Source organism: Gastrolobium bilobum, unplaced genomic scaffold (genome assembly GCF_033153095.1).
Source record: "Gastrolobium bilobum isolate Gb01-03AN ecotype WA unplaced genomic scaffold, APGP_CSIRO_Gbil_v1 utg1102, whole genome shotgun sequence".
Taxonomy (NCBI): domain Eukaryota; kingdom Viridiplantae; phylum Streptophyta; class Magnoliopsida; order Fabales; family Fabaceae; genus Gastrolobium; species Gastrolobium bilobum.
The window spans coordinates 221,930-343,285 of NW_026897493.1; the positions used below are offsets into that span (position 1 = coordinate 221,930).

At 34.6% G+C, this 121,356-nt stretch overlaps 5 protein-coding genes across 8 annotated transcripts; 2 read left to right on the forward strand and 3 right to left on the reverse strand.

Annotated features, from left to right (window-relative positions):
• Window positions 1–3,470: 3,470 nt before the first annotated feature.
• LOC133307383 (replication factor C subunit 3) lies at window positions 3,471–8,561 on the forward strand. The gene is made up of 11 exons (XM_061507885.1): window positions 3,471–3,646; window positions 3,766–3,876; window positions 4,063–4,095; window positions 4,675–4,843; window positions 5,200–5,381; window positions 6,969–7,105; window positions 7,222–7,320; window positions 7,525–7,594; window positions 7,675–7,749; window positions 7,996–8,041; window positions 8,268–8,561. The coding sequence occupies exons 1-11, from the start codon at window positions 3,563–3,565 to the stop codon at window positions 8,324–8,326; spliced, it is 1,065 nt and encodes a 354-aa protein (XP_061363869.1). The 5' UTR covers window positions 3,471–3,562; the 3' UTR covers window positions 8,327–8,561.
• Window positions 8,562–10,139: 1,578 nt separating this feature from the next.
• Window positions 10,140–13,916, forward strand: LOC133307385 (uncharacterized). Of its 2 annotated transcripts, XM_061507886.1 has the most exons (5): window positions 10,140–10,480; window positions 11,706–11,758; window positions 12,074–12,120; window positions 12,535–12,662; window positions 12,756–13,916. In XM_061507886.1, the coding sequence occupies exons 1-5, from the start codon at window positions 10,183–10,185 to the stop codon at window positions 12,776–12,778; spliced, it is 549 nt and encodes a 182-aa protein (XP_061363870.1). In that variant the 5' UTR covers window positions 10,140–10,182; the 3' UTR covers window positions 12,779–13,916. The 2 variants fall into 2 exon arrangements, 1 of the variants encoding a protein (XP_061363870.1); XR_009751030.1 differs by lacking the exon at window positions 12,756–13,916 and having other exon boundaries at window positions 12,074–12,361.
• A 372-nt stretch (window positions 13,917–14,288) lies between these two features.
• Window positions 14,289–72,048, reverse strand: LOC133307379 (valine--tRNA ligase, chloroplastic/mitochondrial 2). 2 transcript variants are annotated; one of them, XM_061507881.1, is made up of 27 exons: window positions 71,835–72,048; window positions 71,579–71,663; window positions 70,832–70,958; window positions 66,826–66,909; window positions 63,007–63,101; window positions 57,693–57,784; window positions 57,206–57,259; window positions 52,378–52,430; window positions 52,226–52,287; window positions 45,300–45,375; window positions 44,325–44,408; window positions 40,355–40,503; window positions 40,150–40,267; window positions 39,921–40,037; window positions 37,317–37,537; window positions 24,048–24,137; window positions 22,521–22,632; window positions 20,672–20,782; window positions 20,424–20,561; window positions 18,585–18,635; window positions 18,396–18,508; window positions 18,079–18,232; window positions 16,734–16,838; window positions 16,493–16,594; window positions 15,919–15,991; window positions 15,605–15,771; window positions 14,289–14,973 (listed from the first exon to the last, which is right to left on the reverse strand). In XM_061507881.1, the coding sequence occupies exons 1-27, from the start codon at window positions 72,001–72,003 to the stop codon at window positions 14,845–14,847; spliced, it is 2,931 nt and encodes a 976-aa protein (XP_061363865.1). In that variant the 5' UTR covers window positions 72,004–72,048; the 3' UTR covers window positions 14,289–14,844. The 2 variants fall into 2 exon arrangements, 1 of the variants encoding a protein (XP_061363865.1); XR_009751029.1 differs by lacking the exons at window positions 14,289–14,973; window positions 15,605–15,771 and having other exon boundaries at window positions 15,917–15,991; window positions 16,493–16,589.
• An 8,665-nt stretch (window positions 72,049–80,713) lies between these two features.
• On the reverse strand, window positions 80,714–90,080 carry LOC133307378 (cationic amino acid transporter 2, vacuolar-like). 2 transcript variants are annotated; one of them, XM_061507880.1, is made up of 14 exons: window positions 89,618–90,080; window positions 89,083–89,284; window positions 88,421–88,505; window positions 88,125–88,265; window positions 87,616–87,734; window positions 87,434–87,530; window positions 87,141–87,313; window positions 86,247–86,313; window positions 84,856–85,014; window positions 83,693–83,914; window positions 83,364–83,458; window positions 82,406–82,518; window positions 81,843–81,918; window positions 80,714–81,131 (listed from the first exon to the last, which is right to left on the reverse strand). In XM_061507880.1, the coding sequence occupies exons 1-14, from the start codon at window positions 89,772–89,774 to the stop codon at window positions 80,969–80,971; spliced, it is 1,869 nt and encodes a 622-aa protein (XP_061363864.1). In that variant the 5' UTR covers window positions 89,775–90,080; the 3' UTR covers window positions 80,714–80,968. The 2 variants fall into 2 exon arrangements, with proteins under 2 accessions (XP_061363864.1, XP_061363863.1); XM_061507879.1 differs by having other exon boundaries at window positions 83,364–83,469; window positions 83,668–83,914.
• A 12,121-nt stretch (window positions 90,081–102,201) lies between these two features.
• LOC133307382 (F-box/kelch-repeat protein At3g23880-like) lies at window positions 102,202–103,361 on the reverse strand. The gene is made up of 3 exons (XM_061507884.1): window positions 103,047–103,361; window positions 102,833–102,978; window positions 102,202–102,742 (listed from the first exon to the last, which is right to left on the reverse strand). Exons 1-3 carry the CDS (start codon window positions 103,359–103,361, stop codon window positions 102,202–102,204), a joined length of 1,002 nt encoding a protein of 333 aa, XP_061363868.1.
• Window positions 103,362–121,356: the final 17,995 nt, after the last annotated feature.

The window sequence follows — 121,356 nt, forward strand, 5'->3', positions numbered from 1 at the left end:
CGGTAGTCCATATATATAGATCATCTTGTATCACGATTGAAAGCCCCTGTAAAGAATAAAATGAAAAATGCGTAACATAATGAAGAGACTCTAGCCCTATTTTAATAATTCTCAAATCACCATATCATTATTCAATCTAAAATAGTATAGCATGTTATCTCAGTGTCTGTGCATCATGGTAGTCAAAATCGCAATCTAGAACGTAAGATTATGCAATTTTGCGATCTCCTCCACCAAAATCGATTCAGAACAATTGCTAGATCAAAATTTTGCAAGATTGTTGAGGATCGTCAGAGAAGATCGCGAATTGTGGTTGGAGTTTGTGATCCTGATGATCCATTTGACTTGACTTGAATGAGAGACAAGATATATTTATCACCAAAAAAGTTTATCACTCTTCTAATCAATTTAATAACAGTTATTTTCGTCAATCTAATGATTGTAACTTATTAAAAACTAATAATTAATTAATAAGTGTGACACAATAAATGTTATTAATTCTCAATAAATTATAACCGTTTGATTGACGGAAATCAACATTGATTAAATTGGTTGTAAGGGTGGTAAACTTTTTTGGTAGTAAGTTGATTTAATTCAAAAAAAAAACTTGTAACTTACCATTTAGTCGTTGAATAGAAACCCTATAGGAAGCCCCCAAACAAACCCAATCTTACATGTGATTGTGCATTTGGGTGTGCAACTACAATTTTTGTATGGTGTGAGACTACTTTCTCTGATACGCCTTGGGTCGGGTGCGATCAGGTTCTCTTCTTCCCTTTTCCAGGGTGTCTTTTTTGTGCCGTGGGGATTGCAATTTTTCTTTGGTGTGGAACTACATCTTTGCTAGTAGGGGTGTGCAAAATAACCAAAAAACTGAACCGAATCATGAACCGAACCAAACTGTCCCCTAAAATAATCGGTTTTTAAAAACCAGTTCATGAACCGAATCGATTTTTAAAGAACCAGTTCATGAACCGAACCGGTTTTTAAAACCAGTTTAAGAACCGAACCGGTTTTTAGAACCAGTTTAAGAACCGACCCATTTTGAACCGAACCAAACCGTTTCCGAACTGAACCGAACCATTTTCAAACTGAACCAAATTGATTTTTATAACTTTATTTTTAAATTTTTTTTCTTTTTAAAAGAGGGTTGACCCGAACCGATTTTGAACCGAACCGTTTCTGAACCGGTTCCGAGTCGAACCGTTTCCCACCGAACCGAACCACTTCGGAACCGAACCACTTCAGAACCGAACCATTTAAACCAATTCGGTTCGATTTTTCAAAAAAACCGGTTCGGTTCGACCCATGCACATCCCTATTTGCTAGGTTCACTTCTTCCCTGTTGCTCTTATTAGTCACGTGTGTGTTTGAGTATCTCTCCTTTTTCTCTTTTTTTTATCTCTTAAAAAAGAAGAAAAAGAATTTGAATCACTGTGGTTTTTTTTTCCTGACTTTTTCAACACCATTCAACTGGAATTAGGGAGCATTGATTTCAAATAATATCCAATGTAAGCCACAAGGCTGGGCTCAAGTTCCATGGCTTTCATGCTTCCTGGTTACGATGCCTACTGATACCAGTAATGCAGCTCGAGAAACACACATTGTGACTCGAATTCGAGTATGGATAGACATGGACTGACAATTCAAACTCATTGACATCTACAGAGAAGAAAACTGTAGCGCTGATTAGCTCGCTAACTATATGTTATGATACCCCATTGACATCCCCTATAAGACTTCCCCCGAGTACCTATTAGGTTAAGTAACTTATTTCTAGCGGATTTCTCGTATGTGAATAGAATTCGCAACATTAGATTCTCTTGTTTCTTTGTTATGAACACAATAAATAAAAATGAGAATTTTGTTTTATTCAGAAAGCCTAACTCAAATGATTTTATTGAAGAAGTCTAACATCTCTTGCACAGTGTGTCTTTTGGGATAATTTTTTTTATCTTATATGATAATTTTTATTCTAAGATTTAAATAGATAATATGAGTCAACCATAAAAGTAACTATCCACTAATTAACATCAAAAGACCCCACTAATAACAAAACAAGAAAAATAACTATCCACTAATTAAACAACTCAATAATTCAGAAAATAATTAAATAACATAAATAAAATCATAACATTCTTGCCTATTTTATTCACAAAAATAAAGAGTTGGGAATGAATACCCCAAGCTTATGAGTAAAGTAAAGAGGGTGAACTTACCAATTCATAACGAGGGAAATATTATTATTTTTTTTTTTTTATGTTTTGGAAATAAATTATATTATGTTGCTGAAATAAAATTTATAAATGGACTCATAAATAATTGGAGAGAAAAAAAAATAGAGGAGAGATCCACTTTTATTATGTGTGCATAAAAATTTAATTTATCTCGTATTGAATGATAGAAATATAACTCTTCTTAACAATTATGCCTCTTTATTTGACCATGAATAACAAATAATGGTGCTAGGATTAAGGTGAGTAAGATTTGGCAGTGGAAGAAATTTCATTGGATAATGGAAGGCTGACCCATGGCTTGAATGGATATTAAGGTAATGGTTATTGGGTTAACCTAAGTATAGATGACAATTAGCTAGGCTTGTGTCATAATTCCAATGTTTGGAAAGCTTCTTTGTTTCTTCTCTTTTTATTTTTTAATTGAAAAAATTCTTTTTTTTATCACTAAAATCAAAACAATATATGATTTTGAAAATAAATTTATTCTTTCACTAATTACATTATTTTATTAATTATTAGATGGTTATTAGGAAAATATTTTACGGGCACAAATTTTTAATATAAAATTAGTTTATCTTCATATTGAATAATACTTTATCATTTAAGTATTAAATGATTATTAATAAAAAACTTTAGGGACAAAATCTTTTAAAAAGTAAATTTGTTTTAAACTTAAATAAATAAAAGTTGAGATAGGTTATATTTATAATTTTTTTCCCATGTACTAATTTTTTTTCCTTATAACTATTTTATTATTATTACATCAAAAACAAATTAATTGTTGTTACTTGATATTATTTTATAATTCTTGATTTAACTTGATCCAACCATAATAAAATTTGAAAATGACGTAAGAGTAAGAGGTTATAAAGAAAAATAATTATAAATATAATTTTGTCCTAAAAGTATATTTATTATATATTTTAAATTAAGAGATTAATGTTTCTTATATTGTAAAAGATAATACACACATAAAAATACATAAGATTCATGTTTTTACTTTCTCAATATAACCTCGTCATAAAAGTATATTTACTATATATGTTGTGTAGGAGATAAAATTATCTATTATAATAATACAAAATATTAAACCCTTAAATTAAATACAAAATATTAAACCCTTCTTTCTCGAGAGGAGGAAAAAGTAAACAAAATAAATAAATAAAAAAACAGAATGATATATATAAAGCCTCTTCTTTCCCGCCACTACGGTATGTGTATTATGTGTATGTGTGCCCTTTCTTTCACAAAGCAGTAACACTCTCCGAGTCTCAGGTTGAAGAAAGACGAAGAACTGAAGAAGCATAACGCATAAAGTCATAAAGATGTTGTGGGTCGACAAGTATCGTCCCAAAACCCTTGACAAGGTTATGGTCCACAACGACGTCGCTCAGAACCTCAAAAAATTGGTACTTTTTCTCACTCTCTCTCTCTCTCTCGTTGTGTATCTAATCAATCAATTTGTCAATTTGTTTTTCAATTTTTTCTTTCTTTTTTTATTAATGTGTTGTTAATTCCATTGTTTCAGGTTGCGGAACAGGATTGCCCCCATTTACTCTTCTATGGTCCATCTGGCTCTGGCAAAAAAACCCTAATTATGGCTCTTCTCCGCCAAATGTTTGGACCTGGTGCTGAAAAGGTTCTATTTTTATCCTTTAATTTTGTTTTTTGTTTTTCTTGATTCTGCTGATACCCATTGTTCTTTATTTTATTTTATTTTTGGTTCACTTTTGAGTGCCTTTTTTTCACTGGAAAAAAATAAAAAAACTGTGTATTTGAATAATGGGGTTTATTTTTTTCTAAACTGTCTATGTTGATGTTGCAGGTTAAGATGGAAAACAGGACATGGAAAGTGGATGTAAGTTTCGTTGTTTTTTTTAATGTGTTCTTGTTCTTTATTTTGTTGTGGCTTATCAGAAGTCCTCTTCTCTTATTATATTATAATGGTTTAGGAGTTTTTATGATTTTAATGGTACCCTTTGTAATTAATTAGTGGCCACTAATTGCTAAGAGGTAGGTAGTACCTGAGAAACCTTCTTGATCTCAACATATCACTGACATGTTTACAAAGTGTTATACATATGAAAAGACAGAAGAAATGTTTTTGTTGAGAAAGAAAATTCCATCAGAGGGGCTGGTTTTGACACAAATATTCATTTAACTATAGGACATGGCTTAGATAGTAATGAATGCCTTCAATTTAACATCCACAAACATTTGTTAGATTCTTTTCCTTTTGAAATATCTCGCGTTTGAATATGCCAGTATCACGTGTACTCCTTAAAGAAGCACAGCACTTGTTCAACTTTGTGTTTTTATCCTCTGTGCGGCTACTGAGGCATAAGCTTGAATTGTGTTCCGATGGATTTGTTATTTATAGTAAACTGAATCATTGGTGTTTTATTTTTATTTTAATGTACTTAAGAATTGGTTTCAGGCTGGGAGTAGATCTATTGATTTAGAGCTGACGACATTAGCAAGTGCCAACCACATTGAAATGAGTCCAAGTGATGCTGGTTTCCAAGACAGATACGTTGTCCAAGAAATAATCAAAGAAATGGCTAAGAATAGACCCATTGATACTAAGGGGAAGAAAGGATTTAAAGGTAACTGTCTGTCTTTGTTTCTAACCTTTACACGAGTGTCATTTTAAGCAAATAGAAAAAAGCGTCTTTGCATGGTTGAAAGTTATTTTGGAGTTTTTTGCCGATCTAAGTGCTATCCTTCAATTCTTATCTGTGCTGTGAAACATTTTCTCTTTGATTGTGTAGATTGCTTATGTAATGTGGTCCTCTTCTGTTTTTGTCTCCATTTATTTATGCCTATCTCAAATAAAAATAACCAACCTCTCCTCCTTGGCATGTACAATAAATGCGATGACTAGAAGCATTCGCCTTTACCTTTCTTTTCTTTTTTTTAGTGATTTTAGCAAGCTGATATTTGATTTTATTCCACATATCAGTTCTCGTGCTCAATGATGTTGACAAACTCTCTAGAGAAGCCCAACATTCTCTCCGCCGAACCATGGAAAAATACAGCTCTTATTGCAGATTAATTCTATGTTGCAATAGTTCTTCAAGAGTTACAGAAGCAATCCGCTCTCGTTGTCTAAATGTTCGAATAAACGCACCAAGTGAACAACAGGTTAGAAAATTTTAACATATACCACAATTGACCAAGAAAGAAAGAAAGAAATATGTTCCTTTTTTTTAAGTTTCTACAAGAAAAGCAATTTTTCAGCATTGAGACAATATTCTTTCTCCAACAGGGTTGTGAACAGTAAGTAGTTTCATTGTTTTCCATAGTATTATTTTGCTTGGTAGTCAGTTCCCGTAGATGAATGATGTTCTACTAGGTGACTTGCTGCTGTTGCAGGTTAGGTTCATAGTTTTTTTCTTGTTACACATTATTCCTTTTCAACATATAGATGATATGTTGATTATGAAAGTTGGAAAGGAAATTTGAGTTTTAGAGTATAGAATGATTTTGTAGATATGATGAGGGACAGCAATATTGACTTTGGCAACTATCTCTATAATTACTTTTTGAAGCTTTGGTGGCAAGTTCTATACTAAGAATTTTACATATGCATTATTGTCAAATAATGCAAATATTTTTATAATATTTGAATTAGGTAAACAGAATATTATCTTATCCTTATCCCTAATACTCTTCCTCAAATTGGATCAAGGAGGCAACAAATGCCGAACTTGCAAACTAGAAAGATAAAAAAAAAATTTGCCTAATGTTTTACTTAAAAAAAAAAAATCTGCCTGCAAAACATAGTTAAAAAGACAACTCAGGGATGCGAGAGGCGTTAGAGATATAAACATTGTTAGAAAATTAACTCAGCAAAATGGCTAGAAGGACCATCTGCTTGAGGAATTGTTTGAAATATTACTTGGCCAAATAAGAAGACTTTGCTGGAATAACATAAGTTATGTTGTTTGCTAGAATAGCATCCGCAGGGATGTCCTTCACTGGAATAACTATTAGCGGGAACGCCCTGGCAAACAAATATATGCAGCAAGAATTAAAACTCCTCCAAATTCATCAAGAACAACATTTGTAAGTTTATAAAGTAGGCAACAATGGAAACAAATGGGCTTTGTTGAAGAAAGTTAAAGGGCCACTGGAAAACAAATGGTACGGGATGTTGGGAAAAAGGTGATGTAGAGCTCCGAACTTTAGGGAACTCTACAGTGAAAAAGTGACAGAAAGGTCACGGAGGATGAAACCACTCTAATACCATATCATAAAATCTATGGAATTAAAGTTAATTTCTTTATTGGAGAGGTGTCTATGTATAGACGCACAAATACAGATTTATCTAATTCTGAATCTGTTTATCTAATTCTAATATTATCTTATCCTTATCCCCAATGGATTAAATGTATTTATCAATTTGTATTTGTGCGTCTATTTATTGACACCGCTCCAACAATGAAATTATTTTGATTCCATAGAATTTCTAATAATTTTCTTTGGTAATCATTATGATTAGGTTTATCTTGTCTCTAAAGATGTTCTTGTTTTTGCTCCCCTCTTGGTTTAAAGGGTATGCCAAAGGCATTCAAAGGTTTCTAAACTTTATGATATAGTATGCAACAGATCAGCATCCACCAAAGGATACCATGTCACTGGACATTATTATATATCTTGATCTTGTCTAGCTTACTCGTCTGAATTGAATATTCATCTATTTTGAATCTTTTGAAATCTATGTGGCAGATTGTAGAAGTTTTAGAATTCATTGGTAAGAAAGAAGGGCTGCAACTTCCTTCTGGATTTGCTGCTCGCATAGCAGAGAAATCAAATCGGAATTTAAGGAGGGCCATATTATCATTTGAGGCTTGCCGTGTCCAACAGTAAGCTCCATAAGCTTCCCATTCGTTAGTTGATGGATTACCTTATATCTTCATCTCCTTTTCAAAGCTTTGCTTTAAAGGCAACCACTGACAGTATTGTCATATGTCACTTGTAGGTATCCCTTCACCGACAAACAAGCAATTCCCCCAATGGACTGGGAGGAATATATTTCTGAAATTGCATCTGACATAATGAACGAACAGAGCCCAAAAAGGTTTACTTTTGATACAATTTACTGTTGTCTGATCTTTGATGGTAAATAAAATGCTTTGTTGAACCTTGAAATCGATCATGTTTATGGATTGCCTGCTCAATTGTGTTAGTCAATTAATCTCATGTTTTAGTTACTTGTTTAGTTATCTGAGTGGCTTATGTATTTTGCAATTCATCTTTCATCTCTCCGTATCATATGCCTTAGGTTGTTTCAAGTTCGAGGAAAGCTGTATGAGCTGCTAGTCAATTGCATTCCTCCAGAGATCATTTTGAAGGTAAATGTGTTCCTTTACAATGTCCCCTTCAAATGTTATTTTTTTCAATACTTGACTTTGATGTATATTTGTTGACTCAGAGGCTTCTTTATGAGCTATTAAGGAAACTGGATGCAGAACTAAAGCATGAAGTTTGCCATTGGGCTGCATATTATGTAAGTGCATTATCAATATTATATTTCATATCAGCAACTGGAATTCATATGGTAGTCTTAAGCATGAGTTCAGGTCTGGTGTGTTTCTTTTCCCTATTTTTTAGCTTGAGCAAGGATTCTTCTGTGGTTATGCAGTGCCTTTTGTGTTAGCTCGGAATTAGGATAGTTGGAAGGTTTTATCTAGCCCTTTTTCCTTATTTTTCAAAGTAAGGAGTCCCTGATTCTTCTTTCCCTTCATTGCACCAGGAACATAGGATGCGTCTTGGACAGAAGGCCATTTTTCACATCGAAGGTATTTTGATCTGAATGTGTGTGGTAGATAGATTGACAGTTATATCTTAATGAGCTTGAATGCTGATCATGGCAAATTCTTATACAGACCCTGTCTATATATATATATTTTGGACTCATTGGTCCATATCTGTTTAAAGCAATGGGTTTATACAAAGTAAATATAGATATATTGACAGTTATATATCTTGCTGACCATCTTTTTTTTTTACATGTTTAATTGGCAGCATTTGTGGCTAAGTTCATGAGCATATATAAATCTTTCCTCATTGCAACATTCGGCTGAAGTTCACATGATGGTTTGTTTTTGAGCTATTTCATGATACATGTTAAATGTATTATGTATTGGAAACAGCTTCATGCATAAGGGGAGTTTTTATATCTTGTCTACTGGAGGCTTTCCCATCGTGTATGCATACTGCAATTATCATGACAGAGTTTTGTTTTGGTTTGTAGAGGTGTTATGTTTTTATCAAATTGTGTGGACTTTGCATGGTGTTTGATTTCCCTACCCGTTCCTCTTCCCCGCTATCTCTAGATAGAAATGAATTGATAAAAAGAAGCTGATGCTCTTTTCTTTAAACATTTGGTATTTATCAATATAATTTTGGAAAGTTTATTTTGTATTGATTGACTTCATTTTTTAAATTTGACTAAAATCACGAATGAAATTTATGCACCAATGTAAATAATATTTTAAGCTGATATAAATTTTAGGTACCAAAACTACAATTTACTCCTGATATTAGACAATTTGTATTGTGTATATTAATCTGCCCAACCCTTGAGCTTTTGATGAATTTACCTGTTTTTACGATTGCAAGTAAGAGTCCAAGTTACCCCTTTTTTTGGTTGAAAAATTGTGCAGTTATATCTAAACATTTAAAACCTATTTAAGTTTTAACTAATACAAGCGACTTATCAATACACGATTTTAAAAAATGTCAACCGTAGAACATGTATACGTGAAGTTTTATTATAGTGAATGAATAATTTAAGATCTCCAATTGGTTATATAATATTATATCATATGGGTAACATATAAAGTTTACCTTTTAAAATACTTCACAGTCAAAAACCTTAATGTTATTACAAGTTGGTGCAAATTAGTGTTTCTTTTTTGTTAACAAATTTTTTTGTTGGACTAAAAATTTAATTCATGCGTACCATGGTCATAAACTTTTAAATTAATTCAAAATTGTTTTTGTAGGTATAATAACTCTTAACATTAACTATAAATACAATTTTAAAATAAATAAACATGTCATTAATTTAATTACATATTTTGTTTGAATTTTAAAATTTGATATGTAAGAACTATACAATAGTTATGTTTTGAAAGTTAAATTGGACAAAAATTGTTATACAAGTTTTGTTAATTAATTTGTCTAATACATTGATATCAATCTTCATTAGTTTAACTTTCTGTTCTTATCTCATTGACGAATTTGTGGCACAAAAATACATACTGAACCGGTTTTGTTATAGGTAAATTGCTAAGATACAAAGTAAAATTGCATTTTTTTTCATATATTGTTTTAATAGATTTCACTCATTCATTTTTGAATTTGTCTCTTTATCCTCTTCAAAAATTGCGACTCTCATAATATGAATACAATTTTCTTTAAAAGAAAACTATTTGTCCTTTTAAAGCACCGTGAATTTAGTTAAAATGACTGTTTTTTATTTAATATTTAAATTAAGATTTTTTTTTTACTTTTTTCCACTATAATATTTATGGTGTTACGGTTTCTCTCACTATAAAATACTATAATTTTGATTAAAATAAAATAATTTTATATTCTTTAAAATGACTAACGTTAATCTTCTTCTCTAAACATAACAAATCATGATATTTAGCTTGGGTAAAACTGCATTTTTTTCGTCAACTGGTTTATCCTTTAAACCACATTCGATTCGTGCACTTATTAAAGGTGCAAAATGCATTTTAACTATATGAAAGTTAAATACAATTGAATTGTTGACCCGTATCATGGCCCAAAACCCAGCATCAGTGATTGTGATCTACAAATGGACACGTGAAAAAGGCCAACCCAAATAAATGGTGGAATGAATGAGAAAAAGGCCCATTGAAGACACAAATTCCATAAAAAACCAATTCCAATGCTTCGTTGAATTTCGATGGCTGAAGAATCATCATCATCGCCATCGCCGCAAGCTCCTCCTCCTCCTCCTCCTCTGCAGTACGTGGAGGTGAATTGCAATAGCTCCGGCAAGACTCGGCGGTTCGCGACTGGAACCGATGCAGGATTCGCGGTGGCGGTCATAAATCGGAAAGGAGCAGTTCCGGTTGCTTCGCATATAGAAGCAATGAAGGATGGTGAAGAACCAATCGCTTTTGGTCCCAATTCGATTCTTTCCAATTTCGGTGAAGGTTGGAAGCTCCACACTGTCACCTTCTCAGATCTCGTTTCTTCAGGTATGTTAAACCAACACACCTTATTTTCAATCTCCTGTTAATTCTAAAAATTGTTAGATTTCGACGATACATGATATTAAGTAATAATTTTAATTTATGTAGTGTATATTATATTTAATATTCAATAATTTAATAAAAAATAAAACTAAACTTATAATATTCGTCAATTTTGCAAAGAAACATAAAATATCTCAAATATTAAACTCAATAAAATGGTAATCATAATCCAATAAATCTAATAGTTGAGACTAAAAACTCAACGCAACGCAACTCTCAAATTTTTTTTTTGAATTTCTATAACACGTATTGGAATGTTGGCGAGTGTCGAGAGATATCGGACACGACACGTCATTGTCATAGCTGTTATATATTGAAAGATTTAATTTTTCTTTTTGTTTGATATAAATGTTGCATACTTTTTTTGTTAAATGAATAATGAAAAATAGTATAATTAGTGAAGAATTCCGAAATTTGAGAGGTTGAGAGAATCTGAAGATTGTTTATTGATTCAGAAAGTGAATAATCTGATGCAACTTAGTCTGATACAGAGTACAGCTATTTATACAGATAACAGAACACAGTTAACAGAACTGAACTGAATAACTACTTCTGCTAACTAACTCGACAGAATCAGTTCGATTCTGCTAAGCTCCATGTCTGTGGGGAATTTCTTCAATACACGGGAATACCGAACTCGATGCTTTTATTAAATAGTATTTTTTTTTTCTATTTTAATCCCTGTTTTTTTTTATATTTTTCATTAAGTTCCAAAATTTTTCTCCTTTTATGTAGATGTAGGTACTCCCGCTTTTAGTATGGATGTAGGTACTCTCACTGTATCAAAGGTTTTCTCGCATTGCAGGATATGACCGACAGCATTTAGACCCAAATAAAAATGTTCAAACATTTTGCGAAAAAACCAATATTTATAAGCTATTCGTGATAAGAAAAAATGTTTGTCATTTGAAAGGATGATTATTTTAGTTAAAATTAGTTTTTTATTTGAAATTTAAATTAAATAAAAAGTCACTCACTTTCTTCCTCTCATGATTTTGATTCTGTATTTCTTTTTCTCAATTAAAAGGATAAGATTTTATATGTCCTTTAAAAAGATAAACACCAAACCCTTTATGATATCACTATATTATTTCTATGAATGTGTACAATATTAATAATTTTTTATTTATTTATCATCATTTAAAAGTTTCTGAATTATTGTTTGCAGAAGAAGAGAGAAAGGAACATGTTCGAAGGATGGTAATGCAGACACCAGGAATAGTAAGTTTACTTTCAAAAAAATTGAAAAGTTTAACTTTGTAACTTTTGTCCCATTTGCATAAACGCCATTTTCTTCAAGTACAGATATTATTTTTTCAAAAATTGTAAATTTATTTATAATTCTCCTTTTTATATTATTTCAACCCAGAAGCAATTTACTGAACTTATATTTAATTTAGTCGAATAAAACATTTACTATAATCACATTATTTGAAGATTGTAAACTTGACATCTAATTGTTTTTAAGTTGACAATTTTTTTTTTATCATTTCAAGGGCTGAGCTTATTTTCAATTTGTTGACTTTCTTTCTCCAGGTTTCGGGTGTCCCAGGTTCTGAAGGGTTCAAGCCAATTAGCCTTGTGTATATTGTTAAAATAATGTTTGCTTTTATTTTGCTTTTTGTACTTGGTGCAATTTTTACATTGTTTCTTGATAACCTTCCTGCATTGATATTGTTTGTTAAGTCAATAGTATAGTGCTTTTTTATTGCTTAAAAATTATATATGAATTAAATAAATGGCTCAACTTTATAGCCATTTTGTTAAGGACTCAAACTCAAACTACGAAGGCTCCATTACTTTGATCCTGGCAGAAACTGAACTGTGAGTGCAGTGCATGTCCCGCTTGTTACACTCTAGAAACAAATAGTACCATAAAAAACAACTTGATGTCTGTCTCTTCAACATTTCAACAATTTAATGTTTCATATTTAAGTTGCACTTAAAATGTCACAATCGCAAGATTGAGGTATTTGAAAGGGAATTTTGAACTGCAGAGATATTAATTTTCAAGGGGCCTGTTCAAGAGTGTGTCATGACGAAGATGCCAATTTGTGGGAACAGTCGTGGATTCAAAAACTTGGAGGCTGTTTCATCGGTGTGCAATGTGGGCATCATTCCAAAGGTAAAAGAACTGTTTTCCTGATGGCTCTATCTAATGGGGTAGAAGATTAACTCAAAACTCTCTGATGATGATGTGGCTGAAAATTTTCTCCAGATTTACATGCCCAGAAATTATGACCCAAAGAGGAATTCTCTGTTAAATCAGCATATATGGTATAGTCCCCCCCATCTCGCTTTTCTTAAAAGAAGTTAGAGAAAGCTTTTGATGGCCAATGTGAACCGAAGTCACAATTTTCTTGTGGAGATTAGAATGACTCATAAATGTCTCCCAAATTTTGGTGTTCTGGATATAGACACAACCGTGTCCTATTTCATGGATTGGAAAAAATGGAATAATATCCTGAGGTGTTGACACAAGTGGATATATTCTTAATAGATTTTAGGAAAAAATTACTCTTATGCAACATAAGAGTAGTTTTATATCAATCGAAAATCGTGACACTTTTTTTTCTTTTCTTTTTTTAAATGACGGGCCCACCACATGTGTGTCTACAACATGAGAGATCTTATCTCATACAACATGAGATTAGACGAAGTCTAGATTTTAATGCCAAAACCACCAGATTCATTCCTTAATCAGTTGCATGTGGGGAAAATTTAACTATTTCTGCAAACGCTGCTGTAGATTTGATATGATAGCATTACGAGAAGGATTCCGCCAGCCATTTTGAATAGGAAGGATTAAAAACAATTACAAGTCCCATCTCAAGGTGCATCAGTCTTATACAGGTAAGGATAAACCAGTAAGAGAGTCAAGAAAGGATATCAGTTAATATGGCTATCGATGGATGAGATAATTTCACGTAACACGGTTATGTTATTTGTGCTGAGATTTTTGGTTGTCCCAATTTCTCTTTTGCGACCAAGTAAGTTACAGATCTGGGAGCAGGAATCATCCAAGTTTCTCATCTTGGGTGATCTGCTATTGCTTCTCTTCTTTTTGCTATGTTTGGTTGATTCAGCATATGCTATCGTGCTGGGTTTTTCTTCTCTCCATTTGAATGTCTTAAGTTGCTGATCAAGGTTGATGCAGTTTTGAGTTTCGTATTAAATATGGAAGAAGAAGTTGCTTAGTGAAGAGAAAGTTTAGTAATCTATCTTTTACTATTAGTGGGATTGTTGTTTAAAGATTATGGATACTTGTAATGGATCCTATTTGTGTTACTGGGGGGTATCATACTGGATTCTGTGCTTTAGAGACTTAGTTGGAAGTGCTATTAGGAGGTGGTATCATACTCTGGAAATAATTTTGGGACTTTAGGGTCCAAGAGTGAAACGCACCGTTACGTTTAAAAATAAGGACCAAGTTTTGTTTTAAAGCTTAGAATGTATAACAACTCGTATCAATTACTCGTATTTCAACTAAAAGCAAACCTCAGCAACACAAAACTACCAACACAATAAGCACAAAACTTCATAGCAGTATCAATTACTCTGAATACATTTTGAAATTGGTGACAGGGTAGCAAGAAAATGTTATTTGAGTGCATAAAGATGCACTTAAATCACATTCCATTTTTTATTTTTTATTTATTTTTTAGCTTACTATTGTGCAGAAAAAGCAGAAACCTAGGAGATACTACAAATTGATAGCGTCTACTGCCGAACATATCGGTTTAGATTTCAATATCATCAACATTCAATATAAGTGTTTCGTTCACATTTAAGAACAAAACTGTTGTAGAAATATTCCAAGAAATCATTGTTTTTTAGAAAAAAAAAAAAGAAATCTACAAGAAAACACCAGCAATCGCCCTGGAGCTTTGTAATGACTTTCCCTGATTCATAATCAAATATTGAGGCTAAAGGGGCATTCTATGTAAACTGCTATAGAATAAAGTTACCAATACCTAACTCCACATTTGTAACAGCTTATCTGATGGTTACAGCACCCTCTATAGACTTCCTGTTCATCCCTCTAACAAGATCAAATCCCTGGTGGTTTTTACACAAAAATGAAAGAAGGCTACGGTAATGATCCACAGGAACCTAGATTTAAAAAAATATGTTCTCTTGTGATGATGCAAAGTAGAGAAGCTTTGATTTACACTGCTGATCCGCATAGGGCAATTACTGCAACAGTAAACAGATGCCAAGATGTTGATTAACCATAACAGGCTATGAAATTGGACATGAGAGGCATTTAGCTGAAACGAGTAATGAAGTAGCAATCCTGGTCAAGCCTATTTTGAAACTAAAACATTAGAGTTCAGGAATGCAAGGCGGTTCTTGGTTAAAGTGATCTTCTCTTCTGCTTCTGCTGCTTTTTCTTGCACCCCACGGACCACGTCTTCTGGGGCCTTCTCTACAAACTGCAGAACGTAATAAGTGGTCATTTGCACAGATTTCTTTTGTGCATACAATCCAGAAGAATTCTACATACTATTCTAGTGTAGTGCAAAATAAAGATAGACACCTCGCAATCCAGTCATCTTGCTAACTACCAAAAATACACCATTTAATGAATGATAATGCTGACAAGATCTCAAAACCAAAGAAAATTTAAAAAGACAATAGAATGAAAATCAGAGTGGAAAGGTTTTATAATTTTAACTATTTATAAGAAACATATGAAGTCTTAAGAGAAGAAACCAATTAGTATTGAGAACAGCAACAACCCTAAATCCAAGATATTTTGGGCCAGCTACTTAAATTTCAATTCATATTAATGGGCATCTACCAGATGAATTTATCTTTCACCAATTGACCCCATCTGCAGATATATCATCTATAATAATACTCCTTATTCCCAGGAATAGTTTGCAATGCAAACAACAAGTAGCTGCAACTAGGTATAATTAGCTGTGGGTCTGTCGGTGCATTGAATTCCTATGGCTTCACAAGCTGATTTTAATACTTAAACAGCATAAATGGACCATGGAACAAGGAATGGTTTGTGCACATTTATACAGTCTAGAAGGTAAGAAATATATTATTTCATACTTTAGGAGAATTGAGTTTAGCTATCAATCCATCATACTCCTTCTGCATCTTGGAAAGGCGCTTTGAAAGACGTTGAACTTCTGCAGAAATATCAACCATATCGGCCAGAGGGAGATATGCCTCTAGTCCTTCACCAGCCACAAGATGAACTGAATGATCTGCATCTCCTGCATATTACATGACATCAACCAAAGAATTGATTTAGGGATCGGTACTTAATTGGAACCAATAAACAATTGACATGGGAAAAATAAAAAATGCAAATGTAATTTCAGTCTTCAACAAGGGAGCACAAACTGTAGTAGAAATCATGCCTGGTGAAGTATCGGTAAAATGCAGATTTTGTAAATCTAGCCGAGAGAGAAGTGCTAAAACCTCTCTTTCTTCCTGATGAAGCAAAAGGTACAGCATAATGTTACTTAGAAAATCCCAAGAACAAAAGTATAAGTTTAAAATCTAAGAATTCCATCAACGGTCACAATTCATGTATCGTGTGCAACAACAGATAATGTTATATTCTACAAATACCAAGACGACGTTGTTTTGGGGTTGTCGGAGATAAATTCATTTGTTGCAACAAGAGAAATAATTAACCCTGTAGTATATTTTGTGTGTGTGTATATCGAAAGCACACATAGTACAATTTATTTAAAAAAACACTCCCCATCATACCCCAACTAGCGAGGGTGAGGTGAGGGTAATCATTGTATGCAACCTTACTCTTACATATTTGTAAAGAGATCGTTTATCATATTCTAAACTTAGTAGAATTTATAGATTAAAAAAAAAAAGACAATGACAAATAAAAATAAAACTGCAATTCAAAGTAAGGCATGATTAGTTTCATTTTACCAAACATTGAGAAATGAGGATTAAACCCAAACTTACAGCAATATATTCAATGACTTCATTGCTTGCAACCACAGATGCTGATATCCGCTTTGCAGGCTCAACAGAATATTCTGCACGAGCATTCCGGATAGCCCTAACCTAAGTCAGAAAAAAATTAAAAAAAGAAAGATAAAATAGCTGCCATCGTTCTGTAACAACAGTGTGATGACTTTAAATGAATCATGTTATGTAGCAGTGTTAAATAGGATAAGAGAAGAAAATAAAGATAGAATCGCACCAAAGCTTGCAAATTTTCAAACTTTTTTATAGAGCTTATGTTCCTTGGAAGTTGAGTCTCTGGCCAAGGTGACACAATAAGGGCTTGCTTCCGGTTAGGGAGTGCCTGTTGATAAAACAAAGAAATCAGAACTTCAAAAAAACTTGATTCATAGAGTCACTGAACTTGAAAGAGTATTGAGATAGAATATGTTTTCGTGCATTGTTCTGCTGCTACTGCTTTATGGAATATTTCGTTGGTCTTTTGGGGAATGTTGGGTGTGCCCTAAGACCTTGGACCAGCTTCTGTTGACCAGTTTTACTGGTTTTGGTAAAGAAGCCAATGTTTTGTGGAGATGAGCAAAAATTATTACATTTTGGTGCGTTTTGGCGGAGACTCACATTTTTTAGGATATCTATTCAGATAAGCAGTTGCTTTGGGACAAGATTAGGCATTTGGCTTCCATATGGTGTAAAGCACAATGCCTTTTTAAAGGGGTGTGCCTCACACATATGAAGGACTGGGTAGCTTTACTATATTGATGTCTCTGTTCCTTCTTGTATACTTTTTCTTCTCTTTTTTAACGAGGATTTCATATCCCCTTAGTAATTTTCTTCTGTCTTAACAAATTTCTTCTTTATAAAAAATATAGAGATAGAACACCAGTTATACATAAATTAAGAATGATCATAAACGATTAATCAGAAAGTACATAACAATTTGGACACTAATGCATTAAATGGAGACAGAAAACAACTAAGAGCCTGTCTGGATTCTCTTATATTTAAGCTAGAAGCTACTTATAAGCTAAAGCTAAAAAAAAGAGCTTAAATAAAAGTTTTAGCTTAAAAGTTACTTAAAAACACATATTTCAATAAAATTATTTCTCTCTCTATCTTTATAACTCTTCATTTTAAAAAAAAGCACACAATTCAAGAAAAGCAGATAAGAGCTTAAAAAAAAGCTCCTCTTAGGAGCTTTTAGCTTTCAGCTTTTTTCTTCATTATAAAAAAAAGAGTTTTTCCCAAAACCTGTTTAGCCTAACTTATGCATATAAGTAGCTTCTAGCTTAAAAAAGAGAGGATCCAAACAGGCACTAAGAACCCTAACTGAGATTGTGGGAAGCCTAGGTCGTCTTTCTTATTCTATCTCCATCTTAAGTTTCTTCAGATCCAATTCCATTCATATTTTGTTTATTTGGCAGACACCATAGGTTGATTCAAAGACAAAGACTTTAAATCATCATCCTCCTACATATTTTCCCTAGAAAGTCCCATCAAACTTGCAACAACAAATTGCAGGAACATTGAAAAGCATCCCTAGACATCTGTTCGTGCTGCACTATATAGATTCTGCATCACATTACCTGCCATAGCTCCTCAGTTACAAATGGCATGAAAGGATGCAGAACTTTGAGTATGTTCTCAAAAGTATACAATAGAACTGCCTGTGCCACAGAAGCAACTGAGTTTCCTTCAGTTTCAGAGTGGTAAAGCCGCCCTTTGCTAGCCTCAATGTACCTTCAGATAGTAAGGAGGGGAAAAGATCAGAGAGCATTACTCATGATCAAGGCAAAGAAGACCCGCAAAAAACACCATATAGAAACATTTGGCATGTGTTAAAAAAATTATTAAGATCTTTGTGACATACGCATGAAAAACTATTATTATAGAAGCAACATACCAATCGGCAAAATCAGCCCAAAAGAAATCATATGTTTCTCTTCCCACTTCTCCAAAGTAAAATTTGTCATAGCTTGCACTGACAGATTCAATGAGCAAGTGAAGTTTTGACACCTAAAAAATTAAATAAAATTATCACACAGCTATGTAAAATTAGCAACATAAAAATCTAAAAACAAAATTGCCTTACCACCCAACACTCTGGTAAAGGAAGATTAAGTACTGAGCCTTCATTGTCAAACTGAACACACAAAAAAAAGTTTTAGTTAAGAGACTGTTGGACCAGTATTAACTAAACGTCAGTTAAACTAGAATAAATTGAAGTGCCAGTATCAATTTGAATTTCTATGCAAAAATGAGTTAGCTGCCTCTTTTGCCCAGTACAACAAATAGCCCAACATGACCCAACTTTAAACTATGCTAGTAATTATAAGTTGCCAAACTTGGAACTGCAGTTTATTATTTGTTTTACTTTCACATGTCCGGTGAGTTACTGCTAACATTCGCTTCATAATTTTCAAATGATGTATATCCACATGCAAAGGGTATATCATTCCACCTTTAAGTCTTGGCTTTCTTTAAAGCTGGGTAACGGCTCTAATGTCAACTTTTGGGAAGACAATTCGGTAAGAGATTTCCCTTTTTCTTATGCCTTTCCACATCTTAATCTTTTCTCGTCCTTACACAATTCTCATCTCAAAGTTTTTAGCAGTCAAGATTCTGTTTCTTCATGAAACTTGAACTTTTTCGCAACTTAGATGATACGGAATTTTCTAAATTGGAGTCCCTCTTAGGTCTCCTTGACTCTATCAGTTGTCTTCTAACCCAGATAAAAGGATTTGGTCCCTCGAATCATCTGAAGTGTTTTTGTGCAAATCTATTTTTCCAACTCCTCATCATTCTTTGAATAGGGATACTTTTTTTCTTGATAAACTCCTCACGAAATCCAAAGCTCCCTCAAAGGTCAAGTCTTTTATTTGGACTGTAGGGCTTAATAGAATAATTACTAACAAGTTGCAAGTTTGTAAGCTGCATAAGGCTCTTGGCCCTGATATGCGTGTAATGGGTGGTGTATGCTCAGAATCAACAGCGTATCTGTTTTGTTGTCAGCAGTTTCTTTATGGAAATGGTGAATGTTGTGTGTGTCCTACTCCTAGGTCCCTAGTTGAATTCTTGGTGATTAGCTTTCATGGCTTAGGTAGAAGTAAAGAGGCTAACTTTTTGTGGCAATGTGCAGCATATTACTGTGTTAGAAAATACAATATGAAATCATTAATATGACATTCACCTATCAACTTAAGCTTTTAGTTAAAATTGTTCTTTACATGGTATTAAAGTCTTTTAAGACCAAGTGATCACGACTTCAATCCTCATCGCCCCAATTCTATTAATACATAATTAAATTGTGGACTATATTAGCAGAGATAAGCGGATTTGTGCATTATCCACCCTTTAAGCCCAATAGACTCTTATATGAGGGGACATGTTAGAGAAATATAATATAAAACCATTAATGTGATCTTCACCTAATAACTTAAACTTTTGGGTTGAAATGATTATATACTATACACTTTAGTGCATTTAGTTGAGAGTAACTCTTGTATTTTTGAAGAGGTTTCAATGGCACGACACTTGATTTGGGATACAATTAGGTCTTTGACTTCTATCTAGCATAAGGCACATGTCCTTTCTAATAGGGTCTCACTATCAAATGAGTTGAGGGGTTGGGTAACTTTGTTCTATTAATTTTCTCTCTCTCTCTCTCTCTCTTTGTACATTTATCAAGGAGGATTCCTTGATCACCCTTCTCTTTGTAATTTTCAGCCCTCCATCTTAATGACTTTTTTCTTTTTCTTTTTTTTCTCAAAAGTATAAAAGTAAAACAAGTTTTTGATAGAAAAAGAAATTCGATAGGAAAGAAGAGATTTACAAAGAGTTAACCCTGCAGTCATCCATTCAAACATGTATTAATCACAAAATGGAGTAAAAAATACCTAACTACCCCTTCTATGCTAAGATTGTTTCTCACCTTATAGGACAATATTTTTTCCCAAGAAGACGTATCATTCTCCTTAGGCAAGTTCTGTAATATAAATTTTCCAGCGTTCCACAATTTGTTTGTGAAGGCCTTGTTGGAGGTCAACCGCTCAGAGGATAAATTAAGGTCCTGAAAGAAGGAAAGGTATCACAGCATAGTCTTTAATAAGCAGACGAACTTCCTTATGGAATAAATATTAACTAACAGAGAGCCCACTGTTAGAACACAGCAAAACAAACCTGGCCAGCTGTTCCTAAAGCTAGTGTGAAACGTAAAGCATCTGTCCCAAATTCTTTGATTGTGTCTAGGGGGTCTATTACATTTCCCAATGTTTTAGACATTTTCCTCCCCTGAAAATAATACAATTGTTACACAATCAGTCAACAGACATGGCATAAGTTTGAAGCAGGGGGTAAATTACTAACAAAACCCTAGATCAAAATCGTACGAGGTAAGATTTGATATGAGTTTGTCACTCATTTATGCTCTAACAAAAAAATCTATCAAAAGGCTATTTTTTTGTAAACTACAATTAGAATTTCAATCAATAGGACGTGTTGAATTTATACCTTAAAATAGTACATCATTTTAATGATATGATATTTAAGAATGGTTGTCCTACAGTGTTTCTTTATTTTACTTCCAACTGTAATTTTAGATCGCTGGTGTAACATTTTTTTTACGCTTATCAGATATTAATCCAAATTATAACATCTTAAAACTTAATCAATAAATAAATAAAAATCTTAGAATAACAGGTTATTTTTAAACAAAGAATCAAGAAAAACAAGAGGAGAAAATTACATAATTTATAATATTTGTTCCTAAGGCTCTTTTTGGATGACTGGAAACTCAAAGTTTCAAAATTTGTAAAGCACATATTTTTTTGACTGTAATGACGTTAACAATAACTATAAGAACCATTTCAATTCAAAAACTTAAATTATTAGGTGAGGCTACATTAATAGTTTTATATTATATGTTTCTAACATCCCCTTCATGCAAGAGCTCATTGGGCTTGAGAAATGAATAATGCACAGACCCCTCCTACCTATGCTTAGAAAATCCACAATATTTAATTATTTATTAATAAAATGGGGGACGGTGAGAATCAAACTCGTAATCACTTAGTTACGAAGGTTCTAATACCATAAAAAGAACCATTTCAACCAAAAAATTAAGTAATTTCGTGAGGTTACATTAATGGTATTTATATTATATTTCTCTAATATGCTCCCTCACACAAGAGCCCGTTGGGGCTTGAAGGGTGGATAATGCACAGGCCTCTCCTATCTATGCTTAGAAATTCTCTAACAAATAAATAAATAAAATTACAAAATCTCAACCGGGGCCTGTTCATTTAAAAGTTGACTCATGAACATTATTCCAAATACTCAGATTTCAGAACCTCTATGTCACTAATAAAAACAATTTGTTTTTCTAATGAGCAAATATTATGTGAAAACCAGATCAGGGTCCTCTGTATTCAGAAACTGAAAATAACATCTATTAGGGACAAAAAAGTTCAAAAGGTAATGATTATCTTCAAGTCAGGACGCCAAGTCATAAATTGATTCAACTTTCTTTTAACAGTTTTAAAGCTAATGCATACGCTGCCTAGTTCTTACAGAAGGGAATAAAGATTATAATACAATTAATTGATGTCAGACAATTTTTTCTTATTTCACCTAAATGGAAAAATCCTGTATTAAACAAGAGAAGAAGTCGAAATGAAGCAAATGCATAATTGCAAGCTAAGCCCTAAAAGATTAGAGAGCTATAGGGCTTCGCTAGTTTACTAACTGAACAAAACCAAGGCCTATAATTACACTTATGTCTTACAACAACATTATCAAGAGGGTTGCGCAAATTCTCAACTAAGTTTTGCATATTTAAAAGTAAAATGGAGGCATATCACATGTCAAGTCTCAACAAATCCATATGCCTTATGAAGGAACAACATCAAGTTTGTAATGTCGGAAGAGTTTAAGCTATGTAAAATACAAGATTCACCCAATGATAAAGCAGCCGAAAGCAGTTTGGCTGATATCATTATAACTTCAAAATACGTATAAAAAGTGAAGTCACCTGTGAATCCCTGATGAGTCCATGCAAATATACATAAGAAAATGGAACAGTCCCGGTGAACTCAATCCCCATCATCACCATTCTTGCCACCCAAAAGAATAATATGTCATGCCTGCAAAAAGTTAAAAAGCAACATCACTTTTGAGAGCTTCTGCGAAGGAGAGAATTCACAAAGGAAAATGGATTGCAATATGAAATTAAATTGAATAAAACCAATACATACTCAAGGTGACAATAGATATATCATACAAGCATAAGCAACAATATTATTCACATGGAACCAATAATAGAACAGTTTCCTTCTCATATAAGATATACGAACAATTTTTTTTTTAAATATAATATATGAACAATAAATATATTTTGTGTCTCTCATTTAATTATTCATTTGCCAAGTAAAGTTATTCACAAAAATATCAATGCAAATTCTTTACTAGTCACTAACTATTTATATATTAACCCTAGAGAATGAACTACGTGGACTCTTCATCCAGAGCAACCAAATGCTCCCATTTGAATCATCTGTCTCACTACAGCATGATCCATCACTAGGTGAGAGAGAGACTGACATATGAGGAAAGAGCATCAACAAAAGACAGCAAAGTCTCACTAAAACACAACTAAGTTTGATTTAGGGTCTGATACCCTTCCATAACCATTTTAACTGGTTCCAAGAGAGTATCACAGTACGGTTGACTGATAAAGAAAGAGAAGATACTTCAATATGTACGTACAACATTTTTAGTATTAATCCCTTCGTCATTTGCAGGACACGGCAAAGTCAGTTTACTTATTTACTTTCATCACAAAATTGTGAAATCTTTATCAATTTATCAATAACATGAGGATTATTTTTTTAAATTTACAGGCAATGGATCTCCTGTAGCTTTAGGGTCTCTCCGTTTTTTACCTTCAAAGTAAAATTAATTTACTGCTGTCCCGAATTCAAATTCTGGAAAAACATTAAAAATTAAAAAATATACTGAGACTAAGATGATTTTTGTTTGCTTCTTGGTTTTTCATTTTCAGTGGATATATTTTCAATATATTTACAAAAATGTCACGTAGTTGTCATTTTGTTTTCTGCTTTCAAAATGTTGTAGAGGAAATACTGAAAACAAAGAAATGTTTTCACCATTTCTTTCACAAAATTTTGAAAACAAAAATTAGAATGAAAACAAAGTGGCATTTTGTAATTATAATGAAAACATATTAACTAAAATGAAACAGAAAACAAATCAAATACCCCCTAATCTAGGTTGCATACTTGATATGAGAAAACTTACTAATGTCTCCCAAAATAAACTTAGTCTATGCACTGTTTCTGGTCTGACAATAACTATAAAACGAAAACCAAAGTAGAAATCCCCTCTTAATCTAATGGGATCTCCTCAACCTCATATAAAGGAGATAACAACACATCTAAAACCAGTATAGGGAATATAATAATTCAAATATCAACAGCTAAAACAGTACAGAAAATCTTCATTGTCATCAAGGATCAGAAGCACACAGGTAAGCACATACCCGGTTTCAAGCACTGTAGTTGGATAGAACCGCTTAAAATCCTCTGCACACAAATCTGGCCATCCAAGTGTACTAAAAGGCCATAGCGCACTGATAAAATATATAAGAATCTAGAGTTAGTCCTTACAATTGACCCAAAATGAAAAAAAAAAGAAATCCAACATGCCATGTAGATCAGGTTTCAGCCACATTTCATCTTTACATGTAAACATTTGAGAACAGATACAACACACTAACAATTTTAAGATTTTCCACAAAAAATACATATAATATTTTTAACGAATGATTTGGGTAGCAGCAACACAATTAATATGTGCTGGATGACTTGGTTAGAAAATAGAAATTTCAGAAAATAGGAAACACAATAAGCAAAACATGCTTCCAAAGATATTTTGAAAACTATTCACAAAACAAATTTTAAAATGGTAAATCTAAAAGAACACCAAAATATTATAAGTTAAGGCATTCATTTCTAGGTTAGAAATGCCTCTACCTTAAACATGCTTCCAAAAGATTTCAAAAATTCTTCGAAAATGTATATAAGGGAATAGAAAACATTAAAAAATACAACTGGGTATTTGTTTTCTTTCCCACGCTTTATCAACTGTAATCTCATTAACAAAAATGATTTCGAACTTCAAAGTTTTAGACAGATCACGCTGATGTATAATGCTAGTACAATTTTTACCCCAAAAACAAAATTACGTAGACATGTTAAAACAATGATATGGAGAAAATTTTTAAAAACACAATTTAAATAAATTTCACCTATTAGGCTTTCAAAATACATGCTTAGCTCAAACACATTTTTATTGTTGACCAAAAAAAAAACGAAATTAACTAAGATAAACATCAACATCACCTATATCTCAAACCAGTTAGGGTTGGCGATCAATAGGTCCAAATAAAAAGCAAAAACAAATTGAGAGAAAAGAAAATTATGAGAGAAGAAATGAATAAATACAAGAAAAAGGTCGTCTAGAACACGGAAAATAACAGGTCTATCCCTACACAATACTAATAGCTTTCCTCCTACTTCGTCCTAAGATAAATTGTACATCAATTTATTTCTCACTTTCTTAAGTCTTGTTTTATTATTTTCCCCTAAATAAGTTTCAGCTGACCTCTTCCTCTCTTAATGTCATGCTCTTGGTAACAAATTTTGTTCTTATGAGAGCATCTAGGAGGATTCGAAGAATATAACCAAACTGTTGAGATAAATAAAACCATTAATGTAGCCTCATCCAACAGCTTAAACTTTTGGATTGAATTGGTTCTTCACATGGTATCAGAGCCTCGGTGTACCAGGTTCAATCTACCGCCCCCACTTTCTTTCTAGTGGAATTTCTTTCTTCGCACAGGTAGGTGGGCCTGTGCATTGTCTACTGTAGAAAATCAGAATTCAAATTCAAATATTTTTCCGTTTTTATTTATTAGGAATAATTAAGATTAATTAGGATTGATTGTTTTTTATTTCCTATTAGTTAGGATTAATTGTAATTAATTAGAATTAATTGTGATTAGGTTTAGTGAGTCATAGCTGAGTCATTCTTATGATTGTGATTAGGTTTGGTGAGTCGTAGCTGAGTCATGCTTAGCTATTTTTTCTTGTATAAATACTCCTTATTCCTCATGTAAATATTTCAATATCGATATACTGAAAACCTTTTTCAATATGGTATCAGAGCAGGTTGGTCCTGAGAAAACTCAGCCACCACAACCACCTTCAAACCGGCGGCACAACGCCGGAAAACTCAACCTCCAACCATTATTAAGGTTATTTTCCCTTCCTACAAAGTCCCAAGAGCAAAGTAAGGCTACCAATCACTGTAGAAGGCAAAATCCTAGCTTTCCACCGCCATCAGCCACCGTCAGCAGCCGTCGAAAAATTTTTCCGGCGACATTTCCGACCAAGATCCGCACCATTCGAAACAGAAGGAGCCGATCTACAAGTTTCAAGAAGGACCATCGGATTCTGCTGAGCCACGCGCCCCCACGCGCTAGAGCAAGGACGGAGCGTCCGCCCTACGCGTTACCACACGCAGCCATGTTGATTGAAAGTAAATTTCCATCCAGCAATGTTGCTCAACAAGGTATAGCGTTCCATGTTGATAATAGTAGTCGATGGAATCTTGATTCAGGGGCTTCAGATCATATGACAGGTAATGCAACCTTATTTTGTTTTTATACCCCTTACTATCAACAATCACGAATAAGAACAGCAGATGGCAGCTTCTCTACTATTGTTGGAAAATGATCCATTAAACTTTCTGAACACATTACTTTGAACTCAGTCCTTCATGTTCCCTCTCTTACTTGTAACCTTATCTCTATCAGCAAACTTACGTCTGAGTTACATTGTGTTGCCAAGTTTTCTGTCAATGCTTGTGTTTTCCAGGAACAGGACTCGGGGCTGATGATTGGCAGTGCTAGAGAGGAAGAAGGACTTTATTATTTAGAAAAAGATTCTTATGAAGGAAAAAATTTTGTGAACCACTCGGTATGTTTGTCTGATGATTGTAATGATGTTTTGTTGTGGCATCATCGGTTAGGACACCCAAATTTCATTTATCTTCAGAAGTTGTTCCCAAGCTTATTTATCAATAAAAATCCCAGTTCTTTTTCTTGTGATATTTGTCAGCTTGCAAAACATTCTCGTGTTTCTTATCCTCCTAGAGTCCATCATGATTCTTCTCCATTTACCTTGATTCATAGTGATATATGGGGTCCAGCCCGTGAAAAAAATATCTCTGGTGCTCGTTGGTTTATATTTCATAGATGATCACTCTAGGGTATGTTGGGTATACCTTCTAAAGGATAAGTCTGACGCTGCATCCATTTTTAAAAACTTTCATGTTATGGTTCAAACTCAGTTCCAGACCTCTATCCAAATTCTTCGAACTGACAATGGTACTGAATATTTTAATTCTGTTCTTGGAAACTATCTCAGCCAGCATGGTATTCTTCATCAAAGTTCTTGTCCTAACACCCCTTAACAAAATGGGGTGGCTGAAAGAAAAAATAGACATCTCCTTGAAGTTGCTCGAGCTCTTATGTTTACCATGCATGTCCCTAAATATTTGTGGAGGGAAGCTGTCTTGACTGCAGCATACCTCATCAATCGGATGCCTTCTCGTGTCCTAAATTTTCAATCTCCTTTATCTTGTCTTACCCACACATTTCCTTCTTTCCGGGCTCATTCTTCCCTTCCTCCCAAGTTGTTTGGCTGTGTGGCTTTTGTACATATTCCTCCCCATCAAAGGTCCAAGCTCGATCCTAAGTCCATTAAATGTGTCACTTGAATATAAAATAATAGAAGAATAATATGTTGTGTATTGATCTGTGTCAGAGAGTTACAATATATAGAGACCCTAATGGGCTTAAGTGAAAGGCCCAAACCTAATCCTAATACAGTCAGAATATTTACGGATAAGACGGAATCCAATCATATCTAATCATATCTAATTATATCATATCTAATATTCTAACACTCCCCCTCAAGCTGGTGCGTATATATTATGAGCACCAAGCTTGTTACAAATGTATTCAACCCGAGGACCTCTAAGAGCTTTAGTGAAAACATCTGCTAGTTGATCAGAGGAGTTGACGAAAGCAGTCTTGATTTCTCCTGACTGAATCTTTTCTCGAATGAAGTGACAATCAATCTCTATATGTTTGGTCCTCTCATGAAAGACAGGATTAGAGGATATATGTAGCGCAGCTTGATTATCACAGATGAGTGTCATGGGTTGTTTCTGTTCACAAAGATGAAGCTCCTGAATCAACTGCTTTAACCAGACTAACTCACAGGTAGCATTTGCCATTGCACGATACTCAGCTTCTGCACTAGATCGAGCAACAACAGGTCGTTTCTTGCTCTTCCACGAAATTAAGTTTCCTCCAAAGAAGACACAATAGCCAGAAGTAGAGCGCCTGTCCGAGGGTGATCCTGCCCAATCAGCATCTGAGTAACCACAAATTTCTGTATTTCCCTGATCTGAATACAACAAACCTTTTCCTGGTGCTCCTTTGATGTATCGGAGGATCCTCACAGCAGCATCCCAATGTGAATCACAAGGGGAATCAAGAAACTGACTAGCCGTACTAACAGCGAAAGAAATATCTGGCCTAGTCACAGTAAGATAGTTGAGCTTCCCAATTAGCCTCCGATAACGTCCAGGATCAGATAACGGCTCCCCCTGTCCGGGCAATAACTTGACATTAGGATCCATAGGTGTATCAACTGGTTTACTCCCCAACATACCAGTTTCTTCTAGGATATCCAGGGCATATTTCCTTTGACAGATAGAAATGCCCTGTCTGGATTGCGCCACCTCAATTCCCAAGAAGTAACGCAGCTTCCCAAGGTCCTTTGTTTGAAATGTACTAAACAAATGCTGTTTTAACTGACGAATTTCGTCTTGATCACTTCCGGTGAGAATAATGTCGTCAACATAGACTAACAAATAGATACACTTATCAGGAGATGTAATCCTACAAAACACAGAATGGTCAACTTTACTGCGGATTAAGCCAAACGCCTGAACAGCAGAACTGAAGCGACTGAACCATGCTCGAGGAGACTGCTTGAGACCATATAAGGATTTCCGAAGACGACACACCTTTCCAGACTCCCCCTGAGCAACAAAACCAGGTGGTTGCTCCATGTAAACTTCTCCTCCCTATATATTCTAACAGTGTCTTCATAGGATATCCTCCTAACCAAAAGGGCTACAAGTGTTACTCATCTTCACTTCGTAAGGTCTTTGTTTCTATGGATGTCACATTTGATGAGAGACAATCTTTTTTTCCTTCGACTTCTCTTCGGGGGGAGTCTATTGGGGTTGATGAAGATAAGTCTTGGAAACCAAATGATTCTGTTGTTTTGCCTTTGCCGTTGGAGACAGGGGGAGTCATTATGCAAAAGACAGGGGGAGTTAATGTGTCAGATAATGGAGATCCTCCCGGAAAATGGGGAAAGTTTTACCTCAGGCGAGAATCACCTTAGGAGCCTCTAGACTGCCAGGATTCTGACTCGAGTCTTAGTTCCAGCAAGACTGATACAGCCAATCTAGATGTGCCTATTGCTCTCCGAAAAGGTACTAGATCTTGTACTGCTCATCCTATTTCTCATCATATCACATATGAAAAGTTGTCCCCAGGTTTTCGTGCTTTCAACACTATGTTAGACAGTACAAAAATACCAAAAAAATATCCAAGAAGCACTTGATGATCCAAAATGGAGGAATGCAGTCTTTGAAAAAATGGATGCACTCAACAAAAATGGAACTTGGGAGTCTGTAGCATTACCTAGAGGAAAGAAAACAGTAGGTTGCAAGTGGGTGTTCACAATAAAGTTTAATGCAGATAATAGCATCAACAAGTATAAGGTCAGACTGGTTGCTAAGGGATTCACTCAAACTCATGGGATAGACTATCAAGAGACATTTGCCCTTGTTGCCAAGCTTAATACTATCCGAGTTCTTTTATCACTTGCTGCAAATCTTGGTTGGCCCTTGCAACAATTAGATGTAAAGAATGCTTTCTTGAATGGTGATCTACATGAAGAAGTTTATATGGATCCACCACCTGGTTTTGAAAAAGGAGACGATTCAGTATGCAAGTTGAAAAAGTCTCTCTATGGTCTTAAACAATCTCCTAGAGAGTGGTTTGAGAAGTTTACTCAAGCTGTTAAGGGAAGAGGATTCCTCCAAGCTCAGACTGATCACACTTTATTTTTAAAACACTCTAATGGTGGTAAAATTGCTATTCTCATTGTTTATGTTGATGACATAATTGTCACATGTAATGATTGTGAGGAGATAAGCTCTTTGAAGAAATGTTTAGCTAATCAGTTTGAACTGAAGGATCTTGGATCTCTCAAATATTTCCTAGGCATGGAAGTTGCTCGAAGTAAGGCAGGAATTTCTTTAACTCAGAAGAAATATATTCTAGACCTGTTACAAGAAACAGGAATGCTTGGGTGCAAGCCAGCAGAGACTCCAGTTGAACCCAATATTAAATTGGGAATCGAAGATGGGAAAGAAGTTGACAAAGAGCAGTATCAGAGATTGGTGGGGAAGTTGATCTACTTATCTCACACTCGGCCTGATATTGCATTTGCAGTTAGCATGGTTAGTCAATTCATGCATTCTACTAAGGAAAAACACCTGAGTGCAGTTTATAGAATTCTGAAGTACCTCAAAAACACCCCTGGTCGAGGATTGTTCTTTAAAAGGGGACACAAGAGGATGATTGAAATATATACAGATGCAGATTGGGCTGGCTCTGCATTGGACCGAAGATCCACTTCAGGATATTGCACCTATATTTGGGGAAATCTTGTGATCTGGAGAAGTAAGAAACAAACAGTTGTTGCCCGGAGCAGTGCAGAAGCAGAATTTCAGGCTCTAGCCCATGGTATTTGTGAAGGAATTTGGTTAAGAAGACTCCTTGAGGAATTAAAGATCTTTTTTTCCCCACCTGTCAGAGTGTATTGTGATAATAAGGCTGCTATCAGTATTGCTCAAAATCCAGTTCACCATGACAGAACAAAACATGTGGAGGTTGATCGTCACTTTATCAAAGAAAAAATAGATGATGGAAGTGTATGTATAGTGTATATTCCTACCAAAGAGCAGATTGCAGATATTCTCACTAAGGGCCTACACCGGCCAGCCTTTGAAGACTTGATTGGCAAGTTGGGAATGATCAACATTTACCTCCCAACTTGAGGGGGAGTGTAGAAAATCAGAATTCAAATTCAAATATTTTTCCGTTTTTATTTATTAGGAATAATTAAGATTAATTAGGATTGATTGTTTTTTATTTCCTATTAGTTAGGATTAATTGTAATTAATTAGAATTAATTGTGATTAGGTTTAGTGAGTCATAGCTGAGTCATTCTTATGATTGTGATTAGGTTTGGTGAGTCATAGCTGAGTCATGCTTAGCTATTTTTTCTTGTATAAATACTCCTCATTCCTCATGTAATTATTTCAATATCGATATACTGAAAACCTTTTTCAATATCTACCCTTCAAGTTCAGTGGGCTCTCGTGTGAGGGGACGTGTTGAGATATATAAAACTATTAATGTAACCTCACCTAACAGCTTAAACTTTTGGGTTGAATTGATTCTTTACACAAATCATCTCTTTATCTATGTTCTATCATCTTTTCAGCAACGGGTACTACTCCAACCTTTTGTCAAATATTTTTATTCCTCATTTTATCCATCCTAGTATGACCACGCATTTACCTTAACATCCTAATTCCGCTCTTCCTATATTATGCTTTGTTACTTATGTGTTGGCCAACATTCAACTCAAATTAATAAAGATTGTTAGAGAGATATAATATAAAACCATTAATGTATCATTCACCTTAAAATCTTAAGCTTTTGGTTTTATTGATTGCTTTACATAGTATTAGAGCCTTAGTGACTCAGTGATCACAAGTTCGATCCTCACCCCTATTCTATTAAAAATAATAATAATTAAATATTGTGGAACTTCTTAGCTCATGTAGGCAGGTCTGATGCATTGTCTATCCTTCAAGTCAAATGGACTCTTGTGTGAGGGGGCGTTTTAGAGAAATATAATATGAAATCTGTTGTAAATAATTGTATTTGTTTATTTCTTTATTTATTTATTATTCTAGAATCTTCTTTGGGCTTAGCCCATTAGGTTATTTAGTCTCTTTAAATAGAGAGCAATTGTACAGATGTAATATACAATTTTATCAATAAGATTATCTCTTTTTCAACTTGGTATCAGAGCTCTCGATCCTGAGGGCTCTGCTTCTGCAACTGTCGCCTTTAGAGCGAAATCCTATTTGTTTGCCTCTCGCTGCTACCAGAAATTTTTTAGGGACCTTTTGGACCAAGAGGACTACTGATTGACTCCGTTTTTCCAGATCTATCAATTCACAGACGTTTTCCAAAATAAAAAATCCGTTCACGCGTCACTGTTCATCGATACTGTTCACGCGTCACTGTTCATTAGCACTGTTCACGCAAAAAAAAAAAAAAAGGTTCCAGGACAGAACTGCTCGTTTTTTTGTCTCCTCTTTCTAGATCTGTGTTTTTTTGTTCGGTCAGACATCATTTGGATTTGCGTTTCTGTGATTTTCACCTTAATATTATGGCGGGATCAAATGGTGCATCTTCAGGATTTATTTCTATTCGCCGAGATGAGTTGGAGCGGATTCAAACTATGCTTGATTCTTTGAGTAAGCCATCTAGTACTAGTACTACTATGACTGGTATGAGCTCCACTACTCATTCTTTTCTTACTTCTTGTACTGATTTTAAACATTCTTGGATTATCGATTCTGGTGCTACTGATCATATGGCTTGTTGTGCTGACTCATTTCTTTCTTATAACCCTACTATTGGCACCCATACAATAGCTGTAGCTGATGGCTCACATACACCAGTTGTGGGTTCTGATAACATATATTTACAGCCTTCCTTACCTCTCCAAAATGTTCTTTATGTTCCCAAACTCTCCATTAATCTTCTTTCTATCCATAAAATTACCCAAGATTTGAATTGCACTGTAACTTTCTTCCCTACTCACTGTGTTTTTCAGGATCTCGCCACAGGGAAGACGATTGGGGATGCTAAGGAGCAAGGTGGGCTGTACTATCTGGTGCTAGAATCTTCTGCAAAGTATGCTAAGGATCACACCTTATTGACTCAGTCTCAGTCTACTACCGACTCTTTGATTTGGCTCCATCATAAACGCTTGGGGCATCCTCCATTTCGTTTGCTTAAGTATTTATTTCCATCGTTATTTTTATCCAAGTCTGTTGAGTGTTTTCATTGTGATGTTTGTGAGTTTGTTAAACACCATCATGTCTCTTTTCCTTCTAGTACCATTAAAAGTGTTGAGCCTTTTAATCTTATTCATTCTGATGTTTGGGGTCCTTCTAAAGTTCCTCATGCTTTTGGTAATAAATGATCTGTTACTTTCATTGATGATTGCACTCGTGTAACCTTTATTTAATGCATGAAAAATCTGAAGTACCATAGTTATTCTTTCGATTTAATAAAATGATTGACACCCAATTTGGTAAAAGAATTAAAAGACTAAGGTCTGATGATAAGAACCTTGGGATGCACCACCCCAAAAGCTAGCTCAAAGAGTGGAAGTGCTCAAGGCCTTATAAACCCCATATTCGTTGCCCATACAACCAATGTGGGACTCCAAGTCCCATACCTTACAAATGGGTCCTAACATTCCACTACGCTCCACAGTCCCGGCGCTCACACGAGCTGGATTTGCGCTAGTCTTTTACTAACCCCGAGCGAACACTGCACTGCCGACGTCACCACCCGCGCCGCTCGATTGCAACCGGGAGACATAGTGGAAGGCTCTGATACCATTTGATAAGAACCTTGGGATGCACCACCCCAAAAGCTAGCTCAAAGAGTGAGAGTGTTCAAGGCCTTATAAACCCTACATTAGTTGCCCATACAACCAATTTGAGACTCCAAGTCCCATACCTTACAAATGGGTCCTAACATCCGAAAACGGTACCGAATATGTCAATCAGCGTCTTTCCAAATTCATCCAAGATCAAGGCATGATTCATGAACTTACTTGTGTGGACACCACTCAACAAAATGGAGTTGCTGAGAGGAAGAATCGTCATCTTCTTGAAGTTGCTCATGCCTTACTTTTTCAGAATCATGTACCCAAGTGCTACTGGGAGATGCCATTCTTACTGCAGCTTTCTTAATCAACCGCTTGCCCTCTCGGGTCCTTGACAATGTAAGTCCTATTCACTCAATGACTTCATTATTTCCCTCTGTTTCCTCTATGCAGAGTCTTCAGCCATAAGTGCTTGGGTGTGTTGTCTTTGTCCATGTTCATAAACATTTTCCCAGTAAGTTGGATCCTAGGGCTCTCAATTGTATCTTCCTTGGTTATGCCCCTGATAAAAAGGCTACAAGTGTTATCATCCTGCTAGTCGAAAATTCTGTCTCAATGGATGTCACATTTCATGAATCTGAGTCCTTTTTCCAAGTCCTCATCTTCAGAGGGAGAGCAGTTCTTCAGTAGATTCATCACCTTTTATCTTTGAGTCTGGACCTTCCATGTCTTCTCCTACACCTCTTCCTCTTGTTTCTGATTCTTCTGTGTCTAACCCATCTAATACACCGAAAATACGGAGGATTGTGACACTTGAGTTGGTATATCACAGGAGAAAGCAGCCCACACTGCTTCACCAGCAATCTCAATCGTCTGAACCACTGGTAAGTCCTGAATCTCTTGTTTCTGATCCTAATATTATTACTTCTCCTGTTTTTGAATCTAGTATTGTTGTCTCTAATGATTTGCCTGTTGCTTCTGATAGCTTACCCAGTACCTCTGATGACTTACCTATTGCCTTAAGAAAAAGGAAAAGATCTTGTACCCAACACCCTATCTCTCATTTTGTCTCTTCCACTAGCCTTTCTGTGTACGACAAAAGCTTTATTTTAGCATTATATTCTATCTCAATCCTAAAATTAGTACATGAAGCGTTAAAAGATGAGAATTGAGCTCGAGCCATGCAAGATGAGATGAATGCCTTGGAGAAAAATAAAACATGGGAGGTTGTTGATAGACCTGATGGAAAGAAAGCAGTTGGGTGCAGATGGGTTTATGCCTTGAAATATAATTCTGATGGTACTCTTGAGAGATATAAGGCTGGGTTAGTTGCCAAGGGTTACACTCAGACATATGACATTGATTATGAAGAAAATTTTGCCCCAATTGCAAAGATGAATACTGTGAGAGCGATATGAATCAATTTGATGTGAAGAATGTTTTCCTTAATGGTGAGTTAGAAGAAGAAGTCTACATGGAAATCTCACCTGGCTTTGGCTCTATGGATGGAGGAAATAAAGTTTGCAAGTTAAAAAGGCCTTCTATGGATTGAAACAGTCTCCTCGTGCCTGGTTTGAGAGATTTACTAAGGTTATGCTGGCCTTAGGATATAAACAGAGTCAAGGAGATCACACATTATTCTTCAAGCACTTCCAATATGGGAAGCTAACTGTGCTCCTTGTATATGTTGATGATATTATAACAAGTGATGATATTACGGAGAAACATTTTCTACAAGCACGGCTAGCCTCTGAGTTTAAAATTAAAGATCTTGGGAGATTGAAATATTTCCTAGGGATAGAGGTAGCTCATTCAAAGGAAAGAATTTTTATCAGTCAGAGGAAATATGTCATTGATCTTCTTAAAGCAGCAGGAAAACTTGGGTGTAAACCCTCTAGTACTCCTATTGAGCAGAATCACAAGATGAGTTATAAAGAGGAGAGTCCTCCAGTAGATAAAGGACAATATCAACAGTTAGTTGGGAGACTGATATATTTGGCTCATACTAGACCAGATCTTGCTTATGTTGTCAGTATTGTAAGTCAGTTCATGCATAATCCAAAAGAAAAACACATGCAGGCGGTGGAGAGAATTCTTCAGTATCTTAAAGCCACTCCTGGTAAAGGACTGTTGTTTCGACGTAATGGCAATCTCTCATTAGAAGTTTATACCGATGCTGATTATGCTGGATCCGTAACTGATCGTCGATCTACCACTGGTTATTGTATGTTTCTTTGCGGTAACCTAGTGACATGGAGGAGTAAGAAGCAAAACGCGGTTGCCAGATCAAGTGCTGAGGCTGAATTTTGAGCTATGGCTCAAGGCGTTTGTAAATTATTGTGGTTGAGAATTATACTTGGTGATCTTAAAATTATATGTCAAGGACCTATAAAGTTGTTTTGTGATAATAAGTCCGCCATTTGTATAGATCATAATCCAGTTCAACATGATCGGACTAAGCACAATGAGGTCGACCGCCATTTTATCAAAGAGAAGCTTAATAGCGGGTTGATCACCACTCCATACATCCCTTCTGGACGTCAATTAGTTGATATTCTAACAAAGGGACTTCCCACAGAAAGGTTTCAAGAGCCTACTAGCAAGCTGAGAATGATAAATATCTATTCCTCAGCTTGAGGGAGAGTGTTGTAAATAATTGTATTTGTTTATTTCTTTATTTATTATTCTAGAATCTTCTTTGGGCTTAGCCAATTAGGTTATTTAGTCTCTTTAAATAGAGAGCAATTGTACAGATGTAACATATAATTTTATCAATAAGATTATCGCTTTTTCAACTAAACCATTAATATAACCTTCACCTAAAAGCTTATGCTTTTGGGTTGAATTGGTTGCATTACAAATATCAACGTCAACATCAACACCTTATCCCAAATTAATTGGGATCGGTGATAGATGAATCCAAATGAAAGATACGAAGGGATATAAATAAAAATAAATAAAATAATAATAACATATATAAAAATTAAAGTAAAAGTAAAATAAAAGGGGTGTAGAAATAAATAAATAAAATAAAATAATAAAGAAAAATAAAAAAGTAAACAGATAGGGAAGGGGAAAAGAGATAAAGGAAAAGAAGGGGAAAAGAATAAAAGGGGGGAAAATGAAGAGGAAAAGGACTAAAAAGGGACCATCTGGAACATAGGAATAACAATGGGTCTAACCCTCAACAATGCTAATAGTTTTTCTCCATTCTGTCCTAAAGCACACTGTCCGCCAATCTATATCCCACTCCATTACAAATATGAAAAGATAAAACTGGAAGATAAGGAATCCTTCATTACATAAGAACAAGAAACAAAATAACATAGACAAAAGAAGAAATCAATGTAGCAAAGTTGCCCAATCCCTCAACATGTGTGTGTTAGGAAACCTAATTAAAAACATTTCTTAAAAGATTAAACTAATCTTTGAAGCAGAGGTCAAAGAACAAGCTAAGGTACAGCCAGTAAAGAGAAAACATATAGGGAAATTTATGCCATTTATTACATATAGAAAGAAAACACAAGAAATTTAAAGAGATGTCTCTGTTGACTTCAATCATATGTCATTAGGTAATAGGAAATACGGAGCACAAAAAGAACAATAGAAAAAGAAAAAAAAAATGTCAATCTATCTACCAAAAGACACAGCAGCTCTAGTACCATAAATTTAATATATCATGCTTTACACTTGATCCATACACGCCAAATGGATGCCAAAATCATCTGTTGTGTGGGTCATTCTTATGCAAATACTAAATGAGCCTCTGTTGGAAAATTATATTCACAGCTACTAGTTAGTCGTATGACATCATTTTCATTTCTAGTCTGTAAAACAAGATGCTCATGTAGGTGCATCTCAAATGGAAAGAGATGTCCAAAATAAAATACCTTGAAAACCAAGTGTCAAGAACATCAGGATCCTGATATATCTCTACTCGCTTTCCATATTTCTTGTGAGCTTTCTCAAGTGCTTCGTCAGCATTCCTAGCAACTATATAGTCCTCTTCATTGTCTTTTCCAACAATGTACCAAACAGGTATCCGGTGTCCCCACCATAGTTGTCGGCTTATACACCAATCCTTAATGTTGGAAAGCCAATGATTGTAAATCTGCCGAGAACAAAAAGTACTTTCAATTACTTTTTTGATACAAAAAAATTTATTAGTGAAAAGAGAAAGAAAGTACACAGGTGAGGATATGGTATCCTCAAAAACATAATACCAAAAAAAAATAAAAAAAAAATATAAACAAGTGCAGGAAGGCTGCACATTGGAAATGGTGATATAAAATGAGATAAAATAGAAGAAAGAGAAAGAAATTGCAAATAGTGAGCAAGCTCGATGGCAAAAACACAGAAAAAGTAGGTTAAACAGAGAATGGCGATTGATAAGAGAGAAATTTTCCTTTCTTATTGTAATTATCAAAATAACAAAATATTCAACTTCTTACAATAAGGATCTTAAATACCCTTTTCTAGACTAATTACAAAATAATTTAAAATCCTAAAAATAAGGAAAGTATCTAAAAATAACGATAATTGATTATAATAAACTTATTATCCAATAATTCCAAATTCAAAAAACGTCTCAAATTTTAGCCCTCAAAACAGGCCAAATTTGTTGCTTTCCAACTTTTGCCCAACAAATTACAATCAGATCTCCTACTTAATTTAAATTGGTTGCAATTTGCAAGATTTTCAAGTGATACTTCTTTGAACGCGTGGACCATGCTTAATGCACCATAAATCTGTTAAGAGACCGGATTTTTTGAATCAACCAATTAAGTGCTTGGTGGGGAATGCTTGATGGGTCAACTCCAGATGCATCAATGCTTAGAGAGAAGCTCTGAATATTTTCTGTTATTTTCACATCGTGAATATTGCATGAGTCTTTAATAGACTCTACAACTGTAGCTAATTGACTCAGTGACAGATACAACTAACTAGATAACTAACTACCATAACTGACTGACAGTAACAGTAACAGCTAACTAAGTAAGATTTGTTACGTGCATGTGTTACTCTAACAAATGGAAACTCCCATGAAGCACCCATGATCAGATTTTTGGCCTCATGTTTTTACCAAAATCTTTTAAGTGAACCAGCAAAAACTGCTCCAAGGAAGAATGACAGACCCAACGCTCACCGAAAACCTAAACAAGATGGTTCGGAAGGAAGGTATTCGTCTAACAATGCAAGACTGCCATTGTTTCTGAGGTTGATTTACGCATGACTCGTGTCAGGAGGAGTCATTTGTGTTTAACCAGTCATGCACTGCTGTCCAAACAAAAGATTTAAAAACCTTAGAAGGAGCTTTGGATTTCCAAACCGTTTTTTCATGCAGGAAAATTTGGAACTTGGGGGAATGAAGGAAAAGAATTGGTTCACTTCCCTATCACTCGGATTTTTACTGAAATGCAAGTTACCGTTTAAGTGAGGGCCCTGAATGAATAGAATATTAAGCTTTTTATGGGGGTGTTATAAGGGTGGGTAGAGAGATCAGGCAGACGAGGAAAAGCCTCAACGAAGGAAGAAATTTCTACACAAGCATTTTTATCATTTTGAATTCTCATAATTAGTTAGATTTGTTTTGTAGTCTGTTTGAAGTTTGTTTTATCTTAGAGCTTATTTTATCAGTTTGTTGATTAGGATTCTGTTTCCTAATTTTTAGGATTTTATCTTATCTTCTGAAGATATGATTACTAAGTTGGTTGTGAAGTCATCTATCTATATATCAGTGTACCCTTTAACAAGATCTGATATTCAGAGAAAATAAAAGAACAGTTCTCAAATTCTAAATTTCTTTATAGTATCAGAGCATGTCACAAATTTGATTCTCTCCCCCCTCCCACTTCTAGTAGAATTAAATAAAAGCACAAAAAATAAACCAAAAATTAGGCCTGTGCAACATCCACGCTTCAAGTCCAAAGGGCTCTTGCGTGAAGGGGTGCGAGAGAGAAAATTTTCCGGTGGCAGCGAGAGACAAACAAATAGAGTTCCGCTCTAAAGGCGGCAGTCGCGAAAGCATTGCCCTCAGAATCAAGAGCTCTGATACCAACTTGAAAAATGGAAGAAAAATATATTATTGAATTGTAATTACAACTGTACAAAGGGATCTCTATTTAAAGAGACTAACTTACCTATTCGGCTAAGCCCAAAGAAGATTCTAGAATACAACAATAAATAATAAATAAAATAATAATTATTTACAACACAATTGAAACCTTATTGTTAATAAAATAAAGTGGACAATGCAAACATCTTCTACTCCAAGACTTTATTTGTTTCTCTACGCCGGATAAAAATTTCAGAATGAGCAAATCATAGAGATAACTAAAGTTAGCTTACACTGAAAAAGCCAATGTAAAGGTAATCAGCTGTATGCGTGTATGTCTATCCGTTAAGCTCTCTTACTCAGCAATAGATAATATGATGTTAATCTACAGTATGCATGAAACAGTGGATGTGTATGTCTAAAAACGAACATGACAAACCTTCTCAAATCTTTCCGGAATTATGGTCAACTCTCCTTTTTCAACTGCTTGAAGAGCTTTCTCAGCAAGAGGCTCCATACTTACAAACCACTGCTTACTAACAAGTGGCTCTATTACCTGATTGAAACATGAAGAAAACCTCCCAGTGGGAGAATCAAATAGCAGAACAAATCAGTGGCAGAACACAGAGTCATAATTTTCAAAATTAACTAAGAAAATACTATCTCACTTCTCCACCACGCTGAGATCTAGGAACTCGTAAAGTGTGTGGTTCCTTTTTCACAGCTAATTTTGTCTCCTCAAGTTCTGCCCATAGTTTCTTTCGAGCCTCAAATCGATCAAGGCCACTAGTATTACAAATTCGGTTTCCACATATTAGCCACAACAATATATGGTAAATCTTCAACAGCTTAATAAGATATTCCCACAAATACCTGTACAAGCCAGCAACATCATTTAGTGTCCCATCCTTGTTCATGACATTAAGTATTGGTAGACCAAGTTTTCGAGCAAGTAGGTAGTCATTATGATCATGTCCTGGACTAATTTTCAATATTCCGGTTCCAAACTCTTTATCAACATGCTGCGACACACAACACCGATGGCGAAAATAGTCGATCAATTACATGAAATTCACATTAGAATTATCCTTGAAATAATGGTTGCAAAATCATTTGTGGCAAAAAAGCAACACTCTAAAAATATATTAAAACATGTAACAAGGAAATATTATAGACACAAGCAGAAGTATTAGAAAGTAGTATCTTTAGGACAGAGATTATTATTGGGCTGGGATTGTACTAATTCTATTACACTTCCACTAGACTTTCATTAACCTAGAATTGTTGGTGAAAAAAGTGTTTTGCTACACAACTATTCACTGATTTATACAGTATTTATAATAAAGAAAATAATTTATCACAGGGCTAATTACATCCTAACAATCAGTCAATCAGAGATGAATAGATAATCTACAAAATACATATTTTACATATGCCTAAATCAAAAATCAGTAGAAATACACATACAGAATAACAAGTTAAAGAATCCCGTTCATAGATTTTCCTCTCTTCTTTTCTTATCTCTTGAAAGTGTTTTATGAGAAGGAAAACTAACACATAGTATGGATATAGGAAAAGTTGACTGCAACTTATAGTAGAGATCCAGATTGGCAAGATTAGTTAAAGAAAAGACCTTCAGCAATTGCAGTCAGTAGTCATTCCACCAAAAAACAAAACAAAACAGTTGCATGGAAATGGGGTCAACAAATATTATGCATTGATTTTTAATTTTTAATGTAATTTAGGCTAAGGAGTATTATTTAGTTATTATTAGTAATTCTAAGGTCATAAAATTAGAGAATACTTATGGGATTGGGAAAGTTCTTGGAGATAGTTTTCTTGCCGGTCAACTATTATTTCAATTTCATACTCAGTGGGTTATACAGTATAGCGTATACTATAAGGATACTGTTGTAAATAATATTGTATTATTTAGATTACCCTAGAAGTTTTTTTGGACTGAGCCCATTAGGTCATTTAGTCTATTTAAATACAGAGCTCTTGTACAGTTATTTACACAATTCAATAATACAATCTTGCTTCCGCGACCGCCGCCTTTAGTGTGGAACCCTTTTTTCTTTTTCCGGTCTCCTCCCCACCACAATTGGCCGCAAGAAAATTTTTTCAAGGACCTTTTGGACCGACAACACCATCATTTGACTCGTTTTTTGAGATCTTTCATCCTACAGCGGTTTGTTTCGTGACCAACTGAAGCCCCTAATACCTAGAAAACTCCTCAACCACACCTACAGTTTCCAGCCGCCCCCTTTTCTGGCCATTGAAAAGTCCTCAACTCCCAATAAAAGAGACTCGCTATTCTTTTGAAGGTCCGCAAGTACCCAATGTCCCCCAATAAAAGTATCATGAAACTCTTTCAAAAGAACAAGGATAAACCTTGAGGTCTTTGGAAGGACCAGTCTCCCATTGTATAACAGCCTGCCCCTTTGGATGGAGAAACCTTTGTGCATAGTAGGATCCACAATTAAGTCTTGAACAATTCCTCTAAGCCTCACATTTGAGTGAACTTCAACATCTAACTCAGTTAATTGTGGTAATTCTAACTGTGTTAATGAAGAAAATTGCATCCTCCCAGATAAACCATTTGCCACAGAATTCTCCTTCCCAGGTTAATATAAAACCTCAAAATAAAACCCCAATAATTTTAGGGGTATGTTTTTCTCATGTTACATGAGATAACATACCCCTCCTACTCATACATCAAAAGTCGTGCTAGCTTTTTTTTATTTTTTTATTTTTTTTTTAAAGAGTAGGTCCCACATATTTTGAGTCTATGGCATGAGATAGCAAGTCTCATGCAACATGAGACTTGTATTTCCCATAATTTTAAGGTCCATTATTGTTGCTCTTCACCAAAAACCTTTTGCTCCAACAAGAACTTGAGGCTCCTTAGACTGGTCTTAACAATGAAGTGTCTGCCAATTAGGTAATGTTGCAATTATTGGACAACGAATACAATTGCCATAAGTTCCTTTTCATAAACTGTAAAGAACCAATTCAACCCAAAAGCTTAAGCTATTAAGTGAAGGCCCATCAATGGTTTATATACTTCTCTAACATGCCCCTTCACAAGAGAGCTCATTGGGCTTAAAAGGTGGATGGTGCATCAGGCCCAGCCTACCTGTGCTAAGAAATTTCACAAAGAAAATGGGGGGCGGCGAGGATCGAACTAGGGATGAATTGGTTCTTTACATGGTATCAGAGCTCTCAATTCTGAGGGCTCTGCTTCCGACACTGCCACCTTTAGAGCGGAACTCTATTTGTTTGCCTCTTGCCGCCACCGGAAAATTTTCCGGGGACCTTTTGGACCGAAAGGACCTTTGTTTGACTCTTTTTTCTTCGAACTTTTTACTGTTCATCGCGCATTGTTCACCGGAACTGATCATCGCCGGAGTCAGAAGTTGTTTGGGTGTGCGTTTGGTTGATCTTGTTTTTTTTTTTACTTTTTCTTTGCGTTATAGTCGATTTCGACAGTGATTCGACTCTAACACAGCCTCCATTTGTCTCTCCATATGTGAATATTCGGCAAGGGGAGTTGGAGCAGCTTAAGGCCTCTATTGATAATCTGTGTAAGCCATCTGACAGTTCTTTGATCTTGTCTGGTAAGAACATACGTTTTACATCTCTTCTTACTTCTTGCACTGATGTTAAAACCTAATGGATTTTGGATTCTGGTGCAACTGATCATATGACTTGTCTTGCTGAATCTTTTCTTTCTTATCATCCTACTGTTCGTAGTCATACTATAGCCGTAGTCGATGATCCCATAATTCAGTTATTGGTTCTGGTAACATTCAAATTCAACCTTCCTTGTTTCTTCAAAATGTTCTTTATGTTCCTCAGCTTTCCACTAATCTTATCTCCACTCAAAAGCTTACAACCGATTTGAATTGTTCTATCACTTTTTTCCCTTCTCATTGTGTTATTCAGGATTTTACCACGAGGAAGACAACTGGAGTTGCGAAAGAGCAGGGCGGGTTGTATTATCTCCTTCCAGAACATGCTACAAATGATACCAAAAATCAGCTATTGATGGCGCGTCATCCTTCTACGACAGAGTCTATGATTTGGCAGCCACCATTTAGTCTATTGAAGTCAATGTTTCCTTCTCTGCTTCTAAATCAGTCAGTTGAGATCTTTCATTGTGATGTTTGTGAATTTGCAAAACACCATCTACTGTCCTTTCCTTCTCATGCTATCAAAAGCATTGAAACATTTTCCTCTGATTCATTCTGATATTTGGGGCCCTTCTAAAGTGCAAACCTCCCAATAAACTCCCAATATTCCACTATGCCCTCACCCAAAACACACCCCTCCTATTTAACTAACAACCCTCTCATTATTCCCTACTCCTTTCTATTATCCACGTCAGCAATTGAAGCATGAAGTTTTTGCCCATCATGGTTTGTTTCAACTTCCAGAATATTCCCCTCCTTTTCTACTAACAAACTCGCAGGGATTGGGGATTTCTTGTATTTCTTCCTCGCATAACTTTTAGGGACCTATCAGAGTACATCAATACAATAAAGCCTTTGAACACCTATGAGTCCTTGAAAATTCCCACGGGCCTGAACACCAAACCAAGACGTCGAAAACAACCCTAACATGTGGATTTATATATTCTCTTCTTATTTTCTAGCAAACAATTTTATTAAGAAACTATTAAGAGTAAGACATGAAATCCAAGTACAGTTAAATATTACGTATTCTTTATACAAACTGAATTTTTAATAACAAATCAAAAGCAAATAACATAATCTGTATCCCAGCACTACAACAATCATTAGAAAGATAGACCAGTTGAACAAATTGGAACTTTTATAACCTTGTCAGAAAGGATAGGAACATGACGGCCAAATGTATTAGGCACAATTGCCATCTGACCAATATACTTGGAATAACGATCATCCTGCAATTCAGTGAACAATACAAGATGTTAGGCATTCTTTCCCCATAATTTCCACTGGTGTTTCTTCTCATTTCTATGGTAATAATGATCCTCTGACATCACTTACCTACACCAATAACACCCCCAACTACCCTCTCTAAATGGAACCGAAATTGTTGTTGGTGGCATTGAACAAGCACAACCATGCCTCTCAATACCCATAACATATTCCAATGTTTCAATTGTTATACTAAACATAGGGGAATTTTGAAATTTTATATATCCTATACCCCAAATATTTTAGATAATTGGAACTTAGGATTCCTTATACCAAATACCTTGAAGGAAGAATCTAATTTATTTTATTCATCTCTTCCCATGTATCAAATTTCTGTTAAAATATGTTTATACTCATACACGCAAATGAATGTTCAAACTAAAGCTCATTGATATATATCATGTATGTGCTAATGCTTGAGCTTCAATCTGATTAATTCTTAACAAATTAGTATTTAGCAATTTGTGAGGGTTGCTCTAGCTATATAGGAAATTCTTGATAAATAATAACATAAATACATTATTTGGATTGGGGAATTCCATAGATTTATGGAATTGGTTACTATTCTATTACCAAATAGTGCAAAAAAGACAAAAACAACAGGAAATGTTATGTTAGTCAGTACCAAAAATATAAAATTTAAGTAGACAATTTAAAAAGATGGTTGAAAATAATTCCTTTTCAAAGTTCTATTTCTTAGAGGGCAGGGAAATATAAATTTCTATTATGTTCCACCAGCTGTAAAGTAGGCCCAATGAATGGCTTTCAATTACCATGGCACTACAAAACATAATTCCCAGCTTTTGGTCCCAACTTCTATATAAATGCACAACCCTACAAGAAGTCTATCCTACCTGTGGATTAACTGCTAGTGCTACATCACCAAATAAAGTCTCTGGGCGCGTTGTAGCTACTGTCAAGAAGTCACTCCTACAAAATGAGTAATCATCAAAATATCAATTCTAACAATAATTGAAAACCCACAAGGTGTGACCACATACAGAAAATGAAGCTAATTTCATTGTATGAAAATAACAGCAAATCTGCACAAATAAAAAAATTCATATGGGAAGAAGATTATACCAATTTAAAGTCATCACTATTATATTAAGATTCAAGACATTGAAGACTTAAATGATTTCCAATTCAAGTATTCTGGTGTGATCATCAACATTTATTTCAGCCATATAAGCAAGAAGAGATAGCAAGAAACAGATTTGTGAGTTGAATGTTACGTTTCAGAAATTTTCATAGATTTAATAGGATATATTCTGGAAAGAGGAGAGAATTCTAAGCAAAAGATGATTGAAATGAATTCTTGATTATTATAAACGTAAATAAGAGATATAATCTCCCAAAGGGTGTTCCCCTTCGCACTGAGATATCTCAGTCACACCAAAGAACTATTCTCTTCCTTCATTCCTCCAAGAGGCTTATTTGATATACTTAAAAGTAAGAATGTACATTGTATTCAATCGTGTATAGAACTGTACAAAAGTCCTCTATTTAAAGAGGTTAAATGACCTAATGGACCAAGCCCAAATAACCTGCTATAATAATAAAAATACAATACTATTTCTAACACTCCCCGTCAAGCTGGTGCGTATATATCATAAGCTCCTAGCTTGTTACATATATAATCTATTCGGGTACCTCTAAGAGCCACAGAGATGTAGTTCCTTAAGCAATTATTTTAGCCAGATAAGCTCACAGGTTGCAATAAGCAATTGTTTTAGTCAGATAAGCTCACAGGTTGCAATAAGCAATTGTCTTATCGCAAGTGGCTCCCCCTGTCATTGTAAAAGTTTGACTTTGGGATCCATAAGTGTATTAATAAGTTGACACCCTAACATGTCTCCGTAATCAAGGCCAAAGATCTAAGTTTAACCCTTGGCTACCAAATGAGCCTTCGGCGGTTAATAGTACCATCAGCACTAACTTTAACAGTGAAAACCTAGAACAACAATAACAGACTTGCCCGTGGGGGCAAGAACAAGGTCCCAAGTACCATTAGAATGTAAGGCAGACAACTCATCAATAATCGCTTGGCATCATCCGAGATGTGAAAGTCCTTCACCATAGATTTAGGAATTAAAAAAGAAGAAAGACTAGACACAAAGGAAAAGTTGTGTGAAGAGAGTTGATCATAACTATAGAAAACATATAGTGAATGAGAGTTATGAGTGGATCAGTTGTCTTCGTGAAGTGCAATGGGTGTCTAATACAGCAGCCGGGACACATGAAGGCAGTGAGTCATGAGAAGAATCTTTTAATATGGGGCTGACACTAGTGGGCAGTCAAGGTCATTGCTGATAACTGATTTGGGGACATTATTTTGGGGGGTGGGAGCCCCAGGACTAGAGTCATCTGTGAAAGGATGATCATAGAAAGAAATTGGGAGGATAGTATCAACCTCCCAAATTGAACTTGACCTGACTTGGGCCCCAAATATCGGAATGAACAATAGAGAAAGATGCCTCATATTTTCATGTCATATTTTCATATTTTAAGTTTTATATTTGTGGAGTACAATTTAGTGTATCACTAAGGTACACTTTGCACAGTAGCGTTGTAGCGCTACCCGCTATAGTGCTATAGCAGTTTGAAGGGTCAGCCGCTACGCGCCGTTATCCGAGATTAATACGTATGATTTTATTGTAATGAATAGCAAAGAAAGAACGTGTGTTTTCTCTGTTGACAAGACTCAATCAAAGCATACTGTAAAGAACCTTGGGATACACCACCCTAAAAGCTAGCTCAAAGGGTGGGAGTGCCCAAGGCCTTATAAACTTCACATTAGTTGCTCATACAACCAATGTGGGACTATATATCTCAACACGCCCCCTCACACGAGAGCCCATTGGGCTTGAAGAGTGGATGATGCAACAGGCCCAGCTTACCTGTGCTAAGAAATTCCACAAGAGAAAATAGGGGGCGGCGAGGTTTGAACCCGGGACCACGAGGCTCTGATACCATGTAAAGAACCTTGGGATACACCACCCCAAAAACTAGCTCAAAAGGTGGGAGTGTCTAAGGCCTTATAAACTTCACATTAGTTGCTCATACAACCAATGTGGGACTATATATCTCAACACATACTAAACAAGATAAATAAGAGACCATCTTAGAACAAGGGGGGATCAGCTTAAAAGAGCAATCCAGGCACTTTGCAAATCAAATAAGAAACTTTCCTTAAAAATAAAAATATTTAAATGCACATAAATATTAGCTTCCGCAAATAGACATCAAAGGCACCATAAAAAAGGTCACCCAATATGGATCACAATTCCCAAGTATCTTCACACGTAAGGAAAGCCAAAATCTGCCAATCCACTTGAGATTGAATAAGTGTATATTACAACTATACAAGAGCTCTCTATTTAAAGAGACTAAATGACCTAATGGACTAAGCCCACAAGATGTGGGACTATTTTATTATATACACTGAACTACTTTAACATACTATTCTAACACTCCCCCTCAAGCCGGTGCGTATATATTGTAAGCACCCAGCTTGTTACAAATGTATTCAACCCGAGAACCTCTAAGAGCTTTAGTGAAGACATCCGCGAGTTGATCCTTGGAGTTGACAAATGCCGTTTTGATTTCTCCTGACTAAATCTTTTCTCAAATGAAGTGACAATCGATCTCTATGTGTTTAATTCTCTCATAAAATATAGGATTAGATGATATATGAAATGCAGCTTGATTGTCACAAATAAGTGTCATGGGCTGTTTCTGTTCACAAAGATAGAGCTCCCGAATCAACTGCTATAACCAAATTCGTTCGCAGATGGCAGCTCCCATTGCACGATACTCAGCCATTGCCCTGGATCAGGCGACAACAGTTTATTTCTTACTCTTCCAAGAAATCAGGTTTCCTCACGATACAATAATCTGAAGTAGACCGTCTATCCGAAGGTGATCCTGCCCAATCGACATCTGAATAAACCACAAATTTCTGTATGTCCCTGATCTGAATATAATGTTGTAAATAATTGTATTGTAATTATTTATTTTTATTTATTTTCATTCTAGAATCTTCTTTGGGCTTAGCCCATTAGTTCATTCAGCCTCTATAAATAGAGAGCTCTTGTACATTTGTAATTAACAATTTTCACATAATACAATTCTACTTTTCAAGTTCTTTCTTTTCAAGTTATAATAAGCCTTTCCCTAGTACTCTTTTGATGTACCGGAGGATCCTCACAGTAGCATTCCAATGAGAATCACAAGGGGAGTCAAGAAACTAACTAACCACACGAACAACAAAGAGATGTCTGGCCTAGTCACAGTGAGAAAATTGTGCTTCCCAATCAACCTCCTATAATGTCCAGGATCAGATAATGGCTCCCCCTGCCCAGGCAATAATTTGATATTAGGATCCATTAGTGTATCAACTGGCTTACACCCCAACATACCAGTCTCCTCAAAGATATCTAAGGCATATTTCCTTTGACAGATGAAAATGCCCTGTCTAGATTGTGCCACCTTAATCCCTAAGAAGTAACGAAACTTACCAAGATCCTTTGTTTGAAATTGACTGAACAAATATTGTTTTAATTGGTCAATCCCTGCTTGATTACTTCCAGTGAGAATTATGTCATCGACATAGACTAACAAATAGATGCACATATCAAGAGATGTGCACCTATAAAACACAGAATGATCAACCTCACTACTGATTAAGCCAAAAGCCTGAACGACAGAACTGAAACGGCTGAACCATGTTCGAGGAGACTGCTTAAGGCCATATAAGGACTTACGAAGTCTACACACCATTCCAGACTCCCCCTGAGCAACAAAGTTAGGCGGTTGCTCCAAGTAAACCTCTTCCTGTAAATCACCATGAAGAAAAGCATTTTTAATGTCCAGTTGAAGGAGTGCCAGTGACAAACAGCAGCGAGGGCAAGAAACATGCAGTCAGATGCCATCTTAGCGACAGGAGAGAAAATGTCAGTATAGTTAAGGCCAAAAATCTGAGTAAAGCCCTTGGCAACTAAGCGCGCCTTGATACAGCCAACATGGCCATCCAGTCCAACATTGACAGTAAAAATCCACCGACAACCAACAATAGACTTCTCCGGAGGAGCAGCAACAAGATAAGTGCCATTGGAATGAAGAGCGGTCATCTCATCAAGCATCGCTTGGCGCCACCCTAGGTGGAAAAGTGTTTCACTTGTGGTCTTAGGAATAGAAACAGAAGAAAGACTAGAAACAAAGGTGAAATGAGGAATAGAAAGACGGTCATAGCTCAAAAAGGTATCAACAAGAAAAGGGTTACAAGTAATACGTATACCTTTTCTTTGGGCAATGGAAAGAGCCTCTAATGAAGGATCTGGAGGGGAAAGGTTGAAAGGAGAAGGCGATGAGTCAGCCACGGTCAAGTCCACAGGAGGCACAGTCTGACGACGCTGATAGGTGAGAAAAAAGCTGTCCTCAGGGATGGAAGCAAGAGGTCGCTCTTCTGGGATCGAGTCACCTGCAGCTGGTAAACACAAGTCAAGAAAAGGAACAGGAAGAACCTGATCAACCTGTAACAATTGAGATGGGATAGAATGAAAGGGTTGTTGATCAAAAAAAGTGACATCAGCGAAAACAATATAACGCTTAAGATCAAGAGAACAACAACGATAACCCTCTTGAAGACGAGAATAACCAAGAAAAATACACTTAAAGGCTTTAGATGTTAACTTGTCCTTACCAGGAATGAGATCATGAACAAAACAGGTACAACCAAAGACATGTGGGGATAGAGGATAGAGAGGAGCATCTGGAAACAACAAGTTATGGGGAATGTCATTGTTAAGCACAGAGGAAGCATGCGGTTGATGAGAAAACAAGAGACGAGTATTGCATCTGCCCAGAAGTGAAGAGAAACATGCATGTGAATAAGAAGAGTTCAAACAGTTTCAATGAGATGTCTGTTTTTACGTTCGGCCACCCCATTTTGTTATGGAGTGTGAGGACAAGTAGTCTGGTGTAAAGTGCCTTGTGTGGCCAAGAAATTAGAAAAGTCAAAAGAAATATATTCCTTAACATTATCATTACGTAAAATACAAATAGAGGCACCAAATTGAGTATGAACCTCAGCAGATAACCTTTTATAAATGGAGAATAACTCAAAACGATTTTTCATTAAATAAACCCAGGTACAACGGGAATAATCATCAATAAAAGTAACAAAATACAGAAAGCCTAAAAAAGACAAAGTACGACTTGGACCCCAAATATCTGAACGAATAAGAGAGAAAGGAGCATCAACTCGTTTATTAACTCGACTGGCAAAGGAGGAGCGTGTGTGCTTCCTTTGCTGTCATAACAGACAATCTAAAGACTGAAGACCAGATGAAAGAGGAACCATCTTCTGCAATTTTGAAAGACTTTGATGACCAAGGCTACTGTGGATAAGTTGTGGAGATTCTGTAAGAGAGCATGCCACTGAAAGACGAGGCACAACCAGATAGTAAAGACCCCGTGACTCACGGCCCACTCCAATCGTCTTCCTTGTACCCACATCCTGCCAGAAACAAAATGGTTATAGAAGGTAATAGTGTGAGTAAGGGAGTGGACCAATTTACTAACAGAAATTAAGTAATAATGGATGCCATGAATGTAATAGACAGATGTCAAGGTCAAAGAAAAGGTTGGACGTGCTTGTCCAATCCCACGAACAGGGGCTTTAGTACCATCAGCAAGGGTAAAGGAAGGTAAATGATCAGAATAAGTAAGAGATGTAAAAAGTTCCTTATTACCGCAGAGGGAATCGGTAGCATCTGAGTCAAATATCCATGGACCAAGTGATGCAGAATAAGAAACACACGCAACAAGATTACCAGTATCTGGAGCATAAGGCTGAGACTGAGGAGAAGCCTTCCTGAGAAGAGTTTGGAGTGCTGCATAGTCTGGAGGAGAGAGAGAGAGACTGAACCAGATGAAGTAGTATCTGACTGAGCTATATTCGCAACATGAGAGGGTCGCAGGTGAAGATACTTCGTGTAACAACGCTCCTCATACTTCGTGTGAACAAGAGATGATTCTACCATTATGAATGCAATAAAAACTTGCAGAACAAAGCAAATAGAATCAAACCGATAGCCAAACAAGAGACCCACGAAGAACCAAGAGCAGATCTGGAATGAGGAGACAAAACCAAGCAGTTCTGTCCTGGAATGACAACAACAAAAAAAAGAACGCCGGAAAAGTGTTTTTTTTTTTGTTGCGATGAATTGTGTTTCTGGTGACGTGAACAGTATTTCCAGCATATGAACAGTAACTCCGGCGGTGTGAACAGCACCGTCGAAGAACAGTGACTTCGATGTGAACAATAACTCTGACAGTTGCTAAAACAAGTCGAAGGGACGCACGACGTAGAGGAAGGAGAAAACACCTAAGCAGTGGACTTAGGGTTTTAGCGGAAGCGAAAGGTCCCAGAGCAAAAAGCTTTGATACCAACTTGAGATTGACTAAGTGTATATTACAACTGTACAAGAGCTCTCTATTTAAAGAGACTAAATGACCTAATTGGCTGAGCCCACAATATGTGGGACTATTCTATTATATACATTGAACTACTTTAACATAATATTCTAACAAATCCAAACCAAATGACTGAAAATTGATTAAAGCTGCTGGTCCAATTGCTCACAAATTAAATAAAATTTCTAACTTCATATAAAAATCTTACCAAAACAAGAGCTCAAAGGTTACTTCAAACAATAGGCTTTTGCAATATATATTATGATAACACTGAGTAATTCAGAAACTATCCACTATGTACCTCCCAGCAACGCGATACTTGATATAATACAGATATCCAGACTCTTCAGAATATTCAACTTCCTAAGCATAAAAGGAATGGTCAAATCCAAACATTCAAGAACAAACCAATTAAGTAGTAACAAGAGTACAATCAAAATGAAAGCTCCGTACCAAGTCAGAAACAGCAGTCTGTAGAGTAGGTGACCAGTTTACCATGTATGAACCTGAAGCAAGCAGAAGCCAAAGAATTCTTATAGCATACACCTCTAGATAATGTATAAAGTATGAATATAACATGTACATGTCTACAAATAACACTTGACAGATGATGGATTAAAAGACATTCAAAATCAAAGTGAACAGCATGAGGCGAAAAGAATAAAATCAAGCTTCCTAAGTTGAGAAATTGCTTGCGGGAAATATCTTTGGAAAGTGAAAGAGGAAGTTCATTATTGAGGGACGGGTGTTAAAGAATACTGGACTCTTGGCTGAAGTTAATAGATTTAGAACATCCTCTTTATCATATCCAATGGTGCATGCAGTACCTTATGTCTATGAAACCCCATTTTGGAGTTAAAGAACTCATTCAGATAGAGAAGATAAATACAATATGGAGGATAAGAAATCGTCCTAGATCAGCCAAAGAAAAAACAAAAGAATGTGTTCGGGGAAACGCTCATCTAACTTTAATAATTCAAAAACTAAACAGAATTGAGATGCCTATAGCTTCAACTACCAAAACCAAATTCAAGTTTTCCGTTGAAATTATGGGGTTTAGGTAAGGAAGGAGAAAATAAAAGAATAGACACTCAAAATAATAGGATTTTAAATTGATGTAAAGTGCCACTTCAACCCAAAACCTTAAGGCATTGGATGAGACTTGATTAATTATTTTGTATCTTTTATATTTCTCTAACACACACCTCATGCAAGAGCCCTTTGACTTGAAGTGTGGATATGGCACAGGCCCATTTTTTGGTTTACCTTCTACTTTATTTAATTCCATTAGAAAGTGGGGGGCGGTGAGGATCGAGCTCATGACACCTAGGCTCCGATACCATGTAAAAAACTGATTCAACCCAAAAGCTTAAGCTGTTGTGTGAGGCTACATTAATGGTTTTATATTTCTCTGTTGAGATATACAGTCCCACATTGGTTGTATGTGCAACTAATGTGGAGTTTATAAGGCCTTGGGCACTCCCACCCTTTGAGCTAGCTTTTGGGGTGGTGTATCCCAAGGTTCTTTACATGGTATCAGAGCTTAAGTGACTATAAGGTCACAAGTTCGATCCTCACCACCTCCCACTTTAAAGTGGAATTAAAATAAAAGCACAAAAGGTAAAGCAAAAATTGGGCCTGTGCAATATCCACGCTTCTAGCCCAATGGGCTCTCGTGTGAGGGGGCGTGTTGAGATATACAGTCCCACATTGGTTGTATGTGCAACTAATGTGGAGTTTATAAGGCCTTGAGCACTTCCACCCTAAGAGCTAGCTTTTGGAGTGGTGTATCCCAAGGTTCTTTACATGGTATCAAAGCTTGAGTGACTATAAGGTCACAAGTTCGATCCTCACCGCCTCCCACTTTAAAGTGGAATTAAAATAAAAGCACAAAAGGTAAACCAAAAATTGGGCCTGTGCAATATCCACGCTTCTAGCCCAATGGGCTCTCGTGTGAGGGGGCGTGTTGAGATATACGATCCCACATTGGTTGTATGTGCAACTAATGTGGAGTTTATAAGGCCTTGGGCACTCCCGCCCTTTGAGCTAGCTTTTGGGGTGATATATCCCAAGGTTCTTTACATTCTCTAACATATCTCCTGACATGAAAGCCCATTGGGCTTGAAGGGTGGATAATACATCAGGCGCAACCTATCTTTGCTAAGAAACTCCACAATATTTAATTAATTATTAATTAATAGGGGGCGGTGAGGATCGAACCTGTGACACCAAGACTGTGATACTACATAAAGTGTCACTTCAACCCAAAACCTTAAAGTATTGGGTGAGACTTGATTAATTATTTTGTATCTTTTGTATCTCTCTAACAATTGATATAAGGTATTATGATGTGACTTGATACATAATACTACCACTAACCCCCCCTATTTACACAATTACTGCATTCTTTGTTAGAGAAATATGATATAAAGCCATTAATTTAGTTTTCACCCAACAACTTAAATTTTTGAATTGAAATGATTGTTTTATATGGTATCAGAGTCTCTGTGACTGATGGGCCTGAGTTAATTAGAATGGGCCTGAGTTAATTAGAATGGGCCTGAGTTAGTTAGTAAATTAGGAAAGCTTCTAGCATGTTCTGAGTTAGAATAAAAGGAGTGTGTGTAGTGTGATAGGGGGATATTGAGTATTTGGTGAATTGGGTTTTGGGAAAGGATCTCTTGGGATTTCTTTGGCCTAGGTATTTTGGCTTGAGAGTGAGGTCTTTTGGTGTTTTTACTTCTTATTTCATTGTAACCCTGTCACAGTGTGATAGGTTGGAGTCGATTCAACTTGAATCAGTAATTAGGCAACCTGACATCGTTTTATTTCAATACAATCAGTGTTATTTCTCCATTTTGCTTGTTATTTCTGTTTAATTGTTGTTGAATATACGGGTTCCACCAGTGACCAACTAGTCACAAGTTCAATCCTCACCACCCCTATTCTACTATTAAATAATTAAATGTTGTGGAGTTTCTTAACATAGGTAGGTGGGTCTTCAAGCCCAATGGACTCATGTGTGAGGAATCATGTTAGAGAAATATAATATTAAATCATTAATTTGACTTTCACGTAACAACTTAAGCTTTCGAGTTGAAATGGTTGCTCCACACTCTTAATTCTATTCAAATAAAGAAACTGTTGCGATATATAGTCCCACATTGATTGTGTGGGCAACTAATGTGGCCTTTATAAGGCCTTGGGCACTCCCACCCTTTGAGCTAGCTTTTGGGGTGGTGTATCCCAAGGTTCTTTACAGCTCTGATACCATGTGAGTGCCCAAGGCCTTATATTCTGAATATCTGGTATCAGAGCTGTAAAGAACCTTGGGATACACCACCCCAAAAGCTAGCTCAAAGGGTGGGAGTGCCCAAGGCCTTATAAAGGCCACATTAGTTGCCCACACAATCAATGTGGGACTATATATCGCAACAAAAACAAATCAATAAATGTAATGAAAACCGCTCATAAAATCCCAACTACGATACAGTAAAGATATTGAGATTTTTTATAGATATTATAACACTTCATATGAATATATATTCAAACTAATATATGAGCTCTATAAAAAGCTAAAAGCATAGAGAAAACCTTCAAAAAGAAGAAAAAATTAAATGAATTCTGAAAGGTAATAAGAGGCCCTGACAGGAAAACACCTTCAAAAAAGCAGACACAGCAAAGAAATATAAAAGCAAGACCCACTACAAACAAGCATAGCTTCAGAACATTTCCTATATGTTGGGCCTAAGATAATTAGTTAGTTAGTTAGGGAGTTATTCTAGAATATTCTCAAATAATAGGATAGAAGGAGGGGATGTGGGAGTGTGGGGAGGCATGTATTCAGAATATTTGGAGTGGGGTTTTGGGAAAGGATCTCTTGGGATCTCTTTGGCCTAGATATTTTGGTTTGAGAGTGAGTGGGGTCTTTTGGTGTCTATTTTCTACATTGTAATTCCTGTTATTGTTAATTGTTTAAGTCTGTAATTAGGATGAGGAGCCTTGTTGCTCTGTTTCATTTACTGCCATTGCTGTGTTATTGCAATTTTCTTGTTATTCAGTGTATTTGCTATTGAAGTTAGGGGTTCCATCACTATATAATGCCGTCCTAGTAAATTTCAACATCATTTTGATAAGAGAACCAGGAATAGCCTCTTGCAATCCTACATGTCTGAAAGACCAAAAGTATGTACAATATCTTTCGAACACAACATACAGATCAACAAATTAAGAAATTATTCAAAACTAAAACATTTCAGAAACAGAACGATGAAAACAAAAGCCGTCCATTTGCCCACTTTATATGGTGTTACAGAGGGCAGCAATTAAGAGGATTAATCCATAGTGACATCAGATATCACAACACTATAGTTTTGGCAAAAGTCCAATCATAAAAGACTATTACAAAGGATAAATAATATATGATTCTCCTCCAAAACATTGCCAACCTACATCTTACTGAACTTGCACTCCATCTTTACACCCATGCAATCAAAAACCCTTTCCAAAGATTCTCTCCACCCTTCCCACAACTAAGCAACTCGGTCTACATAATTTGCAAAAGGCATGCATTAAGGCAATAGCTATTGGGCATACCTACTGAGTACATCCAATACCAAGTAAAAAGCTATGGACATAAAGTCGACCCTGCAAACCTATAGCTATAGGAAAATCATTTGTTACACCCCCATAAGTTCGAACACAAGTTGTTGCCTCATCATCAATATCTTTACAGCTTGAATATATGTCATATCTTATGAACAAAAACTCCTTTATTTTCTAGAGCTTTCTGCAGGATTCCTCCTAACACCCTACTATAGGCTTTTCCTAGATTAATGACTACCATGTGTAGATTTTTATTCCTTGGATGTCTTTCCAACAAATACCGCCATAGGTATTTATAGCCTCTATGGTTTACCTCCCTGACCTTAAAACAAATTAGTTATTTGATATGCAGGTCCCTTCTCTTAATCTGCTCTAAAAAATTGAGCCACTGACCAGATCGTCAGTTGCACATATGATAGGTAGGAATACTCACTGCTAGGGTAGTACTACAACTTCAGTAAATAGTTATTTATTCACTACCCACTCTTTGAATATTGTAGACTTGTTAAGTTGTTAATTATTTCTTAACTGAAAATATCTTTACAAGCTATACAAATTGACTGAGCCTAGCTATCAAACTTCCTTCCAAGATTTCACAAGTTACAATCAATCTGGAAGATTGTAACGAAGTGTTATGTAAATGAAATATATACCATAGGGTAACTTCAGCTTATACCTTGATAAATCAAGCCTTTCTCATGAAGCCTAACAAATGCCTCAACTACAGCATCTGCAGGAATTATAAGGTATCATCAGTATATATTACAGCACAACTGAACAAATGCTAATATACAACAGTGTTGGATTTACATTGATGAGACATTCAGATCAACTAATAGACATTTTAAAATAATAAGAAAAGCATATAAATTTTGGGATCTATTTATCTTATGTTGCATAAGATAATTATCTTATGCAATAGAGATAAGATAGTGGGGTCCACTATGTTTTCTTGTTTTTTAAAAGTAGTGGACCCCACTACCTTGTCTCTATCACATAAGATAATTATCTTATGCAACATAAGACAATTATTTCCCATAAATTTTTAACAAAACTGCAGCAATAGTATTTACGATCTTATTTGTATCACCATAACTTTTTCAATGTGTGCCCATACATTTTCTAGGCTAGATAGAGTTCTAATTAGTAGAAAACTGTCTTACGACTTAGCTGTTCATCAAGGGTGAAATGTTCTCTAGACCAATCACAAGAAGCTCCAAGTCTCTTTATCTGATTTGTGATAGTTCCACCATACCTGAATAAGTAGATAATATTATGGGAAGGAAGGAGGGGAGAACTTAACAATATATCAATGAAGAAACAGCATAATGAAATTGTAGCTCTGTTTGCACCACTACTGATAGTATTTTAATCGTAGGCAACATTGAGTTCTGAAAGATGCAGAACACTCATGACTCATCTAACCTAAACAAGAGCTTTGAATGTTAACCTATATACAATACATTCAATAAAATTTCAAATATTACTATTAGAGTAATTGTTAGAATAGTTTAGTGTATACAATAGAGTAGTCCCACATCTTGTGGGCTTAGCCCATTAGGTCTTTTAGTCCCTATAAATAAAAATCTCTTGTACATTGTAACACACAATTATTCAATATACCATTATTCTATTATTCAATCTCAAGTTGGTACCAAAGCCGGTTGTTCTGGGTACCCTCGTTTCCGCTAAAACCCTAAGCCCACTGCTTAGATTCTCTTCTACTTTGCGGTGCATCCTTCCGACAAGTCTTCCTCTACGCCGTGCGTCCCTCCGACTTGTTTCTACACTGTTCATCGATGGTACAGTTCATCTCGTTCGTACGATCACTATTAATCTTGTCCGTTCGGGTACTGTTCATCGTGTCCGTACGATCACTGTTTATCGCGTCAGTACGAGGTAATATTCACGTCCGTACAATCACTATTCACTTCACCAAAAACACTGTTCAATTGTCGGAGTTACTGTTCATCGCCGGAAACACGTGTTCCTTCTTGTTCGGATATCTGATTGATCCGATTTGCTTTGTTCTGCAAGTTCTTATTGCATTCGTAATGGCAGAATCATCTCCGGCTCCTAATTCATCTTCTGTTGTTTATTCCACTGCTCTTATTTTCAGAACTGAATTTCGTTGGAACAGTGGATGTAGTCAAAGACCTCGTTGTAGTTATTGTCAGAAACTTGGTCATTATGAGGAGTATTGTTACACGAAGTATCCTCACCTGCGACCTTCTTATGCTGCGAATATAGTTCAATCAGATACTTCTTCATCTGGTTTAGTCTCTCTCTCTCTCCCCTACGAACTATGCAGCACTTCAGACTCTTCTCATGAAGGCTTCTCCTCAGTCTTAACCTTCTGCTCCAGATACTGGTAATCTCGTTGCTTGTATTTCTAATTCTACATCACTTGGCCCTTGGATATTTGACTCAGGTGCTACCTATCATATCTGTGATAATAAAGAACTATTTACGTCTCTTACTTATTCTAATCATTTACCTTCTTTTACCTTTGCTGATGGAACCAAAGCCCCAATTCGTGGGATTGGACAAGCTCGTCCGACCTCTACCTTGACCTTGACATTTGTCTATTACATCCCAATCATCCTTTATAACTTAATTTTTGTTAGTAAATTGGTTCACTCTTTCACTTGCACCATTACTTTCTCTAACCATTCTATTTCTGTGCAGGATCCGGGTACGGGGAAGATGATTGGAGAGGGTCATGAGTCACGGGGGCTTTATTATCTGGTTGTACCTTGTCCTATAGTGGCATGTTCTCTTACAGAATCTCCGCAACTTATCCACAGTCGCCTCGGTCATCTAAGTCTTTCAAAATTGCAAAAGATGGTTCCTCTTTTATCTGGTATTCAATCTTTAGATTGTCTGTCGCGCCAGCAAGGGAAGCACACACGCTCCTCCTATGTCAGTCGAGTCAATAAACGAGCCGATGCTCCTTTCTCTCTTATTCATTCAGATATTTGGGGTCCAAGTCGTACTTTGTCTGTTTTAGGTTTTCAGTATTTTGGTACTTTTAATGATGATTATTCCCGTTGTACCTGGGTTTATCTAATGAAAAATCGTTCTGAGTTATTCTCCATTTATAAAAAATTCTCTGCTGAGGTTCATACTCAATTTGGTGTTTCTATTCGTATTTTACGTAGTGATAATGCTAAGGAATATATTTCTTTTGACTTTTCTAATTTCTTGGCTACACAAGGTACTTTACACCAGACCACTGGTCCTCACACCCACAACAAAATGGGGTGGCCGAACGTAAAAAAAGACATCTCATTGAAACTGCCCATACCCTTCTTATTCACATGAAGGTTCCTCTTCACTTCTGGGCTGATGTTGTACTAGCCTCTTGTTTTCTCATCAATCGCATGCCTTCCTCTGTGCTTAACAATGACATTCTCTATAACCTATTGTTTCCAGATGCTCGTCTTTATCCTTTATCTCCACGTTTTTGGTTGTACCTATTTTGTTCATGATCTCACTCCTAGTAAGGACAAGTTAACATCCAAAGACTTTACGTGTATTTTCTTGGTTATGCTCGTCTTCAAAAGGGTTATCGTTGTTATTCTTCTAGTCTTAAGCGTTATATTGTTTCTGCTGATGTCACTTTTCTTTATCAACAACCCTTTCATTCTAACTCATCTCATTTGTCACAGGTTGATCAGGTTCTTCCTGTTTCCTTTCTTGACTTGTCTTTACCAGTTGCAGGTGACTCTCATCCAGAGAAAAGTGCCTCCATCTGTAAGGACCGTCTTTTTCTCACCTATCAACGTCGTCAAAAAGTGTCTCCTGCAGACTTGACCCTGGGTGACTCATCGCCTTCTCCTGTCACCTCTTCCTCTCCGGCTCCTACACCAGAGGCTTTTTCCATTGCCCAAAGAAAAGGTATACGTATTACTCGTAACCCCTATCCTCTTTATACCTTTTTAAGCTATGACCGTCTTTATATTCCTCATTTCACCTTTATTTCTAGTCTTTCTTCTGTTTCTATTCCTAAGACCACAGGTGAAGCACTTTCCCATCCAGGGTGGCGCCAAGCGATGCTTGATGAGATGTCTGCTCTTTATTCCAATAGCACTTGAGATCTTGTTCCTGCTCCTCCGGGAAAGTCTATTATTGGTTGTTGGTGGGTCTTTAATGTCAAGGTTGGGCCTGATGGCCATGTTGATCGTATCAAGGCGCGCTTAGTCGCCAAGGGTTTTACTCAGATTTTTGGTCTTGACTATAGTGACACGTTTTCTCCTGTTGCCAAGATGGCATCTGTCCCCATGTTTCTTGCCCTCGCTGTTGTTCATCACTGGCCACTCCTTCAACTAGACATAAAAATGCTTTTCTTCATGGTGATTTACAAGAAGGGGTTTCCATGGAGCAACCATCTGGGTTTGTTGCTTAGGGGAAGTCCAGGAAGGTATACAGACTTCGTAAGTCCTTATATGGCCTCAAGCAATCTCCTCGGGCATGTTCAGCCATTTCAGTTTTGCCGTTCACGCTTTTGGCTTAATCCGCAGTAAGGTCGATCATTCTGTGTTTTATAGGTTAACATCTCCTGACAAGTGCATATATCTGTAGTCTATGTTGATGACATTATTCTCACTGGAAGTGATCAAGTTGGGATTCATCAGTTAAAACAGTATTTGTTCAGTCAATTTCAAACGAAGGATTTTGGTAAGCTTCGTTACTTCTTAGGGGTTGAAGTGGCACAGTCTAGACAGGGAATTTCTATCTGTCAAAGAAAATATGCCTTGGATATTCTAGAAGAGACTGGTATGTTGGGGTGTAAGCCAGTTGATACACCCATGAATCCTACTATCAAATTACTACCAGGACAGGGAGAGCCGTTATTTGATCCTGGACGTTATCGGAGGTTGATTGGGAAGCTTAATTATCTCACTGTGACTAGGCCAGACATTTCTTTTACTGTTAGTATGGCTAGTCAGTTCCTTGACTATCCTTGTGATTCTCATTGGGATGCTGCTATGAGGATCCTCCAATATATCAAAGGAGCACCAGGGAAAGGCTTATTATATTCAGATCAAGGAAATACATAAATTTGTGGTTATTCAGATGTCGATTGGGCAGGATCACCCTCGGATAGGCGCTCTACTTCAGGCTATTGTGTCTTCTTTGGAAGAAACCTAATTTCTAGAAAAAGTAAGAAACAAACTGTTGTTGCCCACTCTAGTGCAGAGGCCGAGTATCGTGCAATGGAGTTGCTACCTGTGAGCTAATCTGGTTAAAGCAGTTCATTTAGGAGCTCCATCTTTGTGAACAGAAACAACTCATGACACTCATTTGTGACAATCAAGTTGCGCTACATATATCATCTAATCCTGTATTTTATGAGAGAACCAAACATATAGAGATCGATTGTCATTTCATTCGAGAAAAGATTCAGTCAGGAGAAATCAAAACGGCATTTGTCAACTCCAATGATCAACTCGCAGATGTCTTCACTAAAGCTCTTAAGAGGTCCTCGGGTTAAATACATTTGTGGCAAGCTGGGTGCTTACAATATATACACACCAGCTGGAGGGGAGTGTTAGAGTAGTTGTTAGAATAGTTCAGTGTAGTAGTCCCACATCTTGTGGGCTTAGCCCATTAAGTCTTTTAGTCTCTTTAAATAAAGAGCTATTGTACATTGTAACCCACAATTATTCAATATACCATTATTCTATTATTCAATCTCAAGTATTACTTTGGCAGATAAATGGTTATGGCATATTCCTCTAAGAATATATTATGACACTGTTATTTGGAGAAATTCTAGTTTAGATTTTGTAAAGAACCTTGGGATACACCACCCCAAAAGCTAGCTCAAGGGGTGGGAGTGCCAAAGGCCTTATAAACTTCACATTAGTTGGCTCATACAACCAATGTGGGACTATATATCTCAACACGCCCCCTCACACGAGAGCCCACTGGGCTTGAAGGGTGGACAATGCACAGGCCCACCTACCTGTGCGAACAAAGAAATTCCACTCGAAAGAAAGTGGGAGGCGGCGAGGATCAAACCTAGTACACTGAGGCTCTGATACCATGTAAAGAACCAATTCAAAGCTTTTGGCTTGAATTGGTTCTTTACATGGTATCAAAGCCTCAGTGTACTAGCTCAAAGGGTGGGAGTGCCCAAGGCCTTATAAACCCCACATTAGTTGGCTCATACAACCAATGTAGGACTATATATCTCAACAGATTTAGACCAAAATGGGCATCCAAAAGATCACTATTTTAGAGGCTTTTATTGGCATGTATAATTTATCTTCTTTATATGATTCATACTTTTAAGTTTTTACTCTATTCAAGGTTCCAATCACTCGTAATTTTTACTTTAACATAAACTTAAATAATAGGAAATGATGGGCTTCAGTTACTTCTACATTTTTTGGAGATGGGCAATCCATTGGCTGTGCGAAAAACAAAAATGTAGATGGTAGTAAGATAAACAAGGATCCGAAGACATACTTCTCTTTCCACTGCCAAACTCTTCTTGTGAATTCATCTCTACTCATTTCAATCCTTCTTATTCCTTCAGAAGCTAGCATTCTTTCAACAACCAACTGGTAGAAGGAGAACAAAATTGAGAGTGGAAAACTAGTAGCTTCAACGGAAAAGAAACAAGGAGAAAAGGCAAGAGGCATACAATTCCGTGACAAAATAAAACCGCATAATAAGGGACTACAAAGCAATATAAATGTTGAATAACATAATCATTAAGGCAAATCTTGCAAAAGGAAGAAGAAATGGGGGAGGGGAAAACTATAAAAATAGCAAGGCAGTTAAGAGTACTAAAAGTAGAGCTGCAGAGGAAAGCCATATAAACAATGCTATCCTACAATAAATCATTAGGCATAAAAATATCCTTGAAGATTCCAGCCTCAGACTCCAATCATAGCGTTAGAAAACAAGTACTAACAGTAAACATCTCATTGGTTTGTCTTCTTCAATAAAATGGTTTATAAGAGCATAAGATAAGCAAAAGGAATCCAATAAGAAAGTAAACCCAAGCAGAGACATTAGAAAACTTAACAAACTAGCATAGTAATGTACATCCATTAAAAGACCGATATACAATATTAGCCCAGAATTATTACGAATATTATATTCATTTTATATTAGGGATATCATAGTCTTTTTATTCTATTCTTGTTATAGTTTTGCTTTCTTGTTTTATTTCTTTAGATATTTTCCCTAAAAATAGGTGAGGTGTACTAATTCTAGAATACACCTTTCTTGTTGAGCTGTCGCATGCAGCTCTACTATATAACAAATTGTACACTTCATCTTTTTCATCCCAATCAGAAATACATAGAATATTTATATTTTATCTCTCTTCTCATTGTTCTCTCTCCTTCATTCTTCTTTCTTCTTTGATGGTATCAAAGCTCTCTCTAAAGGCCTGAACCAAAATTCTTCCCTACCTAATGGCTTCTGCCGAATCAAAATTTGGGCTCGTTGCCCATCATGTAATGGTGTAACTCATCAAAAACAACTTCTTCATTCGGAAACAGCTAGTAGAACCAATGATAAAATCAGACCAGCTTCAATGTTACCTTGTCAATTCACAAATACCACTTTGATATCTAACTGAAGAAGATCGCACTGCAGATAAGGTCAACCAAACTTATATTGAGTGGGGAACTCAAGATCAGACCCTCATTTCATGGCAGATGACCACTTTATCAAGAACTGATCGTGAACAAAGTACTTGGTATCATTCACTTCAGGCAAGTCTAGGAGAAAATACATAGGTATTTTCATGGGCTCATGAAATCAAAGGCACGCCAATTGGGAGCTAAGTTACAGAATATCAAAGAGGGTGGAAGAACCATTCTGGACAACATATCCGGATATGTGTTGAGCATATCTCAAGATATATTGACTGACATATCCGGATATATCAAGTACCCAAGGAGATATCCGGATATCCCACTGCAGAATCCTTTTTTCTGTCTGTTTGAGAATTACATAAGTGTAAAGAACCTTGGGATACACCACCCCAAAAGCTAGCTCAAAGGGTGGGAGTGCCCAAGGCCTTATAAACTCCACATTAGTTGCACATACAACCAATGTGAGACTATATATCTCAACACGCCCCCTCACACAAGAGCCCATTAGGCTTGAAGAATGGACAATGCAACAGGCCCAGCCTACCTGTGCTAAGAAAGTCCACAAGAGAAAGTGGGGGGCGGCAAGGCTCTGATACCATGTAAGAAACCTTGAGATACACCACCCCAAAAGCTAGCTCAAAGGGTGGGAGTGCCCAAGGCCTTATAAACTCCATATTAGTTGCACACACAACTAATGTGGGACTATATATCTCAACAATAAGTATGAAACATGAGTTAAGGTTCTGTTATTGATAGATAGTCATGTATTCTTTTGTTTATGCTATACCAAGAATGTTTAGGATTAATTGATTTCATAATGGTATAATGGTCAATTACACCTCCATGTGTTTAGCAATAGTAATATATCATACTCATGATGGTGATTTAGAATTGATACTTATGGCAAGCATAGGTGAGTATTTACGTTTATATGATCTTGCTCACAGAATTCTCCACTTCCGACATACCCAAGAGAGTAAGGGTATGATAGTTGACATTGTGAGAGACGCCTCACGATGATTGAGCTCAATTCACATATAGGTGAGCTAGTTGCACGTACAGTAGTTTATGACCATACAGAGGGTCTTATGACCATACAGATTTAGTCTCACAGTCATTATGGATAGGTTTGATATTTTAATATCTTGTCGAGTATTTATATACATATTGCTAATCAAGACTTGAGCAGGTTGAGACGGTCCTCACACCATATGAAGTATATGGTCGAAGTGGTAGCTACAATCATAGGATGTTTCTTTTACATACTGAGATTAGTATCTCACCCTTTTTGGGATTTTATTTCAGGTGCAGTGACCAAGGAGAAGAACCAAGAATGACTGAATGCATGGTTGTGGACTGTTTCATGAATAGGAGATTGCATTTGAATCTTTTGCTCTTTATGTAATTCCATGTTATGTTAGACCTCGTTCTTGGGACTGTCTTGTAAAGTCCAAGGTTGTTTGTGATGAAAACTATAGTTGAAATTCAATTTAAGTCTAGTTTGTACACCGTGTGTTGTCTGTGTACGGTAGTTATTGAGCGCTCAAACTGTATAAGTGTACAACTCTAGAGTCGACATGGGGCGTTATACAATCCGCCTCACTGATCTGATATTTACCAAGCATTCACAACCAAAACAAGTCATCACTAAAAAAACCATCCTTCTTCCTGCCAGAGCTCTGAAGCAAATTCACAAGAACACCTCCAAAGTCTATGGAAAACCCACAATTCACAGTGATTTCAAGAAGCAGACACCAAGGAAGCACAGACACTTCAAAATAGTAACCTTACCCGTGCTGGACATTGATACGATTAGCATTAAGAGGGAAAGGATATTCTGGAAAGAATATACCAAGTTATTAGAAAGCTAGAAGGCGGTTAAAAAGGTGGGAGTATAGGTAGTTAGTAGTTGTTAGCTTCCCCAACTATATAAGGGAATATGCTTTTGGTTAGAATAATCTTTGGACAAAATTTGAGTTAGACTGAGAGTAGTCAGTTGAAGGGGAGTGTCCCATGTGAAGATATTTCATCTATTGTATGTTTGTTTGCTTTCTATCACTAAAATTCATTCTTTTCTATCCTTTCCTCCGTTATCTCTATTCCATTACTATACATTCAGCCTTCTAGAAATCCAGACATCCATCCATGTTGGACATTTCACACACTTCAGATACTCCTAGATGTATTTTACAATTTTTTTACTTTTTATTTTTGAGCTTTTATATCAATACAGATGGGAATAGCACAATAATCAGACAAATGATAGCATTTTATTATGTCTACTGTGACTCATGCTAACTTTTAAAACATCAACTCTCTTTTGATTTAAGAATTTTTTTTTTTTTAATTTTGTACCAATTTTATATTTTTAATATAGATGTGGCATATCCTATAATTTTAAAACTTGTTGTATCCCCGTGTCCATATCGGATTGTATCCGTGCCCCATTCGTATCCGTGCTTTTTAGGCAGACACCATATAATCAAAACAGGTAACGTAAATAAAATAACTATGGGACTAAGAAATATCACCAATCGGTAATGATTTATTAGGTCATCATGCCTACAAGAAGACATTAGCATTATTAGGTCATCATGCCTTGCTAGGTGCAATGCTAGAGATATCAAAAGAAAAGAGATAAGTATAATGAGTAACAAAAATTAATATAACAAACCTGAGTCGCAATACCAGCATGATCAGTTCCAGGAAGCCAAAGTGCTGGCCTTCCCTTCATGCGATTGTACCTAACCATAATATCCTGCATGGAAAAGCACGATGAGAAATAGAAGTATAAATCTTACGAGTGTAAAAGTTCAACAGAAACACCAAAAACTTAATATCACTTAACAAAACACATCGTTGATAACATGACATATGATAAACAACATCATTATGTGGTCAAAAAAGCAGAGAGAAATATATAGAAAGGAAGAAAGAACATCTTTTCTTCTTCTCCCAATGTAATATTAGAAGTACTGTGCACATAAACACCAAGCAACTAACTGTCAAAACTCAAAAATTTATGAATTCAAAAAGCTGAATCAACAAAGTCGAATAATTTACGTCAGAAACACATTGTTATAATTATATTGGGAAATGATATAAAAATAAAAATAAAAATAAAAAAATTGAACCTATTAAACATAGCGACTGCCAAGAAAATGATGCAATCGATAGAATAGGAGAGAAATTACAGATAGAGAAAACAAAGAGTAATCTCCCTTAAAATGAGATTCTAACTGATAATGAACCTTGTGAATGGTTCTAGTATATATACAGAGTCTGTTAGATCTCTACCTTACAAGCTGTACCAGAAGTACAGAACTGTAACTGACTACCTAACAGACTATCTAACTGACTATAACAGATTTGTAATAGTTACACGTAGTTAACACACGTACATAGAAGGACTCAGCTATTATATATTATAAAGAACCAATTCAACCCAAAAGCTTAAGCTATTGGTTGAAGGCCCATCAATGGTTTATACACTTCTCTAACATGCCCCCTCACACGAGAGTCCATTGGGCATAAAGGGTGGATAATGCATAGACCTACCTACCTGTTCTAAGAAATTCCACAAGAGAAAGTGGGAGGCGGTGAGGATCAAACCCGTGACACCAAGGCTCTGATACCATGTAAAGCGCCAAATCAAGCCAAAAGCTTAAGTTGTTGGGTGAGAGCCTTTTTAATGATTTATACTATTCTCTAACATATACCATAATCTAACAGGCCCCCTCAAACCCAAGGTGGATGAATTAAAGTAAAGTGATCAAACACACTAAGTTTGTCTCTCAGTTCACAGAATCTGAGGATAGAAAAAGCCTCCGTCAAGACATCAGCAATCTGATCCTAAGCCAGAACATGAGTTACAATAAGACTCTTGTTGATGACTCCCTCACAAACAAAGAAGAGGTCAAGCTCCATGTGCTTAGGGCGAGAGACAGGATTTGAGACCGTGAAACAATGCTAAGCTTATCCCAGTAAATAATAGGTGAGGAGATAGGAACCTTTAGTTCATTAAGTAATGTCTGAATGCAAATCAATTCAGCTGCAGTAGTGTCTAAACTTTGATACTCGGCTTGCATGCTTGACTGAGCAAATAAAGGTGTTGATTCTTAGACCACCTAGAAATTAAGTTAGGATCCAAGTAAATACAAAAGCCAGAGTATGTTATGAATTATGAAAACAGATTTAATGACTTTTGAGTGCAGGTGACCTAATCTGCAGTGCCAAAAAGTGTAGGAAGTAGGTATGGCAACATTTATAACAAACTAGTATTAGTAGAAATAGAAACTAATGATTTTACAACAGGAACAGTAGAAGAGCTGGCACCAACAGAAGCTTGCTTGGAGCCAATACAAGTTAAGACAAGGTTGTTCAAGGTGTAGAGCCCACTGGGTCCAAAGGAAGCTTCCAAAAGAACCTCATGCTTGGCCTGAGATTTAACAAAGCAAATTCAAAATTGAGAGGAAAAAGTAGAGGAACCAACAAAAACTATGGGCAGACCTTGACCATTCCCCACGAGGATGTGGTCTGTTCCAGCTAGTTCAGTCCACATTAAGAGATGTTGAGGATCAGCAGTGCATGATGAGTAGCTCTGAAGTTTTGGTACTAGTTCTGACCAGAGAAACCCTCAAAAGAGATTAGAAGATGAAGGATGTTGCGGCTCATAGCACCAAGCTATAATGAGAAATGGTGCAGCCCAAATAGACCAGGGCAGGGTCAGTCATAGACAGGACGATGGGAAGGCTGAACTGGACATAATAAAGGCTGAACTGGAGGCTGCCAGGTAGAGGAATTAAACTGAGTGAGTATCCAGAGGTAGAGATTAAGTGTCATTTTGTACCTGTGTCTGAAAAGAAGGTTGTGCAAATAAACCAGATGCACCAAAGTCATGATTGAACCTATGGTAGTAAACTGATGCATGGCCAGCTTTGTGGCAGACTTGCCACTCAGTGAAGCTGTGAAACCCAGATCTGGAACCACCACAGACTTTAAAACACTCAAACCTATGGTAGCCTCCTCATCCAAGAGCACGAAAGCCAAAATTAGAGCTAAATGGATGCTGAATCTGAAATCCAGGAACTTCATGCTTTGGCTGAATCATAGGAGTGCACTGAACTAGATTTCCACCAGAAGGTTGCGCAGGCAAAGGAGAAGGAGAGGAGGACACTGACTTCTCCCCAAGATGCATACTACCAACATTAACAGAAAGCAATCAGAAAAATTGGACTGCTTATGCTTCTCAAAGTAAGCCTTATGGGCTAGTAGCTGAGACTTGATTTCACTCATTGTATACAAATCCGAACGACTATTAGTAGAAGTAACAAAGGTATCATACTCCTGCGGTAGCTCTTTGAAGATGACATCAAGGTCTTGCATAGTTGCATGGACATTAGGTGACCAATTGAGATCAGAGAATCAAAGCTTAGATGTGTAGCAAGTACTCAGGGATGGACTGAGGTCCTTTATTTGTGCTATGAAGTTCTTAGCAAAATTGATGCACCTTCGCACGCATTTGAGAATTGAAGAAGTCATGAATCTTGTCCCATAGCTTGCAATTACATACATAAGAAGAGACTCAGAATGAGGACAGAAGCCGTGAAAATAGAAGTTGATCTTGCCAGCTGAGATATGCATCGCTAATGTGGCCAACATCATGATCATCTTCGGAAAATCGCAAAGGAATTTCAGGATTGACAACAAAGCACTGCAAGCAATCTTGACCACCGCTTTTACCAGCAGCTTCCAAATCATAAAATTATTCTCATCCAGAGGAGTTGAATATTTGAAATGGAGTGGGTGAGGGTTTTGGGTGCAGATGCAGGAACTGAAGGAGGACGGAGGGGATTTTCAGTCAAAGTTTAAAAAAGATTTGATGGTGTTAGAGATATATAAAATCATTAATGTAACCTCACCCAACAGCTTAAGCTTTTGGGTTGAATTGGTTCTTTGCACGGCATCAGAGCCTCGATGTCTCGGGTTCAATCCTCGTCGCTCCCATTTTCTTTATGGAATTTCTTAGCACAGGTAGGCTGCTCCTGATGCATCATCCACCTTTCAATCCCAATGGGCTCTCTTGTGAGGGGACGTGTTGGAGATATATAAAATCATTAATGTAACCTCACCCAACAGCTTAAACTTTAGGGTTGAATTGGTTCTTTAGGATCAAAATTCAAAACAAGCTCATGATACCATATTAGAAATTGTGATTGCTGAGAAAATGAAGGAAAGTGATCGAGTAGGAGAGAAATCTCCCTGAAAATGATATTCTAATTGATAATGAACCTTGAGAAAGGTTCTAGAACATATACAGAGTCTGTTAGATCTCTCACTACTAACAAACAAACAGTAACAGAATTGTAACTGACTATAACAGAACTGTAATAGTTACAAGCAGTTGACACATGCAGATAAAGACGCAGTTATTATATAGCATATTCTAACAGAACCTTAGCACTATGGAAATACAGAAAGTATTACAAATTCAAACAAGTAAGATCAGTCAAACAGTACATCTCTGCTCATAACAGCACTATAAATCTTGTTTTTTCCATTCAAAAACAGTTGCGCATATGAAGGTACACCTAGATGCATAAATATTCAAGTAATAACATACATGAATAGTAATAGCAAAATGAAATAGAAAAAGAAAACAAGTAAAAATTTTGGGAAACCTCAAGGGTCACAAACATAGCATGCCCCATGTGCAGAGAGCCAGTAACATTAGGAGGCGGCATTGATATCACAAAAGGATCACTTCCCCGGTCAAAGTTTGGCTTAAAATAACCTTGAGACTCCCACCTAGCATCCAATAATTATAATTAAAACATAACTTACAATAAAAATGTACAAATTTAAGACGTGTTATGAAGTGCTTCAAGATCCATCCACACACCAATAGAACAAAAAACAATGGACAAGCAGGCACAGCCAAATTTTCAAATATGTATGCATGCTTCAATGTTAAGACCCTTAAAAGCCAAAAGAAAAGGGGAGCCAAAAATTGCATAATTTTGACTTCAAAAAGCCCTTTCATGCTCCAAAATAGCATGTCAATAAAGCCAGAAACAATCTCTATATCAATATTAAACATCAAGGGATCAAATAACAGCAAAAGGCTTTTTCCACTAGGCAATCATTAGAAAGGTCATCGTTGTTGCAACAGCATTGCTTTGAACTTTTAACTAAATGCAATGTAGAAACATAATGATTACTGTAGGCTCCAGGAATTATATCTGACATTTTGCGAAGGACTACGTCAACAATCCACTTTGGTTAACCGTGCAATATTTTTGGTTCTAGTGGTGAAAACCAAGAAAAAAAAACACTTTGTACAAAGCACATATCACACAGAATTAAAAAAAAAATAACAAAAAAACGAAGTAAAGAAACAGTAACACTAACTTTAGAAGCATACATACCAATTATATATGCGTTCTTCAGCGGCAAAGTCGAAAGATTTAGCTATCTCAGGAGAAGTAAAGACACCATTCTCTGATGCAGCAACTGAAATATTTCAAAGCAAAAAAAAAAAAAAAAAAAAATCCTAGTCACTCAAAAATCAAGGAAATACTAAGTTTTCAGAAAAATTAAGAAGAATAAGAAGCAACATTTATGGAGTAGCAATTGTCACAATTGAACAGCATAAGAGGAAAATTAGATGGAAGCGAAGAGAACCTGCAAGAAAACGAGGTGTGAGGCGGTTGTTGCGGCAGCGAGAGAGTGCAATGCGACGACGGCGCGTGTAGAAGAGAAGAGGGTTGAGTCTATTGCAAGCGGAAAAGGGAGAAAAGAGAAAAGAAGAAGAAGAAGAATAAGAAGCAGATAGAGAGAGTATCGTAGACATAGTAAATGGTTTCCGTTCACAGGTTTCACAATAGAAGAAGAAGAAGCAGCTATTATAGATGATACAGAGGATTGGGCTAAGGGGGAAATTCAGTGGGATGGGATGAGGACTGAGGAGGGAAAATGCTATGCTCCCACAATAATTAATTTCGAAATATCTTATTTTTAGCTAAAATATATTTTATCCGCATAAGAAATCAGTCCACTTATATTGCAGTATACATGTTGTTTAATTAAAATAAAATAAAATAATAAAACTTAAATAAAGTATCAACCATTTAGTGTAGTTTATACATAAATAAAAAATTTAATGGGATTGTACTAAAAAAAATTAATTGGAGGATAACTAGGTAACTATATAGGGAGAGATAGCAGTCAAAACGAGCTCCGGCCCGCAAGCCAGTCCTCTAACCCTAATTTCCAGGCCCATTTTTTTTCAATCAGCATGTGATAGGGTTATTTTTGACCCTAGCCCCAATGACCCTCATTTCTTGTGTTAGGGTAGGGTTAACTGCGGCTAGCCCACTTTTTTTTACCCAAACCCTAAATCCCCAACTTCTTTCTCTTTTAAGGGTTTTCCTCTTCATGCTCTTTCGATTATAGCTCAAATTTTGATAAAAGACCCGAACTATGGGTTCAACATACTGGCAATGAAGCTCAACAAACCCAAGCAAGTAAACTCTGCGAAGAATTCCACAAATCTCAAATCCTTGCTCCTCAAAAATTGCAGAATCAAGATACTTAGGCTCAATGATGCGCCTACGCAGATACAGAGAAGCAAATTTCTTCTATTGAGCACGATCACCCGAAAAATATTGAGTGAAATCTGAAGCCTCAGCTGTAGGAAGATCAGGCATAGTCTTGGAGCGAGTTTGGCGAGGAGTGGATGAGCTAGCCATGGCTGATGTAACCGACTCCTCAATCCCTTGGTGGTTTCAGTTCTTTACTTTATTCCAAGGCTCTAAACCTTTAGGGTCCTTTTCTAAAGCAAGCTTTAAGATCAAGAATTATGCGTCATAAAATTTGTAAGACTATTCCTAGAACATACAAATTCTAGCAATTAACTAATCGGATTAAAGCATATGATATTCCTATTAGCATGCAAAAATCTACTGCTCATTCACAATTGGTTAGATCATAAATAAGGCTATCAATTAAATCAGATTAATTGCATAACTAAATACGAAAGTAATTACATCAAAACTTAAACAGCGTTCAAAAAACCTATTGGTTCTGTCTCGCCCTAACTACATAAGGAAATTTAGCCTTGCATGTTCATAACAACAAAATTAAAAGATGAAAAGAAACTAAACTTTATAAAAGAAACGTAAAACTTGTTCTCAACGGTGAAGCTTTGACCGTTTCTCTGCTCCTCAGGTCCGAAACGGAGCTTCTCTACCTCCTAAGTCGTCTCTGGTCGTCCTCCTAGCCTTTCTCTTTCGCATCCCAAAATGAATCACAACCCTAGTCTCGTCTTTTTAAAGAAATAAAGACTGGGCTTTTTAATCTGGATAAGGCTCGCTGAAGCGAGCTGCTCAGCGAGCAAATTTCAACTTCTCGCTGAAGCGAGCTTAATAGCGAGGGATGAATGATTCAGAAGAATGTTCTCGCTGAGCTTGCTCGCTCAGGCGAGCAAGCCAGGGAGCTAGAATTAATTTTTATTAATTCTTTATTTTCTGGATCTTCCCAATTGCCTTTGCCCATCAGATTGATGATTTGTTACTTTAAACTTGAAACAATATGAAAAGAGATCAGAATTTTCTAGTTGCTGAAATCGTAATATCTTTTGCATTTATTAATTAACATTATATTCTTAATCATATTAATCATTATTTAAACTAAATTTGATATTGAAAATATAGTGTCTTTGACACTTATCAGTTGTATCACTCTTGAAGTCGCTTCGAAACTTGTTTGTTATCATCAAAACTCTTGTATTATTGAAATCTTCATTTTGAGTGCATTGGTTCCACAATATATGTTATAATTTCCTTTGCGGGATACAGCCTCTGGGGGTATAGGTGTGTAAAGTATTGGTGTGAATTTCTTTGTGGGATACAACCCCTGAAAATCATGGAGGTATATGTTATGATCTCCTTTGCGGGATACAACCCTTGGCAGTATATGTATATGTTATAATCTCCTTTGCGGGATATAGCCCCTGGGATGTTTATGTTAAGATCTCCTTTGTGGGATATAGCCCCTGGGAGTATAAGTATAGATATATATTATGATCTCCTTTGCAGGATAAAGCCCCTGGGAGTATATGTATAGGTATAAGTATAGGTTAAGATCTCTTTATGGGATATAGTCCCTAGAGTATAGTTCTAGATGTCTTATGTATGTGTATGAATATATGATATATTCTATGCTATGTTATCTAACATTTATACAGGAAGTGAATTCATAGGTGAAAATTACTCCATAAATCATGGGTTTACTGAGATAGTTAATTTCACCTCATCTGGGGACTTACATTTTAGGTACTACATATGCAGGAGAGCCCTCACAGGGTAATAAACCAGTGTAGGATGGCTAGAGATCTTAACTGGAGCAAATAGCTAACATAGCATTCTGGAGCATCACTATATATGTATATGTTTTGTAGATTATGATATGTTATGTTCATGCATATGTACTGTATGAATTTTCATTTTGAGAGGCGTTTGTAGCCTATATATAGTTGTGTATTATGACAGGATTAGGTATCAGTACATATGTTATTATGTAGATAGTTATTAGTATTGGCACGAAGCCATATTCTAGTGTGTTGTGTGTGTGTGTGTGTGTGTGTGTGTGTGTGTGGATTAGACTTTTCTATTTACCAGGTGTTGTGTATGAAAGTGAAATTTGATCTCTGGATTAGTCCAATTTACAGCTGTTATGTTGTCCATAAAGACTCTGTTCAAAATGGTATTTGTTATCATATTTGAATAGTGTTTTGATCATAGAATATGGTCACCGGTTTATAAGTATGGATTCTATGCAGGTATGAGATTGTATAGATTATGTTATATTGAAAAATAAATTATGCACGACGATACGTAAAGATAAATTAAAAAGGAAAATGTTAAGTCACTATGTTACTCGGTGTAATGGTGATACTTTTACATTAAGTCTTCCGCTAAATTAATTACTTATGACGAGTTTTGTAATCATATGTGTCCTAACAAACCGGCTGTAGACGGGGTGTTACATTTGACACCAAATCTAAACCGTTAATTTCCGTCAATCTAACGGTTATAACTTATTGAGAATTAATAATTAATTAATAAATGTGATTCAATAAATTCTAACCTCGAGATTCATGAAAGTTAACTATTAAGATTTGGTGTCATACAGTCCTGCTCATATACATATGTGTGTGTGTGTGGACCTCTTTTCATTAGAAACCTAACTCACTCTAAAGGAATAATTAGAATTATGGAATAAAAAAATCCACTTAATATAATATTTAAAAAGTGTATTTTTTTTCTTTAAATTTTAGTTCATTAAAATTTAACATCTAAAGTTTAAGAATATGCAATATATCTCGCAAGTATTAAACTCCTCATTAAGCATTGTCCAAATTTTGAATCACACACTAACCCATCGGTACCGTCAAAACCACCCCATTATCATCGCCATCATCTTCACAACCATCAAATATCATTTCCATATTGATGATGATCATGGAGATAATAATGATAATTATTATTATTATTATTGCCTTATTCCCAAATATTGTTTCCATGATTCACTTTCACGTATCATTTTTTTTTTTTGGTGTGGACATATCATTTTTATTAATTTTACATATGAAAAATACTTTTTAATTTTAATTTTCAAATCATTTTTTTTTTGTTCAAGAGTATTTTTTTTAATACTCCATCCAATTCCAAAATAGTTTTAACTTTTAAAAAAGCCCTTCTAATTGAAATGATTCATAGAAAATCATTTATTTTAAAAGCCTATTGAAATCGTATGTATATTTATGTAAAATGCATTTTTTTAAGAAAAAAAAGACTAACTTTAAAGCTTAAAACTGATTTTTAATTTTGTTATAAAAAACTAAAACTAAAAATAAAAAACAACTTTTAAGTTAATCTGGAAGTCACATCAGTAGGAGAGATGTGACTGAATCCAAACCAGAGGGCCAGGAACAACAAAAAAGAGCATCACAGAAAGTCAGTAACCATGACCCTGAACCACTCTTTACGTCAACTACAACATCACCATCTGGGGAGGAACGACCTCTGAATGATAAGCAAGGACAACCACAAGATGGAACGACACCACCTCATCTTGTGGAACCATCAAGAAAAATGGACACAACAATCACTGTTCTGTTCCTCCAAAGAACGAAGAAACAACAGGAGGATAAACAATTTGGAAAATTTTTGAACCTCTTGAAGCAACTATACATCAACATTCCCTTGGTAGAAGCCTTGGAACATATGCCCACATACGTCAAGTTCATAAAGGATATTCTCTCAAAGAAGATATGTATGGAAGAGTATGAAACTGTGGCACTGACTCAAGAGAGCTGTAAATATTTGAATAAACTTCCACCAAAGTTGAAAAATCTTGGAAATTTTACCATACCATGTATTATTGGGAATATATACCACGACAGAGTTTTATGTGACTAAGAGCAAGCATCAACCTGATGCCTTCCTCTATTTTCAAGCAATTAGCCACAGACCCTGCCAGACCCACCACTGTATCATTACAGATGGTTGACAGATCTCTTGTCAGATCTGAAGGAAAGGTGGAGGACTTGTTGGTTAAAGTTGACAAATTCATCTTCCCTACAGATGTCATCATCTTGGATTATAAAGTAGATACCGACGTTCTCATAATAATAGAAAGACATTTCCTAGCAATTGGTGGCGCTGTCATTAATGTACAAAAATGTAAACTCAACATGAGAGTCAATGATGAGGAAGTTAACTTCAATGTGATGAAAGCTATGAAGTATTATGATGATGAAGAAGATTTAGAAGAATGTTATGTTATTTCCACATTAGAAGCTGTCATCCATGAAGCGTAGGAAGAAGATGAAAGAGAAGAAAATGTTGATGTCGAAGAAGAAGAAAGAAAAGTAGTACAAGTCTTACAAGTGCAAGTCAGAGAGGAACAAAAGTTCGAACCTCTGTAGAGAACTGAGGCAGAATTAAAAAGCAAAGAAGCAATCTTCAATTCAACCACCTAAGTTGGAATTGAAGCAGCTCTCCTAACATTTAAAGTATGTTTACTCTGGGAACAACAATAGTTTTCCTGTCATTATATCATCGTTCCTGACTCAGGAACAAGAAGGAGTACTGGTTGAAAAGCTGAAAGAATGTCATAGTGCAATTTGTTGGACCATGGCTGACCTCAAGGGTATCAGTCCCACATTTTGTATGCATAAGATACTATTTACTGATCTTGATAGTTCCTCAATTGAACATCAGAGAAGAATGAATCCCATTATGAAGGAAGTTGTGAGAAAAGAAGTCATAAAGTGGCTGGATGCTGGGATCATACATCCCATCTTTGATAGCAATTGGTTAAGTCATGTTCAGTGTATTGCTAAGAAAGATGGAATGACTATAGAGCTTAATAAGCAGAATGAACTCGTTCCTATGAGAAAAGTCATTGGTTGAAGGATTTGCTAGGACTACAAAAAGCTGAAAAGTGTCACCAGAAAACCACTTTCCACTACCATTCACAGACCAAATGTTAATCCATTTTCCTCGAAAAGAGTATTTCAATGTTGATCAATTTTCCTGGAAAAAGAGTATTTCTACTTCCTTGATGGATATTCTGGGTATAACTAGATACCAATCGCTCCCAAAGATCAATACGAGACCACTTTCACTTGTCCCTATATAACGTTTGCATTCAGAAGAATGTCTTTTGGGCTATGCAATGCACCTGCAATATTCCAGAGGTGTATGTTTGCCATATTTTCAGATCTGATAGGTGAAGGAGTGAATGCGTTCATAGATGATTTCTCTGTCCTAGGAACGACTTACGAATACTGCCTGACCAATTTGAAATAAGTCTTGCAGACATGTTCATCTTCTAACCTCACCCTCAATTGGGAGAAATTTCATTTCACGGTAAAGGAAGACATTGTCCTTGGGCACAAGATTTCCAAGGATAGGTTAGAAGTTGACCAAGCTAAAGTAGAAGCTATTGCAAAGATGCCACCACCTATGAATGCTAAAACTCTTTGCAGTTTTCTGGGGCATGTAGGCTTCTATCGCAGATTCATTAAGGATTTCTCTAAGATTGCGAGACCCCTTTGTCAACTTCTTGAGAAAGACAAGAAGTTTGAGCTTACACAAGAATGTCTACAAGCCTTTAAAACTGAAAGAAAAACTCGTTTTTGCCCCAATCATACAACCACCTGACTGTAACCTGCTTTTTGAATTAATGTGCGATGCAAGTGATCAAGTTGTAGGAGTAGTTCTTGGGCAAAGAATGGAAAAGTTGTTTCGCAACATATACTATTCCAACAAGATGTTAAACGAAGCCCAAATGAACTATACAGTCACTGATAGTGAACTATTGGCTGTAGTTTATGCTTGTGAGAAGTTCAGACCTTATCTCCTCGGTTCCCAAGTCACGATGCACACAGATCATGCTACCCTAAAGTACTTTTTTGCCAAGAAAGACGTCAAACCTCATTTGATTATATGGATGTTACTACTCCATGAATTCATCCTTGAAATCAAAGAAAGGAAAGATTGTGAGAACCGCATTGCTAATCACATTTCCAGGTTGGAACACATTGAAGCTAGTTAGCCTATTAGAGAGACGTTCCCAGATGAACAATTGTTATCAATCTTGAGCAGTGACATTGCCTGGTTTGCTGACATAGCTAATTTTCTTGCAGCATGAATAAAGCCCTATAGAGTGAATAAGAATCAAAGGAGGAAACTTCGACATGATTGCAAGAACTATTTCTACAATTATTATTAAAGAAGTGTGCTTACCAGATAATACAAGATGCGTTCCGGAGGAAGAACAGGAACAAATCTTATTCCATTGTCATGCATCACCCTATGGAGGTCATTTGGGAGGCATCTGAACTACTGCCAAAGTTCTTCAATATAGATTCTACTGGCCCACCCTCTTCAGAGACACACATCAATATGTCAAATTATGCGATAGATGCCAAAGTGAAGGAAACCTGACCAAAAGCAAAGAGATGCCTCTCAATCCAAATCTAGAGGTAGAATTATTTGATGTATGAGGTATAGATTTTATTGGTTCGTTTCCTTCTTTTTATGGGAACAATTTTATTTTAATGGCAGTTGATTATGTTAGTAAGTGGGTAGAAGCAATTGCTTTACCCACCAAGGATGATAATACTGTCATTAAGTTTTTGAAGAAAAATATCTTAGCAAAGTTCAGAATGCCTCGCTGTATTATCAGTGATGGTGCAAAGCACTTTGTTAATCGTCAATTTGAAAAGTTATTAGAGAAATATGGGGTGAGACACAAAGTTGCAACCCCATATCACCCTTAGACCAGTTGACAAATTGAAGTCTCTAACCGAGATGTTAAGAAAATCTTAGAAAAAGTTATCAATTCTTCTAGGAGAGACAAGTCAAGCAAGCTAGACGATGCAATATGGACTTATAGAACTGTTTTCTGAACTCTATTAGGATGTTCTCCCTGTAAGCTAATCTTTGGCAAAGCATGTCACCTTTGGAGCTGGAACACAAAGCTTATTGAGCAATCTCCTCTTTCAACATGGATGAATTTGGTTCTAATTTTATGATTGACAGACTTTTTGTTTTTGTTTTCTTTCTTTAAAGCCTAACTATCCTAAGTTAAGAAAAAGGAAAAACTTTTATCCAAAAATAAAAAAATAAACAGATAAATTAAAAGCTAAAAATCAAAAATCCAAGTAATTAATTACATTGGATTGACTTTTAATCTAAATTCAAAAATTTGGATTAAATCAAAATTTATATATTTTTTAAATCACATTTACCTAAAATATTTCATATCACCCAAACTTATATAGGATTATTTTTAGTTATATCTCAAGTAAAATTTAATTTTTTATTTTAGAATTGGGCAAATGTATTTTAGGAATAGCGGAATTGACAATTAATTTAAAATTACATTTAGAATTGATATTTATATCTTGAGGTACTTGTTTAAACTTATATTTAATATATTTGATGAAGTAATTTAGATTTATATTTAATGAATTTTAATAATAATAAAAAATTGAATTTTTATGAATTTATATATTAAAAATTTTGTAATAAAAAGCAAACAAATATTGATTTTTTTTATAGTTTGAATCAAAATATGTATTGTTTAATTACAATTCAATTGGTAAAAATAATCATTCATACAAAGTTTTTAAATAGTATATGAGTAGTTGTCTTACAGAAATATAAAATTAATTACATTTTTTTGATGCACGAAAATTAATGCAAGATTTGTCCCATATATATATATATATGTTTAAGTTAGCTTTGATTTAATTCTAAATTTAATTATTTGAATTAATAATTTTATCCCTATTAAACTATTTGCCAGAATAACGAAGTGAAATTCTTTGAAATAAAAAATTATATTCATTAATTCAATTCAAATATTCTCTTACGATGACTTCCAAACATGAAAATCAACTTCTAAATCAAACCAAATTCATATTGGAAAGGTTGATGCGAAACTTTAAAACTAATTTCAAATTATATTTACATTTTATAACGGGCCACGTATCATTTACATTTTATGACAGGACCAGATCACCTGTGACTAACTGACATGCTATAATACAAAGAAAGGTACTACATTTCAAGGAATACAACGATGACATTCTTCTCTACAAGAAAACCAATTTTTCTTAATATGCATTTTCTTCACAGGGATTAGATAAACAACTAGTGAAGCTTCAATATTTTCTTTGACTTGGACTGCAAGTAAAGCTCCACATGGTGATGTTTGAACTATTGGAATGTGCCTTGAGACTAAGCAAGACAAGGTGTGGATTTGTGATAGGTATCAACCACTTGAGTTGCTGCCGCTGGCACATAAATTGCATCTTTTAGAGAGCTATGGTTTCGGCCATAGAATATATAAACAACTACTCCTATTGCCAACCATATAGAAACACGCGACCATGTAGCAGCCCTGGAAGAAAAACAGAGAAATATTAGATTAAGTTGTGCAATTCAAGAAACAATCCTTAGCATAGCAATGTTAAGAGTTAATAATTTTCATTGATATTGTTAGGACATGTTTAAGGGTAAGCCTCGGAGTAGTGCTAAGGTTGTTCTTTATGATTTGAAGGTAACATGTTTGAATTAGGAAAATAGTCCTTTTGTAAAAAATATAAGAATAGACTTGCATACAAATGATTCTCACCCCACTCTCACAAGTCGGGGAGTCTTTGTACATTAGAATTTATCATTTATTGTTACCGAGACAAAGAAAGGATATTAAAAAAAAATAAAATCATTTTGGTCCCTAAAAGGTTAGATTGACATTAATTTAGTCCTTTAGAGATGGGTGACATCAATTTAATCCCACAAGTATAGAAAGTGAAATTAAAATCATTCTTTTATCTCCGGACCATGACATTAGAGGGCTACATTGATGTCATTTCATATAATTGATGGACCAAATTAATGTAAAATTTTAATGATTAAGCAACTGAATTGATGTCATCTTTTTATTATTGAGAGGCTTCAATTTCTTTATAGGACATTCTTCTTTATTTCTTTTAATAATAAAATTGATGTAACTTTATTTCCTACGGACTAAATTGATGTGACTTTGTTTACAGTTAAAAAATTGAAGGGAAAGATCTATGTACTTTCGGAATTGAATATAAATACTTACCCAAGATTAATAAGTAAATAAGAATTGATGAGAATGCAAGCTATGGGCAGCAGAGGCACAAATGGACAAGTGAAACCTGAAAAAGCATCAATTAGAATTATTTTTTAGACCAAAACTCATCTTACAATGAAGTCGGGCTACAAAATAAAAATTTTCCTTGGTGAGGAAATTTCAATATTACACAATATTCCAACTCCCAATTAAGATAAATTAATGTTATTAAACTTGAATAAGTCATTTACTCAGCCGAAAAACTGAGTCAATACATTATTGGTTCAAACGGTTAAACCGAACTTTTAATAAATTATATAAAAAATATATTAGTAGATGCATTTTATCAAACAAATTACTGTAGCCTAGTGATAAGTGCTGCAGTATCTGTAATGACTAATATATTTTCATTATATTTTTTTTCTGTATAGAACATATGTTCTTACATTCAATGTCTGACAGACTGATACTAAAAGATCCACATGACATCTACATTAGTTGCATATCAACAAGACACTCAGTCCCTCACACTACCCATATAAATTTATTACTTAAGAAAATAATAGTCATACCTCCAGAGTGTCCAAAGTTGTGTCTTGCATCATCTTGATCTATGCAGGTTAGAAAGACAAAACCACACAGAAGAAGAGTGCCACCAACTCCACATAATGCAAAGCGAACAGAACTGGTAATGGCAAATATACAATGCTAAAGTAAGTAAGAACATCAAGAAATACTGATATAGCATGAAAAAACATTATTAAAGTGCATATAGTTAATGTAGCTGTAAAGAACCAATTCAACCCAAAAGTTTAAGATGTTGGGTGAGGTTACATTAATGGTTTTATATATCTCAACACGCCCCCTCACACGAAAGCCCATTGGGCTTGAAGGGTGGACAATACACAAGCTCATCTACTTGTGCGAAGAAAGAAATTCCACTAGAAAGAAAATGGGAGCGGTGAGGATCGAATCCGGTACAACCAGGCTCTGGTACCATGTAAAAAACCAATTCAACCCAAAAGTTTAAGCTGTTGGGTGATACTATATTAATGGTTTTATATATCTCAACAGTAGCCACTACCCTCTAAAATTAAAACCCTCCTTATAAGGTCAAGTCTCCATAATCAGCAGCTAATGCAAGAACCCAGAAAATAAATTCTTTATAAATATGCAAAGGTAAGGTTACATATAAGGATTGCCTTCACCCCTTCTCTTGTTAGTTAGGCAGTGACAAACATTAATGAAGTGCACAAAGTTAATGTAGCCACTACTGCCCTCTAAAATCAAAACCCTTCCTTTATAAGGCCAAGTCTCAATACAGTCCACTTCTAGCATTTCTAATCAGCTATTTATGTACAAATTCGGAAAATAGTCTCTGTGTAAATATAAAGGGGGTATGGTTGCCTTTAAGGATTACTCTCATCCCTTCTCTCGTTAGTCGGAGTTTAACGAGAAGTGGTATCATGTATCCAGAAATTATCAATGTATGTGCAACTTGAAAAGTGAAATATCTGCCACTAAACCAACCTGAGAAGAGTTAAATCTGAAGCTGCATATGTGAGGACAAACACCCCTAAGCATGTGAATGCTATAACCCACCCAACAACTTTTCTCCTATTACCCTCATGTACATCTGCATTCATAAACAAATAGGAGTAAGAGAAAAACAACAGATTTCAAATGACAGAAGGAAAGGCCAAAAAAAAAAAAAATAGCAATTATAACAGCAGTAATTGGTGTTAAGTTAATATTGATTACATAACTTGAACAAAAAATTTATATGATATATGACAAAGGGATTGGTAAAGAGAAAAGGAAAAGCATAACTCACAGTTTCCCATCGGAAGAAGTTTAGCAATAAGGGGTTGATCAATTGAATCATCCTCTTTAACAAGTAAAGGTTTCTGGTTCCTAGAAGAACCAACATTTGCCTCTCTATCTTTTTCATTCGTCTCCAAAGTGCTCCAAATTTGGTCCTGGAGAGAAGGGGGCAATGGAACCTCATCTGGTGGGATATATCTTAGTATTAACACAGATATTGCCACCGTGGTGAATGCAAGAAGTGTACCCACACTAACCTACAGGAGAGAAGATAAATATACATTAGTACTTTACATACAAGACAGTAACTAACATCCTTTTGCATTTGATAATTAAAGATGCTACCAGGCAAGTCCATGCAAGACATCAGAACTTCTTTAATAATTTCAAAGAGCAGGGAAACAGCAAGAATTGAAAAAAGAAAGCCTGGATTTGCATTGGAAAAGCCAATGGCATCAGATGCCTCATTCTATATATATCAGGTAGGACTAACTTACATGGGTGAAAGAATCAGGAGTCTTACACCTATTCTTAACTATTAATCCACTCATATCCAAGAGCAGTTAAATATAAATAGAATTAATGTCCAAAATTGAGAGTATAACTTGCGGAAAATGATCATATCCCATATATATATATATATATATATATATGAAAAAATATTTCTCCAGCAACTTGAGATAAGCTTATTTTCATTCACCTTTTTTTAACTATGTATTCCCGGAAATATATAGTTATAATGTTAACGTTGTTTTTTCCTCTCTCTCCACGCCAACCAATGCCCGACAGGTTCTGAAAGTTGACTGAGGAGAGAGAAAAAAAAAACTTTAATGTTATAACTATGTATTTCCGGGAATACATAGTTAAAAAGGATGGCAGGAGATGAGCTTATCTCAAGTGACTGAAAAAATATTAACCCCATATCTATATATATATATATATATATATATATATATATATATATATATATATATATATATATATATATATATGTGATCCTAGCAAACGATTTTAATTTATATTCATTTTTAACCCTTGATCTTACTTATCTCTAACGATTTTAATTTATTAGTTATATGAGACATTAATCTTTAACCGCGTATGCTTTTGGGTTGAGTTGTTTTTTTGACAACATTGAAGCTCGTGATCCTAGCAAACACAATCAGGGGATCATGTACTGTTGCAAAAGTAGACATACCATCCCAGCCAGTTGAGAGACTTCCATAGTAAATGCCAAGACTGCAGCAACAAGGCCAGTAGCAATTGTACTCTTAACAGGAACCTGACTTTTCTTATTTATGTCAGAAAAAAATGGTGGCAGTAGCCCATCCCTTGCCATAGCCATCAAAATTCTTGGCTGAAAGACATTAAACAAAATAAATGTTAAATGTTAAAAGTTATATAATATAAATATGAAAATTATTAATGTGTCTTTACCTAATAGTTTAAACTTTTGAATTAAATTGATTCTTTATATAACATGAGTCTTCATGACTAAATGGTCTAGAATTTAATTTTCCTAACACACCTACGTGGGCCTTTATATTGTCTGCTTTTAAACTCAACAGGCTTGTGTGAAGCATGTTAAAATATATATATATATATATATATATATATATATATATATATATATATAATGTAAAAATTATTAATGCGCCTCCATTTAACAAAAAAAAAAAAAAAAAACTTTGAACATTTTATGTTAATAATTGACTATTGCATATAATAATATGTAGGGTCTAAATTGCATCATTTTATGTTAATAATTGACTATTACACAGTGATTTACTATTTGCACAGTGATTCATTTAATCTTTTTCTACTATTGTATCACTTTATGTTAATAAATGACTTCTAAACTAAATTTTGTTTCCACACACTACTTTGACTTTTAAAAAAGAAATTCTAATTTTCTGGGTAACCAAATAAATTGGTGATGATTATGGGACATTGACCATACTGCCCCTTTTTCCAATATAATATACCTGAATGTCACGGAGTCGAAATTTTTTTCCAAACTGCCATGTCACCATAGTTGCTGAGGTAGTCAGCTACTATGGACAGGACAGTGTCACTTTCCTAGCGGCTGGAAACCAAAGTAGCTGACTACCTCAGCTACTTTGGGTTGCATGTCCAGCCACTAAGAAAATGACACGTGTCTCGTCCATAGTAGCTGACTACCTCAGCGACTATGGTGCCATGGCAGTTTGGAAATTTTTTTTGACTCCATGGCATTCAGGTATATTATATGAAAAAAGGCGGCAGTATGATCAATGTCCCGATGATTCCCCTATATCATATTTTTTTAAATTCTACGTGGTGCTGTCAAACATGGGACAGGATCATTAACATGTAGGACTAACACATATAAAGCATGAAAGAAGTTAGAACTCACATTCAATGCTTGATATGCATTGTCAAACATTAGGATTAATAAACTTTTCCTCTTGCATTCAAAAATTTGAGGCCTATTTTGGCATAATACAGTATGAGAAATTGCATATAACAAGTTTTGGAAGAAGAATCAACTCTAAACAATTTAAGAGTTTAATGTATAAACAGAGCACATTGAGGTTCCAATTAATTTACCTGGGGCAATATCCCACCCATCAATGCTGCACATAAGGCTGTAAAAGCCCCAACATTTATAATATATCTGCAATCACAATTAGGAAAAGTGACTTTAGAAACTATTTCATCTATTTGAAAGTTGGGAATGGTTTTTCTCATATTAAGTGTCCGTTTGGATGGACTTTTATTCCTAAAAAAGTTATTTTTTTTTAAATAAAAGTTCTTTTGAAAATTTTTAGATGTTTGGATAACAACTTTTTAAAAAAGCAAAATCTAAAATAAAAGTTAAAAGGATGCTTTTTTTTTTTTTTGTAGCGAGTAGTTGATTGGTTTTGAAAAAAGCAGAAATTAAAAGATAATATAAATTTGTTTTTTTGGAAAAAATATAATATAAATTTTTAAAATACAATTTTAACCTCATCCTATCATACCTATTTTATTTCTCCTTATCCCACGATCATGCTATTTTATCTCTCCTTTATTGTAATTTTATATATAAAAAGTTCATTTTTTTATTTTAACATCCAAACAACTTTTTTTATATAAAAGTGATTTTCAGATCATAAATCCAAACGTAAAATAACTTTACCTTTAAAAAAAAGTTCTTTTAAACAAAGCAATGCATAAAAAGTCATTTTTTTAAAAGCTCATCCAAACGGATCCCAAAATTCACATGACCTCAGTCATTTGAAAATTGTATCATGTAATATCATGTCATATGAGAAGATCTCAGTCATTCAAATTCACATTACTAAATGAGGTCACGTTAAAATTTGTAAATATAAAAAAAAAGTGAATAAATATAAAATTTTCACATAGAAAAATCATGTGAAATGTTAACATAAAGAAGATTCATTCTCAAACTTTAGCAAAAATCAGAAGCAAAATAGAGTTCCAAACTTATACACTTACCCTGCCCATTGCATCCCATTGTCAGAAAATGCAGAGGATATGGGGGTGTCAGGATTAATGGCATAATAAGGTACTAAACCAATAACAACAATGGAGACCATCATGTACATTCCACAACATAGAAACAATGAAGCAGCAATACCAATTGGCAAATCTCTTTGAGGATTTTTCACCTATTGATCAAAGTAAAAACATTATTAGGAAGTTTGAACATCCTCTTATGTACCCAACAAAGGGGAATAACATTTATAATCCAAAAAGAACAAGATGCATGACATTATCATCTTCAATACCTCTTCAGCAGTGCTAGCAACTGCATCAAAACCTATATATGCAAAAAAGACTACAGCAGAACCAGAAAGCATCCCATCTACCCCAAAGGGGAAATACCTATCAAAGAAAGAGACAAATTGTTCAGTAACTAGAAGAGACCAAACATACAAAAGGGAAGTGCAAAAACAAAGATGTAAAGTACCCTGTAGGAAGATTATATCCAACCCATCCAGATTTGAATCCCAAGTAACCACCAGCTACTATGACAAAAATCAAAGCACATATGTTCACTGATGTGACTACACTTTGTACCCTTGTGCTCTGCATATATCATAAAGCATTCAAATTAAAATCAACTTTGAGGAAAATATTTTTGGATATTTCAAAACCATTTTTCATTGAACCCTGACTAGCAAGGGTGCGGATGAGGGCAATCCTTATATGCTAGTGACCTTTCAGTCACAAAGGAGTAGCTTTACCACTACTTCAAACTCGCCCTCTTTGATATTTGGCTATTTCAATAGATTAAAAGAAAAGCATAATGATTGGAGGATCTGTCCAAAGGGTCACAACCCATTTACAAAGGACACATACATAAAGTTGCACCAACCAAAAATAAAGGGAAGTTCAAGCAACACAGTTTAGAAAGCAACTAAGTTGAAAATTTTGAATAAAAATAGATAAAATAAGAAGATTCTATTAGAAACATACCTCTTTGATTCCACAACACAGGAGTCCAGTAATAATAAATATCATAATTGCAGCACATGGGTCTACAACAATATTAATCCCAGGAATATGGTGGCATGATAAAAAGATGGGCAAATTGTCCACTCCTCCAATAAGTGCAGCCTAATCAGAAAAATAATTAAAAGAAAAAGAAAATAAAATAAAAGATGAATCAACCTCAAATTATTAGAACTATCACAGGATTGAAAAGGGATTAAATAATCAAGACCCTGTAAGGAAAACAAAAACTGAATAAGAAAGTTAAAATAACACCATACCAAATTAGGGGTTATGCCACGAGCAACAGCAGCTCCACCAATTGTATATTCTAGAATTAAGGCCCAGCCAACCAACCAAGCAACTCTGCCAATAAAAGACAAAGTAACCATTTTCTATTAATCAAAACATATCAACTTCAATTGACAATCATGTCATGTAAATTAAATATACATAGACCTCACACTGCAAGATATGATCTTTTCTTTTTTTGGATATAGGGAAAGGAAGCAAGATATGTTCTCAAACAAAAAAAGAAATACAACCCCCTTCACATAGGTTTGCGAGTTTGTCCAAAAAGAGACACTACCCCAAACCCCATCATATAAAATGATACTGGGAACCCAAAATCCTTTGCAAATAATACCTCCACTGATAGGCCAATTAACAGATAAGGATAAATGGACTCGATATCATATCTCAGCCCAAAACCTTAAAGAGATAGATCAATGGATCTGTTTTACACTTATAATCATAACTATGAGAATAAATCAAGAAAAGCAATAAAACACTAAGTAATAAGAGCTTTGGACAAGAATTTCAATCTTCAATAAGCAAAGTCACCTTCATAATTAGAAGGTCCAACCAAAGCAAGGATGAAAAACTTTCAAGCACATAGGAAGAGAAAGACACTATGTAAGAATCTAGAGAAAGTGAGTAGTACCCTTCCCCAACACATATGTATGAATAGTGATATGCACTTCCAGCAGAAGGACATCGACTAGCCAACTCTGCATAGCAAAAAGCTGAAAGAGCAGCTGCTAATCCAGCTATCAGAAAAGAAATTGCCAAAGCTGGTCCAGAATGCTCCCTAGCTACAGTTCCAACCAGAACATACACACCAGCACCAATTGTTGCACCAACACCTGAATCAACAACACCAAACACAAAATTGAAAAACAATTCATAACCAAATATAAAACACAACACATAAACTCAGTTCAAAGGGTCACTCTTTTTTGTCTCAAAAACTGAAATTCAAACAAGAAAGGAACCTTCAACTAATTACTAAGATCATAATGAAAAAAGGGTAGAAGTAACCAGAATTTAGAAAGAAAAAACAAAAACAAAGACACATATTTCTGGTATTATGAAAATAAAAAATGAAATGTGAACAGATCCAAGCTCATACCCAGATGAAAAACATGATTGAAAATGAACTAAACCACAGAAAGAAAAAAAAAAGGAACTTGAAGTACCAATTGCCATGAGATGAGGAACAGTTAACTCCTTGGCAAGTTGGGCCTTAGAGTTGTTCTCAATGGCAGAATCCACCCTCTTCCTCCTTGTTAAAGACCTCCATGAACACTTTCCTCCATTTTTACCACCCTGTTGTGAATCAACCCACACCCCCATCACAATTCTCTTTCTTTTTTCTTTTCCCCCCCCTCAACAAGCTACACAATATCTGGGAAACAATAGTTACTACCCAAAAAATGCTTCTTTTTTATTTATATAGTTTATTTATTAATTTGGGTTTTGATCTGAATCTACTTCAGACTGAACTGAATAGATAGACAGTGTGGTTCTGAAGAAGAAGTGGCAAATTGGAGAGAGAGAGAGAGAGAGAGAATGAACTATTCTCTGTTTCTCATTTCTTGTGCCATGGTTGGTTGGTTGGTTGTGAAGTTATTTTGGGTAAGGGAATATTGGTGTCCCTTCTCTATGATAATGCTGACGAGGGTCTCCCACGTTTTATGTTTATGCATTTCTTTATAGGAAAAAATTGTATTATTTCTAAGGATATAAAATTATGTTATTTTAAGTAAGATAAAAAAAAAAATTATGAGAGAAAAAATGGATGAATTTTTTTAAAAAAATATGAATTTCACACTTCCACTTCTTTGTAAGAGTAAAAAAATATAAGATGTGTCATTTAAAATGACACATCTTTTTCCCGTCTTTCTCTGCCATGCTCCCTTATTTGTCTATATCTTATTTGGTGAATCTTTCACCTTGGTTTCCACGCTACTAGTTAACCCCCCAATCAACGAAATCAGTTAAGGTTGAATTTGAGTTACAATATACATGTTGTGTTCATCTTGGTTAGTATAAATTAAAAAATTGTCACATGAAATTTAGATATTTATTTGTCCTTTTTTAATATGAGAATAATTTCTTTCGTAACGTAAAGTCAAGGTGCTTGACCTAAAAATTGAATCAGCGACTTTTTAGTCACAATAGTTTGCTTCTTAGACACAATTCATTTATCAACTATGCCACCCCTGGATTAATATTTATTCTTTTAAAGTATAAAATATTATGTTATTTTAAGTTAAACTGTAGTTTTTCACTTAATATTCAAATTAAAGATTTTTACGTGAATAACCTATCATTTTTCCCATCATAATGTTTTATTGTGTGACAAGTCTCTCTTATCATAAAATACAGTCATTATATTTAAAATGACATAATATATATTTTGCTCTTTAAAAAGATAAATACTTTTTCCATTAAATTAATTATGTCTTTACTTATTGTTATAATACATATTAATTTTATTTTAAAATTAATTCAAATATCTATTATATCAACAAATAAAGACATAATTTTTTAATGGGTTTAATATTTTTTGTTATAAGAAATAATTTATCTCATACAGGGTTGAGGGAAATAAATATTTTTTGTAAAGCACAAGCAAATTTTTTTGAAAAGCCTTATATATATTTTTTTCTCAAATCCCAAAATAACATTGTTTTAAGATGATATGATTTTATCTCATTGACAGGAAAAATAATTTTTCATTATTTAATTTCTAAATTTTGGTTGACATTTTTTAATTTATACTAAGCAATATGAACACATTATGTATTATAATTAAAATTCAACTTATTTCGTGCATTTGAAGTTAACGAGTAGCGTACTGCGTAACATGTATTGCAACTAAAATTCAACCCTAACTTATTTCGTGTATTTTGGTTAACGAGTAGCGTACTGCGTAATACGTATCGAAATTAAAATTCAATCAGTTTACCGAAAAAAATAATAAAATAAAAAGTCAACCATAACTTATTTCGGGCATTTTGGTTAACTAGTAGCTACAGGCCCTACAGGGTACCCGGCCTCGTAGTCGTACGTAGGGATATGTAAAAAAATTGGTTCACCTATCTTGTTTTTGACCTAACCTTGACTTGATCATAAGTATTTTTTTTTTTTTGAACTGGGTTTAAATACTGACCTATTTTTATTTGGGTCAGTTTTAGACCTGACTTGCTTTAATAATAACTCATTCACCCAAAACTTGACCCACTCTCATTATGTAAAAAAAAAGAGATAAAGAAAATCACAATTACATTAAAAGAAAATATTTAACGTAAAATAAGTACGTCAAAAATTTTTACGGAAAATATTTCCATAATAAATTTCCGCTAAATCTTTGACGAAAAATATTTTCATCAAAATTTGTGACTAAAAACATTTCTGTAAAAAAATTTGATAGAAAATTTTTTTGTCAAATTTTTTTACGGAATCTAAATTTCGTCAAAATATTTCACAAAAAAACATATTAATCAAAAATTTCGACGAAACACATTTCTATCGAATTTTTTTTACAGAATTCAAATTTCGGTGAAAGTTTTCGACGGAAACATTTTCGTTAAACTTGTTGACAAAAAAAAAAATTTGTCGGAAATTTTAGCGAAACAGATTTCTATCGAAAATTTTTATACTAAATATTTTTCGTCAAGCTTTTTGATAAAAAACATTTCCATCAAAATTTTCAACGAAACACATTTCTGTCAAAAAAATTTGTAAAAATTTTTGTCAGAAAAAATATTCTGTTAAAATTCTTTAGAGAATCTGAATTTCGTCGAAAGTTTCGAATGAAACATTACTCTCAAAACAATTTCCGTCGGAACACATTCTCATCGAAATTTTGAACGAAAAACATTCAGTCAGAATTTTTGACGAAATTCTTTTTTCGTTTAAAACATTTGATGGAAGAAATCATTTTCGTTAAAACTTTTGACGGAAACTAAATTTCGATAGAAAATTTATTTTTGTAAAAATTTTCATTACAGAAAAAATTCCGTCGCTTTTCGACGAAAAGTATTCCGACGAAAAAATAATTTTGTGACGAAATTTTTGTCATTTGCAACGTAGAAATTTCGACGAAATTTTGTGACGAAACCAAGTCAAAAACGGGTCAGGTCAGATTTGACCCATTTCAGAAATCAAGTCAGGGCAGATCCGACCCGGTTCTGAACTAGTTCAAAAAAATCCAAACCAAGTCAGACCTGACTTGGATCAAAATAAAGCGGGTCGGGTCAAATTACCTTACCTATAAAAACCAAGTTGGGTCGAGTCGGCATAAAAACCTGACCCATGGACACCCCTAGTCGTACGTATTCATTGATTTAATGTTAACGAGATTAGAGGATGTTTGGTAGAAGGTATGTTTTAGGATGACTAGGAAAGTTGAGATGGATTTTTTAGTTGACTATGTTTGGTAGGAGGTTTTAAAAAATTTATCAATCATTCGAATTTGCATAACAATTTCAGTTTGTGTATAAAATTGAATTTTTTTGCCATTTCAGAAAACCATCTAGAGGGTGGTATTCTCATTATCCCATCAAACCAAGAAGTAGGAAAAAAAAATAATTGACATAAATATCCTTTCTCAAAAAATGTGCCAAAAGAAAGCTGGAGAGAGAGTCTTTTTTATATTTAGTTAAAGTTAGTTTGATAATTTCATTCCATTTTTCCACTAATATTTTACCTTCAACCAAACATAGACTCAGACCCAATTTTTCCAGTAATAGTTTGGCTTACCAAATAACTTTTTTTTAACTTTCCTACCAAACTCACTTTCCTACCATATTATTAATAATTATATTATTAATAATTATTAGTAAAATCCGGGGAAACCAAGGTGAAAGTTGAACAAATTCGGAATCAATTTTAAATTCGAAAATTGAAAATAATTAACTTATTATTATTTAAAGGGATATGTTTTATTTTATTAATTGAATTAAATTATATTACTTATGACTGGGATTTGAATTGAATTTAAAATTTTAAAATTTGAACTTACAAAAAAAAAATTAATCATTGATAGATGATGAGTGACAGGTGACATTGGTCCCACTTGCATAGACTAAAAGCTTTGTTTGGGAGTTTAGAGGGGAAGAGAATGAAGGGGATCCAAGGGAGAAGGAAGGTAAGGAAAGGAAGAGAATTGAAGAGTATTCTCTTCCCCTGTTTGAGAGTTAAAAAAATGGTAAAAGAGAAAAATAGAAGGTTAAAAAATTATTTTTACTATTTTATTCCTTTTTTAATATTAATATAATTATTATATTTTACAAATTAAATTTAAAATTTCTAACAAAATTATTTATGTATTTTTCACAATACTAAAAAAGATCATATTTTTACAAAATTTCTACGTTTCAAACAATAAAAATTTCGTCACAAAATTTTTTTTTCGTCAAAAAGTGATAGAATTTTTTCTCCTATGAAAATTTTATCAAAATTTTCGACGAAATTTAGTTTCTGTCAAAAGTTTTGACGAAATAATTTCCTCCATCACATATTTTAAACGAAAAAAGAATTTCGTCAAAATTTTTGACGGAATTCAAAATTTTGATAGAAATGTGTTTTGATAAAAAAATTTACAGGAATTGTTTTGTCAAATTTTTTGAGAAAAATGTTTCATTCGAAACTTTCGACGAAATTATGATTCTGTAAAAACAATTGACAGAATATTTTTTCCGTCAAATTTTTTTATCGAAATATTTTTCTTCAAAAATTTTACGAAAATATTTGCTGTCAAATTTTTTTGACAGAAATGTGTTTTGTTTAAAATTTTGATGGATATGTTTTTTTATCAAAAAACTTGACGAAAATATTTTTTGTCGAAAATTTTCGAGGAAAATGTATTGTGTTAAAAATTTCGACGGAATTTTTTTTTGTTAAAAAGTTTATCGAAAATGTTTCAGCTGAAAACGTTTAACGGAATTTAAATTCTGCAAGGAATTTTGTTGAAATTTTTTTCCGTAAATTTTTTTCGATAGAAACGTGTTTCGTTGAAAATCTTGATTGAAATATTTTTCGTCAAAAATTTCAATGAATATGTTTTTTTTGTCAAATATATTGACGAAATTTAGATTCTGTAAAGAATTTTTACAAAAAAAAATTGTCAATTTTGTTTATAGGAATGTATTTAGTCTCAAATTTTGATGGAAATAATTTTCGTCGAAAATGTTGATGGAAATGTGTTTCGTCAAAATTTTGGACGAAAATATTTTTGTTGAAAGTTTATACGGAATTTAGATTCTATCAAAAAAATTGACTGAAAGGAAAAAAAGTTATGTCAGTGATTATGGCAAAATCTGGTCTCATCTCTAATTTCGTCGTTAGTTTTGACAAAAGTTTTGTGACGTATATGATTTTCATAAAAAATTTCATCACTATTTTTGACGAAATATTTTTCATCGATAAATTCTATCAGTATTTGAGACTTTTCTAATAATGTCACATTTAAAAATGATTTACATTTATGTAGTTTTCACATTTTAATGCTAAGGGTAGATAAGTAATTTTTAGTATTTCCCCCTCAAACCCCCAAATTGGGGAAACTTTAATTTTAAGAAGAAGGAAGATTTTGGAAGATTTACAAAAAATCCCCATTCCTTCCTCTCATTTTTTTTTTTTTTTTTTTTTTTTTGTAAATAACCTCTCATTTTTTTAAACTCACAAGGGAAGGACTTATTTAGGGGTGTTCATCAACTGATCCAAACCGATTCAAACCGCGAAAACCGAACTAAAAAACCGATAATCGAATAAACCGAAAATCAAAAACTGAAAGAAAGAAGAAAATTTTAATGGGATTAGATCGTTTTTCGGATGGGTTGATGAAAACCGATCCAATCTAAACCTATCCAATATATTAATTATCCTCTACCTACTTGTCCTTTCTCCAATCATAGCCCAAAAATTTCTAAACCCAAGACCCATCAAACTCATCAAGTAAACCCAAAAAAAAACTTAGTCACGTCTCATCAACTATAGTATTGTATATTGATATTTTTGTATTTCAATTTTTTTTACAAAGCCAATATATACAAAATATGTTATTTGCACAATAATCATGATACTAATTTTAGGATATTCAAAAAATCGAAAACCTATCCAATCCAAACCGAAAAAAATTGGATTGGATCGGATCGGATTTGAAAAAAAATCTAAACCGAATGGATGATTACATGATCAAACCGAAGGGATTGGATCAGATGAGTTTTTCTTCCACAACCGATCCAATCCAGACCGCGAACACCCCTAGGCTTATTAAAACCCTTCCTTTTCTTTCCTTCTCGGAAAAAAAATTAATTTAATGTTTTTAAATAAAAAATTATGAATTCATGGCTGTTTTGAAAATAATTACACATTTATTACGCAATATCACGCCCAATTTGAGCGTCACCAATCACGCCTAATTAAGGCGTCATTAAAGAGGCAGTCATGCCTAATTTAGGCGTCACTCATCAGGTGTTGACTCGTGTCACATTTTTTTTCTTCCAAAAAACAATTAACAATTTAATCGTAAAACTTCTGAAGGCCATAACTTTTGACTCGGGTATTCAAATCAGGTAATTCTTTTTTTGATTCCACATAATTTTTCGAGATCTACGCAATGCATCTCATTTGACATATTTTATTCCTCACAAACTTAATTTAAATTTACAAGAATGGTATTATAAGAGCGGTTAAACCCAGAAGCATTTGAGTTCTGAGTTTGTGATTTAATATAAAAAAATAAATAAAGATTTGATTTGTGATTTGATTCGTGGTCTGAAATTAATGACGGCTTATGAATATTTTTCAAAAACAAAATCCTTCTTCCTTAGAGATTTAGGAGGATTAAATATGCCCTAAAAATATTTATAGGCAAAAGAATTAAATATGCCCTTACAATGGAGTACCGTTCTCCCTCACAATCCTTAGGATATGTGAAAATATGCGCTAGAAATCTATGTCTTGCCTATTTATAGGCAAAAAAAATTAATTTAATGTTTTGTAAATAAAAATCTATATCAATAAAGGAAATTTTTTTGCCAAAAAGTCTAACGAAAATGTTTCCGTCGAAATCTTTCGGCGGAATTTAAATTCTGTTACAAATTTTGATGAATTTTTTTTCGTCAACAATTTTCGATAGAAATGTGTTTCGTTGAAATTTTTTAAAGAAATATTTTTCGTCTATCAAAATTTTTCGTCAAAATTTCCGATGAATATGTTTTATTGTGAAATATATTTGCAAAATTTAGATTTCATAAAGAATTTTGATAAAAAAAAATTTCCGTCAAATTTTTTTATAGAAATATTTTTAGTCTCAAATTTTGATGGAAATATTTTTCGTCAAAATATTTTGCGAAAATTTTTGCTAGAAATATTTTTCGTAAAAAATTTGGACGTAATTATTTTACGTCGAAACTTTTCGATGGAAATGTGTTTCGTCAAAATTTTGGGCGGAAATATTTTCATTAAAAGTTTCGACAAAATTTAAATTCTATCAATAATTTTGACTGAATTTTTTTTCCGTACAAAATTTATGTTAGTAATTATGGCAAAATCTGGTTCCGTCTCTAATTTCGTCTTTAGTTTTGACGTATATGGTTTTCATAAAAAATTTCACAACTATTTTTGAAGAAATATTTTTCGTCAATAAATTCTGTTGATATTTGAGACATTTCTAATAATATCGCATTTAAAAATGATTCACAATTATGTAGTTTAAACATTTTAATGTTAAGCGTAGATAAGTAATTTTTAATATTTCCCCCTTCAAACCCTCCAAATTGGGGTTGGGGGAACTTTAATTTTAAGAAGAAGGAGGATTTTGAAAAAATTCTCAATTTCTTCCCCTCCTTTTTTTAAACTCACAAACAAGGGAAGTGCTTACTAAAACCCTTCATTTCCTTTCCTTCCACTCATAAAACCAACTCCCAAACAAAGCCTAAAGGAATATGAGGGCGTAATTATTTGCTTTAAATTGGTTGAGATTTCTGTTTAAAGTTTATACAAACAAATGCACTACTGATCGTATTCCCTTACTCCATGTGTTGTTTGTGGTATTAAAGATGAGAATGATCTGTTTACAAACTTTAGTTTGCAAATTATACTAAGTATCACCAGTTATACATTCTTGATTGAAGTATGATCGGTCAGACATAGTGTAGTTTGTAAGAGTTTGTAAACAAAAAGTTTGTAAATATAATCTTCCCCGTTAAAGAATATCTAGTTGTTGCTATTTATTTTTTTCAATTTTAAGTTTGGAAAGAAACAATTAAAAATTGTGTTTGATAAAATCCATTTTTTTAGAGAATGAATCAATAGCCCATAAATAAAAATTGAAAAGAAAAATAATTTTTTTATTTCCAATTTTATTATTTATTAAATAGGGGCAGGTGTTTACCAAAAAAAAAATAGGGGCAGTTATTTTTATACCGATATAAGAATAAAAGTCATTACACTCAATCTTTATATCTAATAAATCAAAATCATCATATATAAACAAGATCAATTATCAAAATTTAGAGTGAAATTTATACTGATATAAATTGATTTGACCATACTAAATATGACTTTTATACTTCTTTTGTTGTTGTAGAAGAAATTTTTTTACAACAATATATACCTATAACTTTTAAAAAAATAAATAATTCAGTAGAGCCATTTTTTCTGCATCTGCTGCACCAAAAAAGTGGTGCAACAACACCAAAGTTTGGAATCCATTAAATATATACCTAATAAAATGTATTATTAGGATTTAAAAATTGAACTAAAGAAACTCTCAATCTATTAAATCATACATGGTAGAATATGTGTTATTAAATATCTTTTTGTGTACATAAACTTTTCTAAACATATAAATGAAATAAACTAATTGTCATGCATATCCTGTGATTGAGGAATCTCCCAAATCAAGAAGGTGTTTCTTCCTAGGTTGTTCTATTATGAGAACATGTGCTCCACATGTTGAATTGCTGGTGTTTTGTTGATATGATTTAGCAGATTTATTTTGGCGGTTCCCGGCCGACAAAATATTAGGTGGAACCGAGAAGAGAGAGTGAAAGAGAGATTGAGAAGAGAGGAGAGAGAAGGAAGAAAATAAAAATAAAAAATTCCATATGTCATTCTTTTAACGGGAGGATCATGATCCAAGAACATATTAAAAAATTTCATGATTGTGAGCTGGATAATGTGGGCAGCTTGCAAGAGACTCTGTCCTGTAACACAGATACCCGAAGCTTGCTATTGTAAATAATAGAGATTAAAACGAAAAAAAAAAAAAAAGGTGTGAAAGTTTTGCCACCCTGATCTTTAGGAAACGTTTGGTAAAGAAATTTTTTTTATTCGAGAATCATAATTTTTATGGTGAAAACATTCCGTTTACGATAATATCCAAAAATTAAAAATTCAAAATATTTAATTTTCCTGAATCCTAAAAAAGACTTTGTACCAAACACCCCTTTAGTAAATTATGCTTATGCACATAGAACTAAACCCATTTTTAATGCCTTTTGTCTGTGATCACGGAGTTATAACTTGATGCAGGTAAATCTTTTCTATTTTTATTATTGTTTTTAGCTTTTCTTATGGGCGTTGGATTAATTTCATCCATAAGTATTTTTGTGGTCCTGCTTTAATTTGTGCATATTATAATAATAGAGATTAATATTTCTCATGATATAGGAGATTTTATCTCGTTATCACATAAAAATATGTGAGATTCGTATTTTGTTTTTCTCTCTCTCTTTTTTGTATGGCTCCGTATGAATTTTACATACTTTTATTTTATATATGTAGAAGATAAAATTATTTACTATAATATCAGAAATATTAATCCCTTATAATAAAGGGAGCTATTAATCTTCTCTCGCATAAGATACATATTTTATATGAGTGAAACAAAGTTATAGGACCCATAATTTTTAATAAAAAGAAAAGAAAAAAGAAATATAAGATTTTATGAACGTTCAACGTAAGACAATTATCTAAGATAAAATAACAATTTCCCTGTAATAAATTGAAAAACTTGTAACCCTTTTTGAGTGACTGAAACCCATTGTTTCCAATGCAATTATTGTCATCCCCTAATAGTGGTTGTCCGGTCATTTAAAGTTTCCACTTTTCATTTAAAAAGGTTGATTGAAGCATTTTCTGCTTTGTACCGGGTGTTTTACGTGGTTGTTTTTGGACCTTTCAATTCATTACCGTCATTATCATGGGCATCGAGATTATACATTGCTCTAAGAAATTGCAAGGGGCTTGTTGTGCACACACAAACTAAGCTTCCGTTTTGGGTTCATAATAAAGAAAATATAGTCTTCACTTTTATTCTTTATAAAAAAAATAACTTTTGTAAGAAATTAATGTGTATTTTTTTTTATAAGAGACGAAAGTGAGGATTATATTTTTTTGTTAGAGACCTAAAAAGAAGATTTACTCCGCAACTTAAATGATACTGGGAACCTAAACAAAAATCAAATTGGATGATGATCTGTATCCTCACATATCCAATTTTGGACATGTTCTTGTTTGAATGTCCAAAGTCTAGGCAAAAAAATTAAAATATTATTATTTTAATAAATAATTATAAATATATGACTATTTTAAAATTATTTACAAATCTATTACACTTATTCATGTCTAAATAAGACATGACTCACGAGATATTCACGCTTAATTTAGACATGACTCGTCTGGTGTTGACACATGACATAAAAAAATCAACTTAAGAACCGTAAACTTTGTAAAGCCATAACTTTTGACTCAGGTATCCAAATCAGATAAAAAAAATTGATTCCATAAAACTTTTCGAGATCTACTCAATGACACTTCATTTGACATATTTTATCTCTCATAAAAACAATTCAAATTTGGAATGATGATATTATAAGAGCGTTTAAACCATAAGCTTCCGAGTTCTGGTTTGTGATTTAATATAAAAAAACAAATAAAGATTTGATTTTATGATTTAAATTAAAAAAATCAAATTTTTTATTTTTTAATATAAAAATAAATAAAGATTTGGTTTGTGATTTACATTAAAAAAATTTAAAAATTATTAATAATAAGGAAAACAAAATAAAGATTTGATTTGTGATTTAAACTAAAAAATCAATTTAAAAAATCTGTATTAATAAAGGAAATAATTAAATAAATATTCTAAATCTTTAAGGAAGAAACATTTGATTTTTGAAATCCAGCCATAATGACTCAGCTATTAGTTTCCAAACTTTAGAGTTCAGATTCGATTTCAGATTTAGTTTTCTTTTCTTATACTCGTTAGTTTCTTTTTTTTAATGTATTTATTTTTTCTTTCTCTTAGGCATATATAATTTAAATGGCTTTACAGAAAAAAAGTCATAAAACTTTAAATGGATTTTTATTCAAACACTTGGTAGAAGTATATATTTTAATATGACATTAGATACCCTTATTTATAGATGGACTAATCTACTTTGGTGCAATCTTTATAGTACCATTATTGCAAATTTGAAATGTGTTTGTAAGAGATAAAATATATCAAATGAGATGTCATTGCGTAGATTTCGAAAAGTTATGTGGAATCAAAAAAAGAATTACCTGATTCGGATACTTGAGTCAAAAGTTATGGCCTTATGAAGTTTTACGATTAAACTATTAACTTTTTGTGCCACGTGTCAACACCGAACGAGTCACGCCTAAATTAGGCATAAATGCTTTGGGAGTCACGCCTAACTTAGACGTGAATAGTCACGTCTAATCTGGGCGTGAGTAAGTACAATGGATCCGTAAATAGATTCGAAATAGCAACTTATTCGTAATTATTTATTAAAAAAGTAATATTTTAATTTTTTTTTCCCGTCAAAGTCTATCCAAATTGGCACCGAAAGTGATAGAATTATATAAACAACTAATTTAAGTTAAAAGCTTTACTTGTTAGGTAAGATTATATTAATGATTTTATATATTTCTATCACGCCATTTACAAAAGAGTTCATTGAGCTTAAAAGATAAATAATATATCAGACTCAACACGTGCTAAGAAATTCTATAAAGAAAATAGAAGACGATGATGATCGAATTCGGAATACCAAGACTCTAATATCATGTAAAGAATCAATTCAATTCAAAAACTTAAACCATTAAATAAAATTATATTAATAATTTTATATATCCCTCACAAACTCAAACAAGGTTATCTACCCAAAAATGGTTCAAAAGTGCATCGTGTGAGTTAGTCAATGACCTCATATGATGTGCAGTGACTGTAATTTATTTTTATTTTATTTTTGGTGAATTTTACCAATTGTGATGTGGTGTTGAGGTAGACTTCCTCCTCAGTGTCTAACTACGTAGCAACCTTCGTCCTAATATCGCTTTGCAAACTTGAGTCAATTATTTGGGGTCTACTTATCAATGCTTTAGCATAAAACAATAAAATAATAAAGAAACAAATAAATAAAAGGTCTACTTGTCATTGTCCTCTTCTTTGTAAATTTCTTCAATTAAGAAATTAGTTTGATCTCGCACTCAAAATTGTCAATGCATGTTTCTTCTCTCTGACCACATATTTTTTCCCGCATGCTATGATGCTGCTAAGCTAGCTTGGTCAACTGATAAATTGGAGAGCATAACTAAATAAACAACAAACATATATATGATGCCACAATAGATCAAAAGTTATGTTGAATAAAACATGATGCCGCAATAATAAGAACAAGTCAAACAAACCTTGTTTCCAAAATAAAGCTATGAATTTTGTAAATAAATAATTGAAATTACCACAATTTAGACATTCCTATTTCTCCTGGTCGGTTTCTGTTGATGTTGTTTCCATGCTTCCATCGTTGTTCCTAGGGAGTGAAAAAAGACTCCCTGTATACATAGCTAAGTGGAACCCAATCACATAATCACAACGATATTCACAACGTTCCAGCAATTCTCCTTTCTCATTAAATTTCATCAACTCATTAGAACTTAATGCAATAAGTTCACCACCTTTGGTCATGCATACAGCGGAAAGTGGCATAGGAATCTCAATCAGAGTCCAAGATGACTGCACTCTGTATTCTTTCATAACCCACACTTGAGTTTTATTAAAGCTATCAATAAAAACAGCGAGACATTCTCCCATGATTCCCAAATCTAATAAAAAAGAGCCATATTTGAGATCATCTGGCAGAGATATCTCAGAGAGATTATTCTCTACCAAATCAAAGGCAAGAATTACACAATATTCACCACGAGCCAACCAATGAACAGCGTCATTAAAGAATGATGATCGCCATGAATACACGTCGTGAACATGAAAGCCCTGAATTTCTTTCCGTGAATTGGTTCTCAAAGAGAAAAGCACCAAACCGTTTCATATATCACCATCACGCCGTAGCACAATTATTATCAAATAATCATCAGTGGATGAGTCATACCCAAAACCAGTTAGGTATATCTTCTCATATTCACACTCTTCCAATATCTCAAAGTACGACAGTTCTCTGTGGAAACCTCTTTCTATAAGTAGTGGTGTTTCCGCCGCGGGCTTTTCCTTGGACATCTTTCTATAAGGAAAAGCCCTCTGCATGAACCCAAAATCTGAACCCAAACATGTTTATCTGGCTTTGGAATTGGGGGAATGAGCCTTGCAACGGAAGAATCATCGTTAAGCGATGCATAAGCATCGATGGATCGAGCTTCAGAAACAGATGCTATGTGGAGAAGCTTGTGCGAGGGTGCGGCAGATAGCTCGTAACGAGAATTTGCAAAGTGAGGATCAGAGATGAGAGAATGCCATGATTTGCACACACTTTTGAAACGAACAAGTGACTTCACAGGTAACCTCAACAGAATTTCATGAATCACATCCCAGTGGAGGTTACTCTCCATGCTCCTTCTTTTCATGTTTCTGTTTTTCAAACGAGAATTAGGGTTTAGATTACTCACGTTAGAGGAAGGATACATACTTATAAACAAAATGCGGTGAGAATTGGGCTGTGTTATAAATTAAGATATGATTATGAAGGGTTACCATTGTGGAAATTAAAATGTAATTATATAATGATATAATTTTGATGGAATGAATTAATTTAAAAGGAAAAATATATTTTAAATTGTATTTATTCCTAATTTAGGAAGAGGTTGTCCTTGCAATTTTCTTTTTTATATCCTCTTATAATCACTTTTATAATTATTGAATTAAAATTAAATCAACAACTCTCACTTATTATTATTTTACAACTGTTGATTTAATTTTAATCCAATAATTGTAAAAATAATGATTGTAAGTAAAAATTGGTTATAAATATATTCTCTCTCTTATAACTTAATTCAGAATATCAGGTGATGAGATTGGTTTCCAAAAAACAAAATATCAGGTGAGATTGGTTTCCAAAAAACAAAATATCACGTCAGATTTTTTAAGATATAATATTTATATTTTCTTATATTTTTTAATTTTATAATTTAAATTTTCATAAATATTATAAATTAGGATAACTATTTTTTTCATCATATTATATCACATCATTATAAGTCATTATTCAGTATTTATTTTCTTTCCCCATATATCAAAATCCCAATTATTTCTTCATAAATCTTAGCAAATACAACTTCTAAATTCTTGTTCACCGTAAACTTCTATCAAAATTTAGGTGGTTGTCACTTTAAATTTTATTCTTGTGGGTTGTGAGGGGCAGCTATGATGATAAACGGGAAAGGAATTATGATACTTACAAAGATTAAGAAAATCATTCTGTAACAGACCCAAATTATAGTCCTTTTCCTAAATTCTTGGTATCAAGAAACATGAATAATTTCTGCAAACAACACTTACATTGGTCTACATAATGGATAATGTTTGTTAATGATATTCATAACAAAAATATTCCGTAAATTCATTATCCTTGAAATGTAGCCACAATCCGAGTGTAAGAGCTTCAAAGTGATAGGGAATATTCTAAACTCTTTTTGCTAATAAAAATCAAATTTTATTAGGAAAGAGTTACAAATTGGTTTATCCCATTTAGTCTTATGTGATTACGGTTACTTATTTATCATCTCATTCTTTTCATCGTATCACCTAGGGGTGTTAACGGGCCGAGCCGACTTTTGGTCTTAAAAGGCTAAGCCTGTGTTTAAATGTGTCAGCCTGACCAAGCCTGTTATCTGTTATAAATATTATTATAGGCCTGTGGCCTGGCTTATTTACAAAAAGTAAAAGTCTGATTTAGTCTGTTAGCTTGTTTTAAAAAAAATAAAATAACAAAAATTTATCCAAACAGAATATACAATCAACAATACTAGTAATTCCATAAATATCATAAATTCAATATATATCCAAACAGCATAATATAGAACAAAACCATTCAAAAAGTCTATTTAACCAATAAAATGAGGTGAAATGGATTGAGGAGAAAGAGAGGCTGTTACAAGTAGTATAAAAAAATATAAAATAAAAATATAAAATAATATACTAGGCTAGCCTGAGAGGCTCTCGAGCCGAGCTTTTGATTTAATTGGAGCCTAATGCTTTTTTATTAAACGAGCTTTTATACAAGTTCAAGCCTGGTGCCAACAATCAATTTTAGACATGTAAGTTCAGGCCTTCACGAGTCGAGTCAAAGGTCCCTGAAAGGCCTCTGGCTCGTTTAGCACCTCTATCACCTCCTGGAAATTTTGAAGTCAATGAAGCTACTAACTTAGAGCATGTTTAGATCCTCTCCTTTTCTATTTATAAGTCAAAGCTAAAAAAATTAAAAAAAAAAGCTAAAAGCTGTTTAGTAATTATAAAAAAATTTAGCCTAAAAATTACCTAAAAGCACATATTTTAAGAAAATCATCTCTCTCTCTATCTTCATAGCTCTTTATTTTTAAAAACAAAACACACAATTCAAGAAAAGCCTGTGAATGGATTCCAAATGTAAAGATTGTGTGGTGTTTCCCCCCGCGGGCTTTTCCTTGGACATCTTTCTATAAGGAAAAGCCCTCTGCATGAACCCAAAATCTGAACCCAAACATGTTTATCTGGCTTTGGAATTGGGAGAATGAGCCTTGCAACGGAAGAATCATCGTTAAGCGATGCATAAGCATCGATGGATCGAGCTTCAGAAACAGATGCTATGTGGAGAAGCTTGTGCGAGGGTGCGGCAGATAGCTCGTAACGAGATTTTGCAAAGTGAGGATCAGAGATGAGAGAATGCCATGATTTGCAGGCACACTTGAAACGAACAAGTGACTTCACAGGTAACCTCAACAGAATTTCATGAATCACATCCCAGTGGAGGTTACTCTCCACGCTCCTTCTTTTCATGTTTCTGTTTTTCAGACGAGAATTAGGGTTTAGATTACTCAAGTTAGAGGATGGGTACATATTTATAAACAAAATACGGTGAGAATTGGGCTGTGTTATAAATTAAGATATGATCATGAAGGGTTACCATTGTGGAAATTAAAATGTAATTATATGATGATATAATTTTGATGGAATGAATTAATTTAAAAGGAAAAATATATTTTAAATTGTATTTATTCCTAATTTAGGAAGAGGTTGTCCTTACAATTTGCTTTTTTATATCCTCTTATAATCACTTTTATATTTATTGAATTAAAATTAAATCAATGACTTTCACTTAATATTATTTTACAACTGTTGATTTAATTTTAATCCAATAATTGTAAAAATGATTGTAAGTAAAAATTGGTTATAAATATATTCTCTCTCTTTTAACTTAATTCAAAATATCAGGTGAGATTGGTTTCCAAAAAACAAAATATCACGTGAGATTTTTTAAGATATAATATTTATATTTTCTTATATTTTATAATTTTATAATTTAATTTTTCATAAATATTATAAATTCGGATAACTATTTTTTTCATCATATTATATCACATCATTATAAGTCATTATTCAATATTTATTTTCTTTACCCATATATCAAAATCCCAATTATTTCTTCATAAATCTTAGCAAATACAACTTGTAAATTTTTGTTCACCGTAAACAAGAATCAAATTAATTCTAGAGTAAATACCATTTTTGGTCCTTAGAAAATTTCACGATGTCCGCTTTACTCCCTAGCAAATAAAAAGACCCATCGTGGTCCTTAAAAAATTCAAAATGGACCCATTTAGTTGAAATCGTGGTCCCTCACAAATTCAAAAAAGACCCATACTAGTCCCTAAAAGTAGGGGTGTTAACAGGCCGAGCCGAGCTTTGATCTTAACGGGCCGAGCCTGTATTTAAACGTGTCAGACTGGCCTTAGCCTGTTACCTATTACGAATATAATATTAGCCTGTGGCCAGGTTCGTTTACAAAAAAATAAAAGCATGTCTCAAGCCTGTGGCCTGTTTATTTATTAAAAATAAAAACCTTACCTTCCAATTTGTAGGCGTATTTAGCCCATTAATCATGCACTGATATGTATTTTTTTGTAAGAAAATAATAGTTGTTTCTTTTATAATAAAAAAATATTAATATTAAAAAATCAAAATAACAACAACACCTTTACTTTATTTTACGTTGCTTTTCCTTAATTTTCTTCCACATTCTAGATTTTTTACATTAAATTTTCTTTCACATTCCTTAATATTCTAGATTTTTTACACTAGATTTGAACCCCACCAATAAATTTTCTTCCACTTTTTACATTAAATTTTCTTCCACGGTCGCTGCCATAAGCATCATTATAAGCCGTGGAATTTGCATGGCTTATAAAAATAGATGATGAACATGACTTCATTTACCTGTTGGTGGGACGATGACTTAGATCGGAGAGAAGAGATAGAGTAGAGACAGAAAACAGAGAAAAGGATGTTGAAATGATTAATATAAAAATATAAAAAATAAATAAATTTAATGTATACGGGCCAGCCTCCAAGGCTTCAAGGTCGGGCTTGGCTATGGAAGCCTGAGGCCTTTTAAATAAAAAGGCTTTTAAATAAAAAGGCTTTTGCATGAGTATAAGTCTGGGCTTAATAATAAAAAAAACGAGCCGAGCCGAGCCGAAACGGGCCGGGCCTAAGGCCCCTGGCCTTATTATCACCCCTACCTAAAAGGACTAAAATAGGCCCGTTTTGAATTTTTTAGGGACCACGATGGACCTTTTTATTTGTTAGGGACTAAAACGAGTATCGTGAAATTTGCTGAGGATCAAAAAAGGTATTTACTCTTAATTCTATCAAAATTTCGGTGGTTGTCACTTAAATTTTATTCTTGTGGGTTGTGAGGGGCAACTATGATGAAAAACGGGAAAGGGATTATGATACAATATATAAAAACAATATATTGGTAGGCAACTTGTTTTAGCAATCTGGATTAAGCAAATAGAATTTAGAATTTAAATTATGCGGGGCCATCAACTTTAAAAATTGTCAAAAACATAATAACACATGTGCATACCAAACAATATTCTACTTAAAGAAACATAATAAATGACAATAATTATATTGAATAAGAAGGGAAAGTATCAGTATAAACCTGGATAGTGATTTTGCTATGAAAGGTTCAACACGGTAAAGAGGAGGAGCTTGTTTGGGTTCTTGAAAAGACAAACTCACTGTTACGCCTTAATTAACAACCACATGATCAAGCTCTTCAAACATGTTCACTATTATTCCATTTGATCTTGGAAAGTATGAGCAAAAACACAATATCTCCCAATAAGCATGGTCGTCCCTATCCAACATAGGATCCGACATGTGGACCACCTTCAGCGACGACGGCAAGCTACAAGGTACTCAAATCTCCAAACGCGAGAGGCACATAGGCAACATAACAAGATGGAAAAATAATTCACGTATAAATAGATCCCAATGGAAAACATCCAAAAAAACAAGGAAGAGGAATAATTAGATTCAGATATTTTATAACAATAAGTCAAGGAAGTAAAACAAAGCAAAGAAAAAGTAAACAAAAATCATGATGAATTCGACAGCTATGAGTATTTCTGACACATTATCCGATACAGCATATCGGTCTTTCCAAGATGTCGCCGGTGGAGGCTATGTTGTCGAACCATCCGAACTCGACATGGTGATAATGGCTAAGAAAAATCGCAAAGTCACCATCGAGATCTAGATTGGGATCAATCGCAAATCGTGTTGATAACGTGTTGTGAAATTAATAAGAACTAGAAGAAGATTATAGAATGAATTCTTGTTCTATATTGTAGTCCATCCGTGATGCTTCATACATATCTTATTTGTAGGCTCAGAAAACATGAAAGACATAATAACTACAATTACTTCTTTAACGGTCATAACATCTCCAACAGTCAAAACGTCTTCAATGGTCATAACGTCTCCAACGTCATAACAGTTAAATAACAGTTTGGACAGCCAACAGTTAAATTGTTTATACCAGTTTAAAATTTATACTACTATAGTCATGATTATATTCTTTTTTTTCATGTGTTGTTGTTGGTGGTATTAAAGAATATACACGTGTTGCTATTTTTTTTTTCAATTTTTAGTTTGTAAAAAATAATTAAAAAATAAGTTTGATAAAATAAGTTTTTTTTTTCAGAGAATGAATCAATAGCCAATAAATAAAAATTAAAAACAAAAATAATTTTTTTATTCCCAAGTTTATTATTTACTAATTAGGGGTAGGTTATTCTTAGACCAAGATAAGAATAAAAAGTCTTACACTCAATTTTGATCATTAATTTATTTGCATTTAATGGTTTATATATTAATTAATAAATTAAAGTCATTAAGTATTATTAAGATCAATAACCAAGATTGTGAATTTATACCGATATAAGTTACAGATATACACCTAGTAAAATGTATTATTAAGATTTAAAAATGGGAAAAAGATGTGTAATTTTAAATGACACATCTTACATCCTTTCACTCTCACAAAGAAGTGAGACTCACATCTTTAAAACTTTTTCTCTCCACTCTCTCTTAGATGATTTATCTCTTTTTCTCACTTAAAATGACACAACTTTACGTCCTTTAAAATTATACACATTTTTCCTTTAAAAATTGGAATAAAGAAACTCTGCATCTACTAAATACACACATGGTACAATGTGTGTTATTAAATATATTTTTCTGTACATAAACTTTTCTAAACATATAAATGAATGAAATTATTTGTCGTGCATATCGGATATCTGGTGATTGAGAATCTCCCAAATCAAGAAAGTGTTTCTTCTTAGGTTGTTCTATTATGAGAACATGTGCTCTACGTGTTGAATTGCTGGTGATTGTTTTATTGATATGATTTAGAGAGTAAGGTTCTATTAGCTGTGTAATGTGAGCTACTTGCAAGAGATCGTAAAAAATTGTTTTAATCGGCATTGAATGAAATTTAATTAATAATTTTATATTTTTTTATTTCTCTAACAGATACTTACGTAAGAATTTTTTGGGTTTGAAGCGTGGATTTGGACACGTCCATTTTTATTTTAGTCTACCCTATGTTGCACAGGCTCATTTTTTATTTACCTTGTGCTTATTTAATTCCATCACAAAGTGGGGACGGTGAAGATTAAACTCGTGACCACTTAGTCACTCCAGCTATGATATCATATAAAGAATTATTTCAATATAAAACATTAAGACATTGGATAAGACTTAATTAATGATTGTGTATCTTTTGTATCACTTTAACACATCCCTCAGCAAGAGCCCTTTGGTCTTGAGCGTGGATTTGACACAGATCTTTTTTTTTTCTATCTATCTTGTGCTGACTTAGTTTTACTAGAAAATGAGTAGTAGTGAGGATCGAACTCGTGACTATTTAATTATTATGACTCTGATACCATGTAAAAGAACCAATTTAATCCAAAATCTTAACATTATGGTTGAGGTTACATTAATGATTATATATATATGTCACTACTAGAAAATCCATAAACAGTGACGGAATTTTGTGATGGAATATTTTACATCACAAATTGTGATGGATATTGCGATGGAAATATCACCATCGTCAATTGCAACGAACTTTGCAACGGAACAACAATTGCGACGAAAATGGAGCTACAGTACCGTCCAAAAAGACCAGTCGCAAAAATCGTCGCATTTCCATCACAAATACCGTCCCAAATTCTGACGGGAATATATTCCGTCGCAAATATGGATAACTTGCGACGGCTTATTGCGATAAAAAGTTTTGCGATGGGTATATGGGATGCAAATTTTGAGAAGGAAAATTGTGACAGCACTTACAGTAAACTCGTCACAGATTGCGACGGACTTTGTGAAGGAAAATCTGGATGTAGCCTGCGATGGAATTTGCGATGGCATTTGGATAAATATTAAAATTGCGCATTTTCCAAATTTCAAAACTTTAAAGATGGCTCTCCTTTTGCGATGGAATCAGTTTCCATCGCAAATTGCGACCGGTTTTGCAACGGATTTCCTAGACTAGAAGATTGTGAAATGGATTGAATATCTGCGACTGACTTTGCGATGACATTCAGATATATATTAAAATTGCGCGTTTTTCAAATTTCAAAATTTCAAAATGCCTCTCTCCTTTTGTGATGGAATCAGTTTCCATCGCAAATTTCGACGGGTTTTGCGGTGGCGTTCAGATATAGATTAAAATTGCGAGTTTTCCAAATTTCAAAATTTAAAAAAGGCTCTGTTTTTGCGATGGAATCAGTTTCCATCGCAAATTGCGACAGGTTTTGCAATGGATTTTCTGTACTAGAAGATTGTGAAATAGATTGAATATATGCGACGAATTTTGCGATGGCTTTCAAATTTCATACTGTATAGTCTGACACCTGCCCAGTTTGTGGAATCCTTCTATTTCGTGTATTGTTTGGATTCATTCCTAATTATTCAATTTAATGGTGCAGTTTATTATACTGCTATCCTCCTAGCCCCCTTCAATAGTAGCTTCCAATAATGGAGAAAAGTGAGGGGTTTTTTCATGTTTGGATGAGAGAAAAGATGAAATGAAATGGGTTTTCTTGGTCACACATTTGGGTGATGGCATGTGTGCTTGTGTATGTATATATGTGCACGCGTGTGGATTTGTATATATGCCTGGATGTGTATGATAGCATTTATTTTCTAGATACCACTAAACATTGAAATAATATTATTTTATTATTTAAAATTATTAAAATAATAATTATAGTTTTTTTATTTAAAATAAATAATATCATATAGTCCAGCTTGTAGGATTATAAGCAATACCTTATAAAAGAAAGCTGGTGACTTATTTTTTTACAAAAAAAAAAAATCAAAGTTTTGAGTCTGGGAATGGTGGGTTTGATTTCTATAAGTTTTGGACAATTGTTGTCAAATTTAGCAAGTGTACTAGTCAAACAAGTAATAAAATGATGAGTAAAGATCGTTCCCAGGAGGAATTGTGTCAAGCACTGACTAACCAAATGTTGTTAAGTTGAATCAACCAAAAGATTGTGAATTGCATTTGTTTCTTGTCACCAGAAATTTAGTTTGAATAAAATTAAAGAATTGATAAACAGATAAAGTGTGAATATAATTTAAAGCAAGTAGTCAAATGTCAATTTCTCTCAAGAAGGAATTTATGGATGAATCAATTTCCATGATGAATATCTACTATTTGATGTTGATCAACCTTTTTCTTATCATATCAAGATGTAATGTCTTACTACCCTGATAGACACATTAATCAGAAATCCCAATGTCTTGGTGATCCCTTTCTTAATACATGCAATAATTACTAAGGTCTTAAGATCACATCAGAAATCCTAGTATCAATGTCTTGACTACTAGAACACTGATGATGAAGTTGTCAAAATACAGAGATAATGTAAACATGTCTGTTCTACATTATTCCTTAACATGAAGAATTAATCAAGACAACTTCATACAAATCACATAATAGATAAACAAGATATCTAATTAACCATTCATAAATTCAAACTTGAGTTCCATGGAATCAGACTACAAGGGACTCTACTCAGACATAATACAAAAAATAACAAGAGAAGAAAGATCAAACTTCATTGCCATGTACTTCAATCTCCAAGTACAATTACACAAGAAACTAACTAATACAAGAACTAAGTCCTAATGAATTTTGGAATTTTTTAGAGAGAAGTCAGATCAGAGGATCTGATATAGGAGAGAGAGATAGGAAATCAGAACTATGACAATTGTGAAGGCCCTTGCCTTATATAGTGTTACAATTTAAAACTGAAAACTAACATGGGCGCTAAAATGTTCATGAATGGTCATTTTAGCGTTCATGTTTGACAGATGCCCAACTTCTTTTAACTAACTTGAATGCTAAAATGTGAACTGTTGAATGTTTTAGCGTCCATGTCTGGTGAATGCTCAACTGCTTCCAACTGACTCCAACGCTAAAACACTTAGTTTGGACGTTTTAGCGTTGGAGACCAGAGTCTTTTTCCAACAGTAGTGCGCTAAAACATTTGATCAGGAAGTTTTAGCGCCCAAGACTAGCAACTTCTTGTCCTCGGATTGCAGTAGCGCGCTAAAACGTTCTGTGTTGGACGTTTTAGCGCTCAGCACCAGCAAGTTTTGCCTTCAATTTGCAGCAGCGCGCTAAAACATTATGTGTGGACGTTTTAGCGCTCAACATTTTTAATTTTAATATAATTTGTATAAAAATAATATAATTTTAAAAAATCTATTGTATAAATTTAATAATATATACATCTTTAAATTCCTTAAATTTAATAATATATACATCTTTAAATTCCTTAGATTATATATAAATATATTAATAAATATAAATAAAATTTTATGTAGTTAATAAGAAAATGAATAAGTGCCCTACTCATCAACTGAATTACCCTTCTCAGACCAAATTTTGTGCCCCAGTCATCGACTAAAATATACCCATTTGCTCCAACAGCAACACATCGCTTATCTTGTGAGGCACAAAATCGATTGGGTGAAACTTGGCCAGTGGAGCAGCTCGTGGACGGTCGCCGCTGTGGTTAACACCGGTGGCGAGTTGTCTTCCTCGGGTCCCTTTCTTTTTTGTTTTATAGAACAAGGAGAACATCACTCTTTTCGTCTGATAATCGTTGTGCGTATTTTTCTCAGCTACTTCGACTTGTGCGTGCTATTAGGTTATTTCCTTTCTTTTTCCTTTTTGGTTTGCTATGTCTTTCTTGGTTTTATTTTGCTGTGGGATTTTTCGAGTAGTGGGTCATTTTTGTGATTGAGATGAGATGGTTTCCTTGGATTTTGTCTTGTGAATTATTTTCACGTTCTCAAGTTTTGATTTTTCTTTTCTTATTTTCGTTCTTATTTTGGGGGTTTCGTTCTTCTGTGTTGTGATCCTAATTTTTTTCACCCGATTTTGATACCATGAGGAAGAAGCTCGATACACGTTTCCCTGCTGTAAGTGATTTTCTACTTTTTATTTCTCAATTATTTTTTTGTCTTTGCTTAGTGTTGTGGTGTTTGACATCTTGGAAAACTGTGGAAAGTGACATAATGGGTGTGACTGTAATTTAGTGTAACTTTTGGGATTTTTTTTTTTCGTTTGGTAATTGAAGTATATTAGTTTATAGTGATGTGAGTATTTTGGAGATGTATCTTGTTAGTTTTAGGTGATTGGCTTAGTTTGGGTTCTGTGATTTTTTTTTTGCCATGATTTTGGGTTCTATGTTTAGAGTTAGTATCATAATTAGTGATGGAGGCGGTTTATGTTATGTGTTCTGGTTTTGGATTATTGTGATTGTGTTATACTTTCTTGTTTACATGGCATTGAACCAACCCATATGGCCCTCCCCCTTTGAATTATCCTTATGATCTGGAAATATGAAATATGCAGTGAGCAATTTGCTATTTTGTGAATTCCATTAATCTCCTGTGATGGCTATTTTATGATACAAAGTATATATGTACAAAAAAGAGAGAGAGTATCAAACCAACTCTGATTGATCCTTAATTTAAGAGCCGATTATTTCAAGCTCCAAAGGCATATTGAAGGTTTCCTTTTTTGGCTTAATGCACATTTTGTAATTTCTGTTGGGGCTTCCTTACCCTGCTTCGTTGACTTTAGTTAGCTTTGTTTATCTTTTTTTCTTTTTGGGACTTTGATCCCTTTGACATATAAAAAAACAAAAAACAAAATATTTAATATCTTATAAAAAGGAAGGTAGGAGATGGAGTTAAGTTCCCACAATTATTTTCTCCTCTTAATAATTCCATGCTTTAAAGATGAGGGCAGAGGCATATCTACCTGTTATCTTGTCCAAATTTTCTTTTATTTTGTAGCTTGGTATGATTAGTAAGTAACTTATAATAAGTAACTTAGTATTACAATGAAAAAAGTCTTCTGAATGTTTGCTATATGCGCTTGCCTATTGTAGTTTATAATATATGATATCAAATATGAAATATCTTGTCATGAAAAATTGATTTGAATATTAAGCTTATCGACCTTTCCTTATATGGTTGAATTGATGTTATTACTTAGAATAAAAATAATTTTTACTACACCTCTGAATCTATGTCCTGTTCAGTTTTTAGTAAGGCATTTATCTTTTTTTTTTGTCTGCCTCTTCCGGAAGCACATCCAAATAGAAGCACACATAGTTAGCTTTTATTGTTTAGTTTTTAACCCATTTATTTATGTGCTTTACTTTTTGCTAGATATCTGATGTGCCTCTGGCAAGTGTGGTTTTTCAGTGTTAAAATTGATAAGAATTGAGTCATAAGAGAGCAATTTAAATAAATATTTGCTATTTATTTTGATTCTTTATATGTCAATAATATTCACCTTTTGGTTGTGTTTTTACAGGAAAAAGAGGAGTGAAAATTACAAATTATAAAAAGCCTGTCGCGACTCCACACACAGAAAAGTTCTATGTTGCATCATGTCGCATAGGCCAAAGTCCAGAGAATTGGCGCTAGTTGGAGCCAGAATGGCGCAAACTAGCGCCACCATGCCAACCACAGCCAAGTGAAGCCAAGTAGCGCCATTCCATCCCAAGTTGCGTTATGTTTGAGTCAGTGGTGTGGCGCCAAGTAGCGCCACTTTTCGAGAATCAGGTTCCGACTTTTTTATATCAGACAGAGGCGCGGCGCAAACTTGCGCCAAACCGGCGCCAACTAGCGCCGGTTTGAGGGAAATTTGACCGTGCTGCGCGAAGGGTAATTTTGGAAGAAAGAAGCAAGGTTATAAATATATCTTCTTAACAGAACCCTGGATATCGCATTCCATCAGAAGGAGGCCGATGGCAGAACTCAGGAGGATTCTTCCACAGTTCTTCTTCTTCATCTATTTAACTTTAATTTTATGCTTTCATTGAATATTGGATTTTTAGCCATGATTATGCTTGGCTAGTTATCTTTTATTGTAGTTAGGGTCACAAACCCTTTGTGAACCCTTGTTACGATGGATTGATTTATGGTTTTTCGTTTATATAATTATCTTTATCTTTACCTTGTGCGTATTTTATATCTTCTTTGTTAGACTTGATCAATCTAATAGTTGAGGATAGTTTGAGGGTTAGAACCCTAGATAGGAATATTGGGGTTTTCATCTTGAAAGGGGGTAAGATAACAATTACTATGCATACTTAGAATAGATGTATATTTAATTGCAGATGCTTAAATTATTTAGTTCATTGCTTAATTCTCATGAGGGGTTACTAAGGGATTAGGATTTCAATTGAGGTTAAAGGGTTAAATTGCCAAGGGATTGAGATTTAACTAATTAATTTTAGATAATAATTTATCTGAGTAATTATATAATTGAATATTGTAAATCAATCCAAAGTAAGAAGTGGGGATCATAAGGTGAGTGCGCTCTAGCTACAATGTTTTTCTCACATATACAAAAATCAATTCTCATTTATTGTTCTTTTTCTCAATACAAAAAATTTAAAAACAAGTCTTTATTTTCAGTTCTCAATTTCACACAAATCAACAATATTTGTCACAAACAATTTGAACTCCTCCATTCTTGAAAGGACTATTAATTGATATACGATCACAATCCCTGTGGAGACGATACTTTACTTATCATTATATTACTTGTGTGATCGGTATACTTGCCGGTGAGCATCAATATCCAGAAGATTAAGGAGGACCACATTTTTCTGTTGTTCTATATAATAGGTTGATGATGGTGAAAAAAATAAAAGACTTACTTACTGTAATTTAAATGATTATATTAAATATATATTGAAGTATATAATTAGTCTTTGATTCATTTTTGTAATAACAGAAAAAAAAAAACCAGAAGAATGCAAGGGAAAAAATAAAGGAATCCATTTAATAACAAACTAAGATAAAATAATCTACTTAAAAAATACATAAGCATATATTTTCACACTGTAGCCCTAACCCTAAAAGTTGATACATAAGTACTATGAATGCTAATGGTTGGTTTTTTTTTTTGCGCAGTTGGATAGTGCCTGATTCACACCGGCGTTTCTTTCATATCTTTATCTGTCGTTTAAGGTAACAAATTACATATGTTACAGCATGTAATTGCGTGTTTGCATTGCGATGAAATTTTATATATGTTATCCCCATGTTCTGTAATATGTCCCTATCTTCTTGTGTACTTTCCCATTCTTTGGATGTTCCCTCTGAATGTATGTCCCCATCTTCTGGTGTACTATCCTAATTCTCTGGTTGCTTGCTGCAATTGTCCCCTGATGAATGCATGTGTTTGTTTTCCACTTACTTCATTAATTGAATGCAAAATGTTTGTTAATTTTTTATAAAGTCAGGAGTATGGAAGGCGGTAATGATAGGAGATGGATGTACAATCGTATGAATAATAGAAGACAAATAACTAGAGCCTTCCTTGAGGGTTTAGAAACATTCATCCAGTTCGCATGGGATCGAAGAGTACCACAAAGTAAGGATATCAGTTGTCCATGTGTGAAGTGTAAGTGTATGAAATTTCAAAGTACGGACCACGTCAGGGTGCATCTGTGTCGCAAGGGCTTCATGGAGGGTTATGAATGTTGGTATCACCATGGGGAGATTCAACACACACCAAGTGGTTATTATGGGGAAAGTAGTCAACGAAACAACCACAATGAATATGAACAGTTGATTATGGATGCAGCAGGATCGTCAATTGGGCAACATTTTGATCCCGGTACTCATACTGAAGCTAATAACATGCCTGAGGATCCTAATCCGGAAGCTGAAAGGTTCTACAAAATGCTTCAAGATGCACGACGTCCATTATGGGATGGTTGCAAACACCATGAAGCTAGTGAACACACATCATTATCTGCTACCCTAGCAACACTTTCCTTGAAGAGTGATCATCGAATGTCTGAGGCTGCTTACAACGAATGGATGCAGTTCATGGGTCAAGTTGTTCCCAAGAACAATAATTTGTCGAAGGATTTTTACCAAGCATAAAAAAAGGTGAAAGCGCTCGGGCTAGGATGTCAAAAGACTCATTGCTGCCCAAGAGGTTGTATGCTGTATTACAAGGAAAATGCTGATCGCACTAACTGTGAGTTTTGTAAACATGACAGATACAATGTTGTGAGGAATGGCAAGAACACAAGCCGCAAAGTGTTTAGCAAGATGTGGTACTTTCCTCTCGTGCCTAGACTTCAAAGATTGTATTCTTCGGAACAAACAACTGGTCACATGAGATGGCACCGGGAGCATCATAGGGATGACAAATTTATGATGCATCAATCCGATGCCGAAGCTTGGATGCATTTTGACGAGGCGAATCCTTTGTTTGCAACAGATCCTCGTAATGTCCATCTTGGTTTATGTTCGGATGGGTTCGCTCCTTTCAAACAAACGGGTAGAAATTATTCTTGTTGGCCTGTGATTGTGACTCCGTATAATTTCCCACCTTCCATGTGCATGCGAAGAGAGTTTTTATTCCTTACAGTATTAATCCCTGGACCCTCCAATCCAAAAAAGAATATAGATGTATACCTTAGGCCTCTGATAGATGAGTTGAAGATGTTGAGGAGTGAAGGGGTTCTGACGTATGATGTATCATTGAGGCAGAATTTCACGATGCGGGTCGCCTTAATGTGGACAATAAATGATTTTCCTGCATATGGGATGTTAAGTGGATGGCAGACATCGGGGAAACTTGCATGTCTGGTTTGCTTAGAACGAAATGTCGGTTTTACCTTGCAAAATAGCCGCAAGGTTTGTTGGTTTGACACTCATCGGAGATTTCTGCCACACAACCATCCGTATAGGAAAAATAAAAATGCCTTCAAGAAAGGGAGAGTTGAAAGGTCAGGTGCAATCCATCCTTTAAGTGGCAATGACATATGGGAGAGGGTGAAGCATATTCCAAGTGTTGAAGAGACACTCGCTTTGAATGAAGTAGAGGGGTATGGCGTAGATCACCATTGGAACAAACACAGCATCTTTTGGGATCTACCGTATTGGAAAGATCAATTGTTAAGACATAACCTTGATGTAATGCATATTGAGAGGAACGTGTTTTGCAATATTCTATACACTGTGATGGACACCAAAGGATCAATGAAGGACACTCTAAATGCAAGACTAGATATAGCTAACATTTGCGTAAGGCCGGATTTGCGTTTGGTTGAGGACACCAGGGGATGGACTTTCAAACCTAGAGCACCATATACACTGAACAAGGACAAGAAATTAGAATTGTTGCGCTGGGTTAAAGATCTAAAACTCCCAGATGGTTATGCGTCAAAGTTGTCGAGGTGTGTTTACATGAATGAGGCAAAGTTATTCGGGATGAAAAGTCACGATTGTCATGTTTTCTTTCAGAGAGATTTGCCAATGTATGGAGTATACTCACTGAATTGTCAATGTTCTTTAGAGAGATTTGTGCTTCTCAGCTTAATGCTAAAAGGTTACGGCATCTGGAGGCAAGCGTGCCAATAATGCTATGCAAGCTGGAGATGATATTTCCTCCGACCTTTTTTGACTCAATGGAACATTTGCCTGTTCACTTGGCTTACGAGGCAAGGATTGGAGGTTCGCAACAATATAGATGGATGTATCCGTTCGAGAGGTAAGATTCTTTTTAATGTGTTTAGTTGAGCCACATAATGCTTAGTTTATAACAGTAGCCAATTCTTGTGATTGTAGATTTTTAAAAACACTGAAGGATAAGATCAGCAATCAAAATTACGTTGAAGGCTCAATTGTTGAAAAGTATCTCATCGAAGAGGCAAGTAAATTTGCATCGTACTATTATCCCACTGAATACATATCAAGATGGAGAGGAGCCCCTCGAAACGATGATGGCGGTGATACGAGTGGTCAAATATCAATATTTAATTATCCAGGACGTGTCGTAGGAATGACAAGTAAGTCAAATCTTGAAGGAAGGGATAAGCAAGTAGCGGAGTGGTACATTCTAAACAACTGTTCAGAGGTTGCTCCCTACATTGAGTGAGATTTTATTTGTTTTTAGATTAGTGCCAAATGTTAGGACTGTCTGTGGTTAAGAGGGGATAAGAATAATGATCATTTTTTTTATTACAGTTGCTTCTCCAAATGGTTCTGCTCCAATAATTCCAGCTGGCCAAATTCCGAACTTGATCAGCTCATTTCCTCTCGGTTTCCTGTATGGTTTCGAGAGCACTTTGTTGCGAACACATCAGCTGCACATGATGTTGCATGGAGTTTAGCTGACGGAGCTGCAACAATTGTCAAACGGTTAAGAAAATATATCATCAATGGTACAGGTTTGCAACCGTAGAAGCGAATGTAAATACATCTTGCTGTAACTATGGTGTATCTGTTCGAGGTAGCCTGGTCTACGGTACTGAGGACGACTACTATGGGAAGCTACTTGACATAATTCAATTGGATTACAGGGGGGAAAATAAGGTGACTTTGTTTAAGTGTGACTGGTTTGATAACACTCCACGTGGGAAAAAAGTTGATAAATATGGCAACATTGAAGTTCATCAGTCAAGGAGATATACAGTGGGATATGACCCATTCATAGTTGCTCAGCAGGCCGAACAGTTTATTATACATCATACCCTACAGCCCCACAAGGGTGGATGGCAATTATCAAAACCAAAGCTCGAAATATTATCCCGGACTCCAAAGAGTCCCAAACAAATGAATTATCTGAACCATTTCAAGCTAATGTGGGAGATTTACTTCCTGTAAATATTGTAGAGGATGATGTGCCAATCAATCTCTTTGATTCTGCTGCAGAGGTAGACATGATTCCTATCCATGAGGGGAATGAGGAATCAGATGATGACGAACAAGAGACTTATTCAGATAGTGAACCTGAATTGGACGAATATGAGACTCCAGAGGAAGGCGCACAAGAAGAAGTAGAAGAACAGGATTCATCCGAATGATCATCCTCCATATGTTTATTGATGTTTGTTATGCTAAAGACATTTATCAATTTGTCTTGACTTGTAAACTTTATTAAGATTGTTGTTCCGTACATTTCATTGCGCTTCGATTATTTATGATAGAGCTCATTAGTAACTTGTTTATGGCGAGGTATTGCGTATTATTTTGTACATATTCAAACATTATTTTTATAAAGCTTTGTAGATGGATCATTCTAAGCCTGACACTGGTGCATGCAGTAGAGGACGTGCCCGTCCTATCACCGCCAGCAGAGGAGATAAGATAGAGCTTGTGATGCCTCCCACATGCTTATCATCCTCCCCCTCTACTACCGACTCTGTTATGGGTCCCATTGGTCTTCCTCCCACTCCTCCTACACTTTTGGGCGTGCCAGAGCAGGTTAAAACTAACTCCAATTTGAATAAGTTAAATATTAATATTTTATTTATAATTTTTGACACTAACTGCTTGAATGGATATCTTATTTGACTTTTGTAGGATCCATCCCCTTCCTCTTGTGTGGGAGATACTTCTTTTGCCGAGGAGCCACTGTGGGGATCAGTTGATCCTGTCACCAAAAAGATCTGGATTCGTCCGTTAGGGAGAACCGAGTAAGTTTTCTTTGTTACAATGAGGTACTAATTTCTTTATTTTTAACCCTGTTGTTTATATGCTAATATACATGCATTTTAA

What these genes read in the sequence shown, in the direction of transcription:
- LOC133307378 (XM_061507879.1), bottom strand. Translation starts at nt 89,774, where the DNA reads ATGGGGGTGTGGGTTGATTCACAACAGGGTGGTAAAAATGGAGGAAAG. An exon ending in GTGGCATAACCCCTAATTTG is followed by an intron (nt 88,266 to 88,420) that starts GTATGGTGTTAT and finishes TTTTCTGATTAG; the next exon opens with GCTGCACTTATTGGAGGAGT. An exon ending in AATGGGATGCAATGGGCAGG is followed by an intron (nt 86,314 to 87,140) that starts GTAAGTGTATAA and finishes TTGTGATTGCAG; the next exon opens with ATATATTATAAATGTTGGGG.
- LOC133307385 (XM_061507886.1), top strand. Translation starts at nt 10,183, where the DNA reads ATGGCTGAAGAATCATCATCATCGCCATCGCCGCAAGCTCCTCCTCCT. An exon ending in TAATGCAGACACCAGGAATA is followed by an intron (nt 11,759 to 12,073) that starts GTAAGTTTACTT and finishes TTCTTTCTCCAG; the next exon opens with GTTTCGGGTGTCCCAGGTTC. An exon ending in TTCAAGCCAATTAGCCTTGT is followed by an intron (nt 12,121 to 12,534) that starts GTATATTGTTAA and finishes TTTGAACTGCAG; the next exon opens with AGATATTAATTTTCAAGGGG.
- LOC133307379 (XM_061507881.1), bottom strand. Translation starts at nt 72,003, where the DNA reads ATGTCTACGATACTCTCTCTATCTGCTTCTTATTCTTCTTCTTCTTCT. An exon ending in TAACTGAGGAGCTATGGCAG is followed by an intron (nt 16,839 to 18,078) that starts GTAATGTGATGC and finishes TTTTATCAACAG; the next exon opens with GCACTCCCTAACCGGAAGCA. An exon ending in TTTTACCGATACTTCACCAG is followed by an intron (nt 15,772 to 15,918) that starts GCATGATTTCTA and finishes TGTAATATGCAG; the next exon opens with GAGATGCAGATCATTCAGTT.
- LOC133307383 (XM_061507885.1), top strand. Translation starts at nt 3,563, where the DNA reads ATGTTGTGGGTCGACAAGTATCGTCCCAAAACCCTTGACAAGGTTATG. An exon ending in GAGGCTTGCCGTGTCCAACA is followed by an intron (nt 7,106 to 7,221) that starts GTAAGCTCCATA and finishes TGTCACTTGTAG; the next exon opens with GTATCCCTTCACCGACAAAC. An exon ending in AACGAACAGAGCCCAAAAAG is followed by an intron (nt 7,321 to 7,524) that starts GTTTACTTTTGA and finishes CATATGCCTTAG; the next exon opens with GTTGTTTCAAGTTCGAGGAA.
- LOC133307382 (XM_061507884.1), bottom strand. Translation starts at nt 103,361, where the DNA reads ATGTATCCTTCCTCTAACGTGAGTAATCTAAACCCTAATTCTCGTTTG. An exon ending in TTAACGATGATTCTTCCGTT is followed by an intron (nt 102,979 to 103,046) that starts GCAAGGCTCATT and finishes GGGTTCATGCAG; the next exon opens with AGGGCTTTTCCTTATAGAAA. An exon ending in ATATACCTAACTGGTTTTGG is followed by an intron (nt 102,743 to 102,832) that starts GTATGACTCATC and finishes TTTCTCTTTGAG; the next exon opens with AACCAATTCACGGAAAGAAA.